At 29.7% G+C, this 144,179-nt stretch overlaps 7 protein-coding genes and 1 long non-coding RNA gene across 9 annotated transcripts in view; 4 read left to right on the top strand and 4 right to left on the bottom strand.

The window, feature by feature from the left end:
• The window catches only part of LOC107453546 (uncharacterized), a 28,501-nt gene extending 10,922 nt beyond the window's left edge, over positions 1–17,579 (top strand). The window contains exons 8-14 of the mRNA XM_071184439.2: positions 2,236–2,472; positions 7,754–7,845; positions 9,392–9,461; positions 11,449–11,568; positions 13,746–13,814; positions 16,168–16,290; positions 16,996–17,579. Coding sequence (XP_071040540.2) covers positions 2,236–2,472; positions 7,754–7,845; positions 9,392–9,461; positions 11,449–11,568; positions 13,746–13,814; positions 16,168–16,260 — 681 coding nt within the window. The 3' untranslated portion in view covers positions 16,261–16,290; positions 16,996–17,579. The remainder of the gene's footprint in view (positions 1–2,235; positions 2,473–7,753; positions 7,846–9,391; positions 9,462–11,448; positions 11,569–13,745; positions 13,815–16,167; positions 16,291–16,995) is intronic.
• Positions 17,580–22,489: 4,910 nt separating this feature from the next.
• On the bottom strand, positions 22,490–25,270 carry LOC122272130 (uncharacterized). The gene is made up of 3 exons (XR_006226801.3): positions 25,191–25,270; positions 24,461–24,560; positions 22,490–22,629 (listed from the first exon to the last, which is right to left on the bottom strand). It is a non-coding gene; the product is annotated as an uncharacterized LOC122272130 (long non-coding RNA).
• A 3,469-nt stretch (positions 25,271–28,739) lies between these two features.
• LOC107453560 (peptidyl-prolyl cis-trans isomerase B) lies at positions 28,740–43,637 on the top strand. Its single transcript, XM_087153879.1, has 5 exons — positions 28,740–29,118; positions 31,228–31,350; positions 35,442–35,550; positions 38,928–39,112; positions 43,450–43,637. The coding sequence occupies exons 1-5, from the start codon at positions 29,014–29,016 to the stop codon at positions 43,582–43,584; spliced, it is 657 nt and encodes a 218-aa protein (XP_087010005.1). The 5' UTR covers positions 28,740–29,013; the 3' UTR covers positions 43,585–43,637.
• Positions 43,638–60,247: 16,610 nt separating this feature from the next.
• LOC107453569 (solute carrier family 25 member 35) lies at positions 60,248–66,913 on the bottom strand. The gene is made up of 3 exons (XM_016070443.5): positions 66,218–66,913; positions 65,359–65,571; positions 60,248–60,885 (listed from the first exon to the last, which is right to left on the bottom strand). Exons 1-3 carry the CDS (start codon positions 66,587–66,589, stop codon positions 60,562–60,564), a joined length of 909 nt encoding a protein of 302 aa, XP_015925929.2. The 5' UTR covers positions 66,590–66,913; the 3' UTR covers positions 60,248–60,561.
• Positions 66,914–68,609: 1,696 nt separating this feature from the next.
• On the bottom strand, positions 68,610–69,218 carry LOC147802077 (uncharacterized). The gene has a single exon (XM_087153703.1). The coding sequence runs from the start codon at positions 69,216–69,218 to the stop codon at positions 68,610–68,612; it is 609 nt and encodes a 202-aa protein (XP_087009829.1).
• Positions 69,219–70,634: 1,416 nt separating this feature from the next.
• On the top strand, positions 70,635–100,785 carry LOC107453578 (endoribonuclease LACTB2). The gene is made up of 8 exons (XM_087153876.1): positions 70,635–70,681; positions 80,279–80,497; positions 83,629–83,789; positions 88,727–88,841; positions 92,499–92,601; positions 94,826–95,050; positions 97,972–98,053; positions 100,588–100,785. Exons 2-8 carry the CDS (start codon positions 80,376–80,378, stop codon positions 100,641–100,643), a joined length of 864 nt encoding a protein of 287 aa, XP_087010002.1. The 5' UTR covers positions 70,635–70,681; positions 80,279–80,375; the 3' UTR covers positions 100,644–100,785.
• Positions 71,135–75,317, top strand: LOC147802076 (uncharacterized). 2 transcript variants are annotated; one of them, XM_087153877.1, is made up of 3 exons: positions 71,135–71,382; positions 71,958–72,163; positions 74,353–75,317. In XM_087153877.1, exons 1-2 carry the CDS (start codon positions 71,235–71,237, stop codon positions 72,161–72,163), a joined length of 354 nt encoding a protein of 117 aa, XP_087010003.1. In that variant the 5' UTR covers positions 71,135–71,234; the 3' UTR covers positions 74,353–75,317. The 2 variants fall into 2 exon arrangements, with proteins under 2 accessions (XP_087010003.1, XP_087010004.1); XM_087153878.1 differs by lacking the exon at positions 74,353–75,317 and adding an exon at positions 73,537–73,654.
• A 6,871-nt stretch (positions 100,786–107,656) lies between the features above and the next one.
• LOC147802075 (disco-interacting protein 2 homolog A-like) lies at positions 107,657–132,681 on the bottom strand. Its single transcript, XM_087153702.1, has 8 exons — positions 132,562–132,681; positions 125,203–125,301; positions 123,323–123,484; positions 123,070–123,200; positions 120,753–120,829; positions 116,331–116,427; positions 110,152–110,229; positions 107,657–107,700 (listed from the first exon to the last, which is right to left on the bottom strand). Exons 5-8 carry the CDS (start codon positions 120,798–120,800, stop codon positions 107,657–107,659), a joined length of 267 nt encoding a protein of 88 aa, XP_087009828.1. The 5' UTR covers positions 120,801–120,829; positions 123,070–123,200; positions 123,323–123,484; positions 125,203–125,301; positions 132,562–132,681.
• Between the last annotated feature and the right edge of the window lie 11,498 nt (positions 132,682–144,179).

Genomic DNA, 144,179 nt, shown 5'->3' with positions numbered 1-144,179 from the left:
TTTTTTTTATTTTATGAAAATTACTAAGACAACTATTTTATATGATATTGTATTTTTAAAATATTTTTTAAGCAAATGATTGTATATGTGTGACATTGTGTCACTTAATTTGATTGTTTCTAACAAAATTGTGACCTAAAAATTAGGCCAACCCCTGAGCCCTCTCCTCTGACGCCTTTCTGTCTGTCGTCCTTCACGGTTTTGACCTTCGGCAGCCTTTGATGTAGGCACATGGGAGATGGTCCGATATGGTCGCAGTTAGTTCATAATTGTGATTTTATTTAAGCTGTTCATCAGTTCACTTTGGTTCTCTCTTAGCCACGACTCTGCTGCGTTTTAGGAAGTTTAACTTCAATTTTCAACCTAATGATATAAATGCCGCCCATTTTTTTTGGAACCGGGCATTCGAAAAGATATTGTCCAGACGCACTATGATCCTTTAACAGGGATTTTTCTTTTTTCTACCCCCAGTGGGTGCTTTTGCTGTGATGGCGTTTTCCTTCGCCATGGTTTTGTTTGGTGGAGTTTCTTCCTTTGGTTTTTGAGAGGGGAACTTTCATGTTTTCAAAAAGATGAATAAGATTTGTGGATCCCGTGTGGCCTTATGTTTTTGCTTTTCCTTTCACTGATAAGATGTCCACCAGTTCAGCCTAGCCTTATGTCGTAATTGTGATCTCTCTGTGTCCCTGCTTCCCATAGATGTTGTGATTCCCCTGTTGTGTGTTTTTAGAACATTCATCAGCTAAAAAAAATAAAAGGATATGTTTATTTCGTAACGACAAGAACTCATTTCTTCTGACTCAAAAATTGGTCATTTTAAATATTTTTTCAGCTTGAAGTAAATCTCCGCTTGATTCAGCAACAGGTATGTTGGACTTAATCACCATGATGCATTGATTTATTTGTTGTTTTTTTAAATGTTTTATTTTTAAGGGTTATTGTAGCAAACTTTTTAAGTACTTTTCCACTATAGTAATAGTCACGCGCCATGATTAATTGGTTACCTTTATCTTTGTTTTCTTGTTTTGCACAACCTCTTAACGATAATATTAATTAATTAAATCTAAATTTTTCCCAACCTTAATTGGTACACTTGGTGCCGTTAATACTAATTATTAATTGGGTTGGTGTATTTTAATGTTTTTAATTATATTATGGTTGACCAGAGAATCTTAATTTTTGCTCTTTAAAGTGTGTTATATGATTTAAATAATGTACTTAGGTAATTTAAAGTACAAATAAATTTTAATAATTTTTTTTAATTTTGGATTCAGCAAGTAACAATTTATTTCAATAGTTTTCAATTGAATAATCAAGTAAACAATAATGAAGTAACGCACAAAAAGTTTAATTTTAGAAATTAATTCTATATATAAATATAATTAGTATTAATATTCTTGTGTAAAATTACTAAATTGCTTGCAAAACATACGAAGTATATAGTCAGTATAGAAGTCAGCTATATTTTGCTTTGTGCTTATATCTGTGGGGATGGAGGTCATTTTCCTGGCGATTTCTATTTTAGTTGTGTTTATCATCAATATCGAAAAAGCAAAAAAGAAATTGCATAGCATTTTATGGGGAAAACTACTGAAATACCTAGACCGATCGACAGGTGCCATGGTGCCTGCAGGCCTAGGGTTGGGGACCCATGCTATAAGTTATTCATTTAAAATTTATATAATGAGAAATTATTGAATAGTAGGTTTAAATTAAAATGTAAATTTTCTGAACTATAATAAAAACAAATAAATCTAGTTTTTTCTATTGAAACAGTAGAATGATTTTTTATTCAAAATATAGTTGAGAATATGTAGATATTTTCCTAACATATTTGAAAAATCCTCTATTTCTCTCAATATCTTTTTCATATTTTGCACTAATATTTCCTGTAGGTTTCTTAAGTAAAATAATATAAATGTTGTAAAAAATATAAGTTAAATGTTTCAAATTGTAACAGCGTTTACAGGTATGATATGTTCACTTCAATTTATAATAGAAATTTTTTTGCTTTACTAGGATTTGCTCAAAAAGAGGAAGAAAAATAAACCTTTTACATTATTTTTTTGTAGAGAAAAAAGAACATTTAAGAACTTCATTATTAAGGAGTTTTTTTTTTTTAAGTAAAGCTAAATATAGACAGTAAGCTTTTATGAAAACTTAAACGGAATTTGAAAACGGTTCTAATTAATTAATATTTTTTTCTTTTATTGACAAGATCATTTTCTTTTACAGGAATCAATTAGTCTTTCTCAAAAAACTCTTCAATGTGAATCTGGTTGGCTATCCTGTTCTGACTTATCTAATACTGCATTAAAGACTGAAAATGATAGTTTGAGGCATAAAATAGAAAGTCTTGGGACAGCCTTATCAGATGTAAAAGCTCGAGAGGAACTATTCAATGAGCGATTGGAGGAAAATTGTCTAAAAATAAGAACCTTAGAAGAAGCACTTGAAAAGAAACAAAATTTAGTAAGTATTTATTAATCTGATTTTTCTAAAAAATATTATTTTGATTTGCACAGTATTTGAAAATTTTATAAAATTATAAAAAGATAGAAAATGTTGATTAAAATATATGTTAAATGGTTATGAAATTTAAAAAACAATTATTATTGAATTTAATAAATTGATGTAAATTATAATATGCCCTGCCTAAAAAATTTCTTTAGTTCTAACTGTAGGCAAATAAGCAAAAATATACAGCTTTTCATAAAAATTATCTTGATTTATAGTTTTAAGTATGTAATCATAATAGTAGAAAGTTTTAAGAAGTTAATGATAGTTACTTCTAGACACATTTATTTTATGTTAGGAAAATTAGTAGATTTTTTTTCCTTACATACTTAATTCTAAACAAAAAGAGAAAAAAAATATCCATAGTAGAGAGTTTCTTCAAAATTTTTCACTACTTTAAAAAAAAAAATTTTAATTTTATAATTTTTAAACATATTTTTCAGAAAAATTTAATTTTGCATTTTAGTGTGATTAAGTATACTTCCTTTATACCCTTTATACTGTGTTCCATGCCTTTGATCCCATTTGACTTGAACTTTAACTTGGTTGAGGCTGGATGGACACAGCAGTTTTTAGAAGTCGGGTAAATTTTTGTGCCACGTTCGAATGTTAGACATTTTAGGTGACCAGTTGAGAATCTGGCCAAGGTAGTCTGGAAGCTTTGATCGCAATTGATTCCCAGAAGGGTGCCAGGAGATGTTGCAGTGCGTAGGTGGAGTTGGGCAGATTGATTTTTGTCTATATTTTTAATTGGAGTGAAGTTAGAAAGTGATGACTGCCCTCTTTGACCAATCTATCTGCTATCTCGTTGCCTCCAATATTAGCATGTGATGGAATGGGTGACAAAGTAAGCGTCTGCCATTCCTAAGTTTAGAATAGTGAGAGTGCACAGTTATTTCAGTTTTGCTTTGGTGGGGAAAGTAATAAAAAGAGTGTTTGTTAAGAATTGGAACAAGTGAAAATCATCACTGTATATTTGCTATCACAGCATGTCCCTGACTAGTGTGCAAGAAGGGCAAAAGAGATAGTGTGGGAAGACTCAAAGCAATGCCTATGGGAGGGGACAAGTTCATCAAACCATTATGCCTGATGTAATTGCCTGGATTGATAGTTTGATCTGGGAAAATCCAAAGATAATCTTGTTCTGGTCCATATTGTCCATGGCTCTTAGCAAAGATCGTTTCCATTTTTTATCACCTGCTTTAATAAAGTGAATGTCGGATTAATTCCTGCAATATATTGTAAAGTTGGGTGAGGTTGTGGATCCTTTTGTTGTAGAACCTACAAGACCGAAATAAATAGTCTTATCCTGGTAGTGTAAATATATAATTATGCTTTTAGTAATAACCTTTGTATATAACAAATGCCATGATCACTTTGTAGTAGGTGTCAAGTTTTCATTTGACCACCCTTCATATATTTCTCTTAAATTAACAATTCATTTATAACAATTCACAATTGAAATTAACAATTCATGTATATATTATGCTTAAAAAAAATATACTTAACCTGCTGTTAAAATTTCTTATTAACTTTTGATCATAATTTTGAAGCACGTTGGAATTATTTATCAAATTGGAAATATTCAATATTTTAATTTCAAAGTCTATATTTGTTATTTATATAATTATGGGTTATATAAATGGGTTATATATAATTATTAAATAATTATGGGTTATATGTTATATAATTATGGGTTCTAAACACAGGACTTCCAAACTTCTGGTTTCTTTTTTCGCTAAAAGCAGGTTCCTTTTTAAAATAATATATATGTCTATTTTAAAGATAAAGATATCTAAAAACATAGAATGGAAATATTTTATCATTAGGGAAAAATGTGATTAGTAATTAATTAATTATTTACCCTCCAAGCATTGAGCGGCTGGAGATGGAAAAATCTCTGCTTTGTACTACTCTTTCAATTTAATAACAATGAGAGAACCCGTTTTTGATGTAGGAAAGCTTGTGGCTAAAAGTTCAAAAAAGCCAGACTATCGTTAAGATGGTAGATAATTCCACGGAAAATTAAAAACTATTTTCTCTCATGTATTCAACTGGAAATTTTTTCCATTTACTCTTGAAATAAATGCAGAATAATCTTTTTTTAAGTTTTGCCTATATAAATATGAGGGTGCGTACAGACTCCTTATACTCCTTGGAAATAAAAAAGTCTCCATTTTTTAATTTAGGTAATATTTTAAGCCCAAGATTTCACAATAGCAAAATTATTTTTGAGTATATGGGGGAAAATATATAGAAATTTACCAGTCATAAATAATTTTTATTTGTAGTGACAATTTTTGAAAATATTTTCCTACTTTACCATATTTTTGTATTGATTTTTTAATATAATTTTTATTTTTTACAAATTATGTCTAAATTTTTACAAAATAGGTACCTCTCAAAAAAACTTAGACAGACCATTGAAGTTTCATGCAGCATTCACTCAGTTTTTCTTAAAAAATTTCACAAAATGTTGGGTAATATTTGAGGATTACTTTATAAGAAAAGAATATCATTTTTAATTTTAAGCCTCTTAATTGGAATAATAAAAGTTGCATCTCAGTAATAGTCTGATATAAAATTAAGAAAAGATTATAAATATCACAAATAAATACCTTAAAAAATAATGAATAAATTTGTAATTAATGGGAATATCTTTTGTTAATTTAATTCTGATGATAGGTGTCAGGAAAATGGTATAAGAATAAGACACCAGAATCATCAGAATTATTTCAGTTTGGCTCTAGTAGTAGAATAATTTATTTAAATGATATTATTAACTTTGTTGTGAATCAAAACACTTCTAAGAGATATCTATTTATTTAGTAATTAAGGAACCATAACATGCGGTTTTTTGGCCAACAGGATTGTGCTAACAACATTGAAAAATTGTTTTGGGCGATTTTATTTATATATTACATTGAGAAGCAAAACATTTTTGTGGTTAATTGCACCTATAAATTTCCAAAATACAAGACATTTTGGTTCAAAAATTAAAAATTTTCTTAAGTATACTTGCTAATTTTATACTATAAAATTATTTCATGCAATAAATTTAAATGGTATTAAACTGAGTTTAATGAAATTTTTTTTAAAGAAAGTGAAATAATTTATGGTTTATTGAAATTAATACTTAATTTAACATGACACATAAATTTCATCGTTAACTGAAATCTCATATAAAATTCTAATTCAACTTTTTAGCATTAATTCTTTTAATGTACCCAAAATACGAATTCACATACATATCAATACTTTTAATATACTAATATTTAGCAAGATCGGCCCACAACTGAATATTTTAATGCATTTCAAGCAATAAAATGTAAAAACTTGTTTAATTAATAAGCATCACTGTCCCTCCTCCAAAAAAAAAAATTTATAATTTCCTTCTTATCACATTTTTTATAATCAGAAAAAAAAAATCTAATACTTAATGTTCAGTTTCAAGGTAATCATAAAGATTTTTATACTGATTAGTTTAATAGATATCATTAAAATATATAAGAGCAGTTTTTCATGTTATAATAATGTATATTAATAATGTCTATAATAATAGTGTCTATAATAATGTATAAACTTGTAAATTATATCCTAGAAATGGCTTAAGAAAATTCAATAACTTTTTCAATTTACATAAATAATTTTATTTCATAAAAACTTATGACTTTTCATAAATTTAGTTACTTGATTTAATCATAATAAATCACTGCAATCTGCCAAGATATTTTATAAATGCAAAATTAATATCATAGCCAGGGATCTGTTTAGAAGAAATTTGGGTTCGATAACGGACCCTTCAGAAAATATCTTTTCATAAAAACGGACCCTTCACAAAATATTTTAACTTAAAAACGGACCCTTCACAAAATGATTTTTCTTTTAATCGGACCCTTCACAAATTTGTTTATCTTCATTATTATTTTATTAATCGAATAAACCCTTTCCAGGGCAGAAAACAAGAAAGATGGATGTAAACAAATTAAGTTTTGTCGTCGGCAGACGATTCTTCCATTATTCGTCCGAAATTAATATTCTGCGTTCAGCAGTATAGGCTAAATAATACCAAATATTTGTATGTTGCATCTCTAATTTAGAAGCAGCAATTGTTGTTTATTTTTTAAAATTTAATTTTTTTTATTATAATTTTACAGTGTTGAGCATAATCTTGTTTGTCTTTACAATTTAAAAACTCCTTGAAAATGTTTTTTTTTTTTTTTTATGCAATAACAGACTTTTCTTGCAATAACCCTATTTGCAAATTCATAAAAGCGGACCCTGGTTGAAAGAATGTGAGTAATTTTTTCACAATTTCACGAAAAACAGACCTTTTACAAAATGTCTGGACAGACCCCTGATAGCAAAAGCTAAGCACTAGTAACAAAATTGTGATTAATGAAATTATAATATTTAAAATCTCATATAAATTTAAAAATTTTGCCAGCCGCAGTTCCCAATGTGCAGTTCACTTTTCTATCCTAATTAAAAGCACATTAATATGGTCTCATGTATTTGTCTAATGTATTTCAATTAATATATCCAAGTTAAATTATCTTTTTGGAAGTTATTGTTTAAATGACAATAATTTTAAATTGTTTTGCTTTTAAAGTAAAGTCAAACACAGTAACCTCTGCCTTGAAAAAAAGTGAGTTTTTTTGGATGGGTATACCCAGAAAATCCTGGGCAGGTTCTTTTCTGAGCTAGGCCCACTTTTGCTTACCTTGATTTGAAGCTAACGAAACAATGTGCTAAGTTAGAGTGCAATTGTTTTACACAATTAATATATTATACAAAATCAGCCGTAACCCTATATTTTTATTTTGTTACAGTAATTATGGATTTTTTTTTCCTTATATAGAAATTGTAAGCAATTAAGAGAAAAGCAAAAAGTAATTTAAATATTATAGTTTTTTCAAACAGTTCAAGTTTTATTACTTATTAATTCATAAATCTGTGGGCTTTAAGACAACATAAATTAAACTTTAAAAGAAAAGAAAAGTAAAAATAATTTTGTAAATGGAAATATTCAGAAGTGCTTTTCTGTAATTGAAAAAAAAGAAGGTAAAAAGCTACTAGTTCAAGAAAAGAAAATAAGGAAATTAAAGATAATAAAAATTGGATAATTTTGATTTTACAATTGTTGATGAGAAATTGTTTGTGATAATTTTTACTACTCCCCCTTTGTAACATTTCTATATTAGATGCAACTTTGCGCTAAATGTGTTTATTGTAGGATCTTGCAAGTGATCCTGATGACAAGGATGATTTTATGACTGCAGAAGATCTAGAGCTTATTAGAATTGCTGCTGATAACAAAAGAAATACGTGAGTATATTTGTACCCAAAAGCAAATTCATCTTCTTATTAAAATTACAGTTAAAATTTTAGTAGGTTTATTAAATGTCCTAAAGCCACTCAATCGCTTTCCAAAACCTCTAGTTAGGGAAAGCAGAAAAAATTGTACATTTAAAAAAAAAACACTCCTTTCAAATTAAATATAGCATATCCTTACCCTATTAACTATATGACTTAAATATTGCCAAGCATTGCAGTTGAAAATATAAGTCTTTTTAATATTCCATTCTTAGCGAAACTGCATGGAATATTTTAAAAATAAAAGAAAAGTTTTTTTTTTTTTGGAAATCAATAATAAAAAAAGTAACAGTAACTTTATCTCTAAAAGCCCATTATCAACTTTCAAAAATGTTCACCAATAAGTATTCTAAATTTTCGTTTAATTAACATTTAGTAGTGTTATCTTTCACATCTACAATAGCTTTTAAAAGTCTGTAAATAAATGTAGCTTTTTTTCTGCACGAAAGCTCATTTTTAAACCTTATTGTTTTTAGTTAGTTTTTTGTTTTAATGTTATGCTATCATACTGTACTCAAATATGCTTTATTGGGTTTAAGTATGGCACTTGAGGTAATGTGCTAAAAGCTTGTGGTCAATTATGTAGACATCAGGTGCGAATGATGAGAGACGTTTGCTTATGACAGTAGTTTTGTATTAAAACAAAGTTGTTTCCAATACCCAAAGTTTAGGCTGATAGTTGTATCTTTAAATAAACAGGTTGATTCATTATGCCATGAGTAAGTTTTACTTATCATGATATGCAACAACCCCAGGCCAGAATTTTTTAGGGCTTTCTGCGACAAAACTCTCCAGCACTAATATCTTTCCTCAAGATACTTTTAATAATAACAAACATCTATGTTACTCATTTAAAATAACAAAAGCGCTGTGTTTACGAAAGATATATATATATATATATAATTGTTTTTAATTGAACATGTAATAATTTTTATTCTAAATTTATGGGTGATATTCTCGCATTTTGTTGGGGGGGGGGACGCACAAATTATTTCCTTTTTCGCATTTGTAAATAATTATCACAATAAAAAAAATAATCGAAAATTATGAATTCTGTAGTAGTAATTACTGAAAAAAAAGATAGACAATGAAATGTCGTAAATCAGACTCCTCAAACGCGTGTTTCGTTTCGAGACTAGGTTGTTGTAATAAATAATATCGTACAAAAAATATCAGGTTTAAAAACTAAGAAGAAATCAATCAATCTGCCGAAAATTTTATCGAATTATTGGCTTAAAAAGTAAATACTCAAATGCACGATTCGAATTTTCCATATTGTTTTAAATATATTGAGATATTTAAAAACCACTAAAAAACAATATCAATAAATGCCCAAAATACAATCTGAACATTACATTGATTTACGATACTATTGGAGTAAATTGTATGACTGGATGCATAACAATAATCTGCTTTTAATACTTTTTAGACCATCGTTATCTTATTTTAAATTTATCTTATCTTATTATTTATCTTATCATCGTTATCTTATTTGTAGTGGCTGCAGCTCAAGTGGACACCACGACTGCGTCAGGGATGCCGACACTTTGGGAAAATGGCTTCCACCTGTGGGTAACATTTTTCTTCTTTTTTTTTCTCTCTGCTTTAAAAACCCCTCTCTTTATGAATTTTTAATAAAATGACTTTATCTCAGTTCAAACAAAATCATCTTTATTAACATGTTTTTTTTTTATATATCCAGGGGTCTGTCCAGACATTTCGTGAAAGATCCTGTTTTTGTAAAATTGAGAAAAAAAAACTATTCATAATTTGTGAATATAAAAAGAGCTTTTAATGTGCTACGCATTAAGTGAACTTAAACAATCTTTAAATTTATAATATTTTATTTAAAAAATTGTCAGAAATTAATTTTTTTTTACATAACATTCTATTAATTAATTTTTATAAATAGATCAATTATTTATTTGCAAGAAGAAAAAAAATTATGATTTAATATTAGAATACTACATTTGGAATTTAAACAGGGTTCATACAGAGATCAGAAGAAGAAATCCAAGGAGTCCAAATTTTAACAACTTTGCGCAAAAGATAACCAGACAGATTTTTTTTTTTAAAATCAAAAAGCAGTTACTACTAGAATTTATACTTGGCATATGTTTCATTTGTAAATATTTTTTCTGGGAGAATAATAAATGTGATTAGTGATAGAAGTAAACTTATACATAATTGCTCATTTAAATTATGCTACATATAATTTATTTAGAATTTCGTGTTTTTGAAATATAAATGGTTTAAATTTATGAAGACATTAATTTTTTTGAAATGCGTCATGAATGATTTTACTCAAAAAATGTTCAGGATATTTGAGTTGGGCACGCAATCACCCCTGCTCACCCAACTGATTCAAAATTACTGTTTCACTAAGAGAAAGCCTGAATGAAATATGTTACTTATTTGGGGATTTGATGCTTCATAATTTTAACATTTTTTCAGGGTGCATAGTGTTTTTAAAAAGTACTTAAAGGTGCTTATTTTTGATTTTAGTTTCTTAAAAGCCCTTAAAAGTGCTTTTTTCATTGGGTGTTTTTAAAAAGTGCTTAATTTTCCCTTTTCAAAAGTGATACTCTTTTCTTTACCATTATTCATACTTTTTCTTTGCCACCTATTATACAAAACCATGCTTTCTACATTGTTCTATTCAATGTTTTCACAATTTATTCAACCACAATACATTTCGGCATACTAACGGTTCATAGCACATGAAAGCGTCAATCATTCAGAGATGATAGTGCTCCGGAAAAAATCCGGATTTTTCGGTATACGCGATCCGGAAGTTTCCGTAAATCTGACGTCCAAAAGTTTAAGGAAATTATTGATCACATTTATATATTAAAAAAAAATTTATGTTTTATTTTGAAATATTAGAACTCGAATTTATACTTGGCATCTCTTTTATTTGTAAATATTTTTTCTAGTAAAATAATAAATGTGATTAGAGATGAAAATAAACTTATGCATAAGCATTAATTTAAATTATGCTGCATATAATTTATTTAGAATTTCATGTTTTGAAAATATCAATGACTTAAATTTACAAAGACGTTAATTTTTTGCAGTAGGTAATTAATGATTTTATTGGAGAAATTTTCAGGCTTTTTGAGTTGGGCTCACAATCATTTTACATGTTTGATGAAATACTTGTGAAATACTGAGCTGGATTTGGTGAGATTCTTTTAGTTTCGTGTGCAACTCTGCTGCATTTTACAAGATATTCTCAATTTCAGGCTTCATTTTCGACCCTCTGATATCGAACCGAAAAATCTCACGATCTTTTTATGGTGGATAATATAATCAAGAAACGAGTTGTTGTTTTTTTGTCGGAAACTTGTTATTTTAGCATGATCATGTAAAATCTTGGAAAATTATTTTGCATTTTGTTGATGTATATATATGGTGTTTAAAAATATTTTTTAAGTGCTTAAAAAGTACTTAAAAGGTGCTTATTTTTGTTTAAAGATTTGGCTACGCACTCTGTTTTTATATAGATAATAAATGAGCCGACAGATGTACTATAATGAGTTGTTCTCTTTAAAGGATGAAGATTCATCATCTGGAAGGGAAAGTAATGATGTGCATCAAGATCCTGTTTCACTCATAAAATCTATATTAAAAGAGAACCCTGACCACTGTCTTCCTATTGAATTTCTATGCGCAGTAAGTTATTCTATTATTTTTACTCAGATGCTCTTTCTCAGCAATTATAGCTAGGCCAATACAGCTTATACAGGTGATAGTTCCTCTTAATATAATGTGTATAATATGTACAGGGAAAATGCAAAGAATTTTTTTTGAGTGGCAACCTGCTCAAAATATATTTATTTGGTCTTTGTACAACAGATTTATCTTGCTGACAAAATTCAGACACCTCATAGGGAACCTGGAAAAATAAAGGGATTTATGTGGCATCAGCTAGGTTTACTATAACTTTGTATTAACTGCTTATGTTAATTTTGGTATCTCGCCAGGTTATCATTAAATGCATTGGTTGTGATGTTAGATCAGGGGTTTCCAACTGGCGGCCCGGGGGCCGCATCTGGCCCACGAAGCCTTTTTTGCGGCCCGCGAACTAAAATATACTAGTTATCGTTTTTTGTGGACAATTTTCGTAAAAAATATACATGGGTTTAAAATACTTTTCTCGTTAATAAAAACCTAATTTCTTCGTTTCTGTGAAATTTAACATATCAACGGTGCAAAAAAAAAAATTTCTCAGGTTTTGCACCCAAGAAAATATTTATTCAAATTCAAAAATAATCGTGTATTTTGCTCTTTTTTATTTCATATTTTTGTATTTTGTGAATATAATTTAGCATGTGCGCATCAGAAATTTTCCGATTTAACTTTTAGAAACCACTCATTTTGGACGAAAATATTTATACACATTTGTAAATTTTAAATGTAAATATCTATTCTCTGGTGGTTGCAGCAGACAAACCTCAATTTTCTCATTGAGGATTTTGTGTGCTACTATGTAAGTTTTAATACCAACCTTTTTAAAGTTTTATATCTTAACAATTAGATATCTGTTGCACATTAATTTTTTAATACATAGGTGCACATTAAAATTAATGTAGCCCAAATTTTTATTATTTATTTAATATTTTTAGAAATATTATTAATAACAATTAAATATTTTTAAAAATCTGCTTCTTATTTTAATTTGCAATTCAAAACTTTTGTTTTGTACAACTTGATAAAAATCTGACAGTTATATTTAATTTTCCTTCAAACATAAAGGAGTCCTACATAAAATTTTGATAAAGTTGTTTCCCTCCATTTGATTTGTGTTTTTAATTGTGGACCCCGGCCTCATGTAAGTTGGAAACCCCTGTGTTAGATCATGCTCATCTATTTAATTAGTATTTAAACGATACATAATCACACAGTTTAAACTCGAAGAATAGTCTGGGGAAAATGAAAGAAAAAATGTAAAAAATATGGAAAAGCTAACATATTTTGGATTTTTCTTATTTTATATTAAGGATTTTTTTTTAAAAAATACTTTTTTATCCCTTCCTATGAAATTATTTTTCCAATACACATGCGCTGTGTGGTGTTTTCTGTTGATATAGCAGTTTTAGATTTTAAAAGAAAAATCTATTATTTAAACTTAGTAAAAAAATCTATGTATTGTAATGTAGGAATGATAATGTTTTTATCGATTAATATGTTTTCTTAATTGTTCTTTTACATTTTTGCTTAGAATTGTTGATAATCAAAGTAATCTTAAGCATTCTACTTCCGTACCCCAAGACAGAATTTTTTTGGGCTCTCTGCTACACACCTCTAATAGTAATATCTTTCTGCAAGATATTTAACAATAACAAATATATAAACTTCAAAAAAAAACTATAACTTCAATAAAAATTGGATCATATAAAATAATTTTTTTTTAATTAAATGTGTGATTTTTTTTATTCTAATATTATGGGCAATATTCTTGCATTTTGTAGAAATACAACACACTAATTATTTTCCTTTTTAGATAATACACTAATTATTTCCATTTTTGCATTTTATAATTCATCATCACATCAAAAAAATAAATAAATAAATCGTAAAATCTGTAGTAGTAACTGCCGAAAAAAAGATAGACAAAATAAAAAAAATTTCCCCACTCCAATGCATGAGAAAGTCATCTTTTGAATAAAATTCTGAAGAAGAGATAAAATCTTTCGAAAATTTCTGCATAAAAGAAAAGTAAAATTTTTTATTTCCCAAAGGGAAAATCCTTCTGCAAGAACTCAGACAGTTCTGAGACAATGTCCCGGGGCTTAGTTATAGTGATGTGAATCAGATCTGTTATTTAACTCTGATTTTTATTTTTTCAGGAAATAACTAAACAGGCTGGAGTGAGTTGGAACAAAAAGTTTAAAAGAACGTATGGTATGTTACGCAAGGTTAGTCATGTTACTGTTTTGATTTTATCAAGATTAATTCCTTTTGTATCAGAATGTTATGTATATAATTTTTAGCTATTTTCAATTCTCTCTTATTTGATTTGAATTATTCTTGCTCTTTAGAAGGTCCAAAATGTGTGGAAATGTTCAAGTATTTCAAGAAATGCACATAAAATCTGAAAACATATGTTTGAAAAACCTTCCGGGTGTGCATTCAAAGTTATCAAACTGGACCCTCCAAGTTAATTTTAAATCCCCAAAATCGTAATTTTTCATTCCAGATTTAAGTTTGACTTGTAAGTAGTTGTCTTTTTGTTCTGTTCAGGAAAGGGACTGAAAAATGAGGGTAGCATACAAATCGTTTAAATTTGAAATATTGGGGAAAAAATGGGCTAGGCTGAATAAACAAAAATAATTTTGTTTAATATTTTGAAAAACTCATCTTATGACTCCAAGTTTGACCCCTTTCCTTGACCCTAGGCTCCCAGGATATGTGGCCTAATCATACTTCACAAGAGATCAAAGAAACATGTGGGGAAACTTAATTTTTGGGTGTAAAATTGGAATTTTGGCCAAAAGCTTACTCCAATTCTGGAAAATAACTCATTTCACCATTGACGATAACAATGGGATGCAAAGTAAATAAGCCTAAAATCTATTTATTTATATTACAGTACAGAACCATTTATCTGGTAACCAGAAAAATGTTGCTTGGTATTTTAATATGTGAAACTACGCCGGAATTCGCTAATATTACAATTCATATTCACATGATTTTAATATCGAACATCGATTTCTATATTTACCTGATTTAAAAATCTTGCATCTCATTTCATATTCATGGGATTTAAAAATCCAACATCTAAATTTTTATTTACACGTTTTTGAAATCAATATCACGATTCATATTCTCTTGGATTTGAAATCCAATGTCTCTAGTTGTATTAACATAATCTAAAAATCATGTATTGCTATTTTGTCTTTCCGTTTTTCAAGATATGTTCTACCAGATATGTAAAGGTGATAGTTCACTTATATTAAATTTCATAAGTTTATTGTAACATTAATTCTTCTATGTTTAGTTGTTCCTTATTTCCAGCAACTAAAACTAGCCATCGTTATCCTAGTATATGTGAATGTGTCACAATATGTTGAGGGAAAACACAGGGATTTTTTTTTTTTACAGATAAAAGTGGCAACCCTGCAACGGCACATAGCCATATTATGCACATATGGGCATTCAGTTCTGATTTCAGTCCTAAAAAAAATGAAATAAGTAACAACATTTCATTTGAATGTTTACAAAGTTATCCTCCTCCTTACCGATGAAACATTTTCTTGTATTTTTAAAAATCCTTCCATAAACGATGCATCCAAAACTATACAATTATTGTTATGCATCCATAATTTCTCCATATTACCCTTCCTGATGTTCATTCTACAATCTATTGGCAAAAGCAATCTACTATAGATGTGTATTTTAAATCAAAATCAAAAGGAATAAAAAGGAAAGGATTTATTTCACCTTTTAGTTTTTAACATTAAATTTAAATATCTGTATTTGTCTAACACTCACTATAACTCTGTCTGCTCTTTTGAATTGTTATAACAAACTCTTACTGCGTATATATTTTTTGGAATTTGTTTTGGATTCCCCTCCCGCAGTGGACTGATTGTGGAGATCCCGGTAAAACACCGAAGTCGAGCACGACTGGCTGTGGTCAGTAAGCGAGTGGGTGACCACGTTGATGAGTCTGCGTATGAACCGAGGGGGTGCAGTATCGGTCCTCGTTAAACTGTTCTGACGCAAAGTGCTAGATTTCGCGCGTATGTCGCCAGCTCACCAAAGCAGGGGAACCATCCCCTCTGCAGAGGATCTAAGTTGAGACGGCATGCAGAGACGATCGTGCTCCAAAAGTTTCGAGAAATCATTTATCACATTTATGTTTAAAAATTCTTGTGTATTTTATTTAGAAATATTAGAACTAGAATTTATACTTGATATATTTTTCATTTGTAAATATTTATTTATTTTTTTGATAGAATAATAAATGTGATTGGAGATAGAAGTAATCTTATACATAATTATTTATTTAAATTATGCTGCATATAATTTATTTAGAATTTCATGTTGTGAAAATATCAATGATTTAAATTTATAATGACATTAATTTTTTGAAATGCGTCATTCATGATTTCTCAGGATTTTTTAGTTGGGCTCACAATTACCACTGTGGCATGTCTTTGGATCATCCACTTGGAGATGTTTATTATTGTGCTGCTCTAGTACGAGCCTAGTCTTTTTCATCTTATTTGTTATCTCACTGAATACTTGTTTTTTTTCCCCTTCTAGTTTGTTCAGAAGCACAGCGAAGTGTTTCGCTTCGATACTGTATCCAGTGTAGTATTTCTATTAGATGATGATGTGCATAGTAACAGCTGCTAATAAACGGCAGGTTAGCTTAGAATGCTTGCTGTAAGTATTGGTTTCTCTTACATTTAAAGTGTTTGCAACAAGCTTTATGGCTGTTATCATATAATTAATTTCATAAATAAACAATTTTCCATTTTAATTAATGAGTAGAGCCCTATTTCAATAAAATTCATAAGTTTACGAACATTTTTGGAAGCCACTGTAAATATAAAAATTTATTGATTTATAATCTCTTATAATTATTTTTCTCTTTTGTTTAATGAAAATATATTAAACAATACTTATCCAAGGTATTTTTGATCACTCTATAGTTTCTATTTGGTACTCTTCACGCAAAAACTGCAAAGTAACATATTAAATCATGTTTTATTCAATAAAAACAATGTATTCTGTAAGCTAAACATATTAATTTCACCACATTTGTCTTAATTTTTCAAAACTTAATGTTGTACCGAAACATTAAAAAACAAAATCTTGCTGTGTTGTTAAAATAAGATTAAAACTAATGTAAGTTGAAATTCTTTGTACACAAATGTTGAATTTATTTTGTGTTTCGTTTCTAGATATTTTCAGCACAGTATGAATTTTGTTGCATTTTAAAGACATTTAAATTAAAACTTAATGCCCTTCAAATTAAAAATAAATTATTTTTTTAAATTTTTTGAATGAAATTTAACGTCACTTTGAATTTGCTCAAATTTAAAAGTAACGTGTGTGCAGGAGTAATATATATTTGTTGAATTTCAGACCCCAAGAAGAAAAAAGTCCGTCTAGAAGTAATGAATACATGCTGGGTGGCAATGATACAGAATTGCCGAGGCACGCGAAAAAGTCTGAAGTTGGCATAACTATACACGTTGATGATTTTACATGATTTCTCTCACTTAGTTAGTTACCTAAAAAGATCTGCTTCAAACAAACTGTTCCATTAATATAACAAATTGTTGCAATTTTTCATTTTTAAAAATTTTATTTTTTTAAAATTTAGTGTATTTTGATAAAGAATAGCTGTTATTTTTACAATTTTCTTTCTCAACTGAAAATTGCAGAATTGAATCATTTGAACTAAATATGTGTTGAAATGGTCATTTGTCTAAATAAGCAAAGGTCATTTTATGTAAATTGAATGCTTCCTAGTTTGTTGAATCATTTTTTTAAAATTTCCTCGTGAATTTTGAAATGCCTGTAAATTGTTATTTATTCGACCACATAACTGGTGCTTATATTTATTATGTAATATGATTATTAGTTAAAAAGTTTTAAACATTTATGTGTTTGAGTGATAAAATGTTTCCTATTTAAGTATTGATTAAAATGTTGGTGCAAATTAATCATTGTATGTTCTTTTTCTTGACAAGGTTTAAATGTATGTGTGTAAAGAGTTATCCAGAATGAGCTCCATTCACTCTAATTACCTAAGCCAAAAATTAACTTTTATAATCCTGGGTGAATTGACCAGCTTCTTATGTTGTTTATTTTTAGCATTCTTCCTTGTATCCTCCATTTTATTTTCATGTTTTGTTTAAGGGTTTTTTTTCTTCCCCAAAAATCTTTCTGCAAATATATTTCGAATTGAGTGGGGAATTAATGTAAATTGATTCAGGGTTCCCACAGTTCAGGGAAAACCTGGAATTGTTTGATAATTTTGTTCCAAAGATCAGAGAAAGTTGCAATTTTTTTTACAAAAAGTAACCAGTCTTAAAATTGTCTGTAACAGTAGTCAGGTATTGAGATTCGAGTTAAATAATGCTTACATCTATTACAATTATTTGTTGTAAAAATTTTCACATTTTGAGTCCAACTGAAATGTTCCCATCCTCATTTAATAATTTTTTTTTACACAGAAAATCTATTATTTCACATAACAAATAAAAGAATCAAAGTTTTCTGAAGAAAATGTGGTCTCAATTTTCATTGAAATTTATTTGGTATACCTGGAAAAGTTAAGGTTTTTTTTATTTTATTATTTTTTTTTTTTTTTTTTTGCAAATTGAGTGAGAACTGATGATTTTAATTCGTTAATTACATTAAATTTTCACTCATTCTAAACTTAATTAAGAATCTGAAAGGAATAAAAAATAAGAGAGGACAACTTTTTTATTTATTTCAATGTACTCCGGAAACAAGTAAAACTTACTCATTCTCAGGGAAATTTCTCTGAATTTTTTTTTCAATATCAACGCATTATTGTTATTCATTTTACTGAATATGACTGCATTACTTCTATAGATAGAACCCATTGTATCTATTAAAACATTGGGACAACCAACATTTTTCAAAATCGATTCTTACCAGCTATAATAGAAATCATAGTATTGTAGGTAAAATTATGTAAATGTTAAAATCATGTTTAAGTTTGTAACTATGGAAACAAAATTTAAGGTATACATTTTTAATACATATTGTTGTCAAATTTTTAATTTACTATTGAAATTATGTTAATCATAACAATTTGTGGAACTTTTCTAATTTTAGTCTGAAAATCCAGAGAGATTTAGTTTTGCCTGGAGAGTGTTTGTTCTGTTTTCAAAAGATTACTTTAACATTTTTAATGCTTTTAAAATGTTTACACTTTTTTTATACGTATGACTGTGCTTCTAGCTAATTCTTCTAGAATTCTATCAAAAAACTGTTGTAGGAAAGGTTATAATTCAGGGTTGCCACAGGTGACTAAAATGCAACTATTTTCAACCTAAGGCGACTATGGCAACTTTTTTTTGCCTGAAAAGGCTAAAAAAAAAAAAAAAGGTTTTAGCTATGTTGTTTAACATAAATTGGGTTGACAACCTGCGGTCAATGGGAGCTTCTGAACTTATTAAATTTTTTCTTCTTCTTAAAATGTAAAATATGTTGAAAATTTTGAATTGCAATATTGTGTCATAACTTTTTAAGGCACTCAAGTTGCTTGGAATCTATTGCAAGTCCATTTTGTTTCTCGATCACCTTTTCAAAGGTAATTGCTACTAAACTCTGCAAAATTTTGATAAACCCAATTTATATACGATATTGCGATGCATGAATTTCAATTTTAAGTAATCACTTCTCATTATATATGAAGGAGTTTGCGGAGCATAAGAGGAAATAATGACTTAACATTTAATAGAAAAAAAAGGAAATAAGTTTATCAGTGATATGATCGGTGAGAGCTGCCTTCTCGCAGGGTCGCCGAATCGAAAGTGAAATTAGATTGTTCTATGGAAAAAAGAGTTAATTATAAATTCGGGACTCGCTGGCACCGTTCAATGAGGAAGTAGTTGAGATGATGAATTTCTTTTCAGTATTACATGATGACGGGTGATGCAATCTGCTCAAATATTATACTATGACACTTAAACTAAACATATATATATATATACATTGCAACCTCGAAAATCTGAACTGCTGGGGGGGGGGTTTAAAAGAAGGTCTGGGTTTCTGAAATTTCCGGATTTTATATACCTTACTTAAAGTGATAGAATTATCGAAGTTTCGAAATCGCGATTAAACGCTCATGTGTAGACCTCCAACGTCAATTTTAACAACTTAACATAAATATAACTTTAAATGATAAATAAGAGACATTAAAAATTCAACTTTTGTCATTTACTCCCGTAATCGATCGTTTTTATAACATAATATTAGCAATTAAAACTAAAAATATAGGCTTAAAACGCTAGCTGAATTTAAACTTATAACTGAAACAGATGCTTCTAGACTAGACTGTACCAGCTGATACTAATCCTATTTTTGTTGGGGGATAAAAGAACTTATCCCTCCTCCTATGCTTTAAGGTTAAGAAAGAACCAGTTTTCTTTCTTCACAAGAGGGAAAAACAAGGTGGTAGAAGAATTCCTCCTCCTGCATGCCTTATCTATCAAGGAATATAGAAGGGATTCCCCTCTATATTCTTTGTTTTCTATACAGAGCTGATAAGAATGACTGGAATACAAGAGGAGTTTTGGAGGAAAAATCATCCATGTTAAGTGCCTGAAATGCTCCGGAGAATTACTAGCAGTTAGGTAGTCGATAAGTAACCACCATACCCTCCAACTTATGAGGATTTTGAAAATAATTCTTTCTACTGGTAGCGAACCAAAGTAGAAATTTTTAAAGCAAATGGATCTCTCATAAAACGTTTATCAGAACTTAAGAATCTAGCCCTATGGCCTGCACTTTTATGAGTAATAGTGGACAAGTTACGCTAAAATTAATTTTTTTTAAATATTAAGACATTAATTTTGCTACCGTCTGAAAAGAAGATTTCTGAAACTACGGAAATTCCGTAGCAGTTGGAGGGTATGGCACGCGTGAAGGGGGGTAAAGAGAAGAGGAGAAAGCGAATGATGCTCACAAGCCCCGCCATTACAACGACTGAACTGATTAGCATTGCTAGAATTGTTTTTATCGTAGTTTATTATTTTAATTTCTACTTTTCCTAAAAATTAAACGTTTCATGTAGTTGCTTTTTTTTTAATAAGTAAGTATATATATTTTTAATTATTATATGTTATTATTTTCTCATTACTATCCACATACTTTGGTTTAATATGTAAACCCTAATTATTTTTTTTATAATGCTAATTATTTGTTAAATATATACTTAACGGCGATTTTCAGTTTATATTAAGAATCTTGATGTTTATTTAATAGTGCTGTGGAGTTTACTATTCTAAGGGAAACATTTAATTTCAATAGATGTTAATAAAATTATCCACTTCAAAATTGAAACCCGAAAATATTAATTTTTAATTTTTTTTTCTACATTCAAGGAATTAAATACTGGATAGTATAATAAGTGAATGTATTTTTAAATTATTAATAATACAAGCTATTTTCTAAAGTTCATTTAAACAATATTATATTAGGTGCTTGTCCAATTTGACAAAGCAAGTAGATGTAGTTATTTCATTTTTTCTAATGAAAAGATTTTTTTTTTAAAAAAAGGATGGATTATCTTTTTTTTTGTAAGCTTTATCCCCTGTATGGGCCAAGTTAATAGGTGCCTTAATTTTGTGTTTTTTAAGATTTTGTTTTAATATTGTACATATTGGATGTTTTATTTTCAGTTAGCCTATCAAATAAGATATTTGTGTCATACTGCCTCCTGTTTCTCAAAGTAATTTGAAAGATTTAGGCTAAATATATTAATATGTAGTGTGGTTTGTGTTGCAAAATTCAATCACAATATATATTAAATGGATTTTGGCTGTCATGTTCTACTCTCACTGTTCTTCTGAAAGGTTATATGAGTCTTCTATTCTTCCTTGAAGATGTTGGATATTTGTATTTAGCTTTGTCTGATCAAATTCTTCTCAGTAAGTTCGTACTGTCCTTTAAACTACCCATTTTTTTTTTTTTTTTCTTCAATGAAATGTAATTTAAATTACTTTGTAATAATTTTATTGAGTAATGTAATAGCACTTAAGTATTCCATGTTTAGTTTAGTTAGTAATTCTCAACTTTTTATAACCAAAAATTTCATTTGAGTATTCATATTTACTTTTTGTGTACTTCTCTGTTAGCAGGTCCCAAGTAGTAATCTGATGAGCACAAATTAAAATTTCCAAAAAAACAATTGTTGAATTTTCTGATTGAGATAAGGAAAAAGTAAATACAAGTTTTAGAGAATGCACTTTCCTGAAAGAATCCTTTTTCAAAAATCATAAGTGATTAGGGAAGTTAAATTATTTTAATTTTATGCAATAAACAAAAATCATAAATTTTTTTTTTACATTAAAAATTAAATAGTGTATATTATATTTATTCTCAATGTGATTCATAGTAGTTCTATTAAGGTTGGCACGATTAAAAATTGTGTTTTTTTTTTTTAATTTTCTTAAAAACAGCATGAAATTTTTTCAAAAGAAGTAAGTGACAATGAAGGCTTTTCACAAATAAATAATGAAAATGGGATGTATGTAAATAATAAATCGAGATAGACTAAGAGTTAAGGAGTTTAAAATTTTCCATTTGCTGTATGTGAAATATGTCTACATTGAAGTTTTTAAAATACTGCATATATTTTTTGTTACTTTTGCTTTTAAAATTTATGTAAAATAGGTAGAAAAACTTGCTCAGTCTAAGTAACTTAATTTTTTTTAGCAATTTTTTGAGAATTTAGTTGATAAAAGTTGTGAATTTAACTATTTTGGTGGTATTGTTTTTAAATACTATTAAATAAATTATAACACATTTGATCAGATGACTTCAAATGCAAGTGTAAAAGTGTTTTGGAATAAAAAAAAAAATCTTCCTAACCCTGCTTTTTCTTTTCATTAATTTCCTTTTTCGATATAAAACACTGTATATAGTTTCAGGCCTCTTTATTGTCTTATATCTTGTTTTGCCCAGTGTTCATATCCCAAAGCTTTGTAGTTCCAACATGCAATCAGTTTCCATTTCCTGTTGATTTTAATATTCTGATTAATAAATAAAACATTGTTTGTATTAACACTAAATACAATTGTACTTATAAAAACCAAAATATATTTAGTATATCCTATGCATTAAAGGTATTGATAAATATTTTTCTTAGTGTATTATTTGCGATTAGTTTCTATGTGTGACTAATAATGATACCAAAAACGTGTGTTTGCAGTAAGTTGAATTTTGTTTGATAAGTTATATGAATTGTGAAGGTAAGTCTAAGTTTATTTTTTTTATTTACTAGTCGGGGGGGGGGGGTTCTGTTTAGAAGTAATTTGGAATCTATGAATATGGAAAAATTCATACTTTATTGTAAGTAACAAGAAATAAACTGTACAAGATTACCTTACAAAACCTTGGCTATAGAAAGAATGTGAAAAAAATTAATAAATAATTTCGCTAGTCAATATTTAAAATTAATTACGATTTATCTGATTAAAATAAGTATTAAATTCCAAAAAAACTATGTATTGACCATGGATCCTAAAGCAGTAGGATATCCAGCTCCCGCTTAGAAAACGGAAGCAGATCTTTTTCACCCTCCCAAACAAGCTGTATACCTAGTTGCAGAACTCCACCTAACGGCTAGAGTAAAAGCTCTGGCAAAAACAAGTTCTGGGTGAGGGGGGGGGAGGAGAGTATCCCTTTCTCTCCTCATCAGGCAGCAAATGCCATATGAGATGACTAAAAATCCATTGATTGCGTTAATTGGGAACTAAAATAGATAAAGCCCCCATCTTTTAAGTAACGACATTAGTATTCATTTGTGCATGATTGTTTGAAATTTAGTTTATGTTTCATCCTTTTTTATTTAAGCTTGCTAAAAATTTTAATTTATAATTGGATAGACTAAAGTAACAGATTAATTGAATAATTTTGCGATTTATGAAAGTGCATTTAGATAAAATAATTTTAAGTAGTGTAAAAACGTGTAAAAAAATAGTTCGTTTCATTTAAATAATAATGAAAGAATCTGTTGATTTTCGTTTTTACGTAATTGATTCTCTTGATTTTTCAGTGATTTCAAAGAATTTACATAAGATGAAGCAGGCAAACATATTTTTTTGATGATTATTTTATTGAAATTTTTTGAAACGAACCTATTATGCGCCAATTTCAATTTTATTATTTCAGATCAGTCAAAATTATTATTAAATATTGCTTGGTTTTTATTCTTTGTTTTATAGTGATGTTATAGAATTTTCATCATGCAAACATTTATTAATTTAGAATATACAGCTAATATAAGCTAATATATATAATAATAATATAAGCTAAATATACATCATGCAAAAGCAAACATTTATTAATTTAGTTTTTCACTAAAAGAGAAGTTATTTTTCAGGCATTATTTCCTTCTTATACATTTTTTTAAACAAATTCACAAAGTTAAATGCTATTTTACTAGTTCAAAAATTAATCAAACATAAAATAAAAATTAATTATAAATTCAATTGGAGAGCTATTGATTTTAATTAATTGAATATTAAACTTTGAAAGAGCTGTATTAAAAATGTTTTTCTCTTAATACTTTTAAAATAAAAATTATGCATTTATTGCCCTTTGATACAATTTTTTAGTAAACTCTGCCTCTGTTCAAATAGTGAAATTTAGAAACTTTAACAACTTTTAATAAACTATATTGTCAAAAAAATAATAAATTTCTGTATAAAAAAAGGCAGGCATAAAAACATGAATGAAACATTATTTTGAAACAGTTTTAATAAATATAAAAAAAATCTTAAGCTTTAAGTTCGGCCTAATATTACAACTACATATTAATAGAAAGAAGAAAAAGAAGTCATACCGTGGCAATTAACAGCGGAAGAACACTCTTGCTTCTGCTTCATTAACTCTTGGCCAAATATCACTGACCTCAAAGAGCTGCATATTTTTATTAACAACAGCTACAATGGAGTCAATTATTTAGCAATACATGTTTGGATGACTCAAAGGATACTTCAAACACTACTCATAAGGAAAAAAAAATGCTCTAGGATCCAAAACATTTAAAGTAATTTTAAAAAAACTTAATTATGTATTTTAAACTAAAAGCCATATCACATGTGCAGAAATTCACCCAACACAACAGCAAGATAAACTTTTCATCCAACATTCAGTCGGAAAAAGTTGTTCTAGGGTTTCCAAAGTTCATGAAAATGTCGATCGTAAACGCGCCGATACCTTCCTTCTATCCCGGCAATTTAGCTCCTATACAGTCGATCTATGATTCTTCATAGGTGAAAATCAGTATTTTTTACCTGGCGATTGTTGTCTGTGTATTATTTTACAATGGATCTCGCATATTTATCAATTCCAGCCTTAGTAATTTATGGATCGATAAATTATTTAAACTCTTAAAATTCATCGCCTGTTTATATTCCTTCAGATTGGCGAATTTGGCGTAGAAAATCTGTCGCCGTTTTGAAAAATAAGCTATGCAATAACAATATTACTCAAAAGTATTTTAATAAGTTCTTTAGAATTGAATCATATTTTGTGCAAAAAAACATTAAACATAAAGTATTGACACTCACCTGAAATAACAAATATCTGAGATCAACACCGAACACTATCACAAGTTAGCCATCTTGTTTTCTCTTGAAACAAATGTTGTGGACTGCCAGTGTTGCCAGAACTTAAGATTAAAAAATAGCAGAAAACACTAAAATTATAATTGGCGATCGAAATGGGCTGCAGGTGGCGTAGAGCAGAACTCTTTTCCTATGGCAACACTTCACATGCTTTCCCCATTAGCGTGTGGAAAGTCATAGAGGAAGGAAGTACGTTCGTTTCTCTCTTGATTTTCATATAGATTGAAATCTTTTAACTTGAAAAACTATATGGAACTGAAAAGTACATTAAACATAGTTCTAAAGAAAAGTATTATGGAAATTTTAAAAAATATTCTTATTAAATAAAAAGGAAAAATATTAAGAAAAGGGAAAATATCGTAGTACATTCCTATACAACTGAAAAGAGGAGGAGAGGGAAGGGAGAAGGGCTAAAAGCATGAAACCGGTCTCTCCCCAGATGGCGTATTCGAGTGTTGCGATCGCGAATAACATTGGCTAGCTCGTTTTTTTCCAGCTTTTTTATGCGTAAAAATCAGTCGGAACTGTCTTCGATATTTTAATGTTGGTGCGGTCTTTGAGCTGCATAAGAATACTAAGAGGTTTCGACCTCAGCTCGCTTCGTTCCCCAACCTCAAGAACCTTAATTACTCGCACATAAAAATGTTCTCACTAGCTAATTTTTTTTTAATAAAAATTATCTCGCGTTTTCGAGGAAATTAAAAATAAGACCTAACTAGGACCCAATCTCCAACAAGAAATTCAGAAAAGTTCAACTTCATGGGCCTACATCTGTGGGTATTTAAAAATAAAAGGCAAAAAATCTTTTTTTGATAAGCAAAATAATTTATTTAATCATTTCTGCTCTGAAGTTCGAAACAATACAAAGTACAAACATTCAGCTCGCAGATGAGAAATATGACTTTGCTTTTCTTTGTAACAGCATCAATAATTGTTTCAAACTCGATTGAGAATAGTTTTGATAGTAATTTAGTGAACAAATGAATATTTTGATTTGGACCACGTATGAAACAGTATTTTAAAGCGTCTACGAAGCAACAAATATTTTTAACTAATTTTTTTTTTCATTTATAGTAGCCGTACGGCTGTTTTTTTTTAACTTTACAACAGATGTTACGTAACATCTGTTGTAAAGTTAAAAAAAAAACAATGATAAAAAGATAGATTTGCACTAAATGCTCGTAAATATTTTCTTTTCTCGCAGCTCGCCTTAGTTGCTGTGCTTACGTTACTTGTTACTATAAGTTAATCACCTATCTAAGATTTTGATGATCAAGTGCAAAACTGGTAAAAACAAATTATCATTTTTATAAGATGACTTCTCTTATAAAACCATCAAATTGTAGTTTCACTTCTGATCAGTTTACGATAGTTTCACTGTAGTAGCTTTAATAATTTTCTAAACTCCTTTTATAACACGCAGCATATACATTACCGTGTTTATCATTTAAAGTAATTATCTTTCCTAGTTATTTTGCAATTACTATAAATGTTTCGAAAGGTTTAAAATGTAGACATTTTCGAATTAAAAAAATTGTCATTATTCAGTTTTCCTGATCCCTAAGTGCATTATGTTTCAATTAACTTAGTCATTCTTATTCATAATTTCATTGTTATAGTTAATTATTATTTGAAATTTCATAGTACATATTTTTGTTTTAAAAACAAAATCCATCTTTTGCGTTTCATCGTCATCATTGGGTGGGCCTTGGCCTTCTATGAAATATTTCTTCATGTCGTTCTCCTTGATGCCAATTCTGATTATCATTTGCGTTTGGTAATACGAATTTTATTTTAATATGATAACTATCCAAAACTTAATTTTTATTTGTTTCATTTATTTATTGCATATTTGGCAAAATGAGGTGAAAAATAATAACTGTAACCATAGCAATACATATTATAGCTTCCTTTAAAAAAAATAATTTCATCATTTACAACGGGAAAATCTAAGCTCTAGAGCTTAGATTTGCAAACTTTTAGATGGGCAAACTTTTTTGGTCGAGGGCCAAAAATCGAGAAAAAAAATGTTTGGTGGGACAAATAAAACTTTCAAAATTTAAAAAAAAAAGCGATATACAAGTTTTAATTTAAATATTTAGTGAGATGAATGAAATTGCGATTTCGTTTTTAAAAGTTCCTTATATTAAGGTTCGAAGCGAGATGTGCCTATTTTACGGAACAAGGCTAAATGCTTTTCTGTTAGTCCACTTCTGAAATGATTCTTTCTAAGGTTCAAAGTTGAAAACTCTTGTTCACATATATAAGATTAAGCAAACATAGAGCTGATTTTCTGGGCATGAAATATTAAATTTTGGAAACTAGCTTTTGGTAATGATTTGTAAAACTTTGGCATATTTAGAAACAACTGCTTCAGATGATTGTTAGATTGTCCGCTCGTTGGATCTTAAAATGCGTAGTCTGCCAAATATGAAGTACAATTTACCTATATTAGATTCCTCGAGAAAGACAAACGCTAGTTAGAGCCAATCTAAGACTATTCTATGAAGAACTTCTGCTTTCAACATTTTACCAATTGAAGCTGTCTGTGCTAACTATTTCCATCAATTTATGTTTTGTTGAACAAAAATAGAGAAAGTAAAAATGTCATCAGTACCTTGTTAAAAAAGGAAAAACAGAAATAATTTTAAATAGTTGACAAGAAAATGGATGTATATTGTTTATGTATATTGCCACTGATCGGCAAATTAAAATTATATCCGCGGGCCGGATAAAACCTTCCAGCGGGCCACAGTTGGCCCGCGGGCCGTAGTTTGCCCATCCCTGCTCTAGAGAGATATAAAAATGTTCCTATTTATTGCCGAAAAATATTCTCACAACTGTGAATAGATCGTGATTTACAAAAGTGAAATGAATTCACTAAAAAGCATTTAACAGTACGATATTTTATGGAAACTCATTGTCATTCACAACAACTATTTTCATTCATCAGGTAAAATGACTTTGGATTTAATTTTTCTGAGTTTCAAAGCGAGTAACGTGATTTTTTTTCTCCAGAAGATAAGCGATTAATAATAGTTGGAGTTAAAAAACATTTTCCCCATCATACTCTCCGTGCATTTTTCCATATATATCTTTGCGATTTCCCGAGTCTACGATTTGAAACTTAAACATGGAAAGATTATAGACTCCATCAGTAAAACATATCAAGAATCCAAAACTGAAGCGAGAACGTTTTCAACAACAACAACAAAAGTGTCCTTTTTAAAAATGGTAAAGAAGCTGCAAACTTTCAGAATCATTTTATAATGGGAAGGGAAAAAATTAAAAAATATATATATATTTCAGTAAGGAAAAAAAGTAGCGCATATTTAAGATTTGTATCGTTCAAAAAATAATAAGTAGCCCAAAAAGTAGCAAGTAGCGAAAATTCAATTTTCAGTAGCGGGGACTTTTAAAAGTAGCCCAATCCGCTACTTGTAGCCCAATCTGGCAACACTGTTGCCATGTATAGAGAGAATTCTGCTCAACGCCATCTGTAGACCATAAAGGGATGACTAGTGTGGTGCACTGGTGTTCATTTTGGAGCAATCTAAAGGGTTCCACAAGCATGTGAATGAATAAATAAATTAGCCGGAAAAAAAAATAGACGTGTAAATAGCCGATAAGCGGGCGACGCGATTGTTAATGTTGTTGTAGATGAAATAATTGTTTAATGAAGTTATTTCTGAGGATTTTGATTTCTCTTTGTTGACGTGGCATTCTTATACTTATTTAAAGAATCTTTAATTTGATTTTGAAAAAAATGTTTAAATTACCTTTTCTGATAGTTACTTTATGTTATTTTTCATCGATTTGTAACGGTGAAACGGAAACTAAGAAACCTAAAGGACCTAAAGTTACAGATATAGTAAGTTTTAGTAGTTTATTAAAATAAAGTTTTAAAAAGATATGTAACTAATATATTTTTCCAATTTTCAGCTTTTTTTCTCATAACTAGTGCAAAATTATTGGGCTTTTCGTTTGAAAATGTAGTATCTCTTTCTTTGAAAATATTACCGTACTGTTTTAAGGTATTGATACTGGGCAACTTATTCTTCCATATAAACTTGACATATTCTGAGAATGAGGTATGGTGGTAATTTTGACATTATGATTTGCCTTAAAGATTTTATATCAAAAATGTCAACACACGTTATTTGGGCTTTTTATGATAATACTGAAAAATTTTTGGTCACCAAACTTAAATTTTTATTTATTGAACTTGATTGTAATTAATACTTTAAATAATTAAACTTTATCTAGTTTCGGCATCTACATATTTAAGAATAAAATTATGGACAAGATTAGCAAAAAAAAAATACAATTAAAATTTAAAACTTATTATTTTATAACATAACATAAGTATTTATTTAGTGTAAAGGATGTATTTGCCAAGGTGCCAAATAAATTTTAAATTCGCAAATTTAAAAAGAAGACGAAGCATGTAGATGTTTTTGCCCGGGGTTGATTACGAGTTATACATTTCGAGTTTGTCCCCTTCTGTGAGGTTTTTCTCGGAAGTTACCAAGACTTTTCGATTATTCTGCCACAATATGGAAATCTCTCTAGTGTAAACATTATTTATTAGTAATTAAATTTATTGCAATAAATATAATACATTATTGGATTATGAAGAAAAGTACACATATTTAATGTTAAATGCTTTGTACTGTATTCTCTTCCTTACTTCAACTAACATTAAAACTCAAACATGTTAATGAGAGATTGCAAAAACATAATTAGTTTTTGAGAAATGTGAGGAGAAATATATTGCTGCTCTCATTAGAAGATGGAAAATAAGATAGATTGTAATCAACAAAAGTAAAGACTTTTCAATTAAGCAGCAGAATTTCCAAAAACAGCTTTTACTTCTAGGATAACATATCTGGTGGTTGCTTACCTACATATGTTTGCAATGCAGAATAAACGTTTTGGCTTGAGATTGTAAGAAAGAAACAAAATGTTTTTCACTTTTATATATTGATACCAGAAATTAAAAAAAAAAAGTCTTTTACAAACTGTCTATAGCCCTTTTATTAAAATTGTCACAATTTTAAAAAGATTGTGAAAAATGTAAGGTTAATTTTTGAACAAGAAATAAAATGAAAACAAATTTTTTTTTTTATTAAAAAAGTTTATTATAAATTTTAATATTGTATTATTTATCCTTATGCAAAAACGTAATTTATCAGTATTAGAAGCATATTTGTTCATATTTAAAGGATAAGGTATTCAATTTTGTTGCTCAATGAATTGTGGAGCCATAACTCTTAGAGATATTTCCCTATTTTATTATATTACTTTCCATTAATAAATTAAAGCAAATTGTATAAAAAATATGAAATATTTATTAATATTTTACCAAAGTTAAAGGTTTTGGACACTTTAAGATAGTTTTGGACACTTTAAGACAGCAAAACCAAAGTGTTCTGTCCAAAATTAATTTAGGATGTCTAAAACCCTCTATAACAAAACATATATATTATAGAATGAAAAAAATTTACTGGCCGGATTGGCAGGGTAATGCACTTGCGGTCGTGAAAACGGGAGTTCGAATCCGATCGGCAGAAGACTCCACGTGTAGTAAAGGGTGACTGGTGCATCTTAAATCTGTCGGGTCACAAAGTCCACCTTGTTCCCATAACAGATATGAGGTCTGGGAGTAGTGAATTAGAGATGGATCGTTCTCTGGTTAAAGTAAAAATTGCGATCTGTGGACTAATGAATGGATGTAAGAAAGGGTGCACCCTATAAACGGCAGAAGTAGAATTGTTGGTCATAGATGGCGCCACTGAAAAACAGTTGCATTACATAACATAGGTTCATTATGAAGCAATATTTTCATATTTTGTCCTGTTTGTGATGCAAATTGTTCATTTTATTCCAAGTACATTTAATAATTTGATGAAGCAATATTTTCAAATGTTGTCCTGTTTGTGATGCAAATTTTATTGAATAATTTGTTGAATTTTCACAGGTATATTTTGATGTAACCATTGGTGGAGAACCAGCTGGAAGAATTGAAATAGGATTGTTTGGCAAGACGGTTCCTAAAACAGTCAAAAATTTTGCTGAACTTTGTACAAAACATAAAACTGAAGTTAGTTTTTTAATTGATGAAGCTTTTATCTTTGTGGTTGATTTTTTTTTTAATTATCTTAATTTCTTTTGATAATTAAAAACTCAAGGAGCTGTTGCTAGACTTAAAAATTGAAAATGGAATATTTTGAACCAAGATTTAAAATACAAGAAAGAAAAACCAAGCTCTTTTTTTTTCCTTCTTTTTTGTAAAGAAAAGAAAGAAAAAGAGTCCTGCTCCAGTTCTTTTGGTTTTATTGAGGTTTTTTTTTTCCTTCTTAATTTATTATTATTACTTTTTATTTATAAGTTTTTTGAGATTACTTGCTATAACACTTTTTGATTTTTATTTCAAAAGAAAACATCTAAATAACTAATGTAGTACAGTACAGAACCCGTTATCCGGAAATCGGAAAACCAAAAAACCGGAACGAAATTTGATAAATTTTCTCGCAATTTTTACGATTTTTCTTTCTTTTTTTAAAGATGTTTACCTTACCATAATTTTGGAAATAATCATTAGTGTATTACTTCATCGTTTTTCCTTATTTTTAAGATTATTTCCAATTTTTTTTTTTTTTAAAGTTGGGTTTAACAATAAAAAAATGGCTTGTAGTGATTCAGAAAACCGGAAAAATCAGTTATCCGGAATAGCGATGGTCCCGACCGTTCCGGATAATCAGTTCCCTACTGTATCATGTTTTATAGAACATTTTAATTAATTCTAAAACTAGAGTTAAAAGTATATTATTCTTATCAGAGAAAAGTTATGTTTTTCTTTAGTTTTTGAAATATATATATATATATAACAATAAAATCAAAAAGAAAAGAGAGATGAATGAAGAAAATTGAGAAAAATATATAGTAGGTAATATCTCAAACCTAAAATTAAGTCAAAGTTTTTAAATATTTTTTTAAATTATTTATTTTAATAATTTTTCTTCTCTTTTTAAAAAATCTTATTCCATACATAGAAAATTTTATTATCATTATATCTGAGATTAATGTTGTGGTAAAAACCCAAAGTCTGGTAGTTCTTAGGTTTTACCAAGCCTTTGTAGTAAAACCAGTAGTTACCATCCCACTTTAGTAAATCCTAGGTTTTACTGGTAAAACTTGGAATTTACCTAACTTCATATTTTTACAGTAACATTCCACAAAAATCTGTATAGAATCCTCTAATTTTCAGTATTTATTAGCATAAAATTTAAATAAAGAACCCTACGTATACATAGTATCAGGGTTGGCAAGATTTTGCCGCAGGTGGAAAAAACCATGGTAAATACCGGTAAAAACCGTCCTGGCAAAAACAGGTGTTTGCCAAGCAAAGTGGCAAAAATCTATATTTTCCAAGATGAGAGGACAAAAACACATTTTTGATACAAAATTATTCCTAAAATTGAAATATATACTATGAATATAAATAATTACAAAAAAATTAAAACTATTATTCCATAATTAAATGATAATGTATCATTTTAGTTGTTTAAAACAGTGGTTCTTAACCTTTTTAAGCCGCTACCCAAATTTGAGAAATATGTTCATGTCGCGACCCAAAAAAAAGTCAAAATTAGGCTGAGTAAGCCACAATGACTTCTTCTAGGAGGTGTTGGTATTACTTATTATTTGGTGTATTACTAACTTTTTTGGTTTGACTCAGCGCGACCCAAGAAATATGCTTCGCGACCCATAGGTTAAGAACCGCTGGTTTAAAACATTATTGATTGGAAAATTTGTGATTATTCTCTTTTTTCCAGTGAAATGAACTTATTTTTAAGTTAATACAAATATAATTTAAAGCATAAAATATCTATCAACATGTGTAGTTAATTATTGTAAAAATAATAATTTTTTATAATAAATAATAGTATTATACAAATAATAATATTTATTTGTAAAAAAACATTTATTTTAGGATTCTAACATTGATTTAGGATTCTTCATTAATGAAAAGAGATCAAAAACTTTCAATCTTTTAAAAATTATTACCCTTAGGTATATTAATTATTAATATGTTAAAAATAATTTTTTCATGTAATGTATCAAAATTATTATTCCTTATGACATTTAAATTTGTTTCAAGTATTTTGTAATAATATTTAATCAGCAATTTAGATAATTTGGTTTTTGCCGGCTTTTACCATGTTTTTGCCACTGTCCTGGCAAAAAACCCTTTTTACCGGCAAAAACTCCAACCCTGCATAGTATATATATTTGAAGTACTAAAATGGAGCTCTAAATTTCTGAGTAATGCACGCAAAGGAGTATTTTATCTGTAATAGCTTTTGTATTTACAAAATATATGTATATAACCCTATGTATAAGTAGCTCTAAATTTTCTAATAATAAAATGGAGCTCTACATTTTTCCATGACCCTTTCATTTTATTTAATAGTCATTGTAATCTTTTTTCAGTCACTCTTTCAAAGTTTTCAGACTTTAAAAAAAAAGATTTTTGTTCTTTTAATTTCTGGATGATTCAACAAATACTGATCATTTGTGCGTATTTTATTTTATTTTGTTTTAAATTGGGTTATGCAGTGGTTATTTTTATTGTGATATTTATGACACACTAGTGTCATACTTATATCTAAAAAAAGTGTAAGTTAAATACTGTTTGATGATAATGTTTATTCTCAATGAACCAACAGCTAAATCGTTAATTAAATTTGTATGAGCTCACTATTTCTTTTAACCGCTTCCCTGGTTATCCCGAGTTAACTCGGGTATGTGTATGTATTCCAAATATTTATCATCCGGAGAAAACTCGGGCGTAGCAGAATTTGTCAATACGTTTTGTTTCATCACGTTTTTACTCTGTTGGAAGCAAAAAATGAAATCTGCTGTGATTGGAAATTTTATTTTGGAGTTTTGCTGTTGGACTGCACTCGTATAGTTTGTCTAAAATAAGAACATCCCCAGACATTCGTCTGGACCTTTGGCGGTGACTTTGGCGGTTTCGGGTCACCGAGAGCATCTCTCTTTCCATAAAATGCACCATTATTGTTTCCATAGCACCACACGGCCTCAGGCTTTGTGGCGGGAGGAGCTCTTACAAGGGAAACTAGGGAAGTGTGACTCGCCAATTTTGAAATAAACTTGTGGGATGTATGCCTTATAAGGAATAATTTTAGGGGGCAACATTCGTTTCGGCCCATAGAAGGTCCTATGAGAGATAAATAATTCAATATATAGAAAAATCGGTATTTTATTACTTCAATGCAAACTATTAGTTATTGTAATTATCTCATACTCCAATTAATTTTGTGTTACTTTCACGTACTATGTAATGCATATTTATTGTCAAAATTGATTTCGAAAATTTTATGTATCTCTAGTTTTTCAGAAAAACCTGTTAGGTTAATTTTAAAAAAAAAAAATTTGAAAAATTGACACCAAATTTTTTTTTTTCAAAAAATTTTTCAAATCAGTTGGAGAATGTAATTGCAAATCAATTAATAATTTTATTAATTAGGTAATTTGCTAATTAATTTATTACTTAGAAAATTAATTAATTAACCAATTAATTACAAATTAATTGGAGTATGAGACAATTACAATAACTAATAGTCTGCATTGAAGTAATAAAATACCGATTTTTCTATATATTAAATTATTTTTTATCTCTCACAGGACCTTCTATGGGCCGAAACGAGTGTTGCCCCCTAAAATTATTCCTCATAAGGCATACATCCCACTAGTTTATTTCAAAATTGGCGAGTCACACTTCCCTAGTTTCCCTTGTTAGCTTAGACAAACTATAATTTGTGCGATTGTATGTATGATGGTTGCTGAATTTACAAAAGTTTCATTAAAAAGAGAAAAAATAAATGGCGTATTCCTTCACTGACATTTGAAAAGTATCACTTTGTGTTGTCCCTTCTTTTAAGAACTATTGTACAAACACTAATATCTAACTTTATTCATTTAAATTAAATGTTTCTTACACAAAAAAAATTGAAGTCTTGTGTGTTATGTTTTGTTTTAGTTCTTCGAATGAAATAAAAAAAATATATTGATATTTTTTCTTCAAAAAAAAATTGGTCAGGGAAGTGGTTAATAATGAAATTAAAATTTGAGACGCTTGATAATAAATAATGGATATTTTAATAGCCCTCAACAGATGGCAGTCTTGTTGGATATAAAGGATCCATCTTCCATAGAGTGATTAAAGATTTTATGATTCAAGGAGGTGATTTTACAAAAGGAGATGGAACTGGTGGTATGACCTACTTTCAATCATATATAAGCTATTTATTCAGTAGAATCTGTTATCAGGGATGAGATTTTTCCTTCTCGATTCTTTTGTTTCTCGATTTTCAGCCTTTTTTTTTTAAAAATCTTAAACTGTTTTTAAATAAATATTCACTTTTTTTTATAACTATACCGCTTTTATATATTTGCTATAATAAACATATTTATTTCTGATTTTCTAAGATAAACAGAAAATTCAAGCTACTTTAGCACACTAAAATAGCAATTTTTGTATGTTAGGAGTTACTAAATGTTTCTACTTCACAATGATTGATATGTTTCACGGGGCTTTAGCTATATTATATTATAATATGAATATAAATTATTCTAATTGTAAAAGTTTACTTTTCTCAATAATTTGAAAAATCATGTTACTGAATAGTATTTATTAAAAGAAATTGAATGTTTTCACTAATGCAGGATTCTCAAGTAATAATTGTCTCCTTAGTGTAAACTGAAGAAAAATACAATTTCTTATTTTTTTTCAATGGGTTATTTTACTTTGTACTAAATGTTCTTTCTTTTCTCTTCTGTCTGCACATTAAACATTTGTTTACGAATTTCAGTTTGGTTAAAAAAAATTTAGAAAATTGTATGTTTCGGTTTGAAATAGGAATATTTTTAAGTAGGGTTTTTTCAACAAAGTTTTTTTTTTTTTTTTTTTTTTTTTTTTTTTTTTGCAGCAACTGAGGCTGAAAAGAACCTCAAAAAAGTTTAAGAGGCAATAAACACTTTCAAGACTACTTAAAAAGTCAGGTTTGATTAAAATTTTAATAAGGAGTAGTTTTCTGCTAGAAAATTCATTAGGTTAATTAATTTAGAGTTAAATGTTTTATTTGTAAGAAAGTTATTTTGCCAAATATATAAATTATTAATGTTTGGAAGGCTTGTATGCCATGATATTGTGTAAAGACAAGTTGATAAGTGATGCTCTGGTGTGCCTGGTTGACCACATGTACGAAGGTTAGTATCCGAGATATGCAGATAAGGAAAGAAAGAAGGAAAAGGTCCGCGACCTGTTAGGAACCAGATGACTTGTTTAATTGGAATTGATTTGAAGAAGTTAACATTATTGATGATGTTAAACAGACGTCTTCCTCTATCGGAATTATTCCATTGGTTTTGCCAATTACTTGATAAAGATTTTTTAAGAGATTGTTTTATCGTGAAACAGGGAGAGGAAAGGAATAATTTTTAATGTTTTGTGTTGCTTTTTTGGCCAATTCGTCCGCTCTCTCATTACCTTCTCTATTGTTCGCTTTAATCCAAGAGATTTGAACGGCGGTGTCCATTAGTGCATGTTGAATGTCTTTGGTTATGAGGTGGTTAATCCTGCGTCTTTAATTGATGTTATTGAGGCTTTTTACACATTCTAATATTGCCAATTGTTCGGCCTGAAAAATAGAATTGTTAATGTCCAATGTGAAAGTTTGTGAATGAGCGATGTTAAGAAATGCGAATGCAGTGCCTGTTTTAGTTTTGGAACCGTCTGTGAAGAAGTTAGTATCTTTTCTAAAGCCGTAGTTACCTTGTTCAGTTAGAGATTTTGTTTTTAATATAATAAGATGGGTGATAAATTGGCACTTTTAATTTATTTTCATAGTCCTGTTGATTATAACTTGAAGATTGAATTTTTTTTTTTTTTTTGAGTTAATGTTGTTGAGCATGACGAGCATAATCTGGTCTGGAAGAGGGGGAATATTTGTTAAAACATGAAGAGCTGCGGTGGGGGTAGAGTGGTAAGCCTGATCATATTCAAAAGGAATTAACATTGAATCGAAATTAAGGTTCTAGATATCCTAGGTGAGATTTTTTTTACCCAAATATTGTAACCGTGTGCTAGAGAAGGGACTATTACTGTGTTATAAATTAGTTTTCTTGCTTTTTGTTTTAATCCCCAAGATTTATTATTGATTTTGTAAAGAGAATTGAGAAGAGTATTTGCTTTTTCTTTAAGGATATTGACATGAGGACCCCAATTCAGTTTTTTATCCATTACAACTCCAAGGTACCTAAAATAATTTGTTTGCTTAATTTTTTCGTTGTTAATTTTGAAGATTGCACCACTTTTCGTGTTGTAAAAATGTATATAGGCTGTTTTATCCATTGAAAGAAGTGGTAGATACACTATAGTACTCCCCCACCCGAAATATACCTGTGATAGAATTCGATGAACGGATTTCACTAGTTGATTCATTGCTGTTTTTGTGAGAAGCCGGGAGAGCTTAGGTCACCGTAATTTTTTTAATGCTGATCATGAAAGCTGTATTAGGTTGGTGGCTGCTCCTGCGTTTCCTTTGGCAGTTGAGTGATTATTTTGTATGTGAGCGAGATTGAGTAGCAACGGCGTGAGGAGGTGAATAATGTCGTAGTCACAATTCAACTGTTCAATTTGGACCATCCATCAAAGTAGGGCTGTTCAAATCGAAGTTTTTGTTACTGTTAAGATAGGCATGTTCATTTCGAAGTGGGAGTTTCTGTCAAGGTTCACATCATGTCCAGGTCACCAATGTGGGGAGAGTAGATATCGACAATGTCAACCTTCATCTATGAAAAGGTAGCCATAGAACCGTGTTAACATGCCTTATATACTAGTGAATTGGAATTGTATTTTTGTAGTGGTAGATACACTCTCTTCCTGGACTTTTTACAAAACCTTTGGGGTACAGAGAGAGCAATTTCAAGACGGTTGTTGTGGTCTCTCGATAGAAAAAGTTTAATGTTTTTCTGACTTCCAGTTACCCCTCATGACGTCTGCTTCGTTTGTCATTTTTATGTTTTCTTCTTTAAAATTTTCTATCTGTTTCCATTTTCTTATGGAACTTTATTTTAGAATTGTAGTATTTAACTGCTTTATACATGATTTCTCTTTTTATTCACATATTAAGAAATTAGTATTTTATATCTATCAATATTTAAAGCAATACTGAAGAAAACTGTTCAATAAAATACCCCGATCTCTTCCAGGACTGCCAGAGGAATACAGTAATAAATATCAAGATTTTTATTGCACAAAAGACATGTTTTTAGACAATCTCTTTTAATAACAAAACAAGAGGGAAAACACAATTAAGCTTCAATCATTTTTTATAGATGCTCAATTTGCTGCTGAGTTTAGCAAGATCTTAATATCAACTGTCCTGCTGGTGCACTAAAACAACATGCGCCTATAGCGTGAATTCTCGACAATATCAACATATAGCTATTATCTTAAATTGTCTAATGTTAACTATTAAACCATATGATTTACTCGTATTTTTTGTCTTTTGGTCGATCTCATTCCTGGAGACATATAACACGTATATATTTATTTTACCTTTAAAAAAAGAACTTTGTTTAACATAGGCCGTAGTATCTATGGGGATAGATTTGAAGATGAAAACTTCAAACTGAAACATTATGGTTCTGGTTGGCTATCCATGGCTAATGCTGGAAAAGACACAAATGGTTCTCAATTTTTTATCACAACGAAAAAGACTTCTTGGCTTGATGGACGCCACGTGGTATTTGGTAAAGTCATCAAAGGAATGGTAAGGTTTTATCCTTATTAAAGAAAGTTTTTTTCATATTGATAAGCTGGGAGAAATGTAGGTGACCCAATTTCTAATACTAGTGATGGCTGGTTGATACAAATCCAGCTCCTGGGGACAAAAAAACAGGGATGAAAGACTTTCTTGAAAAGGCCTGCCCAAGTCAAAATTCTTGATGGTCCCATCGAAACATTTTGATGGCTTCGGTGTGATTCATGCGCAACATTTTACATTAAGTTTCATGGTTTTTTGATATGCCAACAAACTTCCATGATGGAAAATACTATTTTAATATAATGATGGTTAACCATCAAAAGAAGTTAGATTCTCGTGAACCGACAATCCGTGATGGTTCAGAACGGTTCCAACTATACATTTCCTTGATGGTTTAATGGGAACCCAGTGGCAGAATTGTGGCAACATTGTCGTAGAACTTTACAGAGTTTTTGCAGAAAGAATTTTCATTTGGAAAGGAAAAAATTTTGGTTTTCCTTTCTGCATAATTTCTTGAAAAGTTTTTTTTTTTTTCAAAGATTTCTTTCTTGCCCATCAGAGAGGAAAGAAATAATCATGATTTTTCTATTCTCATTTGAGATTTTAAAAATAAATCTGTAATGACTGACTTCAGCTAGAATTTCAAAATAATATAAAATAAAAAAATTCAGAAATCGCAAAAATTTAAAAGATTGTTTGCTCTGGAAAGGATTTTCTTTCTTTCAGTTTTTTTTTTCCCCTTTATATAAAACTCCATATTTGACATATACATTTATTTGAGTACAGTGATACCTCGAGATACGAGTTTAATTCGTTCCGTAACCTTGCTCGTACGTCAATTAGCTCGTATCTCAAAGCAATTTTCCCCATTGAAATTAATTGAAACGCTATTAATTCGTTCCAGCCCCAAAAATGCTACCTCCAATTGTTTTTGTTACATGTTTTTGAATAAGAAAAATGCATTTATAAATGACAAAAATTGTATAAAAACATAATAAAAGAGAATGTAAAGCAAAAAAAAACTAATTTTATAAAGGGTACGTGCATATTTGTATTTTGGTCACTTAAATGCAACTTACACACAATTTAAATGCTACTGTATGCTTAATTTTAGTCACTCCTTTTCTCTTCACTGGTCTTTGCTTTTTTAGCTGGATTTAAAAAAAAACTGTCCAAGGAGGTTTGTTTCTTCCTCCTTCTCAAAATTCTGCAGAAATGAGTTAGCCAAGTGTCATTAAATAGCTCCGATGCACAACCAGTTGCAACTTTTTCGGAGTGTTTCTTTTCCACGAACTGTGAAATTCTCTCCCACATTCCCAAAAACACTTTTATCTCACTTGTAGAAATACCCCTCCACCTCTGGCTCTTCCTCGAAATCAATTTATTGCAGAACCCCCGAATCGTCAGTTCCTGAGAGTGCTCCTCGATGTGCTCGTTGACGTCTCTCTCACCCATCACCAGGTCCATGAATTTTCCCAGAGACACAATATCCTCCACTAGCACTTCGGGTTCGAATCCTTCGAAGCTATAGACTCAGGTCACAGCACAATTTTCGACTACAGACTCACTCTGGCCATAGCTTCTTCCATGCAGAGGTCAAGGTCCTCGTTGTAACACTCAGCCAAGCCTGATCAATAATTCTGAGGCATATCACGATGTTAAAGTGGTCCTTCCAGTACTCTCGAAGGGTGAGGTTTGTGTTCTCTGTCACCTCAAAGCAGCCCCGAAACAGCTGCTTAGTGTACAGCTTTTTAAAATTAGAAATCACCTGCTAATCCATGAGCCGCAGGATAGGAGTGGAGGTAGATAGAGAACCTTTATAAACTTGAACTCTTCGAGGATGTCATGTTCGAGATTCGGTGGGTGAGCAGGAGCATTGTCGAGGACGAGAAGGCCGTTCCTCGTATCTCAAATGCCACTCGTATCTCAAAACAAAACTTCGCTCGCTCGACAGCTCGTATCTCAAATAACTCGTATGTTAGGGCACTCGTATCTTGAGGTACCACTGTATCTCTTTTTTAAAGAGTCCTATTCACGTGATTTGTGATCTTTATTTTGGGAGTTACTGCACGGATTTTATGGTTTTTAATTTATATACCAATCTTAATTTACTATCATTTAATTTATTTACGAATTTTAATTTGTGTAATGATTTACAAAATAATGAATGCATTCTTCCACCTACAAAATCTAAGAATATCGCATATAGTATTAAAATTAAAAAAATATTACTTTTGCAATTAAAAATTTTTAGAAATTTTTATTCTATACTTTCTTCTGTAGACACAAATAAATTAGTAATTGTTATAATTAAGAATATTTTAAAGCAGTACATTAGTGCTAGGGTTGCAGAAAGCCCGAAAAAATTCTGCCACTGGGAATGGGAATTCTTGTTGGTTCCCTGGAATGTGTACCTATTTGGTGTTTTTATGTTGGACCATCCTAACTTATTCAATTGGGATGATGGTTGTTCATCGACGTTCCAACATTTAATTTCAAGGCATTATGTTGGACCATCAGTAAAAAACCATAAAAAGTTTTGACTTGGGTAAGTCCACTTTTTCTATCAATTTTTAAAATTCCCGATAATGTTTGAGGCACGAAATTTTTTGGGGATTCAATTTTTCCTTAAATATGCACCTCAGAACCAACTTTTCCCACTGCAATAGAGAGCTGCTAGAGAAAAAACAACTGTAAGGAAGAAAAGGGCAGAACTTACTAAGATGTTAAGATTTTAGCATCATGATGTATAGTCACGCTAACATCGCAAAATTTTGATGCATCACGATGTTTCGGTAATTAATGTTTTACATTTAGTACTGTGTTAATTCGCAATTAGTAGGCTGTATTTTTTATAATTAAAATAGCGGTTAAAAACATTAAACAGCTGGAATGATTGTAAACAGGGTTTGCACAAATACACTGTTCTAAGAGATTCAACAACGCTTCGATTCTCAATCTCATTCGAATTCATCGTGTTGGCAGAACGATGAGTCACAATATAAATAAAAAAAATAGGGAAAAATAACAATCATCACCACAGCTATCACTATTTGCTTACAGAGAAAAATGCTCTTCAAGCGAGCTTGCAGACATAATTTTACTATTAGGAACAATAATAGTAGTTTTGAAATATATTTGTTTAAGAAAAATTTTAATTTCAATGTCTAAATGCTTTTACCCAGAAGATGAAAATCTTCTGGGAGAGTTTGAAGTTGTGGTTTTATATATCTTATCGATTCAGTCCTCCTCTTGGTCAGTTCAGCTTTTTTATTTTTTGTCCACTTTCCTGCCTAAAAAAGCTCTTAAAAGCTTTGCTGATTTAATCATAATATTTCCTCATGTATTGTGCGTAGCGTTTTTAAAAAGTGCTTATTTTTGATTTACGTTTTATAAAGGTGCCTTTTTTATTCGGGGTTTGTAAAAGGTGCTTATTTTTCTATCTTTTAAAAGGGGATTTTTTCCGTGCCGTTTTAAATTACAAAATATGCATGATTTTCACAATTTTCTTTCCAATATTTATCAAAATCTAGTTATTTTATCATGATTGTGTAAAGTTTTTGAAAATTTTTTTGAATTTATTGATTTCATGTTTATAAATTAAGAACTTTAAATGGTAGAAAGGAATAATTTTTATTACTGCACAGCTCTATTTTAAATAAACAATTTTGTTTAAGATAGCATTTAGTCATGAAAATTGGTTAGTTATAAAAAATGAGAAGAGGTATGTTTATTTGAGATGCTTAGTTTTTTATTTATGTATGTTGGGGGAGCTTCTGTTATGTAGCTCAATAAAATGACAAAAAGGAAGAAAAACGAGAGAGAAAGATTAAAATCAAGATTTTTTTTCCTGAATTAAATAGTAGCTTATTCTTTATAGACTATCTGAGAAATTGGGAACTTGAATAAAGAAAACTATGGTTTTTATTTAGAGACTAGTTTATATTAGGTATCTAAAAACTCTAACAATTTTAAGTTAGAAAATATTTGTTTTTAAATTTAAAAAAAAAACCTTCACTTAGAAGGGTTTTTTTTAAATCAAGATTTATTGCTTTATTCATAATATTCGTAAATAGTATTATTACATTTTATCAGAGTTTTGATTGGTAAATATAGAAAAAAAATGAAGATTCTTGTCTTAGATTGCTTTTCTAGAAACTTTAACAATTTTAAGTTAGAAATATTAATGGCTTAATTTTACAATTGTTTTTAAATCAATAAAAAAAATCCTTTACTTAGGTTTTTTTTTAAATCAAGATTTATGGCTTGATTAATAATGTTTGTAAATAATATTTAGCATTATTAATACATTTTATCAGAGAATTCATTTTATCTTTTTCTAGAATGTGGTGAGAAAAATTGAGAGCACAAAAACGAGTGGGGGTGATCGACCTGAGAAAGATGTAGTTATTGCTGATTGTGATACTTTACCTGTAGAAAAAGCATTTGCAGTTGCTAAAGATGATGCCGTCGAATGATTTTGTACTTTCTTTTTTTTTTATAGGGAAAATAAAAAAATTTTTGTTAAAAAGCTTCCTCATGTTCATACTTACCACTGTGATGCTCTTAATAGCATTTAAACATTGTTGGATTTCACAATCATTTGTACCCTTCTAAACTCTCTTCAATTAAATACTCGAACCGCTTATCATTTGATGAATAATGGAAACCTCTATTAATCATTATAGAATGTACTCGAATCGATGGACGGTTGATCGTGTTAAGCAGTGATTCCCAAAGTGGTCGACTTGCAAAGGATCCATGTCAAGTGAGAGAAAAATTGGGGGTCAATGAAATGAAAATAAGGGTCAACGATAGTGGATCTCATATGAGCAGGATTTTAATTTTGGCATTTCATGAATGGAATAATCAACATATTACCTATTTACTTACATTATAATAAAAAGACATATCTCATGGTGCTTAGCATTTTTAAAAAGGGCTTATTTATGCTTTTCGTTTTTTAAAAGCCCTTTAAGGTGCTTTTTTATTGGATGTTTTTAAAAATTGCTCAATTTTTACTTTTTTAAAATGAGATTTTCACCACGTATTATGCTAAAGTGTTTTCGCATTGTTCTATTCCACATTTTCACAATTCATTCCAGCACAATGCATTCCGGCGTACCATGAGCATATACTGAGCTGGGTTCGGTGAGATTTTTAGACTCTCGTGTGCAACTCTGCTGCCTTTTCCAAGCCATTCTCAATTTCAAGCTTTATTTTTCACCCTCTGAAATCGAACCGAAAAATCTCTCGATCTTTTTATGGTGAATAATATGATTAAAAAAAAAAAAGAGTTCCTCGTCAGAGACTAGTTATATTGTCATGATCATGTAAAGTCTTCGAAAATTATTTTGCATTTTGTTAATGTATAAGGCGCATAAAAGGAGCTTATTTTTTGTTGAAAAATTTGGTTACGCACCCTGTATCAACATTCTATAAATTTATAAAAATAAAAGTAGCTATGAAGTAAAAAATTTAAGTTATTAGGATTATTTTTTGATATATGAAACTGAATTATTATAAACTAGCAGTTGCCTGCAGCTCTGCCTGCGTGCGTTTTTATTTACTCCGCGTGTAAGGTTTTGTAACAGAAAAGTATTTTTTCCGCGGTAAATTGTAGATTAACCTGTGTCAACTCTTCAGCTAGCTGTACTTCCAACTTTATCTGTGCACAAAAACACGGAGATTAGTTGCATAGTTTTTACTTGAAAACGTAATAAACAGACCGACAATACACTACTATGGTTTTGTATACAAACTTGTTGCCGCAATTATAATATTAGTAGCGGAGTGCGGGTTTTTAGTGGAATTATTTTATTCCATTTACATATTAATTAAATTAGTTTGAATTTAATTAATAAATGTATAAAATTAACATGTGTTTTTCTTTACACAATACACTTCACTACAGTTGGAAATTTAAATCTTTCGCAGTGAGTAGCTCTATACAAGCTATCAAAAATGCATTTGAAGTAGATGAATTTACAAAAAAATCAATATCAAGGGGTCTATCCAAAATGGAAAAGCATGGCAAGGGGTCTGCGAGATTTCAGGAACCACTGGTTTAGATCTTCCCATTATATCAAGATCATCTGCATAAACAAGAATTTGTGTAGATCTTTGAAAAATAGTGCCTCTTACATTGATTCCAGATCCTCTGATTACTTTTTCAAGTGCGATATTAAATAGAAGGCAGGCAAGTGCATCTCCCTGCCTCAGACCTCTATCAGTGTAGAAATCGTTTCGGAGAGTTCGTTTTCCAACTTGACTCTTCTGAGTGTTGCCTTTGTCAAGTTAATAAGCTTCAGGAAAATACCAAATTGCTTCATACAACTTATTTCACTTGATACTGTCGTATGCTGCATTCAAGTCAATAAAAAGATGGAGAGTCTTATTTCTATACAAAATATAAATAATAAATATTTTTTTGTTGATATTTTGCTTCCTTTGTTATTCGATAGATGTCGCCACAATGAAAAATATTAATATTACAACATATAAATAATAAATACTTTTTCTTGATATTTTGCTTCATTTGTTATTCAGTAGATGTCGCCACAATAAAAAAATATTTATATTACAAAATATAAATAATAAATATTTTTCTTCATTTGTTATTCAATAGATGTCGCCACAATAGAAAATATTAATATTACTATCTATAAATATAAAATATTTTTTTCTTGATATTTTGCTTCATTTTTTATTAAAATATTAATACTACAAAATATAAATAAAAAATATTTTTTTCTTGATATTTGCTTCATTTGTTATTGGTGACGACTAGAATCTGCATAGTGGCGACTAGCATCTTTATGTGGCGACTAGAATCTGTAGAATGGAGACTAGAATTGATGGCGACTGGAATTGATTTTGTGGCGACTAAAATCTGTAGAGTGGCGACTAAAATTGATTTTGTGGCGACTAGAATCCATATGGTGGCAACGAGAATTCATGGCGAGTAGAATTGCGGGCAACTAGAATCTGTATAGTAGCAACTAGAATTAATTTTGTGGCGACTAGAATCTTCGGCAATTAGTATCGGTTTTGTGGCGACTTGAATCTGTATAGTGGCGACAAAAATTGATTTTCTGACGTCTAGAATCTGTATAGTGGCGACTAGAATCCATTGCGATTAAAAATGATTTTGCGACGACTAAAATCTGCATAGTGGCGACTAGAATCCATTGCGATTAAAAATGATTTTGTGACGATTAAAATCTGCATAGTGGCGACTAGAATCTATATAGTGGCGAGAATAGAATCTGCATAGTAGCGACTAGAATCTGTAGAGTGGCGACTAGAATTCGCGGCAACTAAAATTGATCTTGTGGCGACTAGAGTCTGTTTGTGGCGTTTAAAACCGTTGACGACTGGAATTGATTTTGTGGCGACTAGGATCTGTATAGTGGCGACTAGAATTGGTGGCGACTAGCATCTTTATGTGGGGACTAAAACCGTTGGCTATAAGAATTGATTTTGGACCAAACTGGCGACTAAAATTGATTTTGTGACGACTAGAATCCGTATAGTGGCGACAAGAATTGATTTTGTGGCGACTAGAATAGATTTAGAAGTGACTAAAATCAGTTTTGTGGCGACTAGAATCCGTATATGGCGACTAGAATTGATTTTAAGGGGAGACTAATATTGGTGGCGACTAGAATCTGTATGTGGCGACTTAAACCGTTGGCGATAAGAATTGATTTTCGCCATGATTCGGCTGATGATTAACCATTGATCTCTTGATGATTAACCAGCATAGTATTAAAGTAGCATTTTCCATCATGGAAGTTATACGAGGAGTCGCAAGTAAAGTGTGCGGCTATGGGTGCGAAGGTTTTGATCATTGCTGAAATTTTTATAGTTGAATATGTGATTGAAGTTGGCGGCAATGCAATTTAATGGCTTTGTCGGGAAAATATTCATTTTTTTTTTTTGTATGTATGTTGTGATGGTAGAGTCGGCATTTCCAGGTTTTTATGAATATTTGTATTTCGGATGATCCATCCCAGAAAGCATGCAACCTTGTGTCTGAATTTTCTTTTTATCGTCACGAAAATGTTTGTACTAAAAACCTTTTTTGAATAAAGCAAGACTTGGCGAAGAAACTCTGGAACTTTCGACACGATTTTCGCATAACTCCGTAAATATTGATGCTGTCGCTTTGAAATTCGAAGTTTACAAAACCATCATTTCGTCGCCAAAATCATCGACAAGGCTGCCGCCAAAACGAACCTCCATAAGAAATATAGGCGTTATTTTCTCTCTGAATAACGTTAGAATTACACGACTTTCCTGCAAATCTGGTGTCCGTTTGAGAGCCTCAGACTTCTTTCATGATGGACAGATTATTCTTTTGTCATGACAGAAGAATAATTACCAAACTACAATGGGTTTAAGATATTAAGACAATTTGCAGACGATTATCTCTAGAACTACTGGACAGATTAAAATGAAATTTGATACAATATAAAACAAATAACCACCAATGCGCATGATCGTGAGTAACACTCGTTGGAGTCGGAAGGTATGAAACAGCGGCTGCAGAATAAACAAAAAAATACATTATCTTTTCCTGTAGCAATTGGCCTGAATTGTTCTGTGGCAATCTCATACCTTCCGACTCCAACGCGTGTTACGCACGAGTGTTGAATGGTTATTTGTTTTGTATTGTATCAAATTTCATTAAAAACGGTTCAGTAGTTCTAGAAATAATCGATCAAGTCTGTAAATTCTATCAATTCTTTTACACCAGTGTATACAAATTTCTAACAGTATTTTACAGAAACACAGATTAACGAAAATAAGTATTTTTCAAAAATATTTTTTATTCTCATGCTTAAATAACATTGTTAAGTTTTTCATTCAGTATAAATCTGCATAAAATCTATTTTAAACTTAATAGCTAAATTAAAACAAAACACTGTCAACCAATAAGTATTTGTACAGTCGGCAAAAAAAAAAAGATATCACCCTGAATAACTTTTGTTCTAATGATCGGATTTTCACGATTTAAGTGTCAATCTTAATGGTTCCTGGGGGTGACCTCAAATATGCTAATTAATTAGTGCTAACTATTAATTAAGTTACGAAATCAGACACAAAAACGTACTTTCTCTGAATAAACATGCATTTTTTTTTACATATTTGGAATCCTGACCCTTAAAATAGGGGGGGTAGACAAAATTTCGAAAAAAATGGGTTGTAAATTAGGTCGCAATAAGGATTTATATATCTGGCGATGGTTTAAAAATATGCCAAATTACCTCGCCATAGAAGGGGAAATAATTTATAACAACCATAAAGAAACTGAATGAATGACAAGATGGGAAAAGATAGTGCTTCTCGTTGCTAAGCAACCAAAAGAATTTTTCGCGTTGCTTTCTGGGCTTTTTTTTTTTTTTTTTTAAATCTCCTTTAAAAAGGAAATTTAAATAAATTAATAAATTATTTTTGATTCTCCAAGATTATAGAATCTTTGACTTTTTATCTGACATTATTTATTTTTTTAAAGCTGTTTTAATGTAATTTGTAGGACAGTTTTGAATTAAAACCAATTTTCATAAGTTATCATAAATTTATGAAGAGTTGTAGGGTTAAATGCTTTTGCCCATCACTTCGAGTTTCTTAGGAAAGGAAAAAAAAGTGATCAAGCAAAGGTGGACCTGAAAAAAGATAGCTATTCTGATGCATAATCGCAAAATTTTATAGAAATCACGGTATTTATTTTCGATAAAATTGTAAAACTTAATAAAGTTTATATGGCATTTTAAAAGCATTTTGATATATATATATATATATATATATATATATATATATATATATATATATATATATATATATATATATATATATATATATATATATATATATATATATATATATATATATATATATATATATATATATATATATATCAATATTATAATAAATAAAAACAAAAAAAACACGAAGAAAATTACGAGTTGATGTTATTTACACACTCCTTTCGTTAGTTCTTTAAAAAACATGATTAAAAGAAAATTAGGTTTATAATACCCTTAATTAAACAAGAGTAACAATTGTTACAGTTTTTACAATACTTTTTCAACTCTGACACCCTTTTCATGAGATAACTTCTTTTGCCAACGATTTTGTCCCTTTTTTTTTTGTTAATTGAAACCAGCTTACACATTCTTGTAATTTTTACATTTTATCTTTGAAATTTCAATCTCGAAAGACATGCATGAAGTGACGCCTAGTCCAAAGAATCTAAGTTAAATAGTTGTAAGGCCGATTATTACGAAAACAATTAACTACTCTGGTTCAATGAAACAATTACAGTAAAACTTGTGTAAGTTGATCACTTCATGTGCATTGTTTTAGTGGCCAACGTAGACAAGTGGTCAACTTATAGAAGGGGTGGGACATTGTTTACTTTTTCGTTTCCTACATGTTGCTATACATTTAAATTTTTTTTTTACTTGACTTAAAAATTTGATTTAGCAAATGGCCAAATGAATATCTCAAGAAATGTGTTTAAACCTAAACGAACTTCAATTTGTTTCACAGAAATAATTTTAATATTTAACTAACTTTTTAAAAAAAATTATTTTGTTAGTTATGCATGTGAAGTGTTTAATAAAAATAATTTCTTAAAATATCAGAACACGAAAACATTGAAAACTTTAACAAAACAAAATTATTTTAACACTTCAAAATTTATTCTGTTATTACTACACATATAAGCCTATTTGCTCACTATTGCAACTGGAAGAGCAACTTTTCAACTAACACACCTGTTTTCAATGAATGGTCAAAAGCTGAGTCCCTACAGTTTCCCCAGATGGTCAACTCACAAAAGGGTTTAGATTAGCTTTTTACACTATTTCACCAAACAAGTGAAATATTAACATACATTGCAAAATGACAGAAACTTTTCTGAATTTTTTTTTCTGGTCAACTTATGAGGATTTTAGAATAGAATTTCATAATACTCCTAGACAAAATTAACTTATTTCAGTGGTCAACATACAAGATAGACAGGTGGTCAAGTTACAAAGGTTTTGCTTCTTTATTATGTAGGAAAATTTCCGTTCTTGATAATTGAGGTCAACTTATTCAGATGTAAAACTTACAAGTGTGGTCAACTTGGCAGGTTTCACTGTATAAATAAATCATTAATATTCTTGTTTTTTTATTACGAAATATTAGGAATTTGTTTACATAATTTCTTCAAAACGTGTGTTAAAACTATGATTATAAGTTATTTAAGAAGAAGAAAGTCAAATGGAGTAAAAGAACAATTTTTGAGATGATGATTCTAAAAATAGCACGTTTTTCTAATCTTTTTACAATTTTTTATTTTAGTAGTTGTTTAACAAAACAAGGCATATCAAACATTTTCCTGATATAGCAATATTTTTTTGAACTGTGCAAAAGTTGAGAAATCATACAAACAACTTTTAAAGCAAATATTTTCAACTTTTTAAGACAAAAGGGTTAGCGCACAAGATTTTCTTTGAATGTTGAATTAAAATTGCATGCCCATAGTTTTTTTGTTCATTTAAAAAACAAAACAATCTGTTAAATTTTTCCCCTGTGCGCACATACGCATTTACTTTTCATTACTCGAATAAATAAGAAGCAATAAAAAAAAAAATTAATAATTTATCTTCATTTTTCGTAAACAATAGTATTTTTAGTAAATAGTCAGCTGTTCTGCTTCGAATGATATTGTGTGTGATCAGTAGAATATTTTTAATTTCTTAACAAGATTTAATTCTCAGATAGCTGGCAATAATTCTAAGTTTTCTTTCAATAAGAACTTAGCAATAATTTAAAAAGTAATTTTATTTTAAAGAAAAACATAAATTAAAGTACTTAAACGATTGATTAATATATTATTGGACAAAAATATACATAATAGAATTTAAAAAAATTGCATTAAAATTCAATAAAAAAGTTAGAAAAATAATTCTGCGAAACACGCACAGACAGGTAATTTACAAATTTATTTTAAGATTAAGGCGATATATAAGATGTAAAGAAGTTTTAAAAAACTCTACTCTAAACTCAGCTGCACGACAGCCCATGGAGGGCCAAGGCCTACTGTGCCCATCTCAGTTTTCTGGACCTAGGGCTCTGGGGTGCAGGAGCAGATGTTCCGTTCAGGTGGTCAGCCGAACGCGGAACCCCCAGTGTTTAGTTCCCAATCATGCTTGGTACTTATTTATCGACCCACTGAAGGGATGAAAGGCTGAGTCAGCCTTGCCCGGCCCGAGGAACGACAGCGCGAAGCGCTACCGCTCAGCCTCCGGGCGAAGTTTTAAGATGATTAAAAATGTTGACTACGCATTCGTATTAATAATTATAAAATATATATTCAAGAAATTGATAAATATATTATTCCAAATCTATGCATACGTATGTATATTATTGAAATTGTATCAGTTATTGAAAAAGAAAATCAAAAATTAAAAAATAATCACATTAAATAAGCACAATCTGGTGCATAATCATATTCTATCAGAAGCACGCCTTTATAAAACTAGACATTCGTTGAATAAAGTGTTTTTTATTCAAAATGCTTTATTTATAATTTCTTTACTAAATTACAAATAAATTATTAAATGACTAAAAAGAAACATCGTATTTTATAGTTTGAAAGAAATAAAAATAAAAGGATTAGCAAACGATTATTAGCGAAAAAAATATGAATGAAATTTTACACTACGCGCGAGAAGTCAAGTTCCTCGCAAGTTTATCACATTTTAATATTAATCGCCCCATTTAATCATTTTTTTATTGTCGCCAAATTATTTTTTCAAAAATAATTAATTTTAATTTTTTTCAGCTTCTAATAAATAAAAACAGTTGAAACTTTAGATTTTTGTATTGAAAAATATGTAGATTATTATGGTATAAAAAAATTCATACCTTATAATTCAAAATTTTTTCATCCTCAATTTAATTAAATAATAAAAAATAATTAATAATTACTAAACATTATTTTTTTCATGAAATTATCTTTGGGTAAATGAGTTTTATGAGTGGGCGCAATTTTCTTCAAATTGCTTTATTAGTTTTGAAAATATGACTAAAAACGTAAAAAGTGAAATTAACATTAACGGGTACGAACTTTGGATCGCTCTCCTGACCAAACTATGGGGACCATATTTCCCAGATTGCGGCTACCCCCTATATTTTGAAGCTTAGAAATCCAAATATGTAAAAAAAAATACATGTTTATTCAGAGAAAGTGCGTTTTTGTGTCTGATTTCGTAACTTAATTAATAGTTAGCACTAATTAATTAGCATATTTGAGGTCACCCCCGGGAACCATTAAGATCGACGCTTAGATCGTGAAAATCCGATCATTAGAACAAAAGTTATTCAGGGTGATATCTTTTTTTTTTTGCGGACTGTACACCTACTATAAACAAAATGTATTCATTTGTTGGTAAAGAGAAACAGGCTTTCCATTACTGCAGAAGACATTATTTGCACCCTTTCAGGAGTTATCTAATGAAACGTGTTTCATTCTATTTATATTTTACAACCGTCAATGAACAGTGGACCCAAATTTTTGGGTTTGTGACTACTACTTGTCATTTTGAACCCAATCCAGAAGAACTCCTGGATCAAGTATTGGGAGAAATTTGCCTCCTTGCTTGACTTCTGTGATCTGCGTAACGATCAGTCAGTCCACTGCAACAACGTAGAAGGCACAAAAATAGATAATTCAATCCATACCAGATCATAACTCCAATTACTTATTGGTAGATATAGTGCAGCATACATAACTAAAACTATTCATGAGACATTATCCAAAATAAATATCAATTCTTGCATGCAGTAATCTGTATATGATCTATCTAGTTTGCATTTGTATTGGAAGTTATTCAACATATTAAAATAATATTTCATCAAAAAATATTTTATAAAAACATACATTATTAAAAATGAGTTTTTATTTTTTTCATTGGCATAAGTAAGAACCAAAATAAATTTTATTCCTCATGAAAACATAATCAATTCTTGAATACATTATCTGAATGTACAATAAAAGTAATAATCTGTATCTAGTCTATCTAGATCACATTTGTGTTAGAACATTCACTACGTTATTTAACATATTAAAAAAATAATAATTCATAAAAAATATTTTATAAAAAAAATACATGAATTTTTAAAAAAAAATTTTTTTTTCAATGCCATAAGTAGGAACAAAATTTCGTTATAAATTAATCATTGAATGTAAATAAAGAAATCCTATACTAACGTATTTTAACTTCAGTGCTGAAATTATTTTATTGCATAATAACTTTAGTTTCACAAAATAAAAAGCAGCGAAATCTCTTAATATGGTTTATTACATATATTTAACAAAAAAAAAAAATAAAGAAAGATTTACTACAAAGCTTTAAAAGAAATTTATTATTATTTTGCAGCTTATTTTGAAGCAGATTTAATATATTAATACTATTAGCATCATTCCAGCATTTTTGACCACATCTCTTCTTCTTAAGGAATATTGTAGGCACTTTATTTACGTCGCACTAGAGATGTACAATGGGCTATTGGCGACGGTCTGGGAAACATCCCTAGGGATGATACGAAGACACCCCCATCGCAATTTTAATCCTATGCAGAGGGGATGGCTCCCCTATTTCGGAAGCCCGACAACCTGCGAACGAAGTCGAGAAATTTACTTTAGAACAGTTTAAAGAGGACCCGTACTGCGCACCCTCGGTCCCTACGCAGGCTGATCCAAGTAGTCACCCACCAGCTTACTGACCGCAGCCAGTGATGCTCGACTTCGGTGTCTTTACGATCAGAATATTGTAAGTAAGTAGAGAAATATTGGCTAGAAATTTTTATTTCTTTAAGGAGGCTAGAAATTTTTATTTTTTTTAAGTAGGAAATAAACAAAAGTATTTCACATTGAAGCTACCAAAAGTTAACTTTTGCTAATTTAGAAGTGCTGCTGCAGCACATTTTTATTCATTTATTTTGAAAGAGGGGACTTTTAACTAATTTTAGGGATTATATGTATTTTAATGATAAAAAATATCTATGCATTAAAATTATTTAATATTTATTAATATAAATTTGGTTGTCCAAACATAAATTCAAATCTTAATTGAAATAAATAAAACAGGAGGTAACCAAAATAAACATAACTACATTAATTCTACTAGTCTACTAATCATAACTACATTTATTTATTAACTCTGAAAACAAAGCACTTCTATTAATAAAATAGCCAAGTAAGATCACACGCATGAAATAATACAAAAAATAACAATATATGCAACAATAAAAACACTTTCCTTAGTTGGTAATTTAGATATATTAAAGAGAATTATATATATATATATATATATATTATTAAGAAGAAAACTCTTAAAAATGAGATTCAGTTTTCACATGATTTCTGACAGTTAAATATCACAACATTAAAACTATTCAATGGTCGAAAATTAAAATGGTTTGATGATGGAATAAATGAAAAAATCATATTTGAGATTCTGTTTCCTTGATTATCCTGAGTTAATTTGGGTTAATACGCACTGAAAATTACAAGAAACCAGATCACAAGTTTTAAAAATTTTCAGGCTCTCCAGAAATTGCTGATATGCCCTTATTGTACTTTCTTTCCTAAAAAGTCCCGCTTTAATTAGCAATTTGTGGAGTTTTGATTAAAAAAGATTATTTTAGACAGAGTTCACCGGCAAAATATTGGACTAAAATCTGGAAAATTAAAGAATTGAGTCAACAACAGCTTAAATGAGATACCTTCTTTCTAAATAACAAAATCTTCATTTTACTTAAAGAATGGTGACTTGGAATGAAATGTTGTTGCTCAACAGTCAAACCCCGCTATAGTGAACGAAATGTTCGGGCCTGTGCTTTGCTATACACATTTTCTGTGCATATAGTGAACTAAAAAAAGGAGGAGCTTTCTTCTGTCTTCGACTGATTTTTAAAACCATCTATAGAGTGGAATGTAGCGATAAGCATTTTTTCTTCTTTACCTCTTTTATCTCACTTTCCTTCCCATCCCTAAACAAAGACCAACCCAGGCAAATGTATGGACAAATTAATCCCTGCATCAGATAAAGTTAACTATTTTTTTTTTTTTTTTTTTTTTTGTGCACAAGACGAAGAGTCATAAAACAAAAAAGCAAGTTAACACATTTTTTGTTTCAGTCATTTTTGTATTTCTTTTTATGGGTCATTTATTTAAATACAGTACACTCTCAATTATCCGGTTAGCGGATTATCCGTGCTCATTCCAGGGTCACACGAAAAATATAAAGAGAAACATTTTCAGGATTAAAAAAATTTGATTCATGAAGTTATAACACTACCAAATTTTTGGAAGCAATATTCGTTATTGGATTGCAGTATATGGAATATCAGCAGCATGGTCAAAGGTAAAATCGTCTACATTATCACGATCTTGGAGAAAGGTCATATCGCTTGATGAACAATCCTCTTCAGATGTTCAAGAAAAATATGATAACAGTATTCTCGAACAAGCAAAAGAAATCGAAGGTTTCGAAATTCTTGATGAAGAAAATTTCGAAGATTGGTTTCAAAGTGATGCATGTGAGCCTGACTTCCAGCATTTGACAAATGAAGACATCGTTATGTAGCTAAATTAAATAGTGATGATAGTAACTGATGCAGAAGATATAGTAAATGAGGGAAATACAATTTCTCATTCTGCTGCTCTGTAAAAACTTTATTAGATTATGTGGGAGGATTTGATTACGGTGACATTACTGCGGTTCGTAAAATATGTGTATCGATATATGAAGAAGACGCATTACACATTTTTTTAAAAGGAAAATTCCTAGTTTGATGTTATACAGCATGCAAATGTCAGTAATTTTTATATTTTTTGTACTGATATTGATTTTTTCTTTAATAAAAGGAGTTTTCGGATTATCCGTGTTTTTCGATTGTCCGTGTGACCTGTCCCGGTGATTAACCCGGATAATCGGGAGTGCACTGTAATCTATTACAAAAAGTTTGGAACCATTAGTAAAAATTATTTTCAGAACGGATATAGTGAACCGGTCCCTTGAAGGCTCACTATAGCGGGGTTTGACTATATTAAATTAATTTAAACAGATAGAAACTAATAATCATTTATGTGGTTTTAGGTGCTGAGGAAATTTAAGCAACCCACAAACAAAATAATTTGGTGATTAGCAAGTCTTGTCAAGTACCAAATAGAAAAAGAATATTCTAGGAATTGAGCTACCTAATTAAAATAAAGGTGCCTGAAATGATACTTGTGTATGATTCGTTTTTTCATTGCTTTTTAAAATAAAGGAGCAATAATTTTTTTTTTATATCCGTCGGTTTTTGGGTTTACGACTACTGATGTTCAACACCCTAGCCTCGTAATTTTGAATCAATCCAGAAGACAAAGAAACTCCTGGATCAGTACCCCCAGAGATATGATTTGTCATGGTAACACGGAGGACTTGGTGACTCGACAGATTTAACATGCATTAGTCACCATTTACTACATGAGGAGTTTTCGGCCAGCGGGTATCGAACCCACCTCTTAGACTTGGACCTAGTGCTCTACCAACTAGGCTACCCCGGCTAAAAAGGTATAATATTGACTAATTTTATTTATATTTTCTTTAAAATAAAAAATGAAATTTCGTGAAGATGACAAATGGCCAGACAAAATTTGCTAAATACTAAAAGTTTTTGGGAGCTCACAGCGACCTCCCATTTCGGCGACCCTGCTCAACTTTAAGGGGGCTTTTCAAAAACATTTTAAGTTTTAGAATTTAGATTACGTAAAAACAACAATACACCACAATAAATTATTAAAATTTCAGACAGACTAACTGGGAATAAGTTTTAGAATTTAGATTACGAAAGAACAACAATAATTAACTCGGAATAAGTTTTAGAATTTAGATTATGTAGAAACAACAATACACCACAATAAATTATTAAATTTTCCGTCAGACTAACTGGGAATATTTAAAATAGAACAATATTTTTTTTTGAGAATTCATTTTTCAATAATTTGGCACCCCTCTAAAGATGTGCCCAGGGATTTATGTCCTCTCTTGCCCCCCTGTTACCTACGCCACTGCTTCCGAGTTGCTTTCAAAATAACACTTCAAATTTCATGACAATTGTTGCATATTATGCTTAAAATTTGATACATAGGGAATTTTAGGGATTCTTATAGTCGTCAAAATAGAAAACTGCAATATTTTCCAGTTATGATGGACATTAAATATATTTGAAATGTTATACTCATAATTTCAAATAGCATTTAATTTATCAAAGACAGTTAAAAAGATTAATTTAAAATGGGAGTTCAGAATAAAAATAAACTGAACATTTTAGAACAAAAAAAGGTCTTAAACTGATTTCTATAAATGAGGCTTGCTTCATTATGTATCAGTAATACTTATTTAAATATTCAAGCCAGTGGCCCCCATCCCCCCCCCAAGCTCTTGGACGCATTCTTGGACAAATAAATTCCTTCCCCCCCAAACTATTCGTTTTATTTAGAGTAAAAATTCCCCCCCCCCAAGCTTTAAGTGGGCACATCGTGCGCCCACCTTCCCCCCTGATGGGGGCCCTTGTGCAAAATGGGGGCCCTGATGGGGGCCCTTGTGCTTGTCTGTGCAAAAACTCTATTGCAATAGAGATTTTTTTGTTGTTGTTGAAAACTTATGCAATTTTATGGAATTTTCTAAAATGTACAAAAAACCAGGAGAATTTTTATTAAACCAGGAGAAACTGGCAAAATCCAGTAATCTACAGGAGAATCCAGTACAGTTAGCAGCTATAGTAATGGAATGGGTTCAGTTTAAAATGGGAAACATTTAATTTTTAAAGAAAAAAAATGTAAAAAAAAAAAAAAAAAAAAAAAAGAACATAGCTGAAAAGCAATTACAGTAGAGTCTCGGTAATTCAAGGTGGAAAGCACCGAGCCAACCTGGAACTTTTGAAAACTCGAGTTATCAAAAACTTAAAATGCAATAAATATTTAAATAAATGTAAACAAAACAATTTTTAAATTTTAATGCATCATTAAAAAATACATTATAGTTAAAGAAAATTCACTTATATTAGAGGGTACATTAAGCCAAGTTATAATATTCATTACAGTACTGCTTACCTGATTATCCCGAGAAAACTCAGGCGAAGCAGAATTTGTCAGTACGTTTCGGTTTATTTATTACGTTTTTACTTGGCCAGAAGCAAATAATAATAAAAATAATAAAAATTTTGCTAACTTCCTATTGTGAATGGAAGTTTGCAAAATTTAGTTTGGGGCGTTTTGCTGTTGGATTGTGCGATTGTATATACGAGGGTTGATGAATTTGCATAAAAAATGGCGTTTCTCTGGGGGGGGGTTTGGATCCCTTTGTGGTGTTTATCGTTTTAAAGATCCTCTCCCATGCATTCTATTGACCCCTGACTTGAGGGACACAGGAAGTATCCTACATTGGGGGTGGAGCGAAGGACTTTTTCTAGTGAGAAAAAGGATTTATTTTTAGTATTAGCTTGAACGAAGAATTAGCTGGACTAAGGGAGAGTATGAACTAGAAGGGAGCAGTAGAGCTTCGGAATTTAAATTTCATGTAGATTGTGTATATTTTCATATTTTATTTTTTAAGCATAATTAATCCTGAGATGACGAAATAAATACCTGCAAAATCCTTTGTCATCATTAAGCGGACTTACATAACAAACCAAATTTATGAAATGTCTCGCAAAGATAGAGTGAGAGGTTTCACAAAAACTATCATACAAAGACTAATATTCAACTTTTTTTCATTTGCCCGAGACTACTCGGAAAAGTAAATTAAATGTTTTTGCACATTAAAAAATTTGAAATTTCAACTAAAAACTTGTGTATTACGTTTTGTTTTAGCTCCTAGTATTTATTAAAATAAAATAACGATTTAATTTTTTGCATTTTTTTTTCTTCAAACAAATTGTTAAGGGAAACAGTACTTTAAAATAATTGTCTAATATTTTTTGTTGAAACACACTATTCACAAGTTTCAGTATTAAACACACAATATTGTTTTTAAACATTCAGCCATATTAGTTGTCGTAAAATCATTCCATGTATTGTGCGTGCATTGGTTATTATTTGGGAGCAAGACTGACTTTTTTTTTACTAGTTGAAATTTATGGGTTGTTGTTAATTTACGTCGCACTAGAGCTACACAATGGGCTATTGGCGACGGTCTGGGAAACATCCCGGAGGATGATCCGAAGACATACCATCACAATTTTGATCCTCTGCGGAGGAGATGGCACCCCCGCTTCGGTAGCCCGACGACCTGAGCGCGAAGTCGAGCACTTTACGGTAGAACAGTTTAACGAGGACCCATACCGCACACCCTCGGTCCCTACGCAGACTGATCCAAGTGGTCACCCACCCGCACACTGACCGTAGCCAGTGATGCTTGACTTCGGTGATCTGCTGGGAACCGTGACTTAATGATCAGTCCACTGCGGGACTTGAAATTTATGGGAAACTCGAACAACTGAGAATCTACTGTATTAGAAATTAAAGAAAGGAGGTTCCTAAAATACAAAAAAAACTTGTAATCAATATTTGAGTGGAGTTTTTGCTAAAATTTAGGAGATGGTGTTTGGCACTATATTTTCAGATCTTAGTTTCGGTGTAGGAAAATTATTAATCAATTTAAATAATTTAATCAATAATAATATTTTAGAAGCCAATGTTTGGCACTATATTTCCTGTATTTATCCTGTGCATGATTGGTATGGGGGTGGTCGGCCTGGTCTTGCTCTGATCAGGGCAAGCAATAGGCATGTCCAAACGGCGCTTGCCAGATTTAGAAGCGGACACACTCGATCCCAACGTCACATTGCGGACCTTAAAAGTCTATCCACCCTGCCCTAAGTGCCATGTGAACCAGTCTGCTCCTGCCCACATCCTATCATGCATTGGCTGCCAGAAGAGCCACCTAGTCTCCAACCCTGCTGCAATAGTACATGGCTTTGGGAGCTTTTTGGATGAGTTCATGGACTTGATTTAATGCTTCTGTTGGTCAAGTGGGCATAAGCAACAACAACAACAACACATTTTTAGATCTTAGTTTCAGTGAAGGAAAATTATGAACCAAATTAAATAATTTAATCAATAATAATATTACAGAAGCCAGTGTTTGGCACTAAATTTTCAGATCTTAGTCTCGGTGAAGGAAAATTAAGAATCAATTTAAATTATTTAACCAATAATAATAATATTTAGAGAGCGGGTGTTTGGCACTATATTTTCAGATCTGAGTTTCTGAAATATATATCCATGTATCTAGGTTAGTTTATAGATTTTCTGAAATATATTTAATCTTCAAATCTAGATTAATTAATTGATTTTCTGAAATATATTTTATCTTTATAACTACATTAATTTCTTGATTTTTCTGTTAGTCAACATTCGTTGCTATAGAAGGAGCGTGATAAAACTTTTGAAATTCACTCCAAAATACAAGAGAAAGTACGGTATGAGGACCCGTTCGTAACAAACTTGCTGTAGCGCCTTTGTAAAATCCAAAAACTCCTTCTTTAGCCATTATCTTCTGAATGCAATCAAACAACCCTGAATAAATAAGGCCTTTACCTTTACTGTCCACTCCTTGATTGTACATACGAGTGGACACAACGTCCAGTGGCGTCATGCACACAACAACTGCAACGCCACTTAACATGCTGGCAAATAGAGCACATAGCCAACTATTAGGCTTGAATACCTAGAAAATAAAAATATCAAGTTAGCCAGTACAAATTTCATAAAGAAAGAAAAAACAATATGCATGTAATGCCACAATAGGCATTACATATTTCCCATGTGGCAGAATCGTGGCGATCCAGCGAAATTAACGTAGAACAGTACAGAGTTCTTGCAGAAGCATCTTTCCTTTGTAAAGTTAAAAATTTTGATTTTCCTTCCTGCAGAAATTTTCGAAAGATTTTATCTTTTCTTCAAAACAATATTCAAATAATGCCTTTCTCGTGCATCTGAGTGGGGAAAAAAATGCTTGTGATCTCTCTATTCTCATTTGAGAATAATGGTAAATAAAGAAAAATTAAGTAAAAAATTTGGTTCCTTCTACATAAATTTCCATTCTATTACCCATCGGCCAAAAAGGTGTTGTTTTGGGTTTGATGATGTGCGCACCTTATTTAGACGTCATCATACTTTTTAACTGTGTTCAAGAGTAACAGTAAACAATGCACATGCGTTGTCATTGCATGCGTTGCTATGGCGACTGTTGCTGTTTGATAATTTTTTCATAACTCTTTTTCTCACTTTTAATTTTGTTATGCATTAAGTTGGTGACTTTATTTTTGAGATATGGGACCAGAGAGATCCCACAAATATTTGAGTAGTGAACAAAACAGAATTTCATAATTTTAACAATATTTTTATTTTCATTGTTTTAATTAAGAATCAGAAATTCTAACCAGCAGTTCAAACTGGATCGTTTTTAATACTAATTCAGGTGAATATCACACATAAAGAGGGTCCAAACTGATTGCCACGGTCCCAAAGGTTAGAGTTGAAGCAAGAAAAAAAACAATGCCAAGGATTATCTTACTGAGGCTGAAAAAGCCAAAGAACGTAGACCGGAATACCTTTTGACAACATATATTTTGCCAATGGGTAGCCTGTGATCACCTTTTGACGATCAAAAAAATTTTTTTAGAGAAAACATCCAAAGCCAATTTTGCCCATCAGGCTGTTTTTAATAGGAAATAATCCATAAAGTTTATTTTGTCCGGTTTTTTTTTTTTTTTTTTTTTGCAGTTATTACTTTAAATTTCCACATAGTTACTAAAATCCTATATTTTTAATACGATATTATTTATTACAACAACTGAATCTCGAATGCACGCATTTAGTAAACTTTTTTTGAAGAATCCGATTCGCGTGATTTAGCTGTCAATCTTTTTACGGTAGTTGCTGGTGAGGATTTAATGATTTTTTTTTAATGTGAAGATGATTTAAAAAAATGAAAAAAAGAAATAAATAGTGTGTCCCCCCCCCAACAGAATTCGAGAATATCACCCATAATATTAGAATAGGGGTGCACAACCTGCGGCCAATGCGGCCCTTCGACTACTGAAGTGCGGCCCGTGAGAGCTTCTAAACACAATGAATTTTTTTTTAAAAATGGCAATTTTTAATCGCACTTTTAAGTCATCACGTTTTGACACAATCAATTTCAACAGATTCTTTAGTAAATGTATGTTTAACGCGCTTTGTTTAAGCCGATTTTATCGCAAATATAAATGATTTTTTTAAAACAGTTATTTCCGCTTTTCCACGCGATTTCGAAAAGGTCGAATTTTTATTATGATGCAAGTTTCAGATCACCCATTTAAATAATCACTTTTTGGTGCAGTTTACTTGTGACAATTTCATCTTAAATCTAAGTGATTTTTTTATCTTTTTTTTCGCAATTCTTTCTTTTTTTCAAAAAATTTTCTTCGACAGTTATTACTATGCGTTCCCATGTACTATAAAAAATTCCATTCATTCTATTACGACATGCAAATTTTAAATCGTGCATTTGACACGCTTTATTCGTGCTGAGTTCAACATAAATATAAGTGATTCTTTCCCCCAATTATTTCTAAACTTTTCCACATGATTTTGACAATCCCGTTATTTAACTATGATGTTATTGCGGCACGTGATTGTTAATCGCGAAATTAATTAATCACTTTTTGATACGGTATTTTGGTGCAGTTTTATCGTAAATCCTAGTTATTTTTCCTTCATTTTTTTTCCCCCACAACGAATATTATTTGGTCGAATGTGGTAATGAATTGTGATTTGATCAAAAACCAAATATTCGGCAAAAAAAAAAGAAGAAAAATTGACTGAGCGCGGCACACGGGCCCAATAACAAAATCTTTTAGCAGCATAGTAACTCTGAAACTAAAATTTCAATGCTCAGAATAATATTTCCTGGAAAAACGTATTCATAAATTAACTCTAAAAAATAAGGCCAATCAAGAACGTTTTTGAAAATGTCGAAAAGCGAAACAGTGAACATAAAAATCAATCTAAATTTTTGAAAGAAAATTTTAAAGCTGAACATCTCAGTTTTCAAATTACCAGAAAAAGCAAAGATAAAAGAATTAAGTCAACATAAATGATATTAAAAATTACCGTGTTATAATAAAAACGTCTAAAAGAAGGATTTTTTTTAGTTAAAGAAAATAAAAAAGTTAGAAAAAACGTTCTTAATTTTTTAAATGAAAATCTTAAGCTGAAAATCTCAATTTAAATTTTTCTCATTGCCATAATTTTAGAAGAAGAAAAATTGCTATAATATAAATTTTATTAGTCACTTCATTTTTAAAAAAAATGCTCATTCATAATAAAAATGCCTAAAAAAAGAAAAACAGAAAAAAGTAATTTTTCTCAGTTCCTGAAACAAAACTTTAATACTGAATATCACACTTTTCTATGATACTGGTTACTATATTATAGTACAGGGAAAGAGTGATAATAAATTAATAGTATGAGACATTCTGTTAAAATGCTAGATTATAATAAAAACAGCAAAAAATGTCAAAAAAATCCTTCTCGATTCTTAAAGTATCGAAAAAATGACAAAATTGACTTGTCTGAAAAATTCAAAAATAAAAAAATAAAAACTTAGAAAAATACATTTCTAAAAAATATTCTGCCGAATATTTGACTGATCATTCAACCAACTGAATTTCTCACAGAAGGGCCAAATACTCGTTACATCCCTAATTTAAATGCAATGTTATTGAAACTTGAGAAATTCATAAAATGACGGAAAAACTTTAATTTTTAAACTGCTCACTGTTTGTAGTTTAGATTTCAATTTTTGTTGCTTAAGTGATCTTTTTCGATAAAAAAAAGGAAAATGTTTACGATACAAAAAAATATAATAATTAAAAAAATAAAATAATAAAGTACATTATAAAATAAGCATTGAATTTTATCTTGAGCTATAACAGTTTTGTTTTTATTTTAGGCTTTTGTCTAAAACCTATAAATTTTCTTCAATTAAAATACTTAATTTGAATTTATATTACTTAATTATAACTAAACTTTTTCCTACTTTCATTCTGTGGACATTGCAGTTTTCTTTTATTTATTAGAATTTAATTCTAAAATAAATTTTGGTATTGCATGATATGATTAAAAAAAAAAAAAAACATTTCTTTTCTTCAATGTTTATTTATTTTGATAAATCTATTGTTCATATGATAAAAATAGCAATTTTTTTTTGTAAAAAAAAAAAGTATAATCTTTTTTATTTTTGAAGGAATTCTAATAATGGAACACCTTTAATTTTTTACAAATATGTTTATTGATAAAAAAAATGGAGTGCTATTGTTTAAATAAACATTACTACATTTGTCATCAACATGTCTAAATACATGTGCGGCCCTTCGTTAGCCAACCTGTTGTGCAAGTGGCTCTTCACTCAAAAAGGTTGTGCACCCCTATGTTAGAATAAAAAATATAAATATTACGTATTCAAAAAAAAATTCTTTTGTCAAAAAAGTTTTATGTTGAAGCTTTTATTACTTTAAATCAGTAACATGTTATCATTAAAAGTACTTTGGAGAAAGATATTATTAATATTAGAAATGCAGAAAGCCTGAAAAAATTCTGCCAAGGGGTATATTTCCTAGCTTTCAATATTTTTTTAATCATGCTTAACCGAATTTTAATTTAATTAAAACAATAATTTAACCCTTATCACATTTCATAAAAAGCAAACGTAAAATACTTTACACTTTTCGTAACAATCAATGTTACAGCTAACTTTTTATTTCAATACTAATGTAAGACTCATTAATTTACAGTCGCAACTAAATCGATAACAAAAATCTATTTATAATTCTTTATTTCTTACCACAAAAATGTTTCAGATACATGATTATACTAATTCTCAGAGCCTTTTGGAATAAAAAGTTATTCCATGCTCAATTAAAAACAATTATATATATATTTTTGTAAACACAGCACTTTTGTTATTTCAAGTTAGTAACATACATATTTGTTATTATTAAAAGTATGTTGAAGAAAAATATTAGTGCTAGAGAGTTTTGTCGCAGAAAAGCCAAAAAAAAATCTGTCACAAGCTTCAGCTATTAGTGTACACAACAAAATGGCTCTTGCTTAAAAAAACAACCCTTGTAATAACTAAAAATGAGGAATTACTTACTTGAAGTTCATCGATGAAAGATTTTGCATTTGAAAATGTGGCCAATTGAGCGGCTGAACCAAACGTTACTCTCGACATAGCAGCACTCGCTCCCCGCCACAAGGCGAAGAATCCATAACCTTTGACAACATTTTTAAAAGCTCTCAGCATTCCCTCGTGTTTATGCTGAAACCCAACAGCAATAGTGGATGACGCTTGTATTTGAGTTTTAACCTATTTTGAAAAGAAGAATTAACTCTCATTCATTATTAAAAGCATGGGGAGATTTCTGTATCATGATCTGTGGCAGAATAATCAACAAGCAACTTCCTGAGCGAAAGCGGCCTGAGAGAAACTTTAAAAAAACATCACAGAAGGGGACTAACTCAAAGATATAACTCGTAGCCACCACTAGAAAAACATCTACTTGTTTTTATTTTTTTTTAAAAATTGCAAGTTTAAAATTTATTTGGCACCTTGGCAATTGTAGTTGGTGCTACAGATCACAAATACAAAAGTTGAAACAAAAGCTGAAATCTTTGAGTCTTACTGTTCTTTTTTCCCCTCTTTACATTAGCTGGATTGCCACTCTTGTGTCAGCTATTTTGGGCTAACTATACTTATTTTAATTGAGGGAAACTTACTTAAATAATGCTATAGTAAAGGAAATAGTTTATCATTTACTATAGCATTTACTGAATATCCCAGAAATGGCTAGGAGCCATACCCCTTCAGTGATTTTTTATCTTCCTGCAGGCCACTGTGTGGAAATTGCCAAGACTTGGCGATTACTTTGGCTAGATCAAAATACGCAAATCTTCCTATCACCCAAAACTTGGCAATTATTTTGGTGTAAATACTGATATGGAGATGTGATTACCATGTAGAAAGGACTTCCAACTAAAGCACCAAGGCAGCCAGCTGAAGCACCAGCAGCTATACTACGAAGGAAACTGATGCCATCCTTCGAATCAATGACACCACTCTTCTGCATAAAATCAAACGATCCCAAACGAACACCATTCATACAGAATTGGTACCACAAAGCAGGAACAAGACCTTTTTGGAGAGCTAGGATTCCATCACTTTTAGCTATCACATAAAAAGCTTGGAATGCGTTCTTATAGTGCTTAGTATAAACTCCGCGATTTTGAAGTTCTCCTTGTAGCTGCAAACGTGTTTTAACCACTTCTAAAGGATTGGTGAAAAACCCAGCACAACACGCAGCGATTCCTCCAATCGCGAATTCCATAGTTGCAATTGAAAATCACTAAAAAAAAAACTCGACGTTATGTTATCAGATCAAAATAACCAACAAATACGTGTTGCGTTTGTGCATATATTACTCTTCAATAAAATCCTTAGCATACAAGTCATAAATTTAACAACACTGAAATAATGCTGCATTTTTTTTTTCCAACTTATTATAGCCCTAATGAAGTGAGACACAAATCAAGACATCTTTCTAAAAGAACAGATAAAACACGAGAGGACTACACATCAATCACAATTAGCTCATATCCGACCTCCACCGCTGAAATGGATGTAAACAAATAAAGATGATGAAATAGAACACAATTACGGTCCCGATTATTTAATTTTGCTACTCTTAACCAAGAAATCAAAATACGAAGAAACCGGCGCCACTCGGTCAGGAAATCTTATTGGCTAATTTTATCATCATTAACATCGTTATCGCTTAATCGTTGTTTATGTTTATTAGATTTGGCTATTTCGTTTTTTTTTTTAATTTTATTTTGCTGTGCATTTTGAATTATTTTTGGAGTTTATCAATTCGTATCGTCATTTCTCAATCGACATTTACCAATACCTCCCAGAAAAAAGAAGCACAGGTTATCGAACATACCCAGAAAGCATACAATCTTGCGTCGGAATTTTCCTTTTGTCACGAAGGGGATATTTCCATATCGTGATCTGTCGCACCAACTACAAACGCCAAGGTGCCAAATACATTTTTAAATTGCGAATTAAAAAAAAAAACGTGTAGATGTTTGTTCGGAGGTGACTGAGAGTTATAACTTTTCGAGTTGCCCAATTTCTGTGATTTTTTTCTTCTCGATTATTCTGCCACAGATCACGATACGAAATCTCCTCTCACAAAAACTTTTGAACTAAAAACCTTGTATCGATATAGCTGTTGTTGTAGTTGTAGTTAATTTACGTCGCACTAAAGCTGCATAATGGGCTATGGGCGACAGTCTGGGAAACATCCCCGAGGATGATCCGAAGACAAGCCATCACAATTTTGATCCTCTGCAGAGGGGATGCCACCCCCACTTCGGTAGCCTAACGACCTGCACACGAAGTCGAGCACTTTACAGTAGAACAGTTTAACAAGGACCCATACCGCACCCCCTCGATCCCTACGCAGACTGATCCAAGTTTTCTCCCACCCGCACACTGACCGCAGCCAGTGATACTTGACTTCGGTGATCTTCTGGGAACCGTGTCTTAACGATCAGTCCACTGCGGGACAATAAAGGGAAAATATAGCAATTTCAAACCTTTCATCCTAGAAGGATAACAGATGATTTTTAAAGATTTTTAAGAAATACTGTCACTTTGGTTTTTTTAAAAAAAGCGAATGGTTTACCTTGTTTTAGTATTTTATCATGGTTTTCATGATAAGGTAAACAGAAATATTAAGCGAAAAGCTTTTTCCACGGGAAGCGAAATAATGCAAACACAAACCTTTTCGCAAAAATATTAATAAGCAATAAAAAAAAAAACTTCATTCAAGGAAGAGCAAATAAACGAACACAATACCTAATATTTTTTATAGTTTTCAATGATCCTGCTAAACTACAATACAAAAAACTTCTTTTAAAATTTTTATACAATCACCGATTGGATCTAAAAAGTAAGGAATACATTTCTTGTAGTTGAGCTTTTTATGCGGGATACAGCGCAAAATGCGTCTTTATGAAAATGATCACAGATTTAATAAAAAAAAAGCGTGTTAAAGAAAAATGGAGTGGGTTCAAGTTTTAAACATTTATTTATTTATTTCAAATGGCAGAGGAGAATTGACATGTTAAAAAGCAAAAACACAGGAACAAAACAAGAAAGTAAAAAGTCATTTCCTCAGGAGCGCTCTTGCTTCCCAATATTGTTCGGTAGACGACGACCCGCGGAGGGCCCTGCAGCACAGGATGTGGCTGCCATCCAAAACAACCCCCTCTCATGCACAGAGAACAATAGGGATCAGGTGCCAGCCCTAAACGAAACAAGTGCGCGGCTAGGCAGTCATGTCAGGTATATAGTCGAAACTGAGCCACCGCTTCGCAGCGCGGCCAGTCTGGAATGGTGTTCTGTCGAAGATCTCTCCACACTTTGTTTTTTAGCCTTTCTGACAATTGATGATGGAAATCCTTATTGACTTTTGATCTAATAATCCCTTTTAAAGTTGAGAAGGGGACTGGGCTACTAAGAGCCTGGAGAATTCTCGTGCCTCTCTTTGCCAAAGCATCAGCCCTCTCATTTCGTGCAATATCACAGTGCCCGGGAATCCATTGTAGGGCTACAGTTCTGCCTAAATGGTGGAGTTTACGTATCGCATTCTGACATTTTAGAACGTCGCAATTGGAAGGGCAATGTATAGATTCAATCGAGCAAAGCGCCGCCTTCGAGTCTGAAAGGATAAACACATTTGAAAAAGGCTCAATAAAACAAAAAAACTGTTCGATTGCAATACGGATTGCAACAACTTCCCCGTCAAAAGCAAATCTATTGGCACCCACTGGGGCACCAAGGGAGAAGAGATTACAAAAGATATCAGCTCCAGCATTTGGTTGATCTGGATCGAAAGAGCCATCTGTAAAAACTCTCAACCAGAGTGGTTCCGGGTAACGGATTCCCATTGTCTCCAGCGCAGGAAGGTGGAGAGCAGCAGCAGACGTTTCTCTTTTGACAATGTCCTGTTCAAGAGAAAGCCTGACATTAATTTTTTGGTAGTCATGAGGGCTCACCAGTTCCAGCAGACCTCCTAGTTGGGGCCGATCGATCCCAATCAATTGATCTTTGACGGTCTGAATAAATCAATTTTGAGTTTTTAAACTACGAGGAGTAAAACAAACTAAGGTAAACAACGTTTGAGAACACAAAAAATATTTATAAATGTAGACAGCTGTTTCGGATGCTCAAAGGGCAACCTTCATCAGTGCAACCGAAATAAACATTTCTTTCTGTGAATGAATGAACTAAGGAAAAAGACTATTCCCCTCCCTCCCAGTAGAATAAAGCAGATTGAAAGAAAGAGAGAGAATTTTTCCACGGAATAAAGAGTTATAAAGAGTAGCATATAAAACTAATAATTGCAGAAGCATGCCGTCATACAAGTTTGGGACAGTGAAGTCACGTCCAGAATAACATCTTAGCTGATATCACACCAGCAGAATCAAACATTATTGTCAATGAAAATTTCATGACAAGGTTGATTCACAAACGTTACGGGAAAAAAACACTATATATCTAGGTTTAAGATGATTTTCACCTAAAGAAAAGCTTAATTCAAGGATTTTTTCAAGTTTGAAAAATTTAAGTCAACCTCATTTTAAAGATTTTTTCTGAAGGATGCCAAGGTTTACACGGTTTTTAACTAGTGTGGCGTAACTACCACAGCGAAAATTAAACACCAATTCATTAGTGTATAAGACGTGCTAACTTGATTTAATCTTGATAGATGAAGGTTGGCATTGTCGACAATACATTTTCCCAGATTAGGATAAAGTGGGCAGAATAGAGCAGATTGTCACAGACCTCATTTTAATGTTAGAAGTCTTAGAAGTTTTTGCTGAAGTTTTTTGCTGAATGAAAATAAACCTTTTTTTTGTTATCTGGCTCCTTTTATTCTCTTGGTGGTGATCTGAGTTTTGTGTATTGGTCATGGGCTATAAGTGGCGTAGAGTAGCACTCCCTACCTATGGCAACTCTTGACATGCTTTCACCATAGCGTGTAGAGAGTCATAGGAGAAGAAAGTACGCCAGTTTCTCTCTTGATTTTCAAATGGATTAAAACTTTTCAAGTTAGGAAACTATATGGAATTGAAAACTACATTGAACACAGTTCTAAAAGAAAGTGCTGCAGAAATTTAAAAAAATACTTGTAACAATTAAATATGAAAGAAAAAAATTTAAGAATTATCGTTGCATATTCTTATACAATTGAGAGGAAAAGGGAGAGGATTAGGACATGGAACCAGTCTTCTCCCCAGATGGCGTATTCGAACGTTGCGATCGCTCGAATGGTCCCTAAAATTTGCTACCACACAAGCTATAAACTAGTTCAATATTTCTGTGATTGATGGCCTACGAAAGTTTTATCGCTTTTTAAAAACGGAGTGTCTATTGCACCGATTATCGGCGCAGTAAAATTCATTTTGCTATCTTACCGATCAAATTTTTAACCAATCATAGAGCGTATCTGTCCACGTGACTCTCCGATTTTTTTTTCAAAAATAATTTAGCTCTGTTTATCGTAGTCAAGGCAGCTACAATTGGGTATAATATGAAAAAAACACAACTACTTCGATTTAGTAGGAACAACATATGACGCAATGCTAAACGAATGGAATTTAGTTGTTGTTTATTTAGTTATTGTTATTAGTAGTTGTTGTTATTTGTTTTAGTTGTTGTTGTTTATTTAGTTGTATTTAGTTTCAATAACTTTTCTTTATAATGCAATAAAATCTGGCGAGCAGCTATTTAAACGATCGAACACTTCGTTTGTTTATTTGTGGCTTGAAGCTAGGCTCGCAGAAAATGCCGTTCATGGGTTAAATTTAGTAGGAACAACACAACCTGTGACGTAGCTATATTATACCCAATTTTTGTAGCATCTTGATTTTCTTCATATGAAGAATAACAAATAGCCATTCATGAATTTGAAAAAGAGAAAAGGACGATCTTCTGGAAGAGAGAAGAGAAAACTTTACAAAATGCTTCAAAGAAATTTAAAAAATTTGATAATACACATGGTGGAAGAATTCATTAAAAAAAATGTACAGATAACAGTCGCCAATCCAAGTAAGTAAATTTTGTATTGTTTAATTAATTTTTAAAATGTGTTATTTAAAATGTGTTAATTGGGTATAATATAGCCTACGTCACAGGTTGTGTTGTTCCTACTAAATTTAACCCATGAATGGCATTTCCTGCGAGCCTTACTTCAAGCCACAAATAAACAAACGAAGTGTTCGATCGTTTAAATAGCTGCTCGCCAGATTTTATTGCATTATAAAGAAAAGTTATTGAAACTATATAAACAACAACAACTAAAACAAATAACAACAACTACTAATAACAATAACTAAATAAACAGCAACTAAATTCCATTCGTTTAGTATTGCGTCATATGTTGTTCCTACTAAATCGAAGTAGTTGTGTTTTTTTCATATTATACCCAATTGATTAGCAACATCGTTCCTGATGTCACCATGTCAATAGTCACTATACACCTTGTAAAGAACAATTTAACACTCTTGTTTTATATGTTCTCTGACCTGCTATCTATTATTTTATATTGTGTCTGCAAGCCCTTATAGAGTTTAGTTTATACATTTTTTATACGTAGTTTGTTTAAAAAAAATTTTATTTTCCAGAACCTTTACTCAAAATTGTCCAGCTGCTGTCTCCAGATAAACAATTTTTGCAGATAAAATCAATGAATGAGGATCATGACCATGTCCTCTCCGAATCTTTGTTCCGTTCTTCGCCTAAAGAAAGCCTGATACCTGTTGAGCACCAAGAGAAAGTTCAAAAATATGTGAATCTCCAAGTATCTATATTTCTGTTCCATTTCATATAGGTAAAAATTTTTCCTACATTTACTCTAATTATCTCCATTTTCTATCATAATATTGTTTGTATAGTTAAGAAATTATTTTGTTACTCAGAGTGATTTACACTGACTTACGTGTGAATATTATAATATCTATTTGAACTTATTGTTGTTGCTCAAACTGTTGTTAATGGAGATTTCTGTATCGTGATCTGCGGCAGAGTAATCGCAAAGTCCAGGAAACTTCCGGGCAGTGACCCGCGAGAAACTAAAAGAAATGTCATAGAAAGGGACTGACTCGTAGGGTATAACTTGTAGTTACCCCTAGGCAATTATCTACATATATTTTTTTAAAAAATTTGCAATTTTAAAATCTGTTTGGCACCTTGGCAATTGTAGTTGCTTCGCCAGATCATAATACGAAATATCCCCTGTTTTTTTACCTTGCCATAATGTCAAATGTATTTTAGTTATATATAAGAGCATAGTAAATTTTCATATGCAGTCCTTGCTTTAAATTTTATGTATCCATAAAATATGGTTAGAAGCAAAGACACATAGAAAATTCAAATTCTGAATTTGTTTTTGGTCAAGTAAAATAAGTTTTGAGGCAAATTTAATGTTTGTGTTCTAAAAATAAATTCAATGAAATACTTGTAAGTAAAGCAAGTACATTAACTTTAGTTATGCAAACTGTTATAACAATATAATTTTTTTAATAATTTAATGCATGATCCTTATAATAGTATTATATTAGTTAACAATTTGTTTCCGATTGAGGAAAGATGAGGAATCATCTTTCTTTAAATATCTTTATTCACTTTAAATTATGACATAGTATTTTTTATGATAATGATCTTTTTTTTATAAGTTTTACTGTGTAAATATTTTTATTTAAATAGTATTGTAAAAGCTTAAAAATAGAAATAAATCCAAAAAGTTAATATAAAATGCATATAACAAAATTAAAAGGAGTTTAAATACCGCATCATCACCAACTCACTAATACATATACAGTGATACCTCGGGATACAAGTTTAATTCATTCCCTAACCTTGCTCGTATCTCAAAGCAATTTTGCCCATTGAAATGCCATTAATCCGTTCCGTCCCCAAAAATGCTACCCTCAATTGTTTTTGTTGTGTGTTTTTGAATAAGAAAAATGTATTTATAAATGACAAATACTATATAAAAACATAATAAAAGAGAATGTAAAGCAGAAAAAACTGCTTTTATAAAGTGTGCATGCATATTTGTATTTTGGTTACTTAAATGCAACTTACACACAACTTAAATGCTACTATATGCTTAATTTTAGTCACTGCTTTTCTCTTCACTGGTCTTTGCTTTTTTAGCCAGATTTAAAAACTGTCCAAGGAGGTTTGTTTCTTCCTTTTCAGAATGCTGGAGAAATGAGTTAGGCAAGTCTCATTAAATAGCTCCGATGTACTACCAGTTTCAACTTTTTCAGGGTGTTTCTTTTCCACGAACTGTGAAATTCTCTTCCACATTCCCAAGAATTCTTTTATCTCATTTGTAGAGATAACCTCCCCCACCTCTGGTTCTTCCTCGAATCCAATTTCTTGCAGTACGCCCGAATGCTCACCCATCCCCAGGTCCATGGATTTTCTCAGAGGCACAATCTCCTCCTCCGCTGGCACTTCGAGTTCGAATCCTTCAAAGCTACGGACTTAGCCGACAGCACAATTTTCGGCTATAGACTTCGAGGCTCGGTGGGTGAACGGGAGCATTGTCGAGGCCGAGAAGGGCTTGCAAGGCCATTCCTCGTATCTCAAATAACTCGTATGTAAGGGCATTCGTATCTCAAGGTACCGCTGTATTTGAATCTTTTTTATTGTTAAAGACACAATTTTTAACTCTAACATTATAAAATATAAATGCAACAATAATGTGAAAGGAACAAGTATATTAATCTTGCATTAAAACAATTTCAATTTGGTCAGATTTATTATTTTCCCTTCCTTAGCTTTTCTAACTGCACAATTTAGCAAATGAGATTACAATACACAATTTAGCAATTCTTTCTAAAATTAAAAAAAAATCACTCATTAAATGGCCCAAAAATTAATTCTATTATTTATGACGGGTTCCCATCGTCCTTAAAACTACTTTATTTTTATTTTAGCAATTTTTATCTTCTGCAATGATTTCTTTTATCTAGCTTTTTTTTTTCTTAAAATATTGTATATTTTTAGGTTTAACGACAAAAGTTGTTGGTTTGAAGAGGAAGAAAGGTAATAGGCCCACTCCTTTTACAAGAAAAGCAGTTTTGGAGGGAAAAAAATATGCTTATGAACTGCTTTGTAGATGAAGAGACATTATCGAAGACCATAAATAAAGGCATTTTGAAGAAGAAGCTGCTATAGAATGTGGTATAGAGAAGGTTTCTTCTTGTATGGAATCATGTGTCGAAATTAATGAAGTGAAGCTATTCTTTACTTCTGATGGGTGGCTATTGGTTAAAAATGTGATTTTACAAAATCGAGAATGATGACATGGGAATGTTATTCATGCAAACAAGATTGCGGTATGGTGATACTATTTTGTGCGACTCTTATTCGCAGTGGTATCACTATTCCTGTGTCGGCCCTCTGCAGCCTCCAGAGCAAAAGTATTGTTCAAAATCTAAACTTTTTAGACTTTTTTTTTAGCTTATTTTGATTTTCTTCCTGTGAGATATATTTTGAATAGATATTTGTCATGTGTAAGCCAATTTTGAATAAATATTTGTCATGTGTAAGCCAACTTTATATTTTTTTTAATTCTGAAACAAACTTTATTTCTTAATTAGTAATTTTTATTGCTTTTTCTTTAAAAAAAAATATTTGTTTAACCATTGTCAAATTTCAAGTAAATGTCCACATAAAAACTCATCATTTACCTTTCATTATTAATTTCTGATGGACTTCAATGACATAAATTTTCCCACCAAGTTGTTAAATAATTAAGTTTCTAGGTATAGGTGTTACCTATTTTGAGAGAATAGTACTTTACTTTCAATAAATTTGCATTCAGTATGTTCCTTTTAACTGTAATTTATGTAGTATATGTTTCTTTCAACTTTGTGATTGCTTGCTTCTAATCCTAATTGTATAAATTTATATTTAGTTTTTTAAATCTGCTACATTTTTGTCCAATAAAAGTTTAGTTTCTTCCTGCATTTGTGTTTGATGAAATTTTGATAATATACAAGGTTTTGTATTTATAGAAATGTTCCAAGAATAAATTTTTAAAAAATCTACTCCTTTCTTTCCTACACTTAATCTTTAAATATTGATTATAAAATTCCTATTTATCAACTTCCTCTGTTTTATGAAGATTTTACTTTGAAAATTATCTTTTATATTTGATTCTTAATTTAAATAAGTGGAACTTAAAAAGTTTTAACCTCCACAACATATGTATAATATCAAACATATATAGTACCAAACATGGTATTACTTTGATACAGGCACTGAAAAAATTAAATCGTATTTAATTAATTTTAAATCTTAAATGACAATACAAATAAATCTGAGTTACTTAAGATTCCAGCAGTTTATCTTCACACAATTTTATTTTTTAACTTATTTTTGTGTCTACTCCAGGTTAGTGAAAGGACATTTTATACTATGTCCCAGGTTCAAAAAACAAGTGCTTTAAATTTCTCAAGAAATACTTAAAGGATTATTTTGTAACTTTGAAGATGTTTAGTTTTTTGCGCATCAGACACAGATCTATAGCAATTCAGTTGAAATTTGAGACTTCTACCCGTAAGGCAGAAAAAATTCTAAGTTTATTTACAATAATTCTCTTAAGTGGTAAAGTGACAAATTTAGCTTTCAGTGGTCCAAAAGTAATCGTAACTTGTTTTGTCAATAGGCAGGGCTGATTACGCTCTGGAAAAATCTCGAATTTTTCGCTAACAGTGATCCTAAGATCGAAGGTTCAGACGTTTCAAAGAATCATTGATCACAGAAGTTTCTGGAAATCAAATTTTCAAAGGCGAAACTTAAAAACACAGTTTATTTTATTTGTTTGTAAGGGAGAGCCAGATACTTTATAAGCTTATATTCCTGATAAATATTTATTTTTTATTAGTAAATGGTTATTATAATCATAAACTCAAGAAAAACATACAGTAAAACCTTTTTTTGTGCGTTGGATAGGGACCGCATAAAAGAAATCATACAAGAAAAATTATAAGTTATTACGTATAACAAACAACTTTGTACGATATAGTACCTAAAAAAAAATATGCGGTGCCTAGGGACCGCATAAAAAAAGTTGGACTTAAAAAAAATACATCAATGATTTATGAGAGAATGCTTTCAATTAAATTAGACCTAAAGAAATTTTAAAAATAATTAATTCTTCATTGTCCATGTACATGGAGAAGTTTTCAAATTATGCGTTAAATAGTTTGCTGCTACTCGTCGTAAGCAAAACGCGCATCTTCTGAAATGGTTAACAATAGCTTGAAGATAGGATTTCAATTGATTTGTTTCTTAGTACCATAAAATCGGTGATCAGTTTTATGACGACGGTCGACTGGTCAATTGCTTGTAAACCTCATGAAGTGTAACTTTAAACACCAAATTGTATCTCAAAAATTTCAGAGTGACCCTCGTATGTACGTAACTGACTCTGCCTTATCAAGAGATTGTTTAAAATAAATGAACAGAGCATCGCGAAGTCCAGATATATCGTTGTCAAGGAGAGACCACGTAATCAGAGTTCGTCCACAACATGTATATGTACATTGATAGGAAAAATTAAACTGGCGCTAACGCCGCTAAGATTCATATACCGCATAAAAATAAATCGCACAAAACCAAAATCGCATAAATAAGGACCGCACAGAAACAGGATTTACTGTATTTGTAAATTTTAATTACTTCTGGTCATCATAGGTATGTATAAAATCTTAAATATATTCTAAGTAAACTAAGAAATATTGAAAAAAAAGGAAAAACCTGAAATAGACTAAAATTATGGAAGAAAAAAAACTTAACGCTTTTTTTTTTTTTTTTTGCATCCTGACTGAATTAGGAAGTAATATGACCCTTCATCCATTAGTTACATATGTAGTTTTAGTTTAACACAAAAGAGAAATTCTTGGAAATTGATCATGATCCGATCTAACTGTACAAACAAGTACGCTTTTAAAACATTGCCCCTGTCCCTGAAACTGATATGCCTTCAACCATCAAGATTAGAAGCAAAGCTATTTTAAACTGAAAATATTTTGCCATAGTAAAAACGAATTGACTATCCTTTAATGGCAGAAAGGGATGTTTGTCCTGAAATGTATCGTAACATACATTCCAATCGTTTTTCAGCCTGGAATGTACAATGCGCAACAAAAGGAAAAAAACAACGAACTGGACCACCCTGAATAACTTTTGATTTGATGATAAGATGTCTAGGACTTGCAAGTCTGTACTAAAATTAGCACATTTGAGGTCACCATGGTGACCTCAAATGTGCTAATTTTAGTACAGACGATATTTTAAGTTCCAAAATTAAATAGAAATCGCACTTTCTTCCAATAAGCATACCATTTTTGACGGATTTGGATTTCTAGACCCCAAAATATACGGGTAGCAGCAGTCCATGAAATATGGCGGTCAAGAAAGTGCTCCAAAGGTTGGACCTCTTAATGTTAATTTTACTTTACGCATTGTGTTACATCAAAATTTTTTAAGCGAATCGAAGAAAATTTTCACACACTTATAAAATTCATTTATCCAAAAATAATTTTTAGTAAACTTTCATTATTTTTTATTATTTTATTCAATTTTGGTAAAAAAAACTTTTGAAAAGTTATCAAGTTTTTTTGCATCAGTTTTTAAATAATATAATTTTACATGGCAAAATACAAAATTTGAGCGAAATCAGTCGAATAGTCTCTTAGAAATTGAATTTCAAAAGGGCTAGATATTTAAAGTTCGATCTCTCAGGAACTATTCGATCGATTTCGCTCAAATTTTGTCTTGTAAAATTATAATTTTTAAAATGGGTGCAAAGAATTGTATACCTACTTTTAAAAAGTTTTTCAACCATTATTGAATAAAATAATGAAAGTTCACTAAAAATTAATTTTTTGCATAGAATTATCTAATTTGCTTTAAAAGTTCTCGAGATGTAGCGAAATACACAAAATAGTAAGATTTATTACATTAACTTCTCCTGGCTATAAATTGTTGCCGCTTCCACCTATATTTAGGGGGTTCGTAAATCTGTCTGTAGCCTTCCAAAAATGGTATACGTTTATTCAGAGAAAGTACTTTTTTTTTTTGTCTGACTTCTTCGTAACTTAAAATATCGTCGACTCTTATTAATTAGCATATTTGTGGTCACCCATCTCTTGAACCATTAAGATTGAGCCCTAAGCGTGAAGGTCTCTGATCATTAGATCAAAAGTTATTTAGAGTGCCCTTAAGGATAAATTGAGGTATTTTTCAAAGGTAAAAATGAAATTAATATTTAAATATGTCATTAGGTTGAAGAGGGTTCAAATGAATATCTCAAAATTTACCTCAAATATACCTCCAGAGGTATATGTAACAACCTGAGGTGTTTCATCTTACATTTGAGGAGAGGTAGATATTTACTACTTTAAGGTGTTTCTTTTTCAACCTTAGGTTATTACTTATCAACCTGAAATATAATTCTTTACACCTAGCTATGGAACTATTTGTTCAACAACCTTAGGTGCTTCATTTTAACACTTCAAGTTATTCTGGAGCTGCCTAAAGTGTATTTTTTGACAATTGTAAAGGTAATATTTCATTAACGTGAAGTGTTCGCTGCTCTACTCATTACAGATATATCGAGCCTAAAATAGCTATTTTTAACGCAAGTAAGTAAGAATGTTGGGCCCAAGCATTATAAATGTGAATGCACACTTTAAATATTGCCAATGATTTCCCCATCATTTTAAATTTAAAAACATTAATCTGAAGACAAAATGTTGAGTGTAGATATAGATTCCTAAAACACGGTTTCAAAGTATCTGTCTTTGGATGGAGCTCCCACTCTGCATTTTTGCATTATAAAACCAAGTGAGAGGTTTTCTTGGACGATGGGTTGGATTTTGTCATTGGAATCCGTCATTCACTAAGAATTTTGGAATTAAATGACTAAGCAAAATTAATTACTTTTGATAGTTAAATAAGACAAAAATTAAATTTTTTTGCCATTAAATCCTCGTTATTGGATACATAATTTATTGAAAAAAGCTATTTAATCTTCATTTAATTTATAAGTCAACCACCGAAAATAAATTACATAAAATATATTTGATCAATATGAAGTTAATAACATTAATAATTTATAAGGCAAAATGTTTTCTCTCGCAGTCCCAACAATTCTCTACAAAAATAAATAACTATTAATATTAATATATTATGTTCAAATGCTAGATGTATTATAAAAAGCTGTATCGCAAAACATATTTTCATATATTTTAATGGTATACCATTAATTCCTCTGTCACTTTATGTAGTGTATTATTATTATTATAAAAACAGTTGAATTTAAACTATAATTATGAAATATTATTATCAAAAAATATTTTTCAACCAGACAATTAAGTTTAATATAATTTATTTAAATAACCGTAATAGCTATCGCCCCTAAAACTGTCTCAAAAAATTTATAAATTAAAAGAAAAATAATAATTTCGAAAATTTTGGTACCCTTTGAAATAAATGATAAATAAAAAATAGATATACTTCACCAGAAAAAAAAGTAGGAAAAGACACCTTTATTTGTACTTTAGTAAAAACTTTATTTAAATTATTAATTAAAATATAAATTAGTCGAAAGAAACAATTAATATATTTAAATAAATCCAATATAATGTTAATAAATAATTTAGTTTTTAAAAATTCTATGAAAAATTTTATACGCTTTAAGGAAAAAAGAAATAATGTTCTTTTATTTTTAAATTTTTTGTTGTTGGTGAAACAATGACAACCCATCAAACAATGACAACCCATTACCAATTTCACATACACAGGTAGAAAAGCATAACTTATAGCTATTGTACCGATGAATTAGTTTCTGTAAAGTGGCGCTGTTGTCAACGTCGGCGCGATAGCTCTGAGGCTATCTTACCGATAGTCGGTGTAATAGACACTGCCTTTTAAAAATAAATACAACCGAAACTTTGAAAACAAGGACTATTTAGACCCTGATAAAGCCACTGTCTGCAAGCAATTCTAAATAAAATATGTCCACAATAATTCCAAAAGTAACAACTTTATCTAATCGCGTTATAAGAATTTTAGGATGCAACCCGAGTCCCATGACTTTACAAGGAACTAATACTTATGTAATTGGCATTGGTGCAAAGTGTGTATTAAATATGTGTACCAGATATTCTGTTTAATATCGAGATTTATCTGTGAAAAACAAGGGCAGAATTGCGGCGACATTGTCACAGAGTTCTTGCAGAAAGATATTTCTTTAGGAAATTAAAAAATTTTGGTTTGCTTTAAATATTCCAATATATTTCAAACAGTATGAAAAATTCGAATCGTGCATTTGAGTATTTACTTATTAAGGCAATTATTCTATCTATTTTTTGGCTATTATTAGATACTATTGATTTTCTTCGTAGTTTTTAAATCCGATATTAATCTCGAAACGAAACACGCATTTAAGTAATCCCTTTTTAGAAACCCCTTAACCGTTTTTTTTTCTGCAATTATTACTATGGATTTTATGATATTTAATTCATTGGGATGTTTAATTACAAAATACGATGAAGAAGTGAATTAGTGTATTTTTATCCCAACAAAATGCAAGAATATCACCTAAAATATTAGAATAAAAAAGTATTGCATGTTTTATTAAAAATAATTATCCTATAATTTTATTTTGTAAACCCAGTATTTTTGTTATTTTAAATGAGTAACATAGATGTTTGTTATTATTGAAAGTATCTTGCAAAAAGATATTAGTACTAGAGAGTTTTGTCACAGATAGCCCGAAAAAATTCTGCCACAGGGTAAAGATAAGATTTAGGTAAGATTTGATTAATATAGGTATAGGTAAAGGTAAGGTATAGGTAAGATTTAATTAAATTGGAGATGTGAGGAGAAAAAAACAAAGGCTGCAAATATTTAGAAATGAAATCAAGATCTTTCTTATAACATTAATAAAGCAACCTTCACAAAAAAAACTAATAGAACTACATAAAAACAATAATTTAACAATTCTTCTCTGTTTTTCTAACCTAACGAAATGTTTGAACCAGTTCATTAAAAATCGCATTGGAAACTAGGGTCACATTTTTTCTTCTTAGCTTTGTTTTAAATGTCTCATGTTTTATACTCAATATCTTTTCTACATTATTTTAAGCCACATTTCTTACTTGCCAACTTTTCAGTTTAAATTGCTAGTAGTTCATTTCACTTGTTTAATCTTTTGAGATTCCCAGAAATAATTATCCTAAGTGGACATAACATAAACAAGAAAGATGGTCATCATGAACTATATTGGTTCCACAGTATTTTCTATATACAGGCAGAGCTCATTCTAGGCAGGGTAAACAGGGCGCAGCACCCTACTGCCCTTTTAGTCAAAAGAATCCACCTTGTTGTCCCTGAAGTAAATTAGTGTCCTGATGTATTAAGACTCCATACCCTTTTTGCTCTTTCTTTCCTCAACTCTTTATTTTTTCCCCAAACTCTACAGTGGATTTCTCAAACTTTTATTTTTAACTCTTTTTATTTAGTTTGTCATTGCTGTCAATACAAAGATTTATATGAGAAAGGAAAAATAGCCAACAAACCCCCTTGTTGCACTTGTCTTTGAAAGTTTGCAGTTACTTTCACTATCATTAAATCATAATTATTATTAATCATATTAATTATTAAATCATAACTATCTATAGACACTTAAAAACATACATTTATTATTTTATTAATATATACATGCATTTTAAATAAATTACCAAGCTAATTAGCTTGATACATATGTTAATTTATTAATGAAAATTAGTAATTAATATGATTGCTTTGCTACTTTTAGTAAAGTAAAAAAAATTTTCTTTTACTAATAGACAATGTTTTTTAATAAAACGTGTAAAGCCCCTGGAAAGAAATTATTGCCTTTTTAGAATAATAATGCCCTTTTTTTAAACTTTTGCACCCTGCCCTTTTTTTTGCCTAGACTGAGCTCTGATACAGGAGTACAACTGGGGAGGACAATCTTACTTTTCATAAATTGTATTTTAAAAAAATTAAGAGCAAAAACATTGCATCATATATTTTTTTAAAAATGCAAAAAGAGTAATTTTTTTTTTCTATAAATAGTGATTGATTATCATGCAAACACAAATAATTTGAATACTTTATCAGAACTTAAAAAGTGAACCAAAATCTATTATTTCTGCGTGAGAATGTAGTTTTTAAGTACTCAACTACTGTCACTAAATATGCTTGACCTAAATTTATTATTTAAGGATATTTTGTTATTTAAGGATTGCAAATGGTTAGCATCTCATTTTTTTTAACAAAAATTATGCATATTTTAAAAATGCTTTATTTTATGTGCATTGAATTTTTTGGATAATAAAAATATATTTGTTAAAATGATTGCATACCTTAAAAATGCTTTATTTTATGTATATGAAGTGTTCGATTTTAAACAGTATGACATGTTGTAGGAGCAGAAAACATTTTCGTGCCCTGCTTGCTTTTACCATCGTAGCATTTTTAAAAAGTGCTCAAGGGAGCTTATTTTTGTTCTTTATTTAAAAGCCCTTAATGGTGCTTTCTTCATTGGGTGTTTTTACAAAGTGTTCAATTTTCCTTTTTTAAAAATTAGATTTCTTCTTAACCATGTTGATTTTTGCCAAGAATTATGCATAAGCGTGCTTTTCACATTGTTCTATCCAACGTTTTCACGATTCATTCGAGTATAATGCATTACGGTGTACCGTTGGTCAGTAGCGTATGTAAGCGCTAATCATTTTACATATTTGATGAAATACTTGTGTGTCCGCATGTGCGTCTACTGAGCTGAATTCTGTGAGATTCTTGCACTCTGGTTTGCAACTCTGCTGCATTCTGCAAGATATTATCAAATTCAGGCTTCATTTTCTACCCTTTGGAATCAAAACCTCTCAATCTCTTTATGGTGGCTATCAATCAATATATAATCACTAATATAATCAAGAAAAGAGTTCTTTGTCAGAAACTAGTTATTTTATCATGATCATGTAAAGTCTTAGAAAATTATTTTTGCACTTTGTTAATGTATATAGTACTTAAATATTTCTTGAGTGCTTAAAAAGTACTTAAAATTAAGCACTAAATCCTTTTAAGTACTAATAGGTTCTTATTTTTTGTTGAAAGATTTGGCTATGCATCCTGTGTTAAGACAGTCCTGAGCATAAATTTTGATGCTTAATTTGCAGGATTGTTTTTTAAAATGTGTGTCTGTGTAATTTGATGTTTAGATATTTTATTTTTCAGGCGAATATTGCTAGATAGTGGAAATCCTAGTGTTCCTGAATATATTGATTTACTCAAAAATGTTCTATTAAACCAAAATTGTTCACTGAGTAATATTGTAGTGAGCCACTGGCATTTGGATCACATTGGTGGCGTACCAGATATATTGGAAAAAATACCAGGTAAATTAATTTGCAATATCTTTCTTCTTTAATTTGCTTTTTCTTCCATTGCATTTTCTTCTCTTCAATTTCTTTTTAAGTGTTTCTGATTTATTTATTTTTGATAAGTAAGCAATCATGACTAATACAATTTGTCTAAAGTAAAAACTCCCAAAGCCATTCATTTGGTCCCGCTGCAGTGGCTATGGTAACGAGGTATAACTATTCAAAGTAGGGGTGTGGGGTCACTGTTTAGGGCAGGTTTTAAATCGGGTCAGGGAGAGAAAGGGAATGTTTTTCTGCGTTGTTAGCCCTTGAGTGAAGTGAAGCTACCCTCCTTGAAATGCACTATTCTTGTTTCCATAGCAGCAGACAGGCTCAGACTTTGTGGCAGGGGAGTTCTTACCATAGGCAAAAAAATTTGCACAATAAGCAGGGCTTTTTTTTCATTTCCAAAAGCCAGAGTTGCAGATAGACCTCTACACCACAAAAGAGGGCACATAAGAAGATAAAGAAAAGAAAGGAAAGACGTAACAAGCATTGAGAGAAAAACTCTATGAATTCAATAAGTTCCCTGCTCATCAGTAACGGTCCCACAAAGAGTTGTCCTTTAGTGCCACTGCGATGAAACCTTTTTTTTTTTTTGTGGCCCACAAACTAAAATATATTAGTTGTCGTATTTTTGCGAACAATTTTCATAAAAAAATCCATATGAGTTTAAAATACTTTTCTTTCGTTTAAAAAAACCTATTTTCTTTTTTGCTGTGAAATTTAACATGCATTTTGTATTTTTGCGAACAATTTACATAAAAAATCCATATGGGTTTAAAATACTTTTCTTTCGTTTAAAAAAACCTATTTTTTTCGTTGCTGTGAAATTTAACATACCAACGGTGCAACAAAATTTGTTTCTCAGATTTTGCATTCAAAAAAATATTTATTCAAATACAAAAATAATCTTACATTTTGCTCTTTTTTACGTCGCTTTTTTGTATTTTGTGGACGTAATTTAGCATGTGCTTATCAAAAATTTTCTTGAAGAAATTCTCCCATTTTTTTGTATTTTGTGGACGTAATTTAGCATGTGCTTATCAAAAATTTTCTTGAAGAAATTCTCCCATTTTACTTTTTAAAACTACTCCTTTTCTACAGAATTATTTACAATTGTAAATTTTAAAACATATAAAAGAGGGAACGAATATCATGTCTTATTTAAATTCCTTGAATTGAATGTCGCACGAGCGGAAATGGAAAAAAGATCTAATTTCATATGCTCGAGAATTTTTTTTGTTTTGTTTTGTTGCTATAATTCCTAATAAATAATTTTTTTTTTAATTTATCACAGAATGAAATTTAAAAGAAAAAACAAATCTTTTCATTAAGTTTGTGATTGAGGGAAGATTCAAAATGATACGTAAAAGCATTATTTGTAATGCTTGTTATTTTGTATTTTAATATTGAAGGAACTTTGATAAAAATCTGACAGTAATATTTTTGATAAAGTTGTGGCCCACCGTTTAACTGGTGTTTTTAATTGCAGCCCTAAGCCACATGTAAGTTGAAAAACCCTAACCTAAAAAAATGTTTAAAAAAAGTTCCTAATGCAGAAAACAAAAGACTTACCATCAGCATCCTGATAATAATAATGAATGCCCCGGTAATAATGAAATGATTTCCGTCTGGCTGTTTTCATGCGCAACGATTAGCTAAGATTTCCTTTTAAAACTCTTTAATCTTGTTCATTATATATTTCTCATTTATTATTTTATTCTTTATTTTATGTTTTTGTAAAATGGCAGCATTTTTCTGAGTAAAATGAGAATTTATGGCATGCTTTGTGATAGTTTTGTGACCAATACAATGAATACAGCTCTATTTCAGTACCATGCCACAAAGATTATCGTCTGACGTGATAAATAATTTAAACAGAGCCCTGATGTCTTAGAGGATAGAACGTTTGCCTTCCAATAAGTATTGTTGATATGTGTGGGAAGTATAATAAATATATAAGCATTATTAAATCTACTCTCATTATTAAACTTGAAAAAAAAAAACATAAATTAAATGTTTGTTTTTCATGTCAAAATCAGAGTTCATTCCTTTGCATGAATTCTGATTTTTACAAGAAGATTTGTTTTATTTGCTGTTTTTAAGTATAAATAAAAAGTAATTGGATCACCGTTTATGCTTTTCCATGAGCATAATTAATTACACCAAAGAATTAAATTTATCAAAATTCTATTGAGGCAGGAAATAATGCTTCAATTGTAATTATATTTCTTTAACGCTTTGCGATTGCATGTCTACTCTCTGTCACCAAAGCTTTTTTGCCATTCCAGTCATATGTCTGCTCTCAGCCACCACAGCTTAATGGCGAACTACATATATTGCGGCACTGTGAAGATGTAAAGATTGTTCTGTATTGTTCAAACAGAAAAATTAAAAAAACGCCATACTAATTATTTTTGCGAGACATGTTCTTGAAAACCAGGGCTTCCTGTTGAAGACTGCTTTGAAGGATAACACACAATGGAGAAATATAAAATATAATTTTTATCTAAAGTTAAGACATATTATTGTGTTACATAATCTGAAATTTAAAAAAGAATCAATACATTTTATTTTTCCTTCATAATCTTGCATACTATGTATTACTATTGGTTCATCGGAAATTAATTCCCACCAGCATGCAAGGTTAGCAAGCTTAAATGTTAAACAAAGTACAATTTATTTACAAAATTATCACCATTCAAAATCAAATATTACATTGTTTGCACTCAGCAGCAATCTATAACAAAAGACAAATTTTGATGCAGTTTCTAAACCTAAACAATTTCTTAATATGCTATGCACGAACAAGAAATTTAAGAAGATTCTCTCAAGTCCAGCAGAACTAGCAGGCATGAAGGAACAAGCAAGATTTGTGAAACTTTCATCTATTGCATATTTTTTAAAACTGGACCACCCTGTAGCAGCTTTGGTAGTTGTCAAAATTTGACTGGAAAAATAAGTTTCAGGAAATGGGGCCGATTTGTTTTGCAAAGCTGTGACATAAAGTACAAAATCTGAGTTAATATTGGCGAGTAAAATTCTAGCACTTTCTTCTTGAGCACATGATAATTTCAATCCCAAATACTTTGGATGCAGCATATAAACTAGCAAATGATAATCAGTAACTGCTTGTTTAAATCTGTATGTCACTTCTTTTTCATAAACAGCCATAAGATTCTCTTCCTTTGTTAGATTAATCCAAACAATGAATTAAAAAATTTGTTACAGTTGCATGGAGTTACATTTTTCAGTTTACTTAAACAAAATGTCATTAAGCAATTCAATTACTAGAACTAATATAGGCGTTTTTTTAATTTTCTGCCAGTTTTTGCATGCTTTTGCCTGTTATAACCAGTTTCTGCCACTGGTACGGCAAAAAGCCCACTCTGCCATTATGACCCCCGTGTATGACACTTAATACGACCACAAAGGGTTAAACCTTTGGTTAAAAGCTGCAATACTTTTGGAGAGCCATGAATAGATTATGTTTTAAACTACCAAAGAAACAAAAAAATATGTATAAAGTGAACTCTCGCTACTACGATAACTCCCTCTATTACAATAATGTGTCGTGGTCCCAACAAACTTGCATATCAATCAATGTTATCCACCTTTTAATATTGTGATATTCTCTGAAGCAATAAACCAATGTAAAACTATTTTTACCCGTTCAAATTTCAACCTTATTTTCCCCATTTGCTATTGGATTTCAAATAATGTAAAAAATCTTATTTTATCATATTTTGCCTTTTTTCCGTTTTTCCTAACAATTGAAGTCTCACTGCTGATTATGTAATCCTAAAAGAAAACAAAAAATTTTTTAAATTCTAATTAGATAAAACTTCTTTTTAAAAAAACTCGCTTAAAAGCAGCAGAAATTTCAAAAAAGGATAAATGTAGCAATAAAGGAAACAAATAAAATAAAAATATGACCCCCGAAGCCAACGTCTTCAGGGGGTACCGGCCCCGGAGCCATAAAACAAAACCTTTTCTATTGAGGGAGAAGCAAATGCCTAAAGTAACTCCGTCAGTACCCCGAAGGTTTAGTATAGAAGTCCGGGAAAAAACATGAAATACAAAGAACCAATTTAGAAAAGAAACTCAAACAAAATCATCAGAAAATAAAAACTCACTTTAACCAGGTCAAACAGCGATTTCATAAGCAAACCGAATGACTTTAGTTTTAAGTGTTTCCTTTTCATTCGGTTTGCTTATGAAATCACTGTTTCACGTAGATAAAGTGAGTTCACCACATACAATTCATATTATAATTAAAAGCATACTTTTTTGGAATTAAAGAGTTTTTAATTAATAAATGTCCTCAATCCTTTTTTATTTTACATTACTGTGGCGCTTTTCTGCAGCATTGTTTTACCATTTTTATAGGGATAACTGGAAGGCTGGTGTCACCTCTTGTTGTTTCATATATTCAACATGGTTGGCATGGTTTAAACCATGGTTTTTTGCCAACACTGATATTCAATAGCACTCTGTATGATTATATATATGTTGATTTTCATCATCTTAGCTAGATTCATTTTTGTTAGTAACGATCATTTCATGGGATCAAGTTGTAGGATTTCGTTTTACTGAGTGTTTGGAAAATAAAATTGTGATTTTTTTTAATTGGCGCTAGTTTAAAAATAAATAAATAAACTGGAACGAAAAATTCCTCGAAATACTCAATAGCTCGGTTTTAGCAGAAACTCGGATAATCGGGATTCTACTGTTATTGTTTTAACATTTTTGTATATTATACCTTAGTGATGTGCAGCAAGTTCAATTTTTATTTATTTACTTTTAAAAATAAATTTTGAAAAGACATCTTTCCAAAAAAATATTTGAATTTACTTGCACATGGCTAGTGGAAAAGTAACATATTTTAATATGGTGTATAAATTCCTTAGGTTGTAAGGTTTCAAAGTTTCCAAGGTCAGATGGCAAACAAGAACCTGTCCTCAATATTGATTATACTTACTTGAACGAAGGGGACATCATATCGACTGAAGGAGCAACACTTCGGTAAATTTTGTTCTGTCGTTAAACAGCCAACCCAATTTGTGGGTTTACGACTACTAATGTTCAACTCCATAGACTTGTCATTTTGAACCCAATCCTGAAGACAAGGGATCTCCTGAATCAAGTATTTTGAGAAATTTGCCTTCGTGGAAGACTTTTTGAGGGAATTAACCTGTATTTGCGTGACATAGAAAGAGAAACCACGAAAACCTCTCATGGTTAGCCTTACCTCTAAGAGGACTTTAACCTGCAATCCGTCTACCACTGAGGATATTTTATGTCAGCCCTGGTCGGTGCAAGCCGAGTGCGAAATTCGTATCAAGCAACCATCTCTGGGTTTCGAACAAATTACTAAAATTCATCATTCACGTCGATAATACTGTTATTACCGTAGTTGAACAGCCGATCCAATTTTTGGGTTCACGACTACTAATATTGAACTACATAACCTTGTAAGTTTGTACCCAATCTAGAAGGCAAGGGATCTCCTGGATCAAATATCAGGAGAAATTTTGTCTTCGTTGAAGAGTTTTTTGATGAAACTAACCCGTATTTGCGTTACATTGAGAGGAAGGCCACAAAAACATCCTACGGTTAGCCTAACGGCAACGGGACTCTAACCCACTACCAATGTGGATATTTTACGTCAACATTGTGGTAAGTGCAAGCCAGATGTGGAGTTCTTATCAGACAGCTATCGCTGGGATTCGAACCTGACCCACCTCATTGGAAGGCGAACGCTCTATCCCACGAGAGATTTTGTTATAATTATTTATTGTTTTTTTTCTTCAAATCTAATTGAACTGATAATGAATGCTTTATCAAAAGGAGTAGCGAAAGGGATATGTGTATGCAAATTATTATATATTTCAAAATAGACTAATAAATAAAATAAAGAGGCTAAAAGTGGTGTGAAATTTTTAAATTTTGATGATTTTCCATTGGCTATATATAAAATAATTAACTAGTAATAAACATTTATTAAAAATACTGAGTTAGTTTTATGTTTATTTAAATACAAGTGTTTTTAGAAGTTATTAAATGCATAAGTAGTGTAAATCAATAATGAAAAGAAACTTGTTCTGTCCACTGAAACTTATAATAATTTTTTTCTTCATAAATATATTCTTATTTAAACTAATTTACTCTTCACTGGAGATTTAACTGATAAATTGCTTTCCTGTCTTTGAAATGTTCTGCTTGAATAAAAAATAACCACGATTTTATGTACTCGTAAAAATTAAATAGCAATTTTAAATGAGGTAAAATAATTTAGCTATTTTATTGTTTTGAAATTATATTAATTATCATTAATACATTTTCTGAGATGACTTGGATCAAAAATATAAGAAGGTGAATAAAAAATCTGATTTGAATTAAATCTGATTTTTTTTAATTTTAAATAATGGTTTTTCCCAATTGCGCGATGTCTACTTGATAGTTCCACCTGGTTTTTGTCTCTTTAACTAATATAAAAGCAATTTCACAGCCACTTCAGCCAATCTGTTCATAGAATTCACCTATTTTACATAAAGATGGAACTTCTTGTGTGCTTCATGTTTTAATAACTTAAGAGTTCCACTGCAAAAGATAAATGAAACAGAGGGAGGATCCATCACTGGGTGATATGTCGCTGTTGCAGAGTATTGACCAGTGGCTTAAAAATATATATATAAAATATTATTAATTGGTTAGAGCCGCAATGGCTCAGGGGATAGAGGGTTCACCTTCCAATAAGTTAAACCAGGTTCAAATCCCAGAGATGGCTGGTCAATAGGAATCCAACTTGCACCAACCACAGTGCTGACGTGAAATATCCTCAGTGATATCAGAATAAATTATTTTAGCAGAATGGTAGCAGAATAAATTATTTTAGCGGAATGGTAGGAATTATTATTTATACTACATTTTTTATTAAAAATAATCTCATACCAAAAAAAAAAAAAAAAACAGTTCCTTCAATTATTCTAAACAATGCCATTAAATATTATAATAGAAATCTTTCTTCTATTGGTCCATTTTAAAATAATCATAATCTAGCACTAATGCACGTGTACCTAAAAGGAAAAGTCATAATTTACCACAGTGCATTAAATAATTTCTATTTGAAATATTTTGTGTGCATGCTCTCTGAGTAATATATAATTCTATATCAAAGATGCTCAAGACGATAAATAAAATGTAAGTAATTTTGAAATGAAGTTTATTTAAGTTCAATTGAAATCTAAATTATAATGCTGTTAAAAATTGAACTTATTTAATTATGACTGAAAAGTTTAGCCCTTTACATTTAAAGGGTAACTTAAAAGAATATGACCACTCTAAATTAAAAGTTAAGTCTCCATTTATTTTAAAAAGCATTACTCATAAGAAATTACTTATTAATTTAAAATTTAAGAGGTCATTATTACGTAATATATAGGTCCCTATTATGTTTTATTTTGGGTCAGAGTCCCCTTGCCATCTGGCTGACTGTGGGAGGTTTTCCTCTCCATGTAATGCAAATGTGGGTTAGTTCCATTAAAAAGTCCTCCACGAAGGCAAATTTCTCCCAATGCTTGATCCAGGAGTTCCCTGATCTTCTGAATTGGGTTCTAAATTACAAGGATACGTAGTTGAACATTAGTAGTTGTAACCCCGAAAATTGGATGGGCTGTTTAACAATGGCTATGAAAAAATAAAAAATATTAATCTGTTAGTACAGAGAGTGGCCACAGAAATTAAGTCTTTAACCAGCAGTAGTAAATATATGATCTCAATAATTCAAATACAGATATTAAGTTTAAATACCAATTGAACTATTAATTTCCATATCATTATTTTTATACTCATAATATAATCTTAAGCCTTTGCACTTATAATTTAAAGCCTTTGCACTTATAAATAGCAATTGAACTATTAATTTCCACATTAATTGTTGTTACACTCATATTATAATCTTAAGTGTTTGCACTTGTAATTAAAAGAATAACCGATCTAATGATAATTTACCATTTGTTAAACAACTCTTCAGCTTAGCATCTGTAAAAAATATACAAAAAAGAAAAAAATTCAGATGCAAAGGCAATATTTTAGTACCTGAGCTCTGACTGTAATAATTTAATTACTATTCCATGTCATTAATAAAACATTGGAAGTTAGATTTTGAAAATTTGTGGAAAACAATAATGAGTAGTATTCCTCATTAATGTATATTAATATGTACCCGAAGCTGGTCGTATAGCAAATAAAATATACAAAATATTTAGAAAAATTCTAGGACCCATTACATATTTCACATAATATCTTACTGCAAGTAGCACTTATTTTTTTTATTCATATATTTATTTTTTCAAACACCAATACTGTTGATATTTTCTTTCAAACTTTCTCTGTTTTATTACAAATTAAGAATTGCTCATAATCTTAAAGCACGCTTATTGTTTTACAATAAAGATTATGCGAGAAATTATAGAATGTTTCTAACAAACACGTAAAACCGAACTAAGAAAAGGAGAAAATCCTAAAAGTAAAGAAATCCATCCATACTCCTTATAGGAATGCCTTCAAGAACAGAAACTTTTGGAGCCTTGAAGGCTCAAGGCCATCCAATGGTTCGATTCCAGAATCGATATTAATGCTGTATTTACATTGATTGAGATGTTAAATTACAATTGACAGGGTGATATCTGCACCTGGACATACAGATGATCATCTTGTGCTTTACTTAGAAGAAGAAAATAGCCTCTTTAGCGGGGATTGCATTCTGGGTGAAGGAACTGCTGTAAGTATTCCTTGCTGCCTTTAACAGGGTGCATTGCGTTTTTAAAAAGTGCTTTTATTGAAGCTTTCTTTATTGGGTGTTTCTAAAATGTCCTTATTGTTATCTGTTCCAAAATAAGATATTTTATAGACATGTCGGTTTTTGCCACGGAATTTACAAAAAGCGTTGTTTTCAATTATTCCATTCAGTGTTTTCACAATTTATTCAACCACAATAATAATATAATTAAGATTGATATGTATATATATATTTGTAAATACATATGAACTTTCAGTAATAGCAATAAAACATTTTTATGAGTGCGCATATCCTAATTATATTTGGCGAGATTTTTGTATTGTGATTTATGGCAGAATGGTCACCAAGTCTTGGCAACTTCTGGGCAGCGGTCACGAGAAATTAAAAAAAAAAAAACATGACAGGACGAGACCAACTGGAAAGGTATACTTCGTAACCACCCCTGGGCAAATATCTAAATTTTTCTGTTATTAAATTTACAAGTTTAAAATCTATTTGGCACCTTGGCGATTATAGTTGGCATGACAGATTATGACATGGAAATATTCCGAGATATTTTTTTAAAAGATGAAAGATTTTAAAAATATTTTTTGAGTGCTTGAAAAGTGCTTAAGAGGTGCTTGTTTTTTTGTTCAAAAATTTGGCTACTCACCCTCTTTTAAGAAATCCTCTCATAACTGGTCATTATTAGGTTGACACAAGTTTAATTCTGTTATTTATTGATTTTGATTTAATTGAACCAAAATCAAGTGAATTAAAATGGATTTTTATTAGGGGGTTCCGCTCAGGGGCCAGGGTTCATATGCACCTGGAAAAAATTTAAATGTTGTAGTAATATTAAAATATTTTTTTATGATACCAGTTTTTAATTTTTTCCTGGTCTGTATGAATCCTGTCTTTTTTTGCTTCAATTATTCTCTTGGCCAATTCGAATAAAAGAAATTTTTTGATTTGGTTCTAAACCCCAATGAGGTACAAATGTTTTGTTAATGCTAAAATATTTTTTAAATAATTAAACCAATATAAACCAGAATGGTTAATACCAAACATTTAACCGCTTCCCTGGTTAACCCAAGTTAACTCGGGTATGTATATATTGCAAACATTTATCATTAGCAAATATTAGCACAAGTAAACTGGGGCATAGCAGAATTCGTCAATATGTATAGTTTTATCACGTTTTTATTCGACCAGAAGCAAAACAAAAAAATAATAATAACCTACTGTGATGGGAAGTTTTCCAATTTTTGTTTGTTTTCTATTTGTGGCTCTGCAGACTTGTTTTGTACAATTGTATATACGATGGTTGATAAATTTACATAGAAAAAAGAGTAAAAAAAAATGATGTTCACGAGCGAAAGTGAAAGTAATGCAGATGATTTTTCTGATTATGAAGATGTAAACATACACAAAGACTAATATTTAACTTTTTTCATTTGCCCGAGATAATTTGGGATAGTAAACTGATGGTAAATTAAATATTTTTTGCACGTATAAAAATTAAAATGTCAACTTAGAACTTGTGCATTATGTTTTGTTTTAGTTCCTTGAATTTATTAATGAAATAGAATAAAATAAATGTTCATTTTTTGCATATTTTCTCAAAATAATTGTTAAGAGCGGTTAATATATAAAAATTTAAAGAGAGAGATCCTTTTTTTGTTAAAGAAAAATTTTTTGATTACCTCCTGTTGTCATTTGTGAGTGTCACACAATAGCTATTCTATGTTAAGTATTAAGAAAACAGATAATTATTTAGAGAAAAAATTATTACATCTCTCAGGACTCTTAAGTATGTTATTTAATTGCAGTGTTCTTTATTTATCATTATGTTTTTTTGATGGATTAAAGTTGCCATCAGTAAATAATAACTAAAAAAAAATAAAGCAAATTTAATAAAAAAAGACAAGCGTTCAACTTTGTTCATGGTTTGCTCATTGATTTGGTGAATGGTGCCTATATGGCCCATTTTATTTCTTATACACGAAATTGTTTGTGCCTTGATGAAGTGCAAGCATATTTCAATGTAAATAAAACCACATTTCATGAAATTTATAATCTTGGCCTAAAATTGGTTAAATTTTTAAATTAACAATGAAGGAAACTCCTTAAGACAATCCACTCATTATGCAAAAGTGTTCTAATGGTTTCTTTCCAAATTTATTTTATTTTGTGTGCCTCTAAAAGAGTATTTGTGATATGGCAGGTCTTTGAAGATTTGCATGATTATATGTTGACCTTAAAAAAAATCTTTGAAATGAGACCTGCGAGAATCTATCCTGGACACGGCCCTGTTATTGAAAATCCAAAGAAGAAAATTGAAGATTACATCAATCACAGAATGGCAAGAGAAAAACAAATATTAGACACTTTGGAAGAAATCAGACCCAATGGACTGACGGCCAAAGAGCTTGTTGCTCGTATTTATGTTGTAGGTATTCCCCTTTCAAACATTTTGCATATCATTAACTTTTCGTAATTAATAAATATATTTTTTGATACGGTGTAAGTCAAAATGAATAGAGCTATTAATAGGCTATAACTATTTAATGAAAGAGAATTTATCAATAAGATTCTGGCCGAATGTAGATGTAACTTGTATACATATGTTGTATGTAATATGTATAATATATATACTATATATTTTTTTACTTATTTAACCGTCAATGAACAGCCAACCCAATTTAGGGTTTACGGCTATCAGAGATGATGGTGTTCCGGAAAAAATCTGGATTTTTCGCTAACTGTGATCTGGAAATCCAAGGTCTAGCAGTTTTAAGAAATCAGCAATCACATATATGTCTAAAAATTCTTATATATTTTATTTAGAAATATTAGAACTAGAATTTATACTTAATGACATCTCTTTCATTTGTAAATATTTTTTCTGTAGAATAGTAAATGCGATTAGACAGATAAGTAAAATTATACATAATTATTCATTTATTTTATGCTGCATGCTATTTATTTAGCATTTCATGCTTTTAAAATATCAATAGTTTAAATTTATGAAGGCATTAATTTTTTGAATAATGATTTTACTCTAAATTTTTCATTAATGATTTTACTCTAGACATTTTCAGGAGTTTTGAGTTGGGCTCACAATCACCCCTGGGCTACTAATGTTCTACTCCGTAGCGTTGTCATTTTGAACCCAATCCGGAAGACAAGGGAACTCCTGGATGAAGTATTGAGAGAAATTTGCCTTTGTGGAGGACTTTTTGATGAAACTAACCCGCATTTGTGTTACACGGATAGGAAAACTATGAAGACCCGCCACGGTTAGCTTGACAACAAGGGGACTCTAACCCATGATCCGTCTGCCACTGAGGATATTTTTACGTCAGCACTGTGATCGGTGCTAGCCGGGTGCGGAATTCGAATCGACCACCAGCCGTTGCTGGGATTCGAACCTAGGTCATCTGAACGTGAGGCGAGCGCTCTATCCCCTGAACCACCACTTCTCCTGTAGCTTAAATATCTCCCAGATCTAGGTGGTAGACCATTTCATACTGAAGCCAGTCGCCTTAGTACAAACATGCTATGCCACCTATTTGGAGGTTCTTGATTCACTTCTGTCCACTGTGAATGACAGTTGTTAAATTCTGACACGCGGAATGACTCACCATTTTCACTAATGAACTCGTGCATGATTAATTACGTAAAGAAAGTTCCATCTACACTCTCTGTTAATCTTATCGATACATTTTTTTTTCATTGAATAGCTGTTTGTAGTTGCTCTTTTCACTTTGAATTACCCTGTATTATAAAGCACATGCAAAATAATACAGGGTGCACAGCATTTTTGAAAAGTGTTTTTTTTTAATTTTTTATTCAAGGTTTGTAAAAAGTGCCATCTTTTTTTAAAAAATATTTTTTGCAGTGTCGATTGTCGTTCTAAATTACAAATAATGCGTGATTTTCACAATTTTCTTTGCAATATTTATCAGAAACCAGTTATTTTATCATGATTATGTGAAGTTTGTTAAAAAAAATTTCAAATTTATTGATTTTATGTTCATTAATTGAACACTTTAAGCGATAGGGGAAAAAAAAAACAATTTTTTTACTGCACAGATCCTAATCATGATTTTTTGTTTTTTGGAAAGTGATTAAAAATATTTTTGAGTGCTATGAAATACTTAAAAGGTGATTATTTTTTATTGAAAAATCTGGCTACATACCCTGTAGTAGAAAAAAGAAGTCTTACATTGCATTGCAGTCCTTCATGATATTTCTTTCTTTCGATGGATTATGAGGGAAACAATTCTGTTGGGGGCTGTAATACACTATGTGGCCAAAAGTGTCCAAACACCCAGTGGTATAGAGCGTCCTGATGCACATATTAATAATGATGCATCGATGACAGGGAAGACTTTCCAGCAGTTTTTTTATAGGACTTCCATCACAGTTTGCAGTGAGGATTTGGCTGGTTATGTACTTAAATTTGTCCCAAAAATGTTCTGTAGGATCTGAGAAGGCCAGTCCAGTACTTGAACACCCATTTCGTCAAACCACGTTTGCGCCTCGAAGTGTGCCCTGCTGGAAGAGAAGAAATCCCCGAAATGGTGTCATAGAGTGCAGCATTGTCCACATCCATCTCAGAGTTCATGTTTCCAACCACTGAAGGTAACAGACCGAGAAACACCCACACACACACCATAACAACCGGGTGTCTGGATATTTGTGGCCATATAGTTTGAAAAGGCCTATTCATATGCAGGGCTGATTGTGCTCCGGAAAAAATCCTGATTTCCGGATTTTTCGCTAACAGTGATCCAGAAGTTTCCGGAGATCGAAAGTCCAGACGTTTCAAAAAATCATTGATCACTTAAGTTTCCGGAAATAAAATTTTTAAAGGTGGAACTTAAAAACACAGTTTATTTAATTTGCTTGTAAGGGAGAGCCACAGAGATACTTTATAAGCTTATATTCATGATCAATATTCATTTTTTTATCACTAAATAGTTGTTATAATCATAAACTCAAAAGAAAAGAAGACATATTTGTAAATTTTAATTAGTTCTCCAAGTCATCATAGGTATGTGTAAATGGTAAAAAGTATGTGTAAAATTTTAAATATATTTTTAGTAAACTAAGAAATATTGAGAAAAAGGAAGAAAAAAAAACCTTGTTTAAATGTTTTTCAATTTAAACTGTTTTTTTTTGTTGTTTTTTTTTTTCAAATTCAGGAAATTTTCCGGAATTTTGACTTGAACTCACAATCACCCCTGCACATGTCTCCATAAACAATATATACTTTTATCTTAGTTATTTTAGTGAATTTTATGTTATAAGAATATTATGAAGCATGCATTTAAAAGAAAATATTCAATGTTTGTGTGCTTCTAGGATACACCTAAACATCTGCACGGAGCAGCAGAAGTGAACGTAACTCATCATTTGGAAAAGTTAAAGAAAGGAAACATGATTGGTAGAGCTAAGTTTTGATGTTATAGCAATAATTATTTTTTTTTTCATTGAAAAAATGATCATAAACCCTTTTTTTCCTAAAAGTATTAATAATTTCAATTTAATCTGGCACGACTGCCCCAGGGATGCAGCTTAGTTAACCAGGGTTGCCACTCCACAGGGAAAGCCTAGAAAATGCAGGGAATTTAAAAATCACCTAAAATAACAGGGAATATGCAGGGAAGTTAGATTTTTTTTTCTTTACAAACTGGGAAAATACAGGGGATTTTTTTTCTTATTTTTGTCTTTTAAAAAATGGTGACCAATCAAAGCATTATCTATGGTATATTTAAGGATGATATTTCAGTTATACTAAACTATTTCATTTACTATGGCATTATTTAAGTATGTTCAGCCGTTTTTCCAGCAATTAAAACTAATAAATGTAGTTAGCCCACTATAGCTCAAACTAGAGCACAGCAATTATCTTTCCTTTTAATATAGTGTGTATAATATATACATGGAAATTTTTTTTCCAGATTTGAGTGGCAGCCATTGATGGGAAATACTAACACAGTTTTTAATTCCTATACTTTTCATAATTTATTCAATGCATTGTTATTAGAATAAATATATATTTTTCTAAATTTTGCCAATTTTTTTTTCTGGCATTTTACTTAAATTATTTCTTAAATGTAATCGAAATATTGAATAAATAAGGGATTACTGATTAGATATATAGCGTCAAATCCCGTTTTAGCGAATTGCCAGGGACCAAAGCAATCGCTACGCAATAACAAAAATACTTTACGTCTATCTTACGAATTTCACACATTATTTTGCTACATTGGAATTTTTCGCATAAAAAATAATAAATATTGCATTTAATTGGGGGTTTGATTTATTTTTACTCTATATGTAAAAAATATCAAATCAATATTTTGAAAGCCCACAAAAACAGTTAAATTATAAGGAACAATAGATTTATTATCACTTACCTATCACAAATAACTGTAATCCGTAATTTTTTCTTCTTTTTTGTACGAAAGATTTAGAACGGGTAGAAATTGCAAACTTTTCCAAAAAATGATGCAAATTTCCAAACAACTGAACTGGAAAATCATTCTTTTGGAAAGTCACATGTATTTTTACTTCTACAAACATGAATGGGTTTCGGGGTGGTCACTTCCGTCATTTTTGACCTTTCACATCTGAAACTTTATATTTTTAAGGTACAAAAATATTTGAATAACATTGAAAACAAAACAAAAATTATTCAAAGTTTTGAAGAATGGAAAAGTGTTTTGATCATGAGAGATTATTTTCTCAAATCGGATTACAAAATTTTCACTATTTTGAATGGGATTTGACTATCACACTTTTAAAAATTCTTAATTTGTTTTTTTTTTAAAAAAAGCCCCAAATCTCCCATTATTCCTTTGATCAGAACAGCACATGTAGTTTCAAAATCAAATGAAAATGCATTCAAATTTGTTTTTTCACTATAGAATCTTGTTTCGTCTATTGTCCATCCTCTTGAAAGTGGACAGCATAAATGCGAAAGGTGTGGTCAATGTGCCTTTCTAAAGAAAAGTAATTTTTAAAACCCTTTTTTGGAACAATCTAAAGATAGATTTTCAATAAAAAAAATATATATTAGAATGTGAGTAGGGGTAAAAAAAAGCAGTATCGACCAAATTATTTCACACACTGTAGTTTTATAATAACAACACATTTTTCACGAGTATATATCCATTACTTTTATATATTTAAACATACCTGTAATGGGTTTTCATTCCGGAGATTATTTATATACCTCCTTTTTCTATTTATTTTCAATGTATTGCAAAAACTCCGCCTGGGTTTCACTGGGTAAAGCCCACTCTGAAAAACCTACCCTAAAGTGGGTTTTTCTAAAGTTGATTTCTTTTTTATCCTCTGTTATATTAAAGAGCTATTCTATTGAAATATATATGTAGTCTAGCCTAAAAAAATAAGCCTATGGTGAAAAAACTAACGGTGTTTGGCGACTGGAGAGTCACCTTGCTGGCTACATTTGACTGTATGGCTATTGATTAGACAGTGCCTTTGATTCGCTTTCTATGCAAAAAAATATATAATATTTCCTTAAAAAAATTAATATTTTTTGAGGATTTTAATATTTTTTAAGATTAAAATGTAAATAAAAAGTAATCTTGTGTTAAAATTAGTTTTAAATGAGTGATGTATGTGAGTACATATAACACTTTGTATCGTTTTCTGGAGAAAAAACCGGATTTTTTTGCAACCCTGAATGTATTGCATTACAATATTAAGCAATGGATACACGAACATTAACAAGTGCAAACCTCAGCCGCGTACGTCAGTTGCGGACGCGTTTCTGTGGCTTAGTTGCAGTGTGTTTAATTTGTTTCGCAGTTTTATACTGCTCAGTTATTTGTTTATTTTGTATGCAGAGTTTAAGTAATCAATGGTACATTTTCATCATGGGAAAAAAGGCGATCTTTCAAGTTGTAAAAAAAAGCTGAAGTATTATTTTTTTTTCATCAATTGTAGGGGAAAAAATAGAATCTACAATGGATGGCGAAACAAAACGATACTCTCTTCTCTGAAACGTGCAAGTTTAGTTGTTAGGACCCAAAACTATGGATCTTTAATTTGAAACATTTATATGAAGAATGTTAAAGTTTATAGATGGATTTGATAAATTATGTTTGTAATACATGTTATGTTATTAAAAATTATGTTTATAAATTGTGTCTTTCCTTTCTTACAGTAACTAAATCAATTTTTAAAGAAAAAAGTTGGGCTAAGAAACCTTTCATCGATAAATTGCAATGCTAAAATTCCTGTTTTTTTTATTTCCGAACTTGCTTGGAACAATCTATGTAAGATTGTTACAGTTTTTATCAGCTTAACCAATAATGTAGAATATGATGTAAATTGTAGTCTATTGGGCACCATCTATGGCTAAGAATTCAACTTCTGCTACACCAGTTTATGGGGCGGACCCGTTCATACATCCATTCACAGATCGTTATTTTGACCGGGGGGGGGGGGGGGGGGCTACAATTGCTTCTGAAGCTTGCGTCTTTTCTTAATTGCTTCTGAAGCTGCTTGTCTAAGACAGATCTATTTTCTTTTGGTGTCAACCACACTAAGATTGATTTCTTATGTTCATTAGAATTTTCATGATTTTCTAAACAAGTTCCTATGTGTTTCACATCAGAAAATCCGGTTGTGTATTGAGAAGGGATTTTAGAAAAAAGTTTGCAAGTCAAACAAAAAACAGTACCAACCCTGGTTGAATAACATTACCAAGATCTTTCCAGAGATTGACCATTTTTCATTTTCTTAATGAAATACCTATTTGAAAATGTTCTGTTTTGTTCTTCGTATTTCTTTATTGAAGTTGAATAGATATTTTTCGGATCTTTATTTTGAAAGTCAGTCTTTTCATGTGAGAGGATGTCATTAATAAAATCATTATTTAGCAATTCTGGCCACAAGCCCACGTCAACATATTTCTCAAACTCAAACTTAATATTCTCCAAATTTCTTTCCGCCTCGGTATTACCGTCCTCTTGCTGAACACCAATATAGTTTTCAGTGGGATCAGAGGGTTGCTGGTAGTCAAGACTTTGTACATTTTCATCACTTGTATTTTTTTCCTGGTGTTGCGATTTTCTGCTCCCTTCAAATAGATTCTCTTCGGGTCTTCGGATAAGATCCCTTCCTTTTCGCTTATTAATAAATTTGTAGCTATTTCATTCTCGTTTTTATGTTCTAATCTGAAAAAAGTTTCAATTTTTGCACATTTCTTTCTTTTTTTTCTCGATCTAGCTGTAATTTCCGTTTCTCAGCTCCACTTTTATATTTTCTACCAGACATATTGTAAAATAAGACTTTGATATTTTTCTGAAAATAAACAATGAACTTGATAATTTTCTGGTAATTAACAGGAAACGAGATAATCGATGTAATATTGTTCTTCACGTCATATTTTAATACTTTGTAATGAGTGTAGTAATTCACAAATTATCATTAAAAATCGATTAAAAAGTTCATTTAGTATTGAAAAAATACATTAAAAACAAAAAAGACATGATTTATTATTCTTTTTAGAGAAAGGTCCGATCTTTATAACTTTTAAGTTATCATTTATTAGTAAACTAAACAAGTTTTTCACTTCGATGACGAGAACAGAAGTGCGGAAAAACTAGCGACGGGGAGTTCCCCGTTCTGTTCGATAGACACGCGCATGCATGGGTTGATTGATCTCAGGGTAGCCAACCTTATAATAGTGTTTTTTTTAAATATTAGATACTTTTTAAAATTCAAAATATCACCTATTGTTTTCAGTGGGGACTGGGGCCCTTTGTATCCACGGGGCCCTGGGCTGCAGCCCATAAAGCCCTTAAGTAGATCCGCCCCTGCCTACAACTCTTCATAAATTTATAATAACTTATAAAAATTTGGTTTTAATTCAAAACTGTCACACAAATGACAATAAAACAGCTTTAAAAAAATAAATAATGTCAGATAAAAGGTTCAGCGTCAAGAATTTAAAATCTTGGAGAATCAAAAATAATTTATTAATTGATTTAAATTTCCTTTTTTAGAGGAGATAAAGAAAACAAAAATAATTTGTTTTCGTTGCCCAGAAAGCAACTCGAAAAATTCTTTTGGTTGCTTAGCAACGAGAAGCACTATGTTTTCCCGTCTTGTCAATCATTTAGTTTCTTTATGGTTGTTATAAGTTATTTCTCTTTCTATGGCGAGGTAATTTGGCATATTTTTAAATCTTCGCCAGATATATAAATCCTTATTGTAACCCAATTTACAACCCAATTTTTTCGAAATTTTGTCTGAGGGTCTGGATTCCAAATATGTAAAAAAAAAAATATATGTTTATTCAGAGAAAATACGTTTTTGTGTCTGATTTCGTAACTTAATTAATAGTTAGCACTAATTAATTAGCATATTTGAAGTCACCCCCAGAAACCATTAAAATTGACACTTAGTTCATGAAAATCCGATCATTAGAACGAAAGTTATTCAGGGTGATATCTTTTTTTTTTTGCGGACTGTACATTTTAATAACATTATCAATAATCGGATGTAAAATTTAAAAATATAAATATACATTTTCAGAAGAGAACTTGGCTGCCTTCAAAAGTTTCGGTTCTTTTATATACACGGATGATGATCACGTTTACTCCATCACAATTAGTCTTCCCTGAACGAAACTTACTCACTCAAAGTTGCCCAGTGACATTAATTGTTCAACATCATAACATGAGGAGATCCTTTAAATTTCTTGAAGATTTCAAATTGTTCTTGTATAAATAACTCTATTTCATTTAGGAGCCTGTAATAAAAAAGTACAATATTTTACCATCTTTCAATTCATAATGATTGCAAAATCCCTTATCTTCATTATTCATAGAATAGGGAGGTAAAGAAAACTTCTGAAAAGTGAAGCCATACCTCTCGAGACCGTATTCACTAAATCTAATTCGATATATTTTTTTTTTTATGCGTTGCATTTTTGTGTTACTTTTAAACATATTTTTCTTTTCTATTCTATACACTTTTTACTTTTCGTTAAGCCTTACTTTTTCTTTTCTACTATATTTTTTTACGGATTATTGTTACGCGTTTACTTTTACACATAACATAGTCTTGCTTTTACTTTCACGCGCTTTTTACTTTTCTTTATGTGTTACTTTCTTTTTTGCTCTCTTTTAGGTGTTTAATTTCCTATGCGTAACTTTTTTACGTCTTTTCGTTATGCTTTAGATTGCACGTTTATTATTTTATTTAATGTGTTACTTTCACGAGTTACATTTTTAAGCGCTACATTTTCTTCTCTTATACGTCAATTTTAAGCCTTGATTTTTATGCCTTATTTTACCCGATTTATGCAATTTATTTCATAAGTTTCTTTTCATTATGCGTTCACACCTTGCCTTTCTTACGATTTCTTTACTTTTTTAAGCGTTGCTCTTTATATTTACGCTTTTACTTTCCTCACGTGTCTCTTACTTTTACGCGCTATGACTTTATACTATTTAATTTTTTTTAAAAATTCGTTACATTTCCAAATTTACTTTTCTTATAAATTACCTTTAAATTTACGCTTTTTTTTTCTTTATGCATAACTTTTGTTTTCTTATGCATTTCTTTAACGTTTTGCTTTCATTTATTTACGCTACCTTTTACTGTACATTTTACGTTTTTTTTAAAATTTTTGCACTATATTTATGCTTCTCTTCTTAGACGTAATTTTTTCCTATTTGCTTTTTTGTGCATTATTTTTCGTTAAATTTGTTTTTTACTTAATTTACATACTATCCATTTTATTTTTCTTATGCGTTATCTTTTCGCCTTTTTACACGCATTTATTTTTCTTGAGCAAAAAAAGTTTCGTTTAAATCTTGCATTTTATTGTATTTTGCACGGTGCTCTTATACTTTACTTAAAGCCTTTTTCTTATACATGTTTTTAACTCATTGCTTTTCTTATGTGTTACTTTTATGCAATACATTTATACATTTATTAAATTTACGCGTTATTATATTTACGCTTTTTTTTCTTTCTGTATTACTTTTGTATTCTTTTCTTATGCATTACTTTTACGCTTTGCTTTTATTTGCGCTGCACTTTACTGTACATTTTACGGACTTTTTTTCTTTAGAGCTATATTTGCGCTTCTGCTCTTACTAAATGTTACATTTTCACGTTTAGTTTTTTTTTGCATTATTTTTAGAATAATTTATTTATACATTATTTTTAGAATTGCATTATTATCAGAAGCCATACCTCTCGAGACCGTATTCACTAAATTTAAATCGATATATTTTTTTTATGCGTTGCATTTTCAAGTTTTCAAACATTACTTTTTAGCGCGTTACTTTTACTTTTCTAACGTGTACTTTCACGCATTATTGTTACGCGTTTCCTTTTACGTATAGAATAGCATAGAATCTCTTTCACACGCTTATTACTCGTCTTTATGTGTTACATAATTGTGTATATTACGTGTAATTCCTTTTGCGTGCATTTTAATTTTACTCATTACTTTTATTTGTGCATAACATTTACGCTTTAAAGTTTCAATTTGTCGCAATACTTTTCTTATGTGTTACTTTTAAACATTTTTGTGACGCCTTTTTATTTAGCGTTTACTTCTCTAATACATAGGGTGACCAGACGTCCCCGATTTCCGGGGATTGTCCCCGGCGAAGACCTCATGCCCCCGGTCGGTTTGCGTCCCCGGTTTTGTCCCCGGTTATAAAATTGAAAAATTTTGTGTAAAATATTTGATAAAAATATACTATATGTAATTTTTATTTTCTCAAAAATTTTCATACAAATTAATGTAAGAATTGAAAATTAAATGTAAACTAGTTTTTAAGAACACACTATAACTTATACTACAGAAATTTTGGAACACATAACTTTAACATCTAGTAATGTTTACATTTTTACTAGGCTGTACGCCAGACATGTTTACATACGAAAAGAAGTTTAAAACAAGACGTAACATGAATATTAGTTGCTGCTTTTAAAACAATTAATATCTCGAGTTACATAAACTGCCAATATTAGCTAATTTCCACTAAAAACGACAACAATTACTACATTTCAGTTTTATTTTAGAAAAATAACTAAAACATTTTATAATCAGGTAAACGTTTTACAAATATCTAACCAATAAAGTATAAAACCATTTTTTATGAAATTGTTATTATTACCACTTACGACTAATTAATTTTTATAAATGCTAATTATTCTACATTTTGAAAACCTCATAATTTGTTATCGTAATAGATATTTAGAAAAATATTTTTATTGCTTTAAAATAGATGTCAATATGGCAACAGAAACAAAAAAAAAAGAAAATGCCATTATTTGGATGATTGGAAAAACGAGTTTCCATATGAGCTTGCTATGTGCTGGCCAAGCAGCAATGCGCATGTAGAACGGGTATTTTCGCGCATAAATAACTATTGGACTAAAGAAAAATCGCGAATGGATTTGAATACATTGAAAGCGGTTTTATCTGTACTGATTAATTTTGATTTTTCATGTGATGCATTTTCTCAATTACTCGAAAAAAATCCTGAAATTTTAAAGAAGATTCATTCTTCAGAAAATAGTATAATTTTAAAAGCAATACAATTGTTTTGTTAATTACTTTTAAAATTGTGTAAAAATGTTATGATCACGATTTTAACGATATAATTTATATACTAAATTATAAAAAAAATGTAAACGAAAAAAAAAATTTTTTTTAAGATAAATGATCAAATTTTTTTTCCAATTTTTTCTGTGGATAAAATTGGAGGAGGGGGGGGGGGGAAGAGAAAGATGAGTGTCCCCGGAATTGCCCGAAAAAATCTGGTCACCCTACTAATACACTACTTTTTTGTATTTATTATGCGTTACGTTTATTTTTTTGTCAGTTACTTTTACGCTTAGGCGTTTTCTCGCATTGTATTTTTGTTTTGGGTTTATATTTTTTATGCGTTAATTTTACTTATCTTATGAATTTTATTTAAGATTTTTTTATTTTTTTATTAAGCATCACTTTTACGCGTTACTTTTCATTTAGAGGTACTTAGTTAACATTTACTTTTTAGCTTTATATTTCTCCAGTTTACTTTTCTTAAGAACTACTTTTATTCTTCCTCTGTGTTACTACTAGAGTATGATTTTCAAATGCATTACTATATCGCACTACACTTACTTTCATACGTTATTGTCTTTTATGTATTACTTTTTTAGTTAGCTCTTGCATTAACCCTTTTCGCATCCGGCTTTGCACCGACCGCATTGCTGACGTAAAATATCCTCAGTGATAGATGGATCATAAGGTAGAATCTTCTTGCCGTCAGTCTAACCATAGGAGGTTTTCCTCTCCATGTAAGCCAAATGCAGGTTAGTTCCATCAAAAAGGCCTGCATGAAGGCAAATTTCTCTTAATACTCAATCCAGGAGTTCCCTTGTCTTCATGATTGGATTAAAAATTACAAGGCTGCGGAGTTGAATTGGTAGTCGTACACCCAAAATTAGGGTCGCCTGTTTAACGACGGTTAAATAAAATGTAAAATTCACCCCTTTGAGCTGTTACGATTGAAATTTATTAGCTTTCATAAATCTGATCATTAAAACAAAAGTTATTCAGGGTAATCTCTCTTTTTTAAGTTCTCCGTATGAGTTGCTAAATTTGAATGAAATAGAATTTTCCTTGATTGATGCGAATTCATTGTTTCTACAGCAAAAGCTATTCTTTTGGTTGCATTTGTTTTAGCTTTTAATTTATTGGATAGATTAAAAGATTGTACAACTGTCGATATATTTTACAAATGATTTTTTAAAATATTAAGTTGCTTTTTTATTCGGTTTTTTTCGGTGGTAATTTAGTGTATCTAATGTCACATGATGCACTTGCATCTTGGTCCGATAGATGTGAAGCTTTGTATAATGATTTTGCTAAACGTTTGACTTTTTTTTTAATAATTATTTTCAGCCAGATTCTTAATGGAAAGAAAAGAGCCAGACTGTCAATTTTTATGGAGATGACTTACAGGCTATAAAAAACGTGACTATACATATACTACCTAGAAATCTCACGTCTGCTGAGGAAACGCTTTGCTAAATCTATTAATATGAAGAGATTAAGTGAAAGAAAAATACAATTAGGGCCTGGGATATTAATATTTTTTTGAGGCAGTTCTTTCGCTTGCAAATTTTAAACTTCGTCAGAATTTTAACATCTTCAAATTTTAAGCTTACTCAAGTGGAAATTTAAATTAAATTAATTTCTTATTTGAATGATAGAATCGTGATGGCTCAGGGGATAGAGCGTCCGCCTTCAAATATGGTGACCGGGTTCGAATCCCAGAGATGGCTGGTTCGATACTATTTCCGCACCCGGCTTTGCACCGACCACAGTGCTGACGTAAAACATCCTCAGTGGTAGACAGATCATGAGGTGGAGTCCCCTTGCTGTCAAGCTAACCTTGAGAGGTTTTCCACACCATGTAACGCAAATGCTGGTTAGTTCCTTCAGAAAGTCTTCCCCGAAGGCAATTTCTCCAAATAGTTGATACAGGAGTTCTCTTGTCTTCTGGATTGTGTTCAAAATTACGACGTCGAACATTAGTAGTCGTAAGCCTAAACATTGGGTATGCTGTTCAATCGTTCGGAATGATTAAAATATCGGAATGATAAAAATACCCTTCGGATTTTTTGGGGGTAATATTGCCTTATCTTCAGCCAAGAATAATATTTCCACTCAAGATTAATAATATTCATTGTGTTCTTGCAGTACAGGAAATGTCTTTTAGCTTTAACCTACGTTTGCGATGCTATTGATGATAGAGTAATCAATAACCTGGCAAATTTTATTCGTAAAGTGTGTAGTTTTTCTGTGAATAAAATATATATTTTCATAGATCAATTTTCCTTTTTGTTTTACTTTTAGACACATGCATTTCGTTTTTAAAGATTAAGTTAGATTCATTGATGAAGATCTTGAAATTCTTTTAACCACTTGCAACTTCAGATTCAAAACTATGCATCGAGGAATTGATGAAAATTAAAATAAGCCAGCAGTGTAAGATCTTACAACGTTATTATTTGTACACGCAAAATTATTGCAAAGATTTTTAAAAAAATCTGTTTTGAAAAGTAAAAATCTACCTATCACATTTTCTTGCTCATTAGAAATGATTTATACACTTATTTTATATTTTAATTTCCATCATAATTCAACTAGTAATTTAGTAACAAATTGAAATCTGAATTGCTTAAATATAAAAAATTAATTTTTAGTTTCCTGTTTCATATTGCTACTTTCTTTAATATTTGGCTATGACGCAGAATTTTTATTAAACACATTTTTCATAAAATTTTGTATTAATTTATATCAAAATAAGTAAAAATATCATATTCAGCTTTTTAACAATTTATGGTTATGAAATACAGCATGTAATGTCGGTTTTAATTTTTTTACTGCAAATTTTATTTTAGCTGATTTCAAAGATTAAATTGAAGGTCATTGAAGGAAAGATTAAATTGAAGATTAATTGCTGGAAAATAACGTTCGCTGTTTAGTAATTAGTATACGTTGTTCATTAATTTAATGAGGGCGTTTTTCACAATATTAATTATCTTTAGAAAATTTTTATAGGTTACTAGTGGGCTGCGCCTCCTGCTCGCTAACGCTAGCTAACCCCCGAAAATTGCTACGCAATCTTATATGGTTTGCTTCGCAAACCAAGCTCGCTTCGCTCTCTACTAACTTAGGTACATTGCAAGTACACAAAATTCTAAGAATTCAAAACAATCATTCAAATCCATATAAACACTTTTTTTAACAAAAAAATTACATCTTTTTAGTGAATACCAAGTCATTAAAATAAATTTGAATTCAAATAAATGACATGTAATTCGTTAAACCTATTGGAAATGTGCTTAAGGCGCAACAGCAAGACTGAGACTCATTTTTCAATGAATAACTAATAACAATTATAAAACAAATAAATTCGTGATATTAATCAAAAATTGTCAAATAAATTCGTAATATAAATTCGTGAAAAAAAGCGCTATCGACAAAATACTAAAATAGAGATCTATCGATAAAGGCTACTCACTTCTGCCTAGCTTAAGGTTATTTCAGTTTCCGTTTTCAAAAGCGCTATACGTTGAGCCAACTCAGCTAGATTTGGCATGTGACATTTTTAGCGGCAATCATTGGTCAATTTTCTGGCGTTGCCATTCGGGGAGTTGTAATGAGGCTTTTTTTGTCGCCGTGTAAGAGAAATATATATATATATAGATATCACTCCAGAAAAATGTGTTCAACAAAATTAAAGTTTATTGGAGCAGTTGTTGCAAAGAAAATGTTTGTGTGTTGCAATTTGCAGTTTTGAGAAGAAGAAAAAAAAGGCTAGCAAAAGAAACTTGTTGCAAAAGTTTACAAGTGGCATCAAAATGTTTTAAAAATATTAATTCTAATTAGCATTTCTACATCAGTATTGCTATGGCCATTTTTGTTCCATAAACGCGGACATCTTAATTTATGAAACAAGGGAACAAATTTCTTACCAGAACTATATTGCTCCTCATCATACCCCAATTTACACCCTAACTTCTCTGTCAAAAAACTAAGGGCCACAAATTGTCCTGCGAAATATGCAAAGAAAACAATAAGCATAAGAAAAGTTTTAATAAGCATTTCAAATCCCAAAATTAAAAAAAAAAAAAATTATATATTCACAACACTTTGAATTAAAATAACAAATATGTGCATGGTGCAAAAGACTATCGGAAGAAAGAGAAACATCTAAGTAACATAGAAGAGGTGTCATAAGTTTTAACTGAGTTTTTGTAAGACTTGCTTGATTATTTCATTAAAATATACACTGAACAATAAAAATGAATTAAAAATCATTAAACTTTAGCATTGCTTTTTCTTTCAAGAAATTTTACTTGAAGAGAAAAATTATAAGGTGGTTAATTTCAAACTTCTTTATTTCTCGGTTAAAACTTGTTTTAGACAGAACTTTTTGTCGTGAGGTCTAACGATTTCCTTCATTGCGCCTATGTTTGTGGTCTTGTGCTTTCTTGGTCAGCTAAAATGGGTTTTAAATCTAACCTTTTTTTTTTAACGGGGGTAAAATTTTTGTTGGATTTAAAATATTTTTGAGATATGACGAAATACGCAAAAAGTGAAATTAACATTAATGACCTCATAATTTTGAAAAAAACTTTCATGAAAAGTGTTTTTCTTAATTAATTTTTTTTTATAAAATTAAGTGTACATGGCATTTACAGTGCTCAAAATTAAAAAGACTCCACCCTTAGTAACTTTTGATCTAATCATCGATTTTCATGAACTAATAAAACCACAGTGAGAAGCCAAATTCAGCAAAAAATAAGCACCTTTTAAACACTCAAAAAATATTTGTAAGAACTTAAAAAAATATCATAATTGGGATATGCGTACTAATAAAAATTTTCCCTTCCTATTGATGAAAGTTCGTCATATACACATTAACAAAATGCAAAATAATTTTCAAGAACTTCATGTGATCATGATAAAATAGCTAGTTTCTAACAAAGAACTATTTTCTTGATTACATTTGCCCCCATAAAAACAATTTATATGCAATTTTAAATATATTTAATATTGAATGACTCATTATATTTTCTAAATTAATAATTAAATACTTTATTTAATTAATTATAATTTTGAATTAGTTTTTTTACTTAACTTATTATTTAAAAAGGTTCTCAAATGTATTTTTTAGATTTAAATAAAAGTCATTCATAATAGCATATTCTATAAAACATTAACTAGATTATGTTATTGCTTATATCGAATTTATAGAAATATGTAAAGAATTAAGCAAATTAAGAAAATTTTAATGAATTGGTGTTACAAATGTAAATTAGTAAATGACCCCTTATAAATTTTCATTAAAATTTGTTACGTGGTTTTAGCCTGTCTCTAATGAAATGATTAAAAGATTTTAAATAATTTTGATTTGTAAATACGAGTTTTGAGACAAAACATTTTTCTTAGAAGTAAATTATTATATGGCCCCTAAACTCATAATATTTAACAAATCTGAGATAATTGAATTTTTTATTTCAATTGTTTTATTTAAATCAAGTCATGAAGAAATGATTTTAAACTTTTTTGGAGTAACATGAGATTTTTTGTTGCATTTTCTTCAACTTTTAAAACTTGCATTGTTTGAAAATGACTCAATATCACACTAAACGCTTCGCGTTGAACTTGACCTTTTCAACTTTTTTTTACTATTATTACCTTCGACTCAATACCTCTTCCCTTGTCCATGGAAGGTGTTGATCTAACAAGCTTCATTCGCTTTCACTATCAAGCTTTAAGTTGATTCTTGTGGCAACGTAACTACTTCCGTGTAATACTAAACTAATTGCAAATAAGACAAAGTTTCAGGAGTGTCATTATATTGGTAAGAAATTATTATTGTTTTATTGTACATATTTATAAAATACTTTTATTAATTTTTCTTTCTTATGCTTGTGTTACAGTTCATTATTGTTTTTGTTTTTCGACCTTCTCATATTTGAGTAAACAAGGGTCTGTCTGGTTTTTTTTTTTTGAAAGGTACCTATTTTGTGAAAATTTAGACATGATTTTTTAATATAGCTTTTCATTAATTAACACAAAAATATTGTACGAAAATATTTTCAAAAGTTGTCACTTCAAATTAAAATCATTTATGACAAGTAAATTTCTGTATATTTTTTCCCATATAAAAGAGATAATTTTGCTATTGTAAAATCGTAAACTTAAAATTACATCCAATTTTAAAATTCCATAAAATTCATTGTTAAATTTCATCTTGAATTTAGTAAAAACCTGCATTTAACAGTACTAGCACTAAGAGTTGTTTTCAATATGAGATTATTTTCGACTAAGTCATATAGAAAAAAGTTTCATAAAAAATGAAGGTCTGTTAGAATAAATTTACAATAATGTTTAAGGTAATGTTCGAATGTTTAGAATAATGTTCGAATTTTGAATTTCTGTAAGGTTTACAAAGGGCGACACTCGTTGTTTCATTTTAAAAAACTCGGCTAAAAAAAAAAAAAAAAACTCACTTTAATATGGTGTGAGCGACCGGTTAGGTTTACCATATTGCAGTATCTGACCAAACATGTGCTACCTTTTCGTAAAAGACATCTGGCCAAAAAGCTCCTCTTTTATTGCAACGATAAAGGGGTTTTCGTAAGAACTTGCTTTATTACAAACATTTTGTGAAACTACAGTTTTTCCTAAAGTTGAACTTGTGAAGGTACCGCTAAACTGTTGTAAATATATTCTGGATAGACCCCTGGTGAATAATTAAGGGTATTTTTGTATCGGTACCTTTTTGCACTAGTTATGATTGAAAATTAATTTGTTAAAATCTGGGTAGAGGTTTGCTCAGACATGGTTAAAATAATGTGATATCAAATAATTAATGTTAGGAAACATCCTTTTTTTTAAGGAAAATTAATTTAAAATCTTAAAACACATTTATTCAAATCAAAACATTTGTTATTATGTAAATATCTCAAAATAACATTGCCTGTTGTGTTTTTAATTAGAAGTATCATTTGATTTAATAATTTTCTTAAATAAGACAGTTTATTAAAGAAAATTAGAATTGAAAATTATTTTATTAATCCTAAGATTAAGGAAACTACTTTTTTAGAAAGTATATGCATGTGTTTTTTAATATTATTTCAAGAAATCATTATCTTTAAAAACCATTCTTAAATAAAATTAATGCCTTATATTTTTAAATCTCAACTTATAATAACTAAGAAAAGTACGGGAAAATGTGCAATAAATGTAAAAATAAATGGCCTCATGCCAAATATTCAGTTAAATTATAGATCAATATTCATTTATAAGTTCTAATTTTAAACAAAATACTGACTCTTATTTTTTCTAAACCTGCTCATTGCTTCAGTTATAGAACTTACAAGTTTTAATTAGTTTTTAACATTTTATTAGAAACTAAACAAAATTATCCTGCTTTTAATTAGTGAATACATTTTATCACAAATCTACTGTTTATATACAAAATGTACTTTCAGCTGACATAGTTTTTACAACTTCATTACTTTATTTTTGTATTATAAAATTTTAGAAAATTGGCAAAAAATTATGAATTGAATTTTAAATGTAATATAGAAATTAATAGTATAAATGAAGCATTATATGTTTGGAAAATTATTTTTGGCCATTTACGTATTTCTTTCTGTATTCAAAGATTCTGAAGTTAACTTTTATTTCTATTTTTTGTTTGTTTCAAATATATTTACTTAAAAAATAGAATTCTATTTATAAAAATTTAATTATAGCACAATTATTTATTGTAAGATTATTTTTATCTATTGCAAATTAAATAAAATCAAATGATTATTAAATTAGTATTTGATATTTTTAAATTTAATATAATTTTATAATAAATTTAAAAAACATTTAAATTAAGGATGTATTTTGGTAACCTCTTATAATTTCAAAAGTAAATAAATAGAAAACATCTGCTTATTTCGTATGAAAAGATTCTTTTATTTATTATTCAGCAAATAAATAAGTGATATTCTTTTACAATGTTTTATTTATTTTTTCACATTTCATAAAGATAAATTAGTTTCTTTTTTGAGTTCATTTTTTTAAGATGATTTTCAAGAAGGCTTTGAAACTTCACTGGTGTTGTCAGGTATTTTATTTTTTCAGCTTTTAATATGTATGTACATGTCCTAATCTAAAACAATCAATTTTTAAGTGTTTGTGTATAGCCACAAAGTTCCCAATTTGTATTTTAATTAATAAAAAATATTTCACCTTTATTTCCTTAAGAAAAAATAAGCCTAATATGCAATTATAAAAAAAGGGTTTTAATCCGGTTTAGTCCCCATTAAAATGCTGTCATTATACGATCTAAGAATTTTTATGTTTTCTTTTGAATTTCACTTTAAATTTTGTGAGTGGTAAATTTATATCCAATTAAAGTTTTTTGTTTCCTGAAGTGATTATTATTCCTAATTTTACTAATTTACTATTTACCATTAAAATGCATTTCATAATTTTCTTGATGACTTAATATATAAGAAATGAATGCTAGTCGATTCAAGCCTGGACTCATGAAATGTGATTGCATGACAGTAAATAAAAATAAACTGCCATAGATATTTTCAGTTTTCCAATTACAATTTCAGATGATTTTATACTTTTTACAACATATTTTAATATTTAATTAGAAATTAAATTAAAAGAATTATAAATGAAAGCTTGAATTTAAAGTTGGAAAAACTTTTAAAAAAGATCTGCAACACAATATTCATGCAAATAAAGAAAGATTTTGTTTTCTAAGACAGTGATTAGAAATACTAGATGCAGTACTGCCTACATCCACAAAATCTTGTGATTTTGACTTCAGTTACACAAACATATTAAAAAATAATATATAATCACTTTTTTATAATAATTTATTTGAATTGCAATTCTCTCAAAAACTAATTTTGAAAAAGCCATAAGTAGATAGTACTTCGCACTAGAAAAAGCCGGACATACAATTACTATATTCTAAAATAAACAGTTTTTTATTTATTGAGCCCACATAATTTTAACATAAATGAGTGTGAGATATTCAAGGCAATATATTTTTTCAATTTAAAATAATTTATTTTAAATGGAAATTATTAAAATAATTAAAATATATTTTTAAATTTAATATTAAAACATCACAGAATGATAAAGACGAGAGAAGAAAAACAGACTCCATAAATATAAACTAAAATACTAAATGTATGTTTTAGTGCAAACAGCTTGAAGAATAAAGAATAAAATAACTTTTTTATTACTTAATTTAACATAATGGAGCTTTAAATTTAACAATATTCTTATTGACATATTGCAGCATAATATAAATAAGAAAAAAATATACTTCAGATTATATTAACAAATATTAAAATGTAATTTGTAATTTGAAAATTTCAATAATGAATATAAGTATACTGCATGAGTAAAATACCGATTTATTTACACTGGTGATGGAAAACACCTAAACCCATTGATACTTTCTACTGTAGCAAAAGTAGTGTGCTTAACAAATAAATAAAAATAAAATTTGGGAAGCTTAAACTCTTTCAATCATTACATTATTTAACTAATTTGAAAAACTACAAAAACATGGAATGTCCATTTTAATTTTAAAATTTTTCTTTAGAGACATTGACTTAATCTTAAATTTGTTCACTTTATTTTACATCAGGTATGGCAATAAATTTCTCTCAGTGATGAAAAAAACCACCCTCAAAGAAATAGATTTCTTCCATCCCAAGTGGAAGAAACTCTTTTCCAATCAGAAATATTGAATATTTAAAGAGTTATTTTTCTAAACAGTTTCTAACTCCAATCTAGTTTAAATAATAATATCAATTTTTGTGGTTTTAATAATCTAACATTTTATACATAGGTAAAAACGAAAGTTTTTATAAATTTCTAATGAAATTAAGGGTAGCTAGTTTATCATTAATATTTTATTTTAAAGAATATACTAAATTGTAATTTTATATTTGAAGAACTATCAAAATAACATAATTGAATTTTATTAATACTATTAATCACTAAATCACATACTGAACATAGATAAAATTAAAAGCCCATATTGAATTCTCAATTACAAATAGCTTATTCTTATAATTAAATAATGTTAATTATGAATACTCAAACCAACCAGAAAATAATTTAGAGAATGAGGTTGTTAATCTAACTCTAGGCCTCTTCTCAGCTACAACAACACAGGATTGAACGCAGCTCAAGTTTATCCCTCTCTGCAATGAAAAAGACTAACTATAATAATAATTACAATGAGTAGCATACAAAATGATACAAATTTTATTTGCCTTATAATGTATAAAATATATTAGAACTAAAATAAATATTAAAATTCCAGTGTTTCATTTGCAAACACAAAAAATAATAATATTATCCCATTCTATGAAAATTAATTAAATTATGTTAAAAAAATTTCTTTACTCCTACCAAAAGTAGACATAGACTCACAAATAGTTACTTATTACTAAAGCCCGGAATTTCAGGCAATAAAAAATGCAAAAATAGGCAGGCAAAAAAGCATTTAAAAAGCTTGAAATAGGCACTTAAAAAAGGCACTTAAAATTGGAGCAAAATGTTAGTTGGTAATGCCTAAAAGCCCATATAGGTATCCAAGGTATAAAAAAAGTTGCTGGAAGTATCCGGTGTACCTACATATTCATTTTACTCGACTGTCGTAGCAATAGTACAAAAGAAGTGGACATAATTGCACAAAAAAAACCTTCAACTGCGTGTGAAATAAAAATTGAAAACTCATACTTACAATAATATTGTATGCAAATTTATTCTGATGATTGGTTGTTGTTGCACATCACAAACAGATGCTTTTTCGAATTTTCAAAAGAGAAATTTTGTCTCCTGTCAGTCAATATAGTTTTAAGCAAAGAGAAGGATCTTTCTACTTCGACAGAGGTTATGGGCGCGTACCTAAAACAACTTGCCATGGCAGGAGATATGGTAAGTTCAACTGTAGTATCACCAGAAAGTACTTTTGCAATGTTCTTGCTGCATTCAAAGTCTGTATTTGCAGAGATGACGTTTTCACATTTCTTCCTTATTCTGTCACCAGCTGGTTCAGGCACAGACATTATTCTTCAGTAGTATTGTCGAAAATCTTTAGTGACTCGGACAAAGACATATTTCTTTTTTCCCTGTGTTCAATAGCTCCAGGGAGCTTCCCAAAATAAATTGAAATAAAAGTCGGTTCATTTTTTATTTCGAACTGCTATGCAGACTTTTACTTTTTCTTATGGATATTGCCTCTTCATCCGAAAAGCTGGTAAGGACTCGAGTAACTTCCTCAAAATTTGTGCAATAGTATGAGACTGCTGAAATCCATGTTCCCCATCTAGTAAGGATCAGTTTAGGAGGTAATTGAATGTCTGGTGCAATTTCTTCGAACACTTGAACTCTTGAAGGGGCTTTCACAAATACTTTTTTCACACTAGAAACAAGCGAGTCTACCTCAGGATAGAGACCTTTTACTTCCTCTGCTATCCTGTGCGATGCATAAACAAGGCACGTTAGATGGATCATATTAGGAAATAAAACTTTTATGGCATTTCCAGCTTTAAGTGTATTCTATTCTCTATTCAAACAACACTGTCAATCTCATGGACAGAAAAATGTCTTTCACCTGCCTTGCTCACTCAAGCACGAGTACACTATCAGCTCAGATGAATAGCCATCAGAGTCGGATTATACCTTTCGTAGGCCCTAGGCACAGAGCCGGATTATACCTTTCGTGGGCCCTAGGCATAGCCGTTTTTGGGCCCTCCCCTCCTTTCCCCACTCCTCCCCTCTTTTCAAAATAAATGCTAAAATTTTCTTGCATATTTTTTTTTGCATTTTTATTAATATGGATTTTAATTTACAAATTTGTTTATCGAACTTTATCTGCAATACCGACATTCTGCCGATATTGCAGTAGATATCGATAATACCATTATGATTAGTTCGATCGATAACAATGTTAAAGATAAACTTGTGAATACTTTTCCTAAAGTTCACATTGCATTAAGAATATATTTGTCGATTCTTGGTTCAAATGCAGAAGGAGAAAGATCCTTCTCCAGATTAAAATTGATAAAAAATTATTTGCGTTCAACAATGATCGTTTAGCATCGCTCGCACTTATGTCTATTGAATACGACATTTGGCGTAGTCTTGGAATTCGACAGCTAATACAAGATTTCGTTGAATCCAAAAATCGTGAAAAAGAAATATATTAGATCATAAGATTCTGCAAAATAATTTATTACCGAAAAATATTATATTTTTATATGTATCTTCATAATTTTGTGCAAAATACACTTGTTGTTTTTAAAGCTAAATTATTTTTGTCAACAAATTTTTTTTCTCCCAAGTTTTTCGTAGGCCCTAGGCACGTGCCTAGTGTGCCTATAGGTTAATCCGGCCCTGATAGCCATTGTACAGTGCGAGGGGTGACCACTGCCTCAGAGGGAGGGAGTTGTCCCAAAAGGAATAAAGTCCTAATCTCTATAAATGCATTACAATACGTCGGATGACAGTCAACCATTTCTGTACTTCAAAATTTATGCTCGGTCAAAAGTACAAAAAGCTTTGCAGAAAAATTTTAAATTAGACAGAAATAGGCATTTATGAATAAAAGGAAAGAAAAAGGCATTTTCAGAAGAAAACGTTTAAAAAAGGCAGAAAAGGGCATTTATGGCATTTTGCCTGAACTTCCGGGCTCTACTTATTACATATTTACAATAAAATTACTTAAATTGTTTTAGTTAAGTTTAGCTTTCCAGACTACTACACAATAAATAGGAATGCTAATCAGTAGAGACATTTCTCTATAACGTTCTATCTTCATAAATTTTTTTACAGGATAATAAATAGATGAAATAAAGCATTTAATTAAGATTTTTACAGTTTCTCAAATAGATAAGTTTTGAAATATAATTAAAACCAATTAAATTAATAAACGCAATAAAAAAACTCTTTTGGCAAGTAATTAAACTGACAAACAAACAGGCTTAACATTTTAAAGTTATAAAAAAATTTATTGCTGAGTTCAAAAGTCAACCCAAGTATGAGACAGTCAACAAAAAGTCACTGAAATATAAAAACACAGAAATTTATATCACTTTTTATCATATAATAAAATTTGTTAAATGTTTAGAAAACAAATATTTTTAAATTATTAAACATTATCAAAGGATAAAAAAAATGTGTGGAAAAGTTTTAATGAATGAAAAGAATCCAAAAGTGAATGAGAATGTCTGAAAAAGTTAAGAAATCATAGCATAATTTATAGGATTAAAAAAGTCTTGAACTAGTTTCCATTTCTCACTAGACTAATATGTTTTTGAATTGTAAAAACATATAAACTAAAAATATTCAAATTTGAAGAGGGTAATCAAGCAAAAGAAAGGACATAAGAAGCAGGTGTAGTAGTGGAACAGCCCTTGAAACATCAAAATGTAGAAATCAAAAGAAAATTGATTTTCGAATGTTTGGAAAGAATAGATTATAATAAAGAAAGTCATGAAATAAAAAATCAGAATTTATCAAAATTTTCTTTCAAGAATTCCCATCTTTCCAAATAATTTGGTATTGCACTTTTTAAAAAAATAATTTCTACATCTTGCAACACAGAGAGCTTTCACCCTACCAACAGCACACTTTTTATTATTTTTTTTATTTGATTAATCGGTTCAAGCTTGTACCCCAACTGCCTTTTTTTTTCTTCCTTTCTTGTAACTTGTTTATAATTTTCTCTTGCATCTCTGCGTTTCTCTTTCAGTTTGAGTGTACACGCAAAGGAAGTTTCATAATTATAAAACGAGAAATATGGTATATCTTTTTATGAAGCATTATTTGTGCTTTAGAGCACATTGTTTAGATAAGGATATATATATATAGTACAAAATTAAAAATTTTATCACCGAAACAAATTTTGTTTGGTCTTATTAAGTTGTGAAACATATTATACGAAAAAAAGTTTTGTTTAACAGAGCAAAATGTATTTAAATAGTTTTTAAAAAAATCATGTACTTTCAAAGAAAGAGAATAAAACAAATAATAACTGTGGAATTTTCAAATTCAGTTTTATCTGGATCAACCTGTAAGTACAGTTTGCCGAAAGGAGGTAATTAAGTTTCTAGTATAGAATCTCGCCAGAAACAGATCAAACATTGCTATAATATAAATTTTAAATCTAAAACATAAGCATTATGAACTACACCAGCCTGTAAAGAACAATAAATGTTTTAAAATATTCTTTAGTACAAGGCGATGGTTCTAAGTATAGGCAGGGTGCATGGAGTTAAAAATATTTCTATAAAGAAAACGAAAAAATGCACGAGGCAAAATGATACTAAATAAATTTTTTTCTTTTTTAAAGTTTAATTTCTATCCTAATGGTCATTGTAGCAAGAAAATTCCCTCAAAAATAGAATCAAAGTATAAAGAATACATTATGATCTGAAAGTATTTGAAAACCCTCTAAATGGGTAAGCACACACACAAATGGCCAAGAAATTTTGTAAGTGAAAATAGGCTATTACATTACCTTCAATTGGCTGATAGATGATTCTAAGTCTTTTGTGCAAAGTTCCATAATGCCATATGAACAGAATGTATCACGAACTTTAAAATAAAAAAACAAATTAGAAATTATTAAAAAAATAACTTAATTTTTCTTATTTTTATTATTATTCAGAATGAATTGCAACCTTTGTATTGACTAATTGTTGACAACTAAAGGGCGGGATTAATTTCAACTTCCCATGGTGGGATTAAAATGGTATGGTGACCTGAATAAACACTAAAATGGTTATGGGTTCTTACAATGAAAATATTTAAATTTTCATTGAATATTTTCATTTTATTTAAATATAAATATCAACAATTTCTAAAATGCATATGGAAATCAACTTTTAAATTTACATATATAAATATAGAAGAAATATAAAAGAAAGTTAAATTCATCAATAAATGATTCTTTTTTAATTCATGAGTAAAATTTTTTTTCTCTCATAACACACCAAAAATATTTTAGCATACTTTTTCTTAGAGTCCAGTCCTATCAATAAATACGCATCAATTCCATTTGTATTAAAAACATAATATCAGTACTTTGCTTATAAAAAGCTTACTTACAATTTCTGTAGAAGCACAAAACAGTCCCGTTGCAATTAATAAATTTGTTGTCATTTCTTTTAAGCATAAAAAACTTTGGTTGGGAAAACAAGCTCCAAAAGTCAAGTATCAAAACAAAAAGTGCCATTTTTGTTATAGTGTCGGCAAAAAAAAAGTGAATGAAAATCTTGGCACGGTCATGACAACTATGAATGTAAAGGTTTTTTACACCACTGTAGCAAGAATTGAATAATAAAGACAAAATCTCTTTAGTTTTGATATACGAAACCTAATTATTTTGAGTCAGCAATAAATAAGGAGGATACCTTATGCACAAAGCTTCATGAAAATGTATTGAAAGCTTCATGAAAATGTATTGAAAACTTCAAGATATTAATTAAAACTCTTTTCTTATAAGCATATTTAATTTGAAAAGTAAATCTGGCAAAAATTTTTAAAAATAATCTTAGTCACAAATTATAATAATTTTGATAAAATAATTTTAGTCAATTTGGAGGAAACATTGTATTGGTTTTTATAAAAAACATTTCCTTTATGTCAATGCATGTGTGAACATTTTATTTATTTAATTATTTTGCTATCACTGTTGATCTTTTAATTTTTGAGAGTAAACAGAAATATTAAAACCAAAAGGCTTTTGTGTATGTATATGAAGAAAAAAGAATGCAACCATCTCTAGGATAGTAAAGGAATTTCTTTAGTATTTATCAAGCCTTAAGGATGAAAAGTTACTAAAATGTTTGTGTCACAAGAATAAATAGTTAACAATTTCCCTCTAAATGAATTTTCCATCACTATGAAGATCACATCTATAGTGATTATATGCAATTCTCATGTTATGAAAATTTTAATTGCTAAGAATTGCAATAAATTTTTAGCAGAAAATACTAAAATAGATGATACTTTTAAAATGCTAATTATGAATTGCCTCCTTCCATATATTTAAGTGCATGACAATAACAGAATGTTGATCATCTGCATAATAACACAGTAGAAAAAAAAGCATTAAATATAAGAATAGTATTATAGTGATGGAAATAGACTTTCTAAAACATTATCAGTGTGACAGTCAGAGAAAATTATTTAACTTATGGAGAGGCTTTAAGCAAGCACACTTGTAAAAAAAACTCAAAAAAGATAATCAAAAGCATTACATTGAAAATATTAGATAACGATACATACTAACTAATATTAGATAACAATACATATAAACAACTTAAATTTAGGTAGTAATTATTCAGAAAATTAAGTAAGAGAATAAACTCTCAAAAATACTTTTTAATCTTTAACAGAAAAAAAATTTTTTTTTGCAAAAAGATAATATCAGGAGCTGGTTCTTAAAAATAATTGCTTTTGCAGATTTTGTTATTTAATTCTCAGAAAATTCAATAGAAATGTATAAGACTTCATGCTGTTATACGTTTCAAGTAGAAAACTTTATAAATAAAGTTAACAAGATAAGGATAAAATGAAAACCTCATTCATTCATTGACTAAATTAAAAACATAGTTTAAAATTTTATTTTATAATCTTATCTTAATTGAACGGATTTTATTCACTATTCTCATGTCAGATAAATTTTTTTAATTGTCTCTACTTAAAAAATTCAATATAAATCCTACTTTTGCTGATATAGCACATATAAGAAAATCACAAATGGTTTAAACTATTTAAGAGAAAAAAAAACGTCACTAATTTAATTGATGTGAGTAAAGTTAACAAGTTACCTATTCAAACACCATAAGGCAAAACCTAAACAACAGTAAGGATCAAGGCCAAAAGCTATATGTCTTGATGGATATAATTCACAAGCAAGTTTCATACTTGTACAGAAAGAGGTTGATACTGCATGGGACATCTGAAATATGTTATCTTTTTAAGTCAAAATACACAGACTGAATAAAGTTATAAATATTTAATTCCAATTAATTTAAAACAATATTTTAAGAACACAAATAAAACAGTAAAATATTTTTATACCTTAATACCAGCTAGCATTCCAGTTGCGCTAACACTTAAATCCGAATAAGTTATCATTTCAGGAGTTGGGGCTCTATATATGCTAGTTAATTTCTTTTTTGGAATGTCATCAGTATCTAAGAAGAGAGGCCATGACTTTATATCAACAACATTGCCAGCTTCCTATGGGCAAAAAAAAATTTAAAATCCAATTAATTTAAAATTAAAAATTCTCAATAATTCCAAAAAGTTGAAAAAAAGTACAATAAGCCATGTTAAATATATTGATAACACAGAGCATATAAATCGCAATTAATGGAGGGAAAAAAACTGAAAGAAAAGCACTCCTCCTTATCTATGGTAAATATTTGAATTTTCTAAGATTTTTAATAGACATTTTTCAAAAAGTGTTTTTTAGCCATAATCCTACATAACACAATACATCTTACAGATATTCCTGCAAGTTCAACCCTACGTTTATTTTTGAGATGAATTTTAAACAAATTAAGTATTGCTCAGCAGCATAAGTAAAAACATCTTGATGCTTTTTTAATGTTTGTTTGCCCTTAAACGAGTGTTTTTTCTTTCATTGTAAAAATATAACACTTCAAATTTATTCTTATCTCTTTCAGTTATTATTCATTTTTAAAAATCAGAAATTGGTAGTAAATGAAAAATAATTAAAGTACTACAACAATAGGTAGTGGCAGGTGGCACATCAAAGATTGTTCATGGTAAAAAAGTGGTATTTCAGGCACATAGATTTGGTCCCACCATGAGCAAATTCACATTTAAGGCAAAAGATTAAACTGAGTCTCAGTTCAATTGTGTTTTTATAACATAAAATGCGTGAGGGTAACATAAAAATATGCTACTCACATGCAGGATCTTGATGCTTACTTTAAAAAACCAAGAGTAGATGCACACTATAAACTAATACAGGATGCGTAGACAGATTTTTCAACAAAAAATAAGCACCTTTTGAGTATATTTTAAGCACTTTCTCTGAAAAATCATAATTAAGATCTGTACAGTAATAAAAATTTGTTTTTTTCTATCGTTAAAATTTATAAACATAAATTCAATAAATTCTAGTTTTCTGATTAATATTGCAGTGAAAATAATTCATCGCTTGTAAAAATAATTTTTTAAGAAGAAGAAATGCTATTAAACTTGACATAAATGTAATAATAAACTTATTATGCACTATGATAGACAGTGTAATATTTTTTTTCATTTTGTGATGTAAAAAAGTTAACTATTAACCAATCTTTTAGTCAAAAAAGGAATATTTGCCACTGCCTCGTTCAATATCAAAGATTTGGATTTCCAAACCTGTGAATAGAGAAGATTTTCTTTCTCACACATAGAAAACAAATCTCAATTACATAATGATGAAATATCATTTCTTGGTTACAAAAATTGAGGAAATATATAAAATTGAAAATTTAGATAAGAAGGTCAACCCGTAGCACATTGTATATTAACACAATATTTCTATTCTATTTCTATTTCTATTCTGATGTTTTCCATTGTCATCTAGACAAGTCCCATAATAATGTTGCAAATCAGAAGTAAAAAGTAATTTAGAAATTGAAAAAAAATGTACCAAAAAATACAAGGCCATTAGAAAATATCATTTTCCTTAATCTTAAGGTATTCGCATTTTCTTAGTCAGAACTGTATAGAAATTATAGAAAATCATTTCTATACATATAAAGATCTTCAGATGTTGCAGTTTTGAAGTAAGACCATCCAGTTTTTATTTGACTAGTAAACAAAAAATATGATATTGTGATAAATATGACAAAACAATCCTAATTGCAAGAAACAAAGCTACAAGAGTAAACGGGTTGCAAAATCTATTTTTCTATTGATATTTCTAGGATATTTTTACTTACTTTTGGCAAGCAATTGGACAAAACTAAAGCAAGACAGTAAATTCCAACTTGATGAATGCTATCAACAGCTTGCAGTACTCAACTCATCCATTGAAAACTCTGAAGAATATAATAGAAACAGTTCATTAGAATTATCATCACAAAGCAAATTACATAATTATAGTTTTTTTACAAAACAATTGAGTGAAAAAACATTAACAATACTGTTACAGGTAGCATAGACCACAGTGTTGGCGTAAAATATCCTCAGTGGCAGACGGATCATGGGTTAGAGTCCCCTTGCCATCAGGTTAACCGTGGGATGCTTTCGTGGTTTTCCTCTTCATGTAATGCAAAAGAGGGTTAGTTCCACTAAAAAAAGCCCTCCATGAAGGCAAATTTCTCGCAATACTTGATCATTTGTCTTCCGGTAGGGACACAAAATTACAAGGCTGCGTAGCTGAACATTGGTAGTTGTAAATCCAAAATTGGAAAAAAGAATTTCCTTTTCTGTGTTCGATGACTGGTCTATATGGGTTCGACTCCCAGCTTGAGTCAACCAAAAAGTTGAAATAAAAATCATCTCTGTAAATGGGTCATTGATTAAAATCCCTTTATCGTTGGGCTAATCATGTAAGGTTTTCGTGGTTTTTCTCTCTATGTAACACTTGCATTTTTTTTTGTGTGTGTGCATGTGAAAAGATATACTCGACATTTGTTGTCATTTAATGAAACTTCGTGTAACATGCTGAAAGAATTTTTCGAAACAATTAACAGGAATAGTTTGATGTAAAAATATCACATTTTGAGGAAATAAAGTGAAACTTATTACTACTATATCGTCCCAAATCTTTTCATTCTAATATGATGAACATATAAATACTGGTAACTCTTAATAGATTTATCAACCTTGTGGTTGAAAATATAATGACATTCTATTAACTGGTCTATAAATCTATCACTTTAATAAACAAATATTTAATATATGAAGTGTATTTTTCTCATTTGTTATGTATACCAGTATTATAGAGTTTAAACATATTTTTACTTCTAGATAAAATTCTCAATTTTTTGCATTTTTTACAGACAATTTCAATCTAACATTTCATATTTCAACATTTAAATAATGGAAATCATGCAATATAAAGAATCATAAATATATGTTTTTTTCTAAGGGGGGTAAAAAAATTGTTAGGGTAGTTTTCGGTATCCAAAGTGCAAATCGAATAATCGGTTAAGCCGTATAATATATAAAAGGGAACAGTACTTCAACTATTTTTTTTACTTTTAAAATTATATGAATTTATTTCAAATTTGTTAATAAATTATTGTATTATAAATTAAAAATGCTAATAAAATATTCAAGACGAACAAAAAAACAACAACATTTTATTTTATCGTCAAACGTTAGACCGCGATAAGTGCCAAAATGGTTCGTGTCAAAATAAGTATAAGATAACTTTTGACCAATAAATCACATGTTAATATTTCACATTTAAACATTAGCTCATTTTGTTTTATAGCTGGTGTAGAACATTGAATCAGTAGCCCATGTCAGCTTCAATTTACAGTCAAGCATTGGGGCAAACTAGCCTTTGTAAAGGAATTTTTGATGGAACTAACCCACATTTGCGTTACAAGAAGAAAACCCCGAAAACCTCAAACGGTCATCCCGATGGCAAGGGTATAACATTAGCTCATTGCAGTAAGTCCTTAGTCTATAAAAATTGAAAGAAATTTCGTATCTTTCGCATTGCTCATTACTTTTATTACATTATAAGCTTCTGAGCTTATTTAAACAAAATTATGGAAAACTTAAGCTATTTTATAGCACAGAAAGTAAAGTTTGAATTTTGCAAAATTATCAAATTAAAAAAGGTATGGTCAATACATGCTTTAGCTGATTCCTGATCCATAAATCGCAAGTTTAAAATTCAATTCCAAACATTTGATCCTTCAAGGAAATCTTAAGACAAACGAAGTTTTCTAAACCCATCCACAACATTAGTTTCGACCAGAGCAAATTTCAGCTAACTTATTACTTAAGAAATTCTATCACGAATTTCGCACTCAAATTTTTGCCCATTATGGCAAATTATAGGAGCCATCCAAAAACAAAGTAGGTAGGTAGGTATTTTATTTACGTCGCACTCGAGCTGTACAATGGGCTATTGTCGACGGTCTGGGAAACATCCCTGAGGATAATCTGAAGACATGCCATCGCAAATTTGATCCTCTGCAGAGAGGATGACTCCCCTGATTCGGTAGCCCGACGACCTGCACGCGAAGTCGTGCACTTTACGGTAGAACAGTTTAACTAGGACCGATATTGTGCACCCTCGGTCCCTACGCAGGCTAATCAAAATGATCACCCACCCGCTCACTGACCGCAGCCAGTAATGCTTGACTTCGGTGTTCTATTGGGAACCGTGTCTTTACGATGAGTCCACTGCGGGACTCCAAGAACAATCAAAGCAAAGTTTACCTTAATTTTTACTCAGAAACAGTAAGTTTCAATGTCACCTCCAGAAGTTACCCCATTAAACAAAATTGCCATCCCAACGAAAACTTTCATTATGCCATCAGCAAAAATTAGGTTGTAGAAAAACGATAACTTTTGCTTTAAAAGCTTGGAATACTGCTTAAAAATATTTATCAGTTGTATTAAATAGTTTTCCTAACAAGTTTTGTTAGAAAACCCATTAATAAAAAAAAAGTCTGGTACTAACTAAAACTAATATTTTGACAAAAATTACAAATAACTGTTGGTGCAACAAAGTTTTCATTATCATACCTATTAAAAAAAGTTTTTGCAAACTTTTAATCTAGAAAGAAATTTTTGCTCAAAACAAATGCTTACCGCACAAAATTGTTAGAGCATATGCTGCTTTAACAAAACCTATCGTTAGCTCGTCCTCCAGGAAAAGTTATGGCCAATACAAGTTTCTCACAAATGTACGACTTAATATGTACGAAACTACAGGTCTGAATTTTGCGACTTAACGCTTAGATAGATCATTTAAGGAAATCGTTGGCTGTCCTAAAAGAAAAATACTGCGCAAAACAAGTTTTAGATAACTTTCGGCCTAGAAACTACTAGGTTGCATTTTTAATTCAAGAATTGTAAGAAATATTTAGCATTAGCCATCCGCGCGACAAAAAGTTCCTTAATATTCCCACCAAAAAATTATGACAAAAAAGTTTTACATTAATTATGACCTAGAAACAACAAATTAGAAATTGACCTCTAAACCTAATTCCATTTTAGTAGCCCATAACCATAATTAAAAATAATGGGAATTCAGTGCCGCTTGTTAGCAGTGCTCATAACTAGAGACTGAATTAGAAATTTCGAGATTGTAGGAGCCAATTTATCGGAGGGCTTACTTGTCGTTACTTTAAGCCAAATTAAAACGTTATTTATATAAAAGATGAGTTTAAAATATTCATAATATAATTAAATTATGATATATCAGTAAATTTGAGCTTGAATTTATTTCAATTTCTGTTATCAGACATCGCTCATAACCTTTCTCCCACTTTGCCCGAAAAAGTAAGCAAATCCCATTTCTCTTTTTGACTTTAGGTGCTTTCGTTATACTATTTGAACTGGCTGAAAATGTATTGAAGCACTAGAGTATAATTCTTAGCAGAGCTATGACGAATTACAAAATGCAATTCTCCATCATAAAGACAACATCCTGTCCTATAAAATGCAAAGTAATCAATAAGATAGGAATAAAATATCAGCCTTTTAAAATAATAATAAATTTAAGACGCATATGAATATGTGGTCACTATATACTTATTTATTCGAAGAAATATTTTATTACAATACTGTTCGATGCGTCCAATTCTTCCCCATACCTCCGTCAACCAAAGTTAGCCCTCTAAACAAAGGGATGAGTTATCAGTCGCCACCGGCAACAAGGAGAATAAAATATATAAAAAATGGCGATTAAACAAATGCCTGCCATTCGCCACCTGACGCGACTCTATTCCTCCAAAATTGCCCCATGTGCTCCAAAATCAGTGATTTCGATTTTTCATATTACCCAAGAAAATATGAAAAAACCTCATTTATAAAAACTTCATTTTATAAAAAAACAAAACAAAATGAGAGATGAAAAAAAAATTAATGAAAAGAAAGGCAGTGGTGTCTGACGTAAAACTAATTAATTTTACAATAAAAATAACACTTTACTATAGAAAAATAAAACTTTAAACAGAAAAATAATTTAATTATGTTAAATTCTAGTGGCACAGAACAATTAATTATGTATTTTGGTGTCGCACATAAAATATCATAAGTGTATCTTGAGAATGATTTTTGTAAATAAATTTGAAACGTCTCTACACATTTGTGCAAGACAAACTGTCTTGTTACAGTTCGCTTTAATTATTTTTTTTAAATTTTCTATTATTAATGTGAATATTTTGCAAAAAAAAAAATCTGTACCTAGTTTGAGATTCACTTACCACGGTTAAAAATTTCAAATGATGTAGCCCTTCACTTAACAGCCTATAACTTATTGAAAACTCATATTTATAAGTCAAACGTCTTTATTTATAAAACTTAAATTTTTTACTTTGAAAATGATACCTTGTTTACTTTAATATTAAGCTTAAAATTTTGGCCATCTGGTCGCCCAACTTAAAACATGTACCTGAACAGAGCAGAACAAAAAAACAAAGCTTCGTTTTTCTTCTTTATAATAGACAAAAATAATTTTTTTTATATTCTAAGTTTATACATCATTTAACATTTTTCTATATATTCCTTATTTTTTTCCAGCTTTTTAAGGTAAAAGGAGAAACACTTTCGCAAATATCATCTCTGGAATGTGAGCAACATTTATGAACTTTCGACATTGTGATTAATAAATGAATTTTGAACTAAAAATCAAATATTTACAAACAAAACAGTAAAATTTAATGTTATATCTAGTTGGTTCGTAAAAAAAACTTCTTTTTTTTAAAAAAAATAAAATATGTTACAAAAAACTAAAATGAAATCCAGAAAATTAGCATCAATGCAACAATTGTAATGATTTTGCCATTAACGATTCAAGAAAATGAGTGATTGGTAGGCTTTGTTAATAAAAAATAATTCCTTGGATGGGAGAACAAAATCTTTTTGAAAAAGAGTGCAAGATAAAATCTATTATTAAAATTAAAACCAATTATTTTTTGACGAATTTTATAAAGTTAAAAAAACTAAAACATTTTGAATAATTTTGTTAACATAAAAAATACTCCCAAAGCATCGGAACAAACTTTAACATAAATGAATTCAGCCCACGGACTAGAAGATTAAAACCTACTTATATAAACAAAAGGCAATATCCTAAACCTTTCTTTCACCTCCACCACAATTTTTGCCTTTTTTAAACTGTGTTGTCCCATAATCTCTAACGAGGTCAAGGATTTCTCCATTCATTTAGCAAACATGGGAGTTTTATATGGTGTTCTACTGTTAAAAGAATTCTGCCAAAATAATTACTGTTTCTTTAAATGAATTTCCTTTCAAAGTATAGACTTCGGATTTTTTTTCCTCTAAATACATCAAAAATAAATTTGAAAGCTAATTTAGATCATAGTTTAAAAAGTCTTTATTAACAAATTTTCTAGCATAAATTTATTCTTCTTCAATTTTCTAAAGTTGCAACACCTGATATTTTCTTTATGTTTCTCATGGCCAATCATAAAAAATGAATCACATGACCAGAATAAAAATTGCAATTTAAATATTGTTTTAAAATCACTGAAGTTTAAAGTAAATATTTCCTTAATTAATCTTTAAAAATTATACTTACATTTAAATTATAATTATATTTTGTTAAAAAGTTCATCAACACAAAAATTGTAGTTGGGTATGAGATTAGACAGGTGAAAAACTGAAAACTTTAGCCAAAACACCATCTTCTTCAAGTATAAATAAACACCAAATTCACAAAATATAGAATATGAAACTTCTCATTGGAAAACAAATTATGAAAATAATTTTTGAAAATTAGCAAGTAGTAGGTAATAAAATTTTTTTAAAAAAACTAATTACAAAGCTTAAGAACACAGATTCTTTTCTTTTAAAAGAAATAAGTGATATAATTCAAAGATGATATGAAAAACTTGTGATACCTATGATATACTAACAAAACTCATGATATACTAAACATTTAGAAATGCAATAAATAATAAATTTTAATATTTATTTGTGTTTAGAAATAAAAACTTGTTATTAAATGAAATTTGAAAATATTTATAGCATTTAGATAAAGGACTTAGTCTAAAAGAAAGAATGTGTGTAAAATATTTAATTTACAAATTTTTTTACAACAATAAGCTCATAAGTAAATAATCAATTTACTTAAAAAAAATTGATATCAAAAATCTTTATTTAAATAATGATAGTAGAGAATAAAAATAGTAGAACTTATAAAATGTAAACTTTTTAAAAATGTTTGATATTTTAAGAATGTAACAAAAAATAATCAAAGTTTAATTAGGCTAAACTTAAAAGTTTAAAAATAATGTTAGCAAATAGAAAATTATTTTAACTTAGGTAAATATACTTTCAAAGAAATTCATTATACTACACTTAATTTTAAAATATTTAATTTTCACTTTTTTCTTAAGCAATCAATTTCATTTTTAAAAACAATATAATTTGCCATTTTTTTAAAGGTACCAAATATTAAAATAAAAAAATCAATTATGACTAAAGTAATAACAAATAAGCTTTCACTAAACAAAAAAGTTTTTTTTTAAATCTAATTCAATGAAATCTTAACAATTACAATTAATAACTAACAAATTTAAATTTTGATATTTCAATTTGATTTTAACAAAAACATTTAATTTATCAAATATGATAAAATTAAAATAAAAGCTAAAAATAAACATAAGATAATTGTTACTTTTTTATATAAATTGACATCTCATGAAGAATATATATTAAAAAATACTGAAACTGAATATAAACTGACTCATTGAATATTTTTGACTTTTAATTTAAAAGCCAATATAAAGAAATAAAGAGTTTATAACAAAAGAATATGGTTAAATGATATTTGAAAAAAAGAATTAAAAAAAACTATGTCAAATATTATATTATTTTATTTTCAAAAATTTGATATAAGAACTAAACTTTAACTTTTTTCTTTCAAAAAATGAAGTAGAAATAACAAGAGGAATAGTTCACACTACTTTTTGTATATACAATTAATTACTAGTAATTATTTATTTTTTATTAATTATTTTGATTTGTTATTAAATTATAAATACAAATATCATGCGTATCGGATATTAATATCATCATGTGTATCAGATATTGGTTTTGGATTTACCAATTAAAAAAATGTCTTAAGTCATTAAACTTACCAATGCTGGAACAATCAGACGACCTTTCTGGGACACAAACTTGACAGATTTTGATACTACATACTTTTCTGAAGGTATTGATTTACCAGCTAATCGTTGTTGTAAGCTTAGAACTTTCCTAAAACAGCACATAAAATAAACTGCTTGATATTTTTAAAATTCAAGAGTAATAATTTAAATGCTACGTTACAGAAAAAAGAGCTAAAGTTCCAAAATGAGATAAAATTATATTACTTTAAAAATTTATGATCATAAAAATTTTTCCGCTATGATATTTAAATATAGTCTTGCTTTATAAGCAATACCTTTAATGGAAATTAAGAATAACCTAACATAGAATGGAAATTAACAAAGCAATTAACATAAGCACTTATTTTTGTAACTGCCAAAATAATTGCTTTATAATACATATTTCAGTTCTTAAACAATAGCCCTAACCAACTTAAATAATAGTGTTTTTAAATTTTACTATCAATTATAAATTGTTGATGACCATATAATCAATGATGAACTAGTAAAGGTATGACGAAATAAACAACATTGCAAGTACATAAAATATACACAATAGTAGTAATTTACTTTTCCTCAAACTTCTTTTATTTATAACACAGCTATAAAGGTATAATTGGAAGGCATATAAGCCTGGTAATTTATGAACATGAAAAACAAACAGGAAAGAATTGAATTCTAAAAATTTTTTAATGTTTTTTTCTCAGTTTAAATTATTGACATGCGTTAAGTGATTATTTGAAATTTTAACAAGCAATATTTGAGAACAAAAATTGTTTTTAAAATCAAAAAAAGATCATCAGAATCATGCTCCTCTAAATTACTTATGTCATTAAGAGTGTCCTAAGAACCTGTTTGTATAATTAGAAAACATTTTTAATTATTTTAACATTTTTAATTACGTTTGTATAGCTAGAAACTTTTTTTAATTCTTTAAAAAAAACAAAGATTAAGCAGTTTCAAAGAAATTTTAAAATATTATTCATTTATTAACTAAAGATATCTAAGAAACTATGTAAGATGCAAGAATTCTAAATAGATTCCATTTACAGATAAAGACAAGCATTTCTATAATCATTACTAAAATAAATCTTACTCCATCATTTCTGAAATAGTACCTTGTAATTCTGTATTTCCTTCTTCTACCATCTTAAAGAGAATTGAACCATGAACATAAGTATAAATCGCCGGAGATGCACTCTAATCTCAATATATCAGAGCATTTTGCTGCCTCTTTCCAGTCAAATTTAAAGCTAATCAAAATATAATAAAGTTTATCATATAAACAATGTATGTTCACAATTACAAAAGCAAGAAGGTAATTAATTCTGAATATTACCAGTGGCACCACAGCAATTCCCAATAACAAAGATAATGAAATTTTTTACACTCTTGCTGAACATTAATAGACAGTTGATATGTGTCAATGGCCTAGATTCCCAAAATGTAATTTTCAGTACAAGATGATAAATACTAGCTATTTTAGATAATTTATCATCTATAATTATGTGAATAATAATAAGCATAATTAATTAAAAAATCTCAACTTCTAAAAGCAAGGAATACAAATATTAATAAAAATGATATAATGAAAAAATAATCATTTAAATGCATATTATTAAAAGTAACAACTAAAAGGAGAGTTATTTTAATAGGACATAATTATTTTTCTCATCAGTTTCTAAGAGTTGACAGAATATAAAAGAAAAACTCAATATATCAGCAAAGCTGTGACTTATGTTTTTGCTTGTCTTCAACTTTGAGATAAAAGACTAAATTAAAACTTTGTTTTTTCATATTCCCAATTTTAGGCAAGTACAAATAGCTGATAGTAAAAATATGATTATTGATATAATCATTTGCTTGCGATTTTTCCTTAGTTCATGTTATCCTTTAAAATGTAGTGCACTTAAGAATTCTAAAATACATAGATTTAATGTTGCAGTATCAATTTATGCAAAGTAACAGAATTGCTCAAATTTGGAAAAATGGGTTACATATTTAATATTTTAGATTGGGTCAAAAGAACAGTAAATAACTATGAGAAATAACAGCAAATCCACGTACATTTATCTCAGGCATAAGAGTAGAAAACAAAGAAAAAATCTTAAATGACCTATCAACTAAAATCATAAAAAAAACGATATTTGCGTCATAATTTGTGCAGAAGAAAACATTTAAATTATTTGCATACTTATTTAAAGTCTTTTTATTTTGTACTTAGACAGTCAAACAAACTGTTAACTTTCAAAAGAAATTATGATTAAAGAGAATAAAATATTAACAGAGTAATAAAGTTTGAAGTTTAGAAAGTCGAAGATTCCGCCAAAAATCTGAAATATCTAATGCATGTGTTCTATGGAGAATGGCCAATTTTATTTGTGACATATGCATGAATGCTATTATTAAACACCTTAAGTTTAAGTAAAACATTCTTAAATGAATGTAAATAAGACAATTTCATTATACATTACCATACATAATACATTATGAAATTACAATAAATTCACAGATCATTATTTAAAATGTAATTTAAATCATAAATTAATTGATAAATATACAAATGATTTACCTCATTAATTTGCCCTTTCAGCATTTTTATTCACTCAGATAAGAAAATGAACAAAGCTGCCTAAATAAACAACAAATTCTTACTATAAATTATAACTGTTTTTCAGCAAGAAAATCTTGTTTTATATAAATTATAATTATACAACAACATATTTTATTATAACTAAAGAAAATTAAAGTTGAAATTTTTAAATTCTTTCGCAAATGTTAAAATAATTAAATGAATGGGGAAAAAAATTTTGTTTCACAAAAATATGCACACTTTATATGAAAAATAAAATATTTATGTAAAAAAAAGAAAACACGCAAAACCAATAGTTTTAAACATCACATGAATCACTGATCTGAACATAATATAAATATTTGTCGATTACAAAAAAAGAAAAGAAAAAGAAACTTTTTTTTAATGATTGATCAGCGATTTTATGAACTTATAATGATGATCCCTGAATCCCTCAAAAACTTCTGATTTTCCAAAAACATGTAATTATAATTTTAATATTAGTAAAAGAATTTTGGTTTAAAAAATTAAGTAGCTCTGTATTTTATACCAATTATTTCGTATAATCTGAGTTTTACTTTGTTTCAAAAATCAGAAAAAATAATTATTCAAAATTTAGAGTTGAAATTGTAAAACAGAAATATCCAAAAATTAAAAGTTTGATGAAAACTTACTTCTGAGTATCTGGAGAGCATTTCTTGTACTATTTTCTCTGATGTTTCTATATCGCCATCTCCACAGCCTGGAATGAACATCAATATTGAATTTTATAACTTCAAAATACATTGAATAAATTTTGTTCTAAAATAAAATCTGAAAGTATAAAACATTCAAAATAAAAACCTTACATATGGTTATATAAATGAATACAAACATGTTTTAAGGAAATTACAACTTTTTTAAAAAAATGTCAAATTTAAAAATTATATAGAATAACCAATAGATTTTTTTTTAAGATTTAGAGTTACATTTGCCATAATCAAGAAAACTGAAATTTAAAATATACATAGTTAAACATATTAGTATAAAAAATGTGATGCATTTTGAAATGCATGTAAATATGTTTAATATAGAGAATGGTCAAAAATAATGCTTCCTAAACTGAAAATTACATAAAAAGAGAGTTGAAGTCAGTTAATATTACAAGCTACATTAATGCTATTCTTATACGGAATGCCACTCTTTGCGCAATTTTGATAAGAGAAAAATTTGAATTTCTAGGAGACTAAAATAAATTGAGCTAAAAAGGTGAAGTCCTCATAATCATAATTCAGGGTGGTCACTCAAATCAGGCTTCAAATTTCCCTGATTTTTCCAGATTTTCCAGTAAAAATCTAACAATTTCCGGGTCAGCGTGTTTTTTTTTCTCCTGGAGTGTAGTAGGTGCAAGAAAAGTGTCAATATTAGTGTATTAGTCAATATAATAGTGCAGTATTTCATTTAAAATGTTATTTTTTAAATATATCAGCTTGAATAGATGTGAAGGAAACAATACGTCTAGCTTGCAGAAAATAACGCTTTTAATGAATAAAAAAATTTTAAGTGTTAGATAGTTTTTGCACAAAATGTACCAAATAGCAATGATCCAAAGCAACCTTGGATAAGTACTGTTTAATATATTTTTATTAAGCAAAAGAAAATAATTCCAGGTGATTAGAAACCAATAAATTTTTACATTTATTTACTTTCAATATAGAGCCATTTTATACTTATCCAGACAATGCAAATAATTTTCTTTAAACCAATATCATAAGTCAAATGCTTAAATAAAATTGTTTATTTCAAATTAGAATTATTATTTTGAGACATATTACAATTGTCAATTCCTTGTTGTATATTCTTTAGAAGAAAAAAAGCAAGATAAAGTTCTTTAAATTTTATTCTTTTTTCTTTCTTTCTTAATGGAAATTAGAATATATTAAAAATTCCAAACTGACATGGTTTCCTAGTTCAAATGTGTTAAATAGTTTTGTTTTTACATCTGGGCAATTCCATGGTGTCAGAAAAAAATGTACATAAATTTATTAGAAAAACTATCCTATAAAACAAAAGTTTAGAATCAAACTTTTAGATTAAATATTTAGTATATCATAACTTATCGAAAAACAATTTGTTTTATAAAAACTGATTATTAAAAGTTCAAATTAAATGGATTAAATTGTTGCTGTCAGATGTGAATCGCGCAAAAGCAAAAATGACTACTAATTTGCAAAACTCTGAATTTGTTTGTAATTTAAATATAAACTTGTCTGAATTTTGAAGCTGACTTTTGAGTAAAACATTCTATGCAGTTGTTTGTGAAATGTGATGCATAATTAATTTGAAATTTTTTACTTCTGTGCCAGACGTAAACTACTCAAATTGGATCGAAATTTAAACCAATGCTAACCATTATAATGACTGAAAATTACTTTAATTTTAATCTTAATGCTACAACTATTATTTTTTTAAAATAGCTTCTTCAAATTGTCTTCTACTTCCTGTTGGTCAGATTAATATGTTTTATAACATTTTCAACCCTATACAAGTTAGTTGAAAAATCACTCATTTTAGCTATGCAACGTATATTAACAACAATGTAATATATTAACATCAGTGTAATATATTAGCAGCAATATAAATAAAACTCATATTTAAGCAATGTCATTTTAAAAAACAAGGAATAAAAAACTTTTTTTTTAAATATGGGAAAAAAAGTTAAAAAAATTCATTAGTTTTATATTACAAAAAAAAATTCAATTGAAAAAACATAATCACTGTATATTAAAAGGAAAAAAAACAACAATTTTTTACTGTATTATTACCCTATAACAAATTTTTCTGGGCGCAGGAAAAATTATAATCATAGCTTTATTTATTGCCGGCATAAAATTAAATAATCTTTTTGTAGCAGACAATATTTACCGATATGCCTTTTACTTCCGTTTAGTGGCATAGCTAGCAGTAAACAAGAAAGAACATATGTCCGGTTGTAGAACAAAAGATGGACCAAATTTTTATATGAATTTCCGAATAAATTTTTATCTCTTTTCAATACCCCTTCTCCAGTTTCGTTGACCAATTACAGTCCCAATAAATAACTAATAATTTTTATCCCATTTACCTAAAGATTGAATAGGATGTGAGTTATTGCTGTAGTTTGCTATGCAAGTAGGCTTAATATTTTTTCCCCACAAAATTATTTCTCTCTTTTACTCAAAATAAATAAATAAATAACTACAGAATGTTCTGAAATTATTTTTTCTCGAAATACACACATTTTTTAAGCTCTAAGCAAAATTATTGATTTAAAATTCTCCAAATGAAATTAAATTGCTACTAAAAAAATTAAAACTAAGATGCTTATCTTAAATAAATAAATAAAATTAAATTAAAACTGAGATACTTACATTAAATAAATAAATAAAATTAAATTAAAAAAATATATTAAAACTTCAATGATCAATTTTAAGTTACAACATAAATATCTCAAAGTACAACATAGTTGCAAAAATTAGGCTACTGAGGTGAAATACATTATTTTAAATTAACCTTAAGGAGTATTTATATTGCTTCTCTTCATATTTTACTTCATTTTATAAAGAAAAGGTGAAATAAAAGATGAAAATAAATAAAAAACAAATGTAATGAAAAGAAAAGCAATGGTGTCTGAGTGGTGTGTAAGAATAATTAATTATTAATTTAAAATAAAAATATTTATTATTATCAAATCTTGCTTTAAATAGAAAAAATAATTTTATTATATTAAATCCTAGTGCTACAGTACAATTAATGATGTATTTTGGTGTCACAAACATCAAAGGTATATCTTGAGAAATTTTTTTGTAAATCAAAATAAGAAATGTTTCTACATATTTGTGCAAGATAACCTGTTTTATTATAGTTTACTTTAATTATTATTCTTTCCATTTTCTCTTATTAGTGTGAATTCTTTTTAAAAAAAACTGTACTTTGTTACAGATTCTCTTACCATGGATGAAAATTTCAAATGATGTTGCCCTTCATTTAACAGCCTATGACTTATTAAAAACTGATATTTATAAGTTAAAAGTCTTTACTTCTAAATCTTCAATTTTTTACCTTCGAAATAATACCTAGTTTACTTAATATTAAGTTTAAAATTTTGGTCATCTGGTTGCCCAACTTGAAACCTGTCCCTGTACAGTGCAGAACAGAAAAACAAAGTTTTGTTTTCCTTCTTTCTAACAAACAAATATAAATAAAAAAAATTCCATTCTAAGTTTATATGTCCTTTAACATGTTTTCCATACATTCCTTGGTTTTGGCATTTTTTCAGGGTAAAAGGAGAAACAATTTCGGAAATATCAAAATAAAAGTTATCATGAAATCCAGAAAAAAATAATTCATTGGACAAAAGCTTTCAGAAAAAGTGCGCAAGATAAAATCTCTAATTAAATTATGAACAATTATTTTTTGAAGAATTTTATAAAATTAAAAATAGTAAAACATTTCGAATAATTTTGTTAAAAGCAAAAAATACTCCCAAAGCATCGGAACAAACTTGAACAATTAATAAATTCAGCCCACAGATTAAAAGAAGATTTAAGGAAAAAAAATTAAACGCTACTTTTATAAACAGAAGCAAATATCCTAATCCTTTCTTCCACATTTTTGTCTTTCTTAAACTGCATAGTCCCATAATCTCCATAGAGGAAAAAGATTTATCCATTTTATTTCCCAACACAAAAGAGTTTGCAATGGTATTCTAGTTTCGCAGGAATTTTAATGAAGAGAATTTTAATGCAAGAAAAGTATTACTGAATTGATGATATTTCAACTTTTTTGCCATAAATTTACGTCTAAACAGCGTGGATGTAACGGATGGTAAAATAATTTAAATTAAGAGAAAAATTCCAGCTTTTCTTTGGAATTCCCTGATTTTTCCAGGTTGAAATCTGAATTTCCCTGACTTTTCCAGATTTTTTCCAGTATAAAAAAATTCCCTGATAATTTCAGGTTTTCAAGGTGGGTGGTCACCCTGGTTTGAGTCCCATTGCAGCCAGATTAACCGTGGGAGGTTTTAGTGGTTTTCTTCTCCGTGTAACGCAAGTGCGTTTTAGTTTTATCAAAAAAGTCCTCCATGGAGGCAAGTTTTATATGGTATTCTAGTTTAGCGGGGCAATAATGGAGAGAATTTTAATGATGTATTGCTAAGGTGATATTTCAGCTGTTTGACGATAAATGTCCATCTGAATAAAGTTGATATAACGGATGGTAAAATAATTTAAATTAAAAAAAAATTCTAGATTTTCTTAAAAAAATCCCTGATTTTCCCAGTATAAAAAATTCCCTGATAATTCCAGGATGTCAAGGTGGGTCACCACCTTGCTTTTATAAAATTAATTTTTTAAAAATAGATAACGTTGCAAACATGAAACAACAACCAAAATTTATAAGCGCAGGCAGTTTTACCCATTAATAAGCTGAATATTTATCTCGTATCTATTAAGAAAATTTTCAAAAAATTCAGTGACCCAGTGAAATTAAGTCATTGAACAAATGAAAGTCTGCCATAAACAAACTAAAACCAAAAAGACATGCATACCATAGAAGGAGCTTGATTAGAATTTGCTTGAGACAAACCAAACGGATCAAAAGGATCTTTTTCTAAAAACAAGAAATAAGTATTAATACATTTATTAAAATAATTAGAATAAAATAATTTTTAACCATCTAAGTAATAGCTATGAATCTTTCTAAGCTTAAATCCTTTAGCTAACATCAATTTCTGTGCCGGTTCCAATCTGTTTGCTTTCCTCTACAGAAAGCCTATTTTCCCACAATAGAGATACTGTGTTTGGCAGGGAAATACTTGCATAACTTTGAAAATCGGTTAAAAGGCTGAACAGGTTGCATTGTTGCAACAAAAACTGTTGTTGTAACAAATGTCACTTGCCAATACCGGCAATCTTGCCATGAGAATCCAAGCTAATTTAAAGCAGAGAGTGCATTTCTTGTTTTTCAGTGACGCCACCTATGCCCAAGAGTACGACTTCAGCCATACACACGTCACAGCCCGTTTTACAGGGATGATCCAGTCTCACTCCATTCATTCCTCCACGCAATCATATCATAATTTTGAGCTTAACCAGAGAAAGATCAATGTCCAATTCAGTACTCCCAGAGGTATTGATTTGTTCCGAGAACTTGGAGGACTTTGTGACCCCAACAAATTTAAAGTGTCCTAGTCACAATTTATTGCACGGGGATTCTTTGGCCAGCAGGATTCGAACTCATGAACATCAGGCCAACAAACCTACCAACCAGGCCATTCCGACCCATGCAACAAAAACTAACTTATCTCAATGTTATTTAATGGGTAACAAGTTAGTAGCAGGGAAAGGCTTGCTCAATTTTGCCTACAGTTAGAACTTGGAAAGCTAGAGTTTTCAAAAATGAAAAGCAAAAAGTAAATAAGTAGATTCAGATCTGTCAAAATGCAATAAATTTTGATACAACTACTTACCAGGGTTTGTAGAGGCAGAAGCAGTATCAAATCCCCCAAATGGATCACTTCCAGAGAATGAATCACTCTTTAAAGAAAATAATAATGCTTTATGAAATATGAATGCACATAAGTTGATACAATACATATTTAATGAACATTCACCAGGTATGAAACAGGAGCTTCTGAATCGAGCAAATGAAAAATTGTTCCAAACTATGGCGCCTTTCTCACAGACATACAATACATTCTCAAACAAAAACGGTGGAAATAAATCAACTAAGTAGAAATTGGTCTCAATTATTCAACACTATTTTCAGGGTCTAGATGGTTGTCTGAGGGTGCCTGCAAGTTTTAATTGCTCTTACCAGAGCATTTCAGACATATATCATAGATCTTAAGTTTTTGCTGGATAATCTTTAAAGTCTATATTTTCACTTTTCAGAAAATCGCAGTCTATCTAACTTCTTTGAGGTTGACTGTTCAAAATCAAATCTGGATCTAAATCAAATTTGGGTCAACTGTATCCATTAAAAGGTAAACACAGGACTAACATAATGGTTGTTATGATTAAGAAATTTACTTTTATGGAAGCTTAGTGTAGGTAGTCCGAGTAAAGCATTATGTTGAATAGCTGCTGGCCCCCTATATCTTTTACAAACTATCACTTTGACCAGCACAAGGTATAAAAAAGGGCCCATGATACTCTTTGTTTGCTTTTTCAGAGGTGAGGTTTAAAATGAAATTCCCTATTTTCATTTTAAGCTATATATTCGTGAAAGCATCGTGTGAGTCGTGGGGTGGTTGTTTGCGCTATCGGTAAAGAAGTTTATAGACTCGGTGGTCAGGGGTTCGGTCCTGGTCACGGATTAATTTTAATTTTTTTTTCTAGCTACTTCATTTTATTTTTTAAAATTTATTTTTCGATATTTCAACGTGAAAAAAGAGTTATATATATAAAAATTATTATTTTTCTTTGGAAAACAGCGATTAATAGCTGATAAACTGATAAATTTCGACTAAAGAGCTACACACCCCACTCACTCCGTAACTCCATTTAATATTAACTTATAATTTTCAAACTCTGCCAGAAAATAGAGTTTTGAATACCAAAATATCGTACCAAAAGGAATTTTTATACACTAATTAGGGGACACACAAAGGGCCAAAATAGATTTTGCTAATTAACTGGAAGGTAGTTCTTTAAGCTATATATTCGTGAAAGCATCGTGTGAGTCGTGGTGTGGTTGTTTGTGCTATCGGTAAAGAAGTTTTTAGACTCGGTGGTCAGGGGTTCGGTCCTGGTCACGGATTAATTTTAAATTTTTTTTCTAGCTACTTCATTTTATTTTTTAAAATTTATTTTTCGATATTTCAACATGAATAAAGTGTTATATATATATAAATTATTATTTTTCGTCGGGAAACAGCGATTAATAGCTGATAAACTGATAAATTTCGAATAAAGAGCTACACACCCCACTCACTCCGTAACTCTCTTTAATATTAACTTATAATTTTCAAACTCTGCCAGAAAATAGAGTTTTATATACCAAAACATAGTACCAAAAGGAATTTTTATACACTAATTAGGGGAGTCATAAGGGGCCAAAATAGAGTTTGTTAATTAACTGGAAGGAAGTTCTTTAAGCTATATATTCGTGAAAGCATCGTGTGAGTCGTGGTGTGGTTGTTTGCGCTATCGGTAAAGAAGCTTATAGACTCGGTGGTCAGGGGTTCGGTCCTGGTCACGGATTAATTTTAAATTTTTTTTCTAGCTACTTCATTTTATTTTTTAAAATTTATTTTTCGATATTTCAACGTGAATAAAGTGTTATATATGTAAAAATAATTATTTTTCTTCGGGAAAGAGGGAACAATAGCTAAAAAACGAATAAATATCGACTCCGGAGCTACGCATACGACTCACTCCGTAACTCCCTTTATTATTAACTTATAATTTTCAAACTCTGCCAGTAATTAAAGATTTATAAACCAAACAATCGTACAAAATATAATTTTTATAGACTAATTAGGGAGCACATAATGGGCCAAAATAGATTTTGTTAATTAAAAGGAAGAAAGTACATTAAGCTATATATTCGTGGAAGCAACGTGTGAGTCGTGGTATGGTTGTTAGCGCCATGATAAAGAAGTTTGTAGTCTCGGTGGTCAGGGGTTCGATCCTGGTCACGGATTATTTTTTAATTTTTTTTCTTGCTTCTTTATTTTATTTTTTAAAATTTATTTTTCGATATTTCAACGTGAATAAAGTGTTATATATATATAAAAATTATTATTTTTCGTCGGGAAACAGCGATTAATAGCTGAAAAACGGATAAATTTCGACTCCAGAGCTACGCACACTACTCACTCCGTAACTCTCTTTAATATTAACTTATAATTTTCAAACTCTGCCAGAAAATAGAGTTTTATATACCAAAACATAGTACCAAAAGGAATTTTTATACACTAATTAGGGGAGTCATAAGGGCCCAAAAAAGAGTTTGTTAATTAACTGGAAGGAAGTTCTTTAAGCTATATATTCGTGAAAGCATCGTGTGAGTCGTG

The sequence above is a fragment of the Parasteatoda tepidariorum genome, chromosome 10 (genome assembly GCF_982258835.1).
Source record: "Parasteatoda tepidariorum strain Cologne lab strain chromosome 10, Ptep-v5.0, whole genome shotgun sequence".
NCBI lineage: Eukaryota > Metazoa > Arthropoda > Arachnida > Araneae > Theridiidae > Parasteatoda > Parasteatoda tepidariorum.
The sequence above is the reverse complement of the archived record's forward strand: the minus strand, read 5'-3'. Positions and strand labels throughout refer to the sequence as shown.

What these genes read in the sequence shown, in the direction of transcription:
- LOC107453569 (XM_016070443.5), bottom strand. Translation starts at nt 66,589, where the DNA reads ATGGAATTCGCGATTGGAGGAATCGCTGCGTGTTGTGCTGGGTTTTTC. An exon ending in TTGGAAGTCCTTTCTACATG is followed by an intron (nt 65,572 to 66,217) that starts GTAATCACATCT and finishes TTTTCAAAATAG; the next exon opens with GTTAAAACTCAAATACAAGC. An exon ending in CTTTCATCGATGAACTTCAA is followed by an intron (nt 60,886 to 65,358) that starts GTAAGTAATTCC and finishes TTTATTTTCTAG; the next exon opens with GTATTCAAGCCTAATAGTTG.
- LOC107453578 (XM_087153876.1), top strand. Translation starts at nt 80,376, where the DNA reads ATGTCCACAATAATTCCAAAAGTAACAACTTTATCTAATCGCGTTATA. An exon ending in TATATTGGAAAAAATACCAG is followed by an intron (nt 83,790 to 88,726) that starts GTAAATTAATTT and finishes TAAATTCCTTAG; the next exon opens with GTTGTAAGGTTTCAAAGTTT. An exon ending in TTCTGGGTGAAGGAACTGCT is followed by an intron (nt 92,602 to 94,825) that starts GTAAGTATTCCT and finishes GTGATATGGCAG; the next exon opens with GTCTTTGAAGATTTGCATGA.
- LOC147802077 (XM_087153703.1), bottom strand. Translation starts at nt 69,218, where the DNA reads ATGGGAATCCGTTACCCGGAACCACTCTGGTTGAGAGTTTTTACAGAT.
- LOC107453560 (XM_087153879.1), top strand. Translation starts at nt 29,014, where the DNA reads ATGTTTAAATTACCTTTTCTGATAGTTACTTTATGTTATTTTTCATCG. An exon ending in GACCTAAAGTTACAGATATA is followed by an intron (nt 29,119 to 31,227) that starts GTAAGTTTTAGT and finishes GAATTTTCACAG; the next exon opens with GTATATTTTGATGTAACCAT. An exon ending in AAAAGGAGATGGAACTGGTG is followed by an intron (nt 35,551 to 38,927) that starts GTATGACCTACT and finishes TGTTTAACATAG; the next exon opens with GCCGTAGTATCTATGGGGAT.
- LOC147802075 (XM_087153702.1), bottom strand. Translation starts at nt 120,800, where the DNA reads ATGGAACTTTGCACAAAAGACTTAGAATCATCTATCAGCCAATTGAAG. An exon ending in CATCTATCAGCCAATTGAAG is followed by an intron (nt 116,428 to 120,752) that starts GTAATGTAATAG and finishes TTTTCATTGCAG; the next exon opens with AGAGGGATAAACTTGAGCTG. An exon ending in ATTCTCTAAATTATTTTCTG is followed by an intron (nt 110,230 to 116,330) that starts GTTGGTTTGAGT and finishes CATATTTCGCAG; the next exon opens with GACAATTTGTGGCCCTTAGT.
- LOC147802076 (XM_087153877.1), top strand. Translation starts at nt 71,235, where the DNA reads ATGAATTTGAAAAAGAGAAAAGGACGATCTTCTGGAAGAGAGAAGAGA. An exon ending in GATAACAGTCGCCAATCCAA is followed by an intron (nt 71,383 to 71,957) that starts GTAAGTAAATTT and finishes TTTATTTTCCAG; the next exon opens with AACCTTTACTCAAAATTGTC.